The sequence below is a fragment of the Antechinus flavipes genome, chromosome 2 (assembly GCF_016432865.1).
Source record: "Antechinus flavipes isolate AdamAnt ecotype Samford, QLD, Australia chromosome 2, AdamAnt_v2, whole genome shotgun sequence".
Taxonomy (NCBI): domain Eukaryota; kingdom Metazoa; phylum Chordata; class Mammalia; order Dasyuromorphia; family Dasyuridae; genus Antechinus; species Antechinus flavipes.
This window is the reverse complement of record NC_067399.1, coordinates 607,836,470-607,962,580: the sequence shown is the minus strand read 5'-3', so window position 1 is coordinate 607,962,580 and position 126,111 is coordinate 607,836,470. Positions and strand designations below refer to the sequence as shown.

The following is a 126,111-nucleotide window of genomic DNA, read 5'->3' as shown; positions in this document are numbered from 1 at the left end:
ACAGCCAGGTCTTACTCCTTTTCCAATCTTAAATCAATCAGTTTTGTGTTCAGTTCTGTTACTCCTTGGTCTACATACAAGTTCCTTAGGAGACAAGGAAGATGATGTGCTATTCCCATCTCTGAGGACTTGTTACCTTTTGTTATGATCCACACAGTCAAAAGCTTTAATGTACTTCCTTCTTTCCTCAGCAATTTATAAAACCTCACCATATAGATATTTTTCTTTCTTGTTCTTTTTCTTTAGGATGCTTTTTTTAGCTGCTTCCTGTATAATATTGTAAACTTCTGTTCTAGTTCTTCAGGCACTCTAACAAAGTAATCCTTTAAATTTATTTATCACCTCCACTTCATATTCATAAGGGATGTTATTTATGGTTATTTATGTATATATATGGTCTGATAGTTTTCCATACTTTCTTCAATTTAAGTGTGAATTTTGCAAGTTCATGATCTGAGCCACAGCCAGCCCCAGATCTTGTTTTAACTGATTGTATAGTCTTTTTCACCTTTGCCTGAAAAACAGACAATAAATCTGATATCTCTATCGTTTGCTATGAGCATTGAGTTAGTTTGAAAAAACTAATAGTCTTTGCCCTCCTTCATTTAGTGTTCCAAAGCCAATTTTGTCTGTTATTCCAATTATCTTTTGATCCCCTACTTTCAATCCCCTAAAATGAACATGACGCCTGTGTGTATATGCCTTCATGCATGTGTATATTATTTCTATAAGATGTTGTAGGTTTTTATAGAACTTTGGCCTCTTTGGCATCAATGTTTAGAACAGATTTGTAATACTCTGATGTTGGATAGTTTGCCTTGTGTTGGAATCCTTACTAACTGCTAACTAATTAGAGTTGATCTAATCTTACAAGAAGATGTTTTGGCCAGAACCTGAAACAAGGTACTAAGTAGAACTAATTAAGACAAGGCTTGTGGTCACACCTTTACTCATTGGAGTCCACAAGTATGCTAGCTTCACAAAGTAGACTTTCTAACTTCAAGGGAGTCCACACCTCCCTTAAAGCTCATTGGGCCAGAGAGCACTATGGGAGAAAACCCATAATCCCATTCTCTCAGAAGAGTCAGATAAAAGGCCAGCGATGAGGGATCTATGGCAGAATACACTTTTTCCTCTTGGCTGGCTGGTCGCGCTGGACTCGAGAGGAGCGACTCTTGGTGCAGAGAACACTTTGACAGATTTCAGTGGAGCTACGCCAGAAGCCCTCTCGCCGCGGCAAGTTGGTGGCTGGGCTCCCCAGAAGGAGTCAAGAGAGACATTCCATCTCTGTGTTGGTTGGAGGCAGAAGAAAGCAGAGGCAGAGGCTGAAGGACAGAACCTTTGGATTTGGAGACATCCGAAGGGCTCTAAGCCTCTAAATCGGCTGTGCTTTGAGAAGAACAAGAACTCCAGCATTTGAACTCTAACAGCCTTGGATTTAAATAGATGTCATCCTGTCATTTTTGAGATTATATCCCAGTATTCCTTTTCTACCCTTTTCTTGATTGTGAGGGTTACTCTATTTCTTATAAAGGATTCTTGCCCATGGTAGTATATGTAATTATCACCTGAATTAAATTCATCCATATCCATCTAATACACAATGAAGGAAAACCACCAATAACTTTATTATTAATTAATTTATTATTAATGAAGCAGCTGGGACAAAGCTGAAGGAAAGTGTCTAATGATGAAAGGAAAATCTGATTCCCTAAAGATCAATATTGCATAAGAACTATGTAGTACATAGTAGGCACTTAATAAATGTTCATTAACATCTACTTAATAACCTTGTGACCCCAGGCCAATTATTCTCTGTGCCTTATGTAGAAATGACAAAATTGTCTCTGTTTTGCCTTTAGGATAAAGTAGAAACTCATATTTTTTGGCTTTAAAGTCTTTCATAACTTGGCCCTAACTTTTCCTTCAACAATTTTTTTTTTTTAAATTCTGAGTTCCAAATTCTCTCCTTTCCTTCTGCCTTCAATCTATATTCCAAGATTCATATATTACTATTAACCAAATTCATCTTTTCTATTTTCTTCACTGCCCTCCATCCCTTATGTAATACTTTCCTTCCTCATCTCAGAATCCTATATACATAAAAATCCTTTTCTTTCTTCTGGACATACCTCTAGCACTAACTTTCTGGATGCAAAGACTTGCTGGATCCCAACCCTAAAAGCTAAGAACAGTTTCCTCTCTGATGATCTAAGTCCTCAGGTGAAAGAGGCAATGGAGGATGGAGGACAAAGTCATGATGAAATGGAATGGAAGTGATTTGGGAAGACTTTAGAACATGTATAGATGTTCTTGGACTGTCATGTTGGCTGAACCTGTGGTGGACAGAGGCTTATTGACTGCTCCTTATTGCCACTATAGTCAAACAGAAATTCTTCTGTTGGACATTTAAAACTTTTTACAATCAGTGACTGTTGTTACAACAAACTGTTTCCCTTTCTACAATCTACTATCCCATCATACTAGCATCCTTGTTCTTTCTTACATACCACCTCCTTCACAGAGATCCCAGCCTTTGGGTTCGCTGTTGCCTCTCCCTGTACTCCCTCTTAGAATTCTCTGCCTCTTAGAACTCCTCATTTCTACCTCTTAGAATTCCTCATTTCTTTCAAAACTAAGCTTAAGTTCCACTGTAAAGCTGTCCCTGATTCCCTAGCTGCTAGTTCCCCTGCAAAAATAATCTGATATTAATTTTACAGATATTTATTTAAGTACATCTCATTTTCCTAATATACTTGGTCAGGGCAAAGTCTTTTGCTTTTGTCTTAGTGTCCATCTCCAGTACTCAGCACAATTTCTTGCAGTACTATTTATATATAACACTTACTAAATGCTTATTTATTGATCCTTACTTTATAATAGAATTATTCCAGAATACTACAGAAAATAGAAAAAATACAGTGAAAATATGTAATCTTATTAGATTTTCAAATAGATTGAATGGTGAATTATTTTCCATCCTTTAAAATCTAACTAAAGTGTCAACTCTTCTATAAAGGTGTACCTGTATTCCTTTCCTGCATTTAGTAATGTTTTCTTCATCCTTGAAATTCACATAGTGCTTTGCAATTTTTTGAATGATCTTATTTGGTATTGTTCTACTATACTGAAAACCTCACAAGGAGACAAACTTATCTTATCTAAACATTATTTTATCTCCTCCTTTCTAAGCACAGTACTTATCAAACAATAGATGATTAATAAAAATAAATATCTGTTTAATTGCATCAAATGGTCTATCTTCTGTATTACTTTCTAATGTCATTATTATGACATACTGAAAAACTTAATCTAACTCTATCTAAATGAATCACATTTTTTCACTTAGAAATTCTCCCCGCCACACATTTTTTCCCCATTAGAATAGCCCTTATAGTTTTTGAAACTTGGTGAAGTTTCCTGTTATTTCTTTCAAAGTATGAGCAGAAACTTGTCATAAGATTCCACTGAAATTTTGTGAAACTTATCAGATTCACCAGTAGGTTGTGCACATGTACTACTTTAGGTTTGAGAAAATATTTGTTCAGGGAAATCTAAGAAATTTAGGATTCAAGTGACTTTTCCCTAAATTAATTTTTAGATTTTGATAAGATTTCAAATGGTTTTTAAAGTGAATTAACTTTGAAAAATATATAATGTTACAAAGAAAAAACTGAAAACCCATAAATGTTAATAGCTTTTACAGAACAAACCAAAGATGGGTTGAAAGGAAGGCAAGCAAGAAAGTAGGAAGGAAGGAAAGAAGGAAGGAAGGAAGGAAACAAGCATTTATTAAGTACTTATTATGTGCCAGGCACTGTACTAAATCCTTTATGAATATCATTTCATTTGATTTTTGCAATAAACCCAGGAGATAGATGCATTTATTATTCCCATTCTATAGTTTAGGCAATAGAGGTAAGCACAAGTTAAATGACAGGTCACATAGCTGTAACATATCCTAAAGCCAGATGTGAATTCAGGTCTTCCTGACTTCAGGCCTGGTATTCTATCCACTAGATAATCTATCCATTAGTTTAGATAATCTATCCACTAGATGTCTAGATAAACTTTGCTGAAGAAATTGCTGGTAGAAGTTTAGAGTAATAAAAAGGGACTGCTGTTAATGGGAGCTCTCTTGAGAGCTTTCAAGTACCTTTTTCACTGTGGCAAGGAAAGGTAATTGGAGAAAACTCCAGGATATATCCCTGTGCTTATGTACTCAATGATTGCATTAAGAGGCACAAACTTGGGAAGAAAGCAAAAGCACAGGGAAGAAGTAAGAAAAGTCATGATCTTTTGATGGCGAGCAGAGATAGAATGACAATGTTCCAGCTATGGTCAGATAGTTGAAATGGAAGGAAAATTGTGTGAAGTGTTATTGATATGACATCCTGAGACTCGGAAGAACTGGGAGATCTAAGTATCTGCAGAATAAGCCAAATCCTTCAGCATATTTTTGCCATCCCCAAGAGGTTAACAGATTTCCATGCTGCTACTGAGAAGATTCTGAGAGGAGATAAGGGAATGATTGATGGTTTCTCCTCTCCCTCCTGTTTTTCTGGTGGTATTGTCAATTCTATCTCTCATCTGGAGAGTGTATTTATTTGTGTATGTGTTTACTTGGATTTCTCTTGTTATTTTCATTGCTCTTATATCTTAATTAAATGCCTTTATTATTGGATTTGTGGTTTGGAGGATCTGTAACTAAGAAGTAATTCTGTTGGTGGGAGCTGGGAACTCAATTTTCACCATGTATTATTGAAGATATCCTTAGTAAACTAATATGAATCACAGTGTCCAAATAATCAGACTTTTCAGGAGCATATTGATTATACCTACACATATCATATATATATATATAAAATCAATCATACCCAGGCATAGAGGAGAGAGCAGGCATTCTGGTATACCCAGACACACCTGAATCTTGGGACTTATCAATAACTCAATAGACAAATTTTAGAAAGTTATCCCCAAGAAGGCGTGTCAAAGTACATGTCAAAAGTGAGATTCAGATGCAGGTCTCTGATTCAAAAGTCAGTTTGGTAGAGAAGGAAAAATTATGAGTTTGGAGCCAGAGGCCTTGGGTTCAAATCTGGACTAGGATATTAACTAGTTTGTGACCTTAAATATGTCAAAATTTCCCTGGGCCTCAGTTTCTTTATCTGTAAAATGATGAAATTGGACTAGATAGGTTCTGAGATTTCTTCTTGCTCCTATTATTCTTACTTTACAGTATAGTAATTAGATATTTAGTACTACACTGGGTCATAGCAGGTTACGTAGAAATAAGTATTAAGGTCTTTAAAAAAATTTTTTTACATCATACAGAGATAAAATTAGGCAATACAGCCTATTTGAGTGAAATAATGGGATATCAAAAAGAGGAAGGGATGTTTTAGGAGCATGGCTAAAGATATTAGAAGTGGCAAAATATCCCTACAGAAATTCAGTAGGGCTCTGGACTTTTATCAAGCTCTAATTTCATATGAGGATAAATGATTCAGTGACTAATAGCTACATTAGCTATGGAATCAGTTTAGGGTTTGATTCAATACAACCCAGCAAGAATTCATTAAGTGCTAGCTAGATACAAATCAAGACACATAGGTGCTGGGGAAACAAAGAGAAAAAAAACCCCAACCCTACAGCACTTGACCTTGAGTACCTTTGTATTCTACTGGGAAGATAAGATAGATCACAGTAAAGTAAATTCAACTTAATTAAAGGTGGAACAGTTATTGATTAGGATGATTGGCAAATGTTTTGCATAGTAATTTAGTCTTGGGAAGATTCTTTAAGGTGGTGATGAGAAAAGATTTCTAAATCCACATTAAGAACTGCTTCTAGGGCTCCAGGGACTGGGGAATTGTGCCTCTATCTGGTCTTCCACTGAAGAGTCTTTCTTCATTGGACCCAAGAGTGAGTTAGACTTTTGGACAGTCCTGGGGGATTCTGGCTTTTACTGAAAAGAGTTGAATTCTTTTCATATACTCCTCAGTTCTGTATAAATGATCAGGCTTGTATCAATCTTCTTGTCAGTGGCCATCTTCTCCATGAGAGTTAGAGTAGTTGCTGAGAACTTTTCTTCTGCATTTAGTTCTGATTTTATGGGACCTAACACTTCTAAACAATTAATATCTCAATACTTTATCTCAATGTAATGAGTGCAAGGGTTAAAATATTCTAGTACCTCAAAGCTCTCACTTGGGCTTGTGGATACCTAAGCATTCCAGTATCTTTGCCAAGGAAAGTCCAAATGGGATCACAAAGAGTCAAACATGACTGAAAATGACTGAATAACAATAAACCTACTTCTGGGTTGCAAATTAAAGTGTTCCCATATTGACAAATTTGTTGTTGTTTGTCTTTTGTTCTCAAAAAGGATCAATGACATCAGGGAGATGATGCCATGACATGTAAGTGAATGGATTTATGTGAGGGAGAGCTGTCTATACAGTCACCAGCCTCATTTTCCCCTTTGGATCTGGATCCAATGGCAAGATATAAATCAGAATGACTAACAGGTCTAAGTTCCCAGAAAAATACTACCACCATGTGATTATACTCCAATTGTCTCAGGACATTCATTTTAATTTTTTTTTGAGGGAAAATATGCTTTTCCTCTAATTACTCTATCCCAATTCTACTGATTCCCTTGTTTTTACACAAATTCAGCCATTCACAATAATGACAATTTTAGAACTTAAACACAATAATCATTTTCTGAATAATAAGGCAAAAGAATTGGTAACCATATCATAAGTATTCCTATAATAAAATGAATAAAAGAATAATAAATATATCACAATTTATACTTGAGTCACACTATTCCATCTGAGTCATACTATATTTTACCAATGTAATTAGTATCTGTGAGACAGACTGAACACATACAGAAATCTGCCCAGAAAGCATGAGTGAGGAAAAGCCATGTGCTTAGGATAATTCACAATTCTTGAAGTGTAAACTTCAGTCCTCTTTCTGTCCTAGAAATTGTCAATAAAAGTTCCTTGGTGAATGTAATTTCTGTGTTGAATAGATATTTCCATAGCAAAAGTAAATTGATCTGATTTATTCCTCACTGGGCACAACATCTCAGCTACACTAGTAGATTTGCCTAGTGATTTCTCTGATTCTCTGCTTTTAATCTATTTCTCTGTTCGATCAGGATAACCAGACTTAATTATTAGTCTTTAGCAACTGTGAATTTCATCACTTTCATCTTCATACTTAGATAATATAGCTATGAAATCTGTCCTTTAACTCTGCAACCCCCTCCCATCCTGTTTTTCTCTATCTCTGCATCTGTAAAGAACAGTGTAAAGAACTTTTCAGCTTCTATCTATAATTGAATAAATTACATCTGTCTTGAAACAATATGAGAACTCTGTTGTTCATTTCCCTTTAGTAACAGTTATCACATTGAAAAGGAATACAACTGACTCAGAATATAAGGGCTTCAGTAATTGTTTCTCTTAAAATTCTGATCAGATTTAACAACCACAAAGCTTAAAGGGACAGTATTTACATCACAATTCTCATTTACTTAAGTCCAGGAAACAGTAAACATAAGAGCAGAAAACGTAGCTAGGAATCTAGACACAAGAATGTCTTTTCAATAGCTGTCATTTGGACAAGATTGCCATGTTGCTGAGGTCACCTTTCACTAGATAGCCTTGATGCTACATGATGCATCTTGGACAGTTAAAGGAAGAAAATGAGCTGGAAATGACTTCTTCTTTTGCCTGACATATTATTCATTTGCCTCTGTCATAAGGTCAAAAGACCACTCAGGACTTTCCAGACCAAGATAAATATTTCTTTTTTGTCATCCTTCGTTCTCCAAGTGGACTATGATGCTGACATCGCATTTGATTCTCACTATAACATTAAAAGGTAGATGCTATTTTGAGCCCCATTTTAGAGTTGAAGTTGAGGTAGACAAAGATTAAGTGACTTGTCCTAGCATCACATAACTAGTGAGTATATAAGGTTACATTTGAACTCTGATCTCTCTAACTCCAGGTCATGTGCCACCTAGCTAATGGTACCTCATATAGTTGGAATTAATATAATTTACATATAGTGCTAATTAATTAATGGGCTTATGAAAAGGGAAGGAAACATGCCTGGTTCTTTGAATACTCATGGGAAAGATCAAGATGGCAATGAGAAGGGAGGCTGCAATCATACTTTAGTAAGGCATAGAATAGGGGTGATATCCAAAAAGGGGAAGTATAATTATACAGAGGCAGAGAGTATGGGACAAGGATGGGGTGGGAGGTAGGCAGGCGTGAGGAGAAGCAAATGAGAAGGAAGAGAGACAAAGAGGGAAGCATGGACTCAGATGGATATGGAGGATTATTGAAAGGTGGAGGGAGAAGGGGGGGAAAGGAAGAGTTTGAGTTCTCATTTTTATTGGTTTTTTTTTGGGGGGGAGGACAGGTTCTTTTTTGTGCCACCTTGGAGTTAGTCTTTTCTTCCACATCTTCTCAAAGTTGTCAGTAAAATTTTAAAGTTAATATATCCATGCCATTTCAAAGTTAGCAGTAACATTTGGTGTTCTATGATGGGCTCTGAATGCAGATTGAAGACATAGTTATCCCTTCCACATTTCAAGGGTTTGGGATGTGGTATCCCCCGTGAACTGGAAAATCCACATATATTTTTGATTCTCCCTTGTACCCAAGAAGAAGTTTAAATTATTATGGTATTAAAAATAAAATATGTTGATATTATACACTATTATAAATATATGCATTTTAAAATTTCTAAACTTTTCTGTCATGCAAGGCTTCTGCAAAACTTTCCCCAAAGTCCCATTTAAGTTTTTATGCTGACTTGTGATATATTGAAATTAGAAAAGAAAAAATTGTAATATAGAAAGGATAACTGTACTTTAAAAAAAACTCTTACTTCCCTCTCTCCCTCTTTCCTTCCTTCCCTTCCTCCCTATTCCCTCTTTTCCCCCTTCCTTCTTTCCCTCCCTCTTTCCTTACTTCCCTCCCTCCCCATTCCTTCCCTTCCTTCCTTCCTTCCTTCCTTCCTTCCTTCCTTCTTTTCCTTCCTTCCTTCCTTCCTTCCTTCCTTCCTTCCTTCCTTCCTTCCTTCCTTCCTTCCTTCCTTCCTTCCTTCCTTCCTTCCTTCCTTTTCTCCTTCCTTCCTTTCTTCCTTCTTTCCTTCTTTTCTTCCTCCCTTTCTCCTTTCCTTCACTCCTCCCCCTTCCTTCTTTCCTCCCTTCTTCTCTTTCTTCCTACCTTGCTCCCTCCTCCCTTTCTCTCTGTATTTTCTGTTACAACATGGTGAATATGTTTTACATGTTTGCATTTGCATAATCTATATCAAATTTCTTGCCTTCTCAAGGAGAAAGGAGGGGAAGGAGAGGGAGATTCTGAAACTCAAAATGTTAAAACATGAGTATTAAAATTTATTTTTTACATTTAATTGGAAAAAATAAATTAAACATTTTAAAAACTGGTGTTTGCTGTTCTTACTGTAGATGTTTGAAACTTACCTGAGGCTTATGTATTATAGGACCAAAAACCCCTGACAGTAAAGTCTAGATGGTTTTCCCTGATTTAGCCCAGATTTTCAGAATATGATTTTTGATTAATATATGATACAGTTTTACAAATTATGCTTTTTTGATATGGGCGTCTTCCTGTGACTTCTGGGTTCTTCTTTGCAATCTCATTTCCAGTTATTGTTACTTTAAACTGACTACTTATAAATGTAATTACTTTAAGTGGGGCTGGTGGTCAAAGGGATCAGAACAAAATACAATTTGAACATAAGGAGAGCAGGGCAAGTGGAGAATCAAGAATGACCCTGATTTTGTGAACCAAATATTGGAATCTTTATTTACTTCTTGGAATTATAGAAAATGGCCAGAGTACAGAGATGGACAAAGTGAAAACTTCTGGAATCATAGGACTGGGTTAAAATGATGACTTTCCTACCTATGTGACTTTGGTAAATCGTGTAATCTCTGCCTTAGCTTCCCCAGTTGTAAGATGAAGGGGGAGACAGGTGCTTCTGAGGTCTTTTCTAGCTCTAAATCTAGGATCTTAATAGTTTTGAATAAGCAACACAGGCTCTTTTGTTCTAAATGTATAGAAGAATGCATAAAAAAGCTTGCCCTATGAGAAAGCATGGATAGATGTGATTTTCACCTGCGGAAACAGTGCCCACATTGTTGAGATAATTCTTACATGGAGTACTACCCTGCTTTTGCTTACCATTCCCTTCCCAAAGAGCCATAGCCTAAGGTATGGAGAGAGGACCACTTTTGATACCAGAAGACCTTGGGTCAAGTCTTAGTGCACTTAGATTCACTGTTTGATTTGGACAAATCAGGCAGCCTCAGTGAGCCCTAGTTTGTTCATCCTAGGAAATAATATCTTGACCACCTATCTTGGAGGGGTATTGGGAGGAATAAATCATGAAAAACAACATGGTATAGTGGAAAGAATGGTGTATTTGAGATTGGAGGATCCAGATGCAAATCCCAGCTCTGCCATTTATTACCAAAGTGACTGAATAAATCACTTAATCACTGTGGTCCTCAGTTTCTTTATCTGTAAAATGAGGTTGAACTAGACTACTTGTGTGTCCCCCAACTCTATCCCCTCTGTTGTAAAAACATTTTATAACATTTAAATGTGAATGAATATTATTAACAGTTCTAATGGGAAAGTTATATAGGGAATATATCACAGTTACTTACATAGTCCAACACCGCTCTTTCCATATTCTCAAGGGGCCTTATTAAGCATTAGCAGAACCATGGCTAGACAATCAGAATGTTGTCTTTTGATTAGATAGAAAGTTTGTTTTTGTTTTGTTTTTTAAAATATGTAAACACAATAGAAAGTATGTAAATAGAGTACAATCTTAAGAGAATGAGTGAACAAAGCATTACTTAAATGTTTACTATATGCAAAACACTGCTAAATGCACAGAATTAGAAAATTAAGACAGTCCCTGCCCTTCCAGAGCTCTCATTCTCACTGGGAAAAACTACACGTACTGTATGTTGTAGCCACAAGTTAGATGGAATAGTTCCATAGTCCTTATGGTGTAGCAGCAAAGCAGATGGTAATACTTCTTTAATATCATCATTATTTAATGTCTTATTCTCAGAGTTCATGATTTCCCCAACAGGGTCTAAAGGAAGAGGGTGGTCAAGGTGGTGGTGATTGTTTGATTTGCTTGGCACATGCTATCTCCTATCTTTCTCTCATGGTTCCTTATGCTTCAGCTAAATTGGCTTTCTTGAGAATGCTATCTTATTTAGTCAGATTCTAAGTTAGGTTTTAGTGCCTTTTGAATTATTTTAAAATTTCACAAAACAATGAAAATAAAGACAAGGGCACACCACTGTTAAATACATTCTTCATCCTCAAACCCTCCCACCCCCCAAACTCCTAGGTTCTATCATAAATCAAGAAAGAGAGGATAAACAAAACTATCATTTAAATACATGGATATATTTTCATCACCATATATTTGCTTAATCATCTTTTGACATACAGCTCAAATCCTACTTCTTCCATGAAGTCTTCTATCATCATATTCTGTCTGGAAATGATTTCCCAATGGTTTAGTCTCATAACAATTTGTAATCCATTTCTCATTTTCTAGTTTGTATCATATTTCCTTTTTTTTTTTTTTTGAGGGGGAGGAGTCTTATCATTATGTGTCTCTCATTATGAGAGGTGGGGTGGCAGAGTGCATAGAGAAGTGACCTTGAAGTTAGGAAAAAATGGATTCAAATTTTACTTTTGAAATATAAAGACTGTGTGGTTCTGGGAAAATCATTTATGTTTTCAGTAGCCACAGAAAACATGCAAGATTGTAAATTGCAGCAAAGGTGAGTTCTCCATCATAATCTTGCAATAATGTGACCAAGTGGTCATAGTAGAGCATTTGTTACATATCTTCCTAAGAGGACCATGCACTAAGTGGGGAAACTGAGACCCACTAGCTTTCTCAACTGGGTGTCTTGTGAAGGAGCATGAGTTTAATAAAATAATGTATGTGTATTTTTGTTTAGTACTTATTAAAAATATAAATTTTGTTACTCAGAACTATATGGGAAATTAATTAATTCATAGAATTTTAAGCTGTAAGTTATCTTAAATATCATTTAATCTCACCTATAATGAGCAATTTTTGTCCCCAGGGTAAATATAATGAAATTTGTGGAGATAAAGACTGGAGTGGTAGAGGGAGCAGAAACAGCCTTGAATTAGTGTGAGGAAAAATGATGTCAAAGGATGGATTAGGAAGAGAAGGATTTCATTAGAAAAGGAAAGAGGGAGGGGCTATAATTTTAACTGATCCTTGCTACCTAAGTGCTAAACTCAGTTGTTTCTATACTACTAAAGCATTGTAAATGCCATCAGTGCTTTCTAAATGTCAGTACCATAAAACAAAACTACACCTTGGCTATTACTCTGCCAGCTCTTTTCTTTTATAAATTACCTGCCCAAGGTTATATAATTAGCCAGCGATAAATCTGATTCATATTTGAATATTCTGATTTCTATTTTTTTGTCCTATACCAGCTACTCTTTTCATATTTGCTTCTTCCAGGTTGTTTGGTTTATTAGTACGTAGGAATAGTATATGACACTCAAACAAAGGCAAGATAATGTCCCAGGAATCAAGAGGTTCAACATTTATATTTACACTCACTTTGACAACTTGTGAAATGAATTCCATGCAGGCTTTGTAAAAGTATACCAAGCAGCACTGTGGATATTGCAACAGAGATGGCTAGCTGCTTTGTGAGCTCTGAGTTTAGAAATGATGCTATATTAAAAATGAAAGAGGAAGGAGTTTTAAAAATATTATTATAAGGTCCTCACATTAAAAAACAGCAGCCATAGTTCCAGAACATAATTAGAGAAGAAGTTAGGATGGTTGTGGGTGGAGAGAGGGTAAAGGTAGTAATTTCAGCCCAATTCTATTAAAGATAAATTAAAATAAATATTCTATCAATTTATTCTCATTTCACCAAGTAGTTCATTCATACAAAAAAATTGAAAGTTGGCATGAAATGATAGTAAGTTATATTGGGCATATTTAAAATCTAATCTAGAAGTGAAAGAAAAATGAGACTTAAAAGGAAAAAAATATTACAAAATGTAAATAAAAAAAATTTATTCTTTCATTTCCTACATTTCCATCCAAATGTTGTTTTCCAGTTATGTGTATATCATGAATGTCAGCATGTCTTAAAAATTGAATTGTAATGGCATATGTCAGTGTCCAAGGTCAGGTTTGAGACAACATATGTAAGCATATTAAGAAAATTTCCTTTCCTGTCCTTTATCCATCACCTTAAGTACTTTATAGAATAATATTATTTTGTAGTCTCTGATGCCCTGATAAGGACACTGAACAGTACCAATTATTATTTATATTTGAAAGATTATATTCACTTAATTCTTTTTTTTTTCTTTTTGGTGGGAAGAGAACTATGCATTTGCATATATATGTATGTAAATATATATATATATATATATATATACACATTAATCTACTAAGATTCAATTAGATAAAAAACTCACTATAAATTTAATTTTTGTAAAAAAGTATCTTAAACCAATGAAATAAATGTAGATTCCAAATAAAATTAATCATAATTTTGTAAAGTACAAAATTAAGGCAACATGGAAGATGTACCAAAGGCAGTAAACAATAGATTGTTCAAAACAAAAGAAAACAATATGAACTTCAACCAAACTAGTATTCCAAAATACATTTTTATACCAACATATTTCCTTCACATATGTGTGTATATACGTGTGTGTGTGTGTGTGTGTGTGTGTGTGTGTGTATATATATATATATATATATATATATATATATATATATATAGTTCAGAATTCCACAGGAAGGTATGTCTTTTTTCCTTTTTTGGGGAAATTTTAAAAATTTATTTAGAACAAATACAAAATAAGAAAAGAAAAACAAAACATTGACATGTACAGAGCAGAACACGAGAGAAATGAATATAGAACAATAATTTTCCATTTCAAGAAAACCTATCTAATGAATGCTACACATTGTTTTCAAAGCTGCCCAGTTTTTCTTTGCTTCCTTGTAGGGTTTCTTTGATTCTCTAATGTTCACTTTTTACTTTATTTCCCTTGCTTCTTCCCCCACCTGTCTACCAACTACACCATAAAGAAAGGCATAATTAAGTGTATACATATAAACAAAAATATCTATAAATATACACATATGTACACTTTTACACTCATACACCTATATGTAAAACCATACTGTGATTATTTCTTCTTATAGGATAACATCTTCTTTTATAAATCTAGATCTTCCCATGTTTTTCTAAATCAACCAGCTCATCATTTCCTAGACCATAGCAATATTCTGAGCCAATCACATCCTATCCATGTATTGTCTATGAAAGTTTACCCCCAATTTTCTGCATTCCTTCTATTCTTAACTACATAAGTTTTATTCATACAAGAAATTTTTAATAAAAATAATCAAAATTATCCATTTTATACTTCAACAATGTTCTTACCTTATAATATAGTTTAAAATCTGAATTTACTGAATCTACTTCTTTTACATCTTTTCTTCCCTAGTTTCTTTGAAGTTCCTGACCTTTTTCTTTTCAAAATGAATTTTTTTTATTAATTTAATTGGAATGGAATTGAATCAATAAATTTGCTAAGTAAAATTATCATTACATTTTTATTGGCTTTACTTAGATATGAAAAATAAATATTACTTCACTTTTTTAGATCTGACTTCATTTGTATAAAAAGTGTTTCATGTTTATATAATTCCTGTGTCTGTTTTGGCAGGTATACTCAGGGTTTTATATTGTCTAATTATTTTAAATGGTTTATAACAATATTAAATAATTTTACTGACACATAGTATAGTTTCCCTATTTATTTTTATTAGATCTATTTAACTTAAGCTTTGTCTGAAATCTTGATTATTACTCCTGCTTTTTTAAAATAATTAATTCTACTTCTGACTTTTATTTTATCTTTGTACACATCTTTCACTTTTATAGCATTTCCTGAAAGCAATATATTTTACATTCAAATTATTAATCTGCTATTCAGTTTTTATTTTGTATGTAACTTCATCCCATTCACATTTCTTGTAATATTGTATCAGGGTTTTTTTTAATTGAAATTTTCAGGTCTTTGACTATTCTTTTATTATTTCTCCTTGATTGCTTCTTCAGGATCAGTTGTTTTCTTGATGAGATGTTTCACATTTTTATATTTTTTCATTCTTTTGATTTTGTTTTATTATTTATTGGTATCTTAGAACATCATTAGCTTTCCCTCAACCAGTTCTAGTTTTCAAGTACTTTTTTTTCTTCTTAAGGTTTTGATTTTCTATTTCAATTTGGTTGCTTTTACATAATTTTCTTAATTTCATTGGATTGCTCTTATTCCCTCTCCCCTCCCAAATTTTCCTTTGAGCTCTCATTTTATTTTTAAAGTCCTTTTAAAACTCTTCTAAGAACTCCTTTTGTGCTTGGAAACATTTGACATTTCTTTTTTGTTGTTGAAAAAGGAGTGGCTTCGTTAAGTTCCATTATCTTCCTCTGAATAAAAATTCAGATTTTTTCTAGTCCCAAGTAGTTATCAATGATTGGACTTTTTCTCCTTAGTTCATCATTTTTATTTATTTATTTATCCTTTTATTTTGCTCTTAGCAGCTATTGGTGTAATTTACTTATAGTTCTGATGTATGGGGAATAATGCTTCAGGTTTTTTTTACTATTATTTTCTAAGGTCTGTTTCAGGACCCAATCTTGGGCTGTTCTCTTCACTCCTAAGCCAAAGCCTCAGCCTTTCTGTCCTGCAAATTTTGTTCCCTGGAGTTCCTCGGGTGACTGCAAACTAGAATTGTTATACTCAAAAAGTTATCAAACTGTGCATACCCTTTGACCCAGCAATGTTTCCACTGGGCTTATATCCCAAAGAAATCTTAAAGGAGGGAAAGGGACCCACATGTGCAAAAATGTTTCTATCAGCCCTTTTTGTAGTAGCTAGAAACTGGAAAATGAATGGATGCCCATCAATTGGAAAATGGCTTAATAAATTATGGTATATGAGTGTTATGGAATATTATTGTTCTGTAGGGAACAAGCAGCAGGATGATTTCAGAAAGTCCTGGAGAAACTTACATGAATTGATGCTGAGTGAAATGAGCAGAACCAGGACATCATTATACATGACAACAACAAGACTATACCATGATCAATTCCGATGGACGTTGATCTCTTCAACAATGAGATGATTCAAAGCAGTTGCAATTATTCAGTGATGAAGAGAGCCATCTATACCCAAAAAGAAGACTATGGGAATTGAGTGTGGACCACAACATAGAATTTTCACACTTTCTGTTGTTGTTTGCTTGCATTTTGTTTTCTTTCTCAATTTTTTCCTTCTTGATCTGATTTTTCTTGTGTAGCAAGATAACTGTATAACTATGTATACATATATTGGAATTAACATATATTTTAACATATTTAACATTTATTGGACTACTGCCATCTAGGGCAAAGGGTGGGGGGAAAGAGGGAAAAATTTGGAATGGAAGATTTTGCAAGGGTCAATGATGAAAAATTACCTATGCATATGCTTTGTAAATAAAAAGTTCTAATTAAAAAAAAAAACTAACCCCCCCCCAAAACAAACAAACAAACAAACAAACAACTAACCAACCAACCAAACAAACAAACCAGAGTTGCCCCCTTTACCCTGGAATTGAAACCAGGAGCTCTGTTTTCCTGCAAGTGCCCATAATCAGCAGGGTCCCTACATTGTCCATGAAATGAAAGTTTCTAAGGCTAACTCTGCCTCCCAATACCAGCCCCCAGGGTTCATTGTTTGTTGATTCTACAGAGTCAACCTGGAGATATTTGTACTTCACTAAGGCTGAACCTTTGCAGTAGACATCTGGTCTTTATTGGGGTCTTCTCAAGTTATCATAGGAGAACAATTGTGTTACCCTAACTATTGTTTATTTCTGCTGCTCTACATTCCCTCAGAGGAGATATTCTGTTTTTTTTTTTTTTTTTTTTTTTTTTTTGGTCCAGGAAATTTAGAGAGTTGAAAGTTTTCTGATTTATTCTGTCATTTTCTCAGAAATCTCTCTCACCCTTTTTAATACTAAAATTTGAAATTTGAAAATAAAAAAGTTCTTGGTACAGAAAATCTTGCTTATAAATTGCTGGAGAGCTAAGCCGAATTAATAAGAAAAGATAAACATCATGTGGTTTTCGGTGTAGCTTACTTTTTTGGGGGGAGTCAGACACATACCTTTAATCTCAGGTATCTCTTAAAGCTATGTCCTGGGCTTTATCTCTTTTTCACTCCATATGAACTAACTTGAGGATCTCACAAATTCCCAAGGATTCAGTTTTCTCTGTACAGATGATTCCAAGATTCGTATTTCCAGCCCTTGTCTCTGTATTGTGCTACAGTCATTTGGACATCTCAAAGTGGATGTTATGGAGATATCTTAGACTCAATATTGCCAGAAAAAAACTGATGATTTCTATCCATCCTCCATGCCCCCCAACTTTTCCTATTTCCAAACTTCTCTCTCAATGTAGAGGATACCCATCCTCCCACTCACCCAGAAGGATAGATAGACTCGGTGTTATTTTCCTGCTGCTCAGTTTCACTCAATCAATAAACATTTATTCAGCACCTATTAAGTGTCAGGCACCATGTTAAGTTCTTCACTCACTCCCATATATCCAAATCATTAACAAAATTTGTTTCTACTTTCATAACATCTCTCTTATATATCTCCATCTCTTCACTCATGCAGTTAAAACCTTAGTTCAGGTCCTCTTCAGCTCTCTCTGGATTATTGCAATAGCTTTCTAACTAGTTTTCCTACCTCAAAGTCTTTCTCCACTTACATTACTCATCTACCATCTAACTATTTCACAATTCTCAAAGAGCTCTTGTCTCTTTGTCATCTCCAGGATGAAATAGAAATCCTTTTTTTTTTTTTTTGGTATGCTTTTTATATTATAACAGGGCCCCTTCCTATCTTTTTATTCCCTCCATACTCCCCTCCTCTTCCAGGATCTGGCAACCACAGCCCACCTTCAGTTCCTCAATCAAGGATACTCCATCTCACAACTTCATACATTTGTATGGGCTTGCCTGGAATCCCTTCACCAGTTTCTCCCACCCCCAACTTTTTTTTATTTGTCTCTGAATCTCTCTTTCCCTGTGCCTCAGTCTCTGTCTCCTCTCTCTTTTCATCCTGCCAGCTACAAATACCTTCATCTTTAAGAAGACCTTCATCTACTCTGTATGGAACATAAGCTCTTGTAGACAGGAAATGTTTAGTGGCTTTTGTTTTCTATTTTAGACCTTTCTTTGTATCCTCAGGAACAGTCCTTGGCACAAAGTGCTTCAGGAACCCTGATTGACTGGGTGACTGACTGAAACAATGTCTGAATCTACTGAAATGTTCTGCCCTTCTCAATTCCATTCAATTTGATGTATAGAATCTTAAGATTTCAAGTAGAAGACAATGTAGATAACCAAGTTCCATTCTCACACTTTGTAAAGGAGGAAAGTGAAGTTCAGTGGGGAGAGATAATTTGCTGAAGGTGATAATAGTAAGTTATACATGGTCAAAAATTTGAAAGAAAAATAAAGGGACGAAGACTTGCCCCTCAAAGGGCTTACTTTTTACAGAATTAAGTAAGGGATTACTGTGCACAAAGCATCGTAGCAAAATAAGGTGAAATAAATAGATTAAAAAAAAACCCAGGCCCCTTTTTCTTGCTGTTTTTCTCCTTTTTTATTCCTCTCCTCTCCTGTCTGCATATGGCTCTTCTTCCCCCCTACCCCCTTTTCAGCCTCTCTGAAAAGGCACACCAAAATTCAACATATATAATTTCGTTGTCTTTATGTAATTGTGCTTTCTTCTCAATTTTTCAATGCGGGGAGTTGAACATATGAAAGATTTGCTTCCTCGCCTTCTCCCACTTCTATACAGGCCCCCACCCCAGGAAACTAAATAAAATGGGTTTTCCCCTTATGTGTGATAGGATTGGGGCCCGCCTCTCCAAGTGTGTTAGTTGTCAATAGAAAAACAGCATCTCCAGCCTTGACCCAAAGGCTGCCTGCCCCCAGGCTCTAGCCCTGAGATCCCAGGGAAGATCAGGATTGCACACAGATCCCATTCTCCTTTGTACAGAAAATCGGGCAGCGATGGAGGGGTTAGGATAGAAAGCCTATTTTGACTAGACGCTCCTTCCAGCCGCCCGCGGGGGCCACGGACAGCTGGGGGCGGGAAGGAGTGCGGCCGGTGCGGAACGAGGCTACTGCGAGCTGGGGGCTGGAGGAGAGAGGGGCGGGGCGGGACAGGACGCGGCAACTTCGCTCGGCGGCCACTTGGGCACCAGAAGCAGCAGCAGCTGCAGCGGCAGCAGCAGTTGTGGGAGCTGCAGACAGTCGGTAGATCCTAGCAGAACCCGGGTTTTTAGGGGTGGAGTACAGCCATTAGTGCGGCGCTGCACGCAAAGACCCCCGAGGTTCTGGGGGATTTACCCAGGAGAGGCCAGGATGAAACGCCCCCTATCTTAGTGCCCCTCATCATTCTCTCCAAATGGCTGAGCTTCTGGGCTCTGGTCCTGGCTGCTGGCAGGAGGCGAAGTGAAGACCCCCGCCCAGCAGTAGCCGGAGCGCAGGGTTAAGGGAGCGCAGGGGAGGACTCCATGGGTTGCGCAGTCCGTCATGGTGATGGACATCAACAGCAGCGGCGGCGGGGTCTCGGACCCAAGCTACTACAGTAGCCTTCGCTCTTTCCTACTCCAGGAGGTGGGACAGGGTCTCCGGGACCTGAGCCCCGACGGCGGCGGCGGTGGCGGTGGCGGCGACGGGATGATCTCGGGCTCCTGGGAGCCGCGTCTGCTGCCGGTGATCCAGGAGGTCACAGCCAGCCCAGGGCCAGGATTCTCCGCGGGAAACAACACCGGCTGTGGGGAGCAGATCAATTATGGCAACACTGAGAAAGTTGTGATCGGAGCCATCCTGTCCCTCATCACTCTGCTCACCATCGCGGGCAACTGCCTGGTAGTGATCTCCGTCTGCTTCGTCAAGAAGCTCCGTCAGCCCTCCAACTACCTGATAGTGTCGTTGGCCCTGGCCGACCTCTCGGTGGCCGTGGCGGTGATGCCCTTCGTCAGTGTCACGGACCTCATCGGAGGCAAGTGGATCTTCGGACACTTTTTCTGCAACGTCTTCATCGCCATGGACGTTATGTGCTGCACGGCTTCGATCATGACCCTCTGTGTGATCAGCATTGATAGGTAAGCAGAAAGCCAGCAGGAGCCTGTCCGCCCCGTCGGTCAGGAGCTTCTAGCTTGTGAAAGTAAGTCCTCGCTGGCCTTTTGGGGTTGCTGTCAGTGAGAGACTACAATGGAGTAACTGGATTTGGCGAGACTGTGGGGTAGGATTGAGATGTGGAACTTCAAAATACGGAACTACGTGTCTAATTGTTTTATCCTATTTACTTACACACACACACACACACACACACACACACACACACACACACACACACACACACATTCTCTCCCTCCCTCTGTCTCTGTATCTCTCTCTCTCTCTCTCTCTCTCTCTCTCTCTCTCTCTCTCTCTCTCTCTCTCTCTCTCTCTGTCTCTTTCCCCCTTCCCTCCTTCTCCTCACCTCTACCCAAAAACCTTTCACTTTTCCATCAGGGGTCTATTTTTTAAGTGCTTTGACCAATAGCAGTCAGTAAATAACGGTTTATTTAAAAAAAAAATAGGTCAAGAAAAGACTGCAATTCTAAATATTTGTATAATCAATCCATCTCCAGGAACCAGTCTGTACTCACTGAGGTATCTTCTGGGAAACGGCAAAAGCAAAACTTTCTGAATGTTTGGCATTAATATCTGTCAATTTAGCACAATACTCTTCTCATCACGCTTTTATAGTGATTGGTAGTATTGTGCTCATGTATTACAAGTTTTCCCACTAGAAATAAAAGACTATATACTCATGACTACATCATTGGCTAAACAGAACTTCTTGGCTCCAGCCTTGTAGTGTCATTTCCCTTGTGATCATTTGTAGTGAGCTTCCCATCACTGGAAGTGTTCAAGCAAAGATTGAATGATGATGTGTTAGGGATTCTGCATTCCAGTATGGGTTAAATAGTCACCCCCAGTTATCTTTAAGGAGTGTTACAAAACTAAGATTCTATGATTCTAGAATTCTTTGGACCTAGAATTATCTTTAAAATTAGGAACATGAAGACTGGAATCATTCATTGATTCAAGCATTTATTTAGGACCTGCTACATGCAAGGCCCAGTGTTGGGCACTGGGGGAAGTAGAGGGATAAATACAACAATATTGTCTCTGCAGTCATGTGCATTACATGAAGCTCTCACAGAGGGGATAATATATAAATGAGAGATATACACTGTATATTACTCCATGATAAATATGAAAATAGAAGTGCTATGACAGTTATAAGGAGGGAAAGAGGATATTTTTGATTCCCAAATAATTTAGCATTGATATGTAATTATTTAGAACTTAAAACTGGTTTTGCTTTTTTATTTTTTTTAGTACGGTGCTTGGTACATAGTAGGTGCTTAATAAATACTTGTTAATTAAAAAACTGCTGTCAATTAATTTTGTGTTTTTAAAGTGTTCTTGCCCCCTTAGGAAGAATACTAAATGCTATTAAATTTTAAAAATGAGATCTGCTTTTTACTTATCTGGTGAATCCATAAAAATTTCAAAACTATGAGAATTTGAAAAAATGATTCTTTTAGAGATCCTCAGCTCCTGTGCTATATGAACATTTCTCTCATTTTTCTGTTTAGAAAATCAAAGCTACTTATGTATTGTTGATGTTGGATGCATTTTGGTTATTTTTAAGCTTGTTCAAGGTTTCTAATGACCAAATATGGAAAAAAGATAGAAAAGGGTTTCTTATAGAAAAAAATAAGTTCTGCATTTAGGAGACTAAATTTCTTTTTAAAAAATCCTTTCTGTCATTTTATAATTACAGTAGAAGCTTCTGATGGGAGAGGGGGAAGCTATTATTTTATGAGCACTGCATATACCTGAAATTTAACTTCCAGCTTGGAATGTAAAGTTTTAAATTATTATAGTTAAGTTTTAAATTAATGTAGTTAAGAATGTGAGTATATTTATCAACTGTGGTAAGAGTGTTGCCTGATGCACCAAAAGATATACATGATTTCTAAGGACAGTAGCTCGATAACTGTGTTGGCTGAAAGATTCCCTGTAAGACTGAGTCCCCTTAAAGGCAACTGAAGTACAATTGGATATAAAAAAAATTCATCCTGTAAATGCTGTGCTTGTAATCTTTTTTCATTATTTAATTGGTAAAAAGATGTGTACTCATCCTATTTTGTATATGCAGTAGTATCTAACAATATTTCTTCTTCTGGCACCATCAGTTTAGGTTTGGAGCACCATCTGAGTGATAGTCTTACCAAAGAGATTCTTCACTTAATATGGGGGTTTAACTTTTAGCCTTAACAAGAATGTAGGCAGCAAGGGAGGAGGATGCCTCTCCTTAGCAAATACTCTGGTGGTTTCTTGTGTCACTGGGCATCTGAAGTCTTGGTCTTGTTCATGACATGAGCTATGCTACTGCCACAAACAGATGCTCCAAAGATAAATGAGCTGTCACCCCACAGATGAAAGGTAGTCTTTTTAATAGGGAATTTTGACTCAGAATGGTTGGCTACCCTTTTAAATCTGAGGTTTTTGACTTTAGTTGAGCCTGAGGGATTGATGAAATCAGAAAATTCAAACCACTTAATTTCTGGATTGCACTGGGTGAAAAATGTGAAATGTTCTTTTCTCTTTTTCCATTGAGATGAAATATTTCTAAAGGGAATATTTTTCAAAAGTTGCTATCACCTACCTTTTAGGAAAATGGCACTTGATAGGAAATGGTCTATAAAAGAGAAATCTGAGGAAAATACATCATTTAAACAGTATGCTGTAATGCAGAGCTAATGAAGCTGCCACTTTCCTTACAAATTCATGGATGAATTGTCTTATAATCCCTTTTTCCTCCCCTTTTTGTGCCTTTTATACCTAAGTAATGGTCTCTAAAGGCTTCTGGCCTAAACAACAGGACTGAATGAGAATGGACAGAACATAATTCCTATTATGTGTGTAGATTTTAAACAAAATGTAGTTATATATAGAATATATTTAGTAGCAGTGTTTGGGCTCAGATGAGTTCTGGGTTTGAATCTTGCTGTTGATTCTTTCTCGTTGTATAATCATGGACAAGTCACAATCTCTCCTAATTTCACTTTTCTCAGCTGTGAAATGGAGATAATAATGCTTGTAGTACTTTTTTCAGTGTTTTTGTGAAGATAAATAAAATAATGTGTAGAAAGCTTACTTTGCAAGCTTGAAAACATGTAAATGTCAGATCTTAAATTATTCTCTATGCTACTAGCAGACATTCTAAGAAATACAAAGATACTTTTAAAAGAACACAATCTTTCTGGGAATGTTCTTCATCTATTAAAGAGGAAACATACCCCACTGATTCTGTTTTCTACTTGTTTCTTTGTATCTCTAGTCCTCCCTTACAAATTGGAAAGACTGATTCTAGACTTCTGATGACTTGACAAGCCACTGATTATTTGAAGACCTTAGAGAAAACGTTTCTTTACCTGGAATCTGAAACCTTGCTTTTCTTTCTTCTGTATTTTGATAATTGCATTTTCATATAATTGATTCTCTTTGCAAGTCTACATATTTTATTTTATGCACTTAAAACATTATTCTGAAAAGGGATTCATAGGATCTATTAGACTGTTAAAGGGGTCCATAACACACACATAGACAGACAGACAGACAGACAGACACACACACACACACACACACACACACACACACACACAAAACTCCTGCCCTAGAGGCAGAATGCCATCTCTCCTGAATGGAGTTTCTTTTCCCAAACTGGGAAGATTGAAATATTTCCTTAATTTTTTCTAGATGCATTTTGATTCTAGACATAGGATGAGCAGAGGAACCTGATTAGTTTAGTTTTATTCAGAGCAAATCATTTCTAGTTTTATAAGCAGTCCTTGTATCTCTTAAAAACTGCAGTTGAGACCTGAAGAGCTAGGTTCAGACCTCCTTCTGACATGTGCTAGTTATATGACCATCAGTAAGTGGTTTAACTTCTCCAGGTCTGGGAAATCTTCTAAGATTATTAACTACAGATGAATTGCTATTCTGCATAGGTGGTTTCCGCAGAGATGCAATATTACCTTTATACCCCTCACTCCAACTCTCAGCCTTTCTTGTATTTTCATTGTTACAAATCTATTCTGACTAATTTGGAAAAGCTGTTTTGACCTTTGTAATGTACAATTTTATGTGGTAATAGACTTGAGCTAATGCCTAACTCTGGGCTTCCTTGGAAACCAGGTACTGTGAGTCATTCACTTGGATTATTGTTTTGAGTTTTGGTGTTTCTGGCCATTATCCCATTGTGCTTTGCTGTGCAGTGAGCAGTCTTTTTCTCTAGCTCCCTAAGACAGCCTTTCTTTTCCAATTTAACTATTCCACATATACTTTCAAAATGAATTTTCAGCTTGCACATACATTTTTAAAGACACACATTTTATTTTATTTTTAAAATATATACACAGTTAGTTTTCAACATTCACCACTGCAAAACTTGATGTTCCACATTTTTTTCTCTCTCTTTTCTTCACTCCCTGCCTTAGACAACAAATAATACAATATATGTTAAACACATGCAATTCTTCTATACATATTTCTACAAATATCGTGCTGCACAAAAAATCAGATCAAAAAGGAAAAAATAAGAAAGAAAACAAAAAACAAGCAAACAACAACAAAAGTGAAAATATTATGTTGTGAGCCCTACTCAGTTTTTATAGTCCTTCTTCTGGGTGCAGATAGTTCTCTCCATCACAAGTCCATTATAACTGGCCTGAATCACCTCACTGTTGAAAAGAGCCATGTCTGTCAGAATTGATCATCAAATAATCTTGCACATATATTTTTTAAAAAATGGAGAGATTTGTTAAAACAGCAGTATAGGATAGATTATTGAGAAGAGGGAGAAAAAGAAAAATAGTTATAGAATCAACAGGCAACTGTGATATTGAGGAAGAGTTATTGAATTTAGAGTTTGAAAGCCTGGGTTTGAGTCTTAGGTCTTCTACTTACAGTATGATCTTGCACAATTCACAATATCATCTTTCTGAGGTCTATCATTTTTATTAAATCATTGAAATGCCTTTCTGGGCCTCAAACACCCCATCTAAAAAATGGGAACCTTTTGTGATGAAAAGGATTTAGGAATTCTAAAGCACTGTACCAGATATAAGATGCTGCTACTACCATACCAAGGCTGTATGAAACTAGAAACAATATTTATATAACCCCTTGTGAGCTGTGAAATGCCATCTAAATGCATCTATTACTATTTGGTCATGCACATTACCAAAAATTTAATAGATTTAAATCTGGATGGGAATTTGGAAGTCATTTATTTAGTCCAACCCTCTCCTTTTTCAGAAAAGGAAATTGAGGCATTGTGAAGTAAAATGAATTACCTAATGGTATACTCAGATCATGAATTGAGATTATAGCTAATTCAAATGACTATAGATCAGAAGTGTCAAACTCAAGCCAGTAGATAGCATGTAGTTTGAACTAGGTTTTTAAATAAATGTAATTGGGAAATTTTAAACAAAATAAATAAAAATACAACATAGCATAATTAATGTTAATTTGTGTTTTTTTTTTAAAGTCAGTAGGTGTCCAGCAGGGAGCCTTTTCTATTTGAGTTTGACATTATTGGTATAGAACATTGGGAATGGACTGCTCTATTTTAATGACTGGGTCATAAGATCATAGTCTTGATTATCTAGTCTGATTCTGTTATTTGATGGGTGAGGAACTGAGGCCCAAAGTGGTAAGGGACTTTATAGCTAGTCCAGTACCCTTAGTTTATTGAGTGAAACTGAGGCCCATGGAAGATCAATTACTAACTCATTATCATTTGCCTATTTCATTTGAGATTCAGGACTAGATTCAAGGTCATGCAGCGTACTTTGCTTCCTGTCTCACTGAATTTAATGGTAAGAGGACAAGTTGACATATCAAAAAATAATAATTCATATAAAACATCCTTTTCTCCAAAATTATATAGGCAATGGTACAGTAGCTCAAGGTATATACATGGTAGATCCATGTTTAGTTTCTGCTAGACTACCTCTAAAAAGAGTATAGATTTATAGATTCCTTTTTTTAATTATTGACTAATTACTGATACAGACAAAAAAAACTTAATCTAAAATAAAACCCAACAAGCATGTAAAAGAAGTTTAGACAAATTCTAAGTTAGGCCAGAGGAAGGGAAAAATAGCACAAAGAAAAGCATGAGGTGATAAAATTTTTTATTTTTATTTTTATTTTTTATTTTATTCCTGGAAAATTGTTGTCTTTTTTCTTGGTCCATTGGGGTTTTCTTGGCAAAGATACTAAAATGGTTTGCTATTTCCTTATCCAGATCATTTTACAGATGAGGAAAATGAAACAAATAGGGTTAAAATAATAAATATATGAGGCCAGATTTGAACTCTTCTCTTCAAGCCTGGAGCTCTGAGCACTATGGCATCACCTAAATGCCCTTCTAGGTCTAAATTGCCATAATCTAGACAATTGCTATAATCTAATATTTGGTTTTCTGACTCTAGCCTCTGTTTCCTCCTCCCATTCATTCTACAGAGTACTGCCAGATTTCTCTTAAAACATCACTTTAAAAATCTTGAGAGGCTCCCATTGCCTATAAGATAAAGAACAGAATCATTGGGGTGGCATTTAAGGACAGTCTGGCTCAAATCTACCTTTGTGCCTTATTCACACTACTTTTTCAGAGCCCTCTGTTTTAGCCAAATTGGTTCCTCCCTCTTTCTGAACAAATACCCTTGTACTTTCTTACTTTAGTGCATTTACTCTCATCTTTCCTAGAATCATTGATTTAGAACTGGAAAGGAGATTAGAGATCATTTTGTCCAAGACTTTTCCTCCCAGCCCTGGAATGCCTTTTCCATTTGAATTTTAACCATCCTTCAAAACTCAACTCACATCCTAGCTGACCCATCATTTTGGAAAGAAATTCTCTTCCTCTCTCTTCCTCTCTCTCTCACTCTCACCCTCTATACCTTCTCTCTCTCCTCCTCTCTCTTTCCCCTTCCCCCCTCCCCTCTCCATTCCTTCTCTTCCTTCCCCCCTCCCTAACTCTTCCTTTCCTTCCCTTTTCCCTCCTTCCCCCTCTCCCTTCTTCTTACTCTCCTCTTCCCTTCCTCCCTCCCCCTCTCTTCTTCCTCCCCTTCCTCTCCTCTCGCCCTTCTCCCCTCCCCTCTCTCTCTGTAGCACTTTTTGTTTATATGGGATATCTAAATATTGCCATAGTGCAGAGTGCTGGGCTGCTGTCAGTAATATTCATTTTTCTGAATTCAAATGTAGTCTCAGATACTTACTAATTCTGTGATTCTGGGAAAATCACTTAATTCTGCTTGCCTTAGTTTCTACATCTGTAGAATGCGTTAGAGAAGGAAATGGCAAGTTATTCCAGCATCTTTGCCAGGAAAACCCAAATAAGATCGTGGAGATTTAACAATAACAAAGCTGTTTTATTTATTTATATCATCAATTTGACAATAAGCATATGTTTCCTATCGACAGCTCTTTTACCATATATTCCACAGCTTTTTGTCAATTTCAAAGTTTAACTGTTTATGGGTTTCTGACATCTCAAATTATGTTCCCTTCTCTCCCCTTGCCCCACAGCACTTAGCCCAACATTGTAATCATTTAATAAGGAGAATTTTATATAGTTGGCTAATTTATAAAAGTAGAGGAGCAAGATGGGTTTGAGAAGTAGGAGCAACTGTTGATTAAAAGTGAGAATTCTAATGGGATATAAAAATAAAGAAGTTAAACTACTAGAGTGGGAAATATGTTGATGAGGTACCTACTAGACTGAAGAGTTTAGTTTTTTCTCCCTGATGAATAGAAAGAAATCATAGGTTTCTGAACAGAGGAATGACATGATGAAAATAGTCTTTGTTGGAAAAAGTCCCTAAGCTGTGTGTAGGATGGATTAGAAATAGGAGAATTGAGGTAAGAACATTAGCTTAGCAATAACCTATGATTGATAAAGTTCTGTTTTAGAGTGGTGACTATAAAAGTGGAGCAGAAGGAATAAATATAAGAGATGCTAGAGATGTTAGGGCTTGGCAGAATTTGGTGATCCCTTGGGCAAAAGGAAAAAGAAAACCCCAAAGTTCTTTTTTTAGTTAAAATTCCTATTTTTACTTTCAAATTCTCTCCCTTCTTCTACCTCTTCTCCTATCCATTGAGATAGCAAGAAGTTTGATACCCATCATACTTACCAAGTCATACATAACCAAGAAATATGATACCATCATACTTAATATCATACTAAATATTTCTGCATTAGTGATGTTATGAGAGAAAAAAGAAAGAAAAATAAATAAAGAAAAATATTTCATTCTGTACTCTGAGTCCATCAGTTCTCTATCTGGAGAATTTATCACAAATATTTTATGGTGGTGGTAGATTACTATATTGATCAGAATTACCCATTCTTTCACAGTTGATTATCTTTATAATATTGTTGTTACTATGTAAATTGTTCTCGTGGTCCTGCTCACTTCACTTTGCATCAATTCATATAAGTCTTCCCAAGTTTTACTGAAAATATACCTTTCATTATTTGTAATAGCAAAGTAGTATTTTATATATAACATAACTCATTTGGCCATTATCCAATTAATAATCCAATTAATCAATTAATGAACATGTCCCTACTTTCCAATTCTTTAGAAAAAAAGTTGCTATAAATATTTTTATATGTAGGGGAACTTTTCTTTTTTCTTTGACCTCATTGGAGTATAAACTTTTTAGCCATATTGCTGAGTCAAATATTATATCCAGTTTAATAGCCCTTTGGGCATAGTTCTAAATTGTACTTCACAACGGCTGGACCAGTTCATACTTCCATCAATAGTGGATTAATGTACTTAATTTCTCACATTCCCCTCAATATTTTTCATTTTTCCTTTCTGTCATTCTAGGCAATTTGATGAGTATGAGATAGTAGTACCTCAAAGTTGTTTAAATTTTCATTTCTTACAAATCTAAAAACTGGAAAAAATGTTCACTTCTTCATTTATTAGTGATTTAGAGCATTTTTTTCAAATGACTGTTAATGAGCTTTGATTTCTTCCTTTGGAAACTGCCTGTTCATAACTTTGTTTATTTCTCAATAGGGGAATGGCTCCTATTTTTATACATTTTGGTTTAGTTCTCTATATAATTTTTCAAAATGTATAAAAATGGGAGCCATTCCTTAATTATGTCAGTTTTTATTTTGTTTTTCTTCTAATTTTGGTAGCATTAGTTTTCTGTGTAATTTTATGCAATCAAAATGATCAATTTTATCTCCTTTGAATCTTTCTATGTCTTGTTTGGTCATGAACTTTTCCCCTCTTCATATTTCTGACAAGTATTTTCTTCTATACTCTACTAATTTGTTAATAATAGTATTCTTTATGTCCAAATCATGTACCCATTTTGACTATATCCTGCTACACAGCATGAGATATTGGTAAATGCCCAGTTTCTGCCACACTATTTAAAATTTTCCCAGATGTTTTTGTTGAATAGTAAGTTCTTGCCTCCTAGGTTGGGCTCTTTGGGTTTATCAACTACAAGGCTGTTGTGCGCATTTACTTCTGTATATTGTGTACAAATCTATGCATCAACTGCTTCATTTCTTCCTCAGTACCAAATTGTTTTTGATGTTTATAGCTTTGTAACATAGTTTAAGATCAGGTACTGATAGGCCCCTTTCTTAATTTTTTTCTATTGAATTTCTTGGCAATCTTAACTTTTTGTTCTTCCAGATGAATTTTGCTATTTTTTTTCTAGCTCTGTAAAGCAATTTTTTGGTAGTTTGATTAGTATGACACTGAATAAGTAAATTAATTTAGGTTGCTTAGCCTATCCATGGCTAATGAATATGTCTCCAGTTATTTAGGTTTATCTTTATTTGTGGGAAGTGTATGGTATTCACATAGTTCCTGTATATCATGGTAAGTAGATTCTCAAGAATCTACAGTACTTTTAAATGAAATTTAGCTTTCTATCTTTTCCTGCTGTATTTTTTTGGGGGTAATATTTAGAAATTCTAATCTACAGTACTTTTAAATGGAATTTATCTTTCTCTCTTTTTCTGCTATATTTTGGGAAATATTTAGAAATTTTGATGATCCACAACTTTGTATCAATTTGTAATCGATTATTGATATGGTGATAAAATCTTTCTATTATCTTATTTATTTATTGTTGTGTATGTCAATATTCACTAGGAAAATTGGTCTATAGCTTTTTTTCTCCATTTTTGCTCTTCCTGGTTTAGGGTATCAAAATCATATTTTATCACACAAAGAATTTGGTACTCTAAAAAAACCTATTTTTTGAAACAATTTACATAATATTGGAATTAATTGATTTTTAAATATTTGGTAGAATACTTTTGTGAATCCATCTGGTCTTGAGTTCTCCCCATCCTTTTTCCTCTTTGCTCCTGGGAGCTCATTGATAGTTTATTCAATTTCTTTTTATGATATGAAGTTATTTAAGTATTCTATTTGCTCATCTATTAATCTGGTCAATTTGTATTCTTATAAATATTTATCCATTTCATTTAGATTGTCAGTTTTATTGGCATATAATTGGGCCGAATAATTCCTAATAATTGCATTAATTTCATTTTCATTGGTTCTGCATTCAACCTTTTTGTTTTTAATACTGTTAATTTGGATTTTTTCCTTTTTTTTTTTTTTTTAAAGAAATCATATTAGCCAATGGTTTATTTGTTTATTGTTCCCCCAACAAAACCAGCTCCCAAATTTGTTGATTAGTCCAATTAAAAAACCTTTCAATTATATTTAATCTCTCATTTGATTGAAGAATTTCTATTTTGGTGTTTAAATGAGAATTTGAAACTTGCTCTTTACCTAATTTTTTAGTTGCATACTCAATTTAGTGATTTACTTTCTCCTTTTTTACTGATGTAAGTTTCTAGAGGTGTGAAATTTTCCTTAAATACTGCTTTGGTTGCATCCCATAAGTTTTAGAACATTGTCTCAGTGTTGTCTCAGGCTTTGATAAAATTATTGATTATTTCTAAGATTTGTTCTTTGATCTCGCCATTCTTTAGGATTATTCAGTTTCTAATTAATTTTAATTTATTTATTGAGTCCCTCATTAAATATAATTTTTATTGCATTATGATCCCAATGAATGAGTTTAATATGTGTGGTTTTCTGCATTTGTTTGTGAGCTTCTTATGTCCTACTACATGGTCAATTTTTGTGAAAGTATCATATATGGCTGAGAAAAACATATATTATTCTCTATTCATATTCAGTATTTTCCAGCAATCTATCATATCATATCTAACTTTTCTAAGATTCTATCAGTCTTTTTTGACAAAGAGGTTCCTGTCTCTTGAATATACTAGCTACATGTCCATGGGCAATTCATTTAACCCTTTAGTGCCTAAGCAACTCTATCAAAGCTGTAAATATCATATGTGCTGATCTACATTGATCCAGGGAGTTTCTAGAGTATGAATGCTTCTCTTCCCATTTATGATATCATAAATCTAGAACAAAAATGTAGATGCTTGTAAGATTAATACAATACAGATTCATTTTAAAGTGTTACTGAATTCATAAGTAGATTTTTTGCATTAGTTTTTCTTCAATCAATGAATACTAAAGCTGCAACAAGTGTCACATAAGTATCTATGATGTTAAATATGGGTCTTCATACTGAAACAGGTTGGGAGCCTTTGTTGGAAAAAGTACTAGACTGGAAGACCTATGTTTTGGTTCTAGCTCTGTTACTTACTCTATGATCTTGAAAAAGTCTTTTAGTATCTCTTGGCTTAATTTGTTTATCAAGAAAAATGAGGGAGTTAAATTAGGTGATTTCTAAGTTTATTTACAGCTTTAAAATTCTGCAATTGAGAAAAACTATGCTTAATTTATGGCCATTCTCTTGCTTCGATTTTCTAATTCTCATATTCTTGGCCTGATGTAGATATTTTGCACTACTGAGACACTTTCTTGAATTCCTAAATCTCCAACTCTTGACTTGCTCTTGACTCTTGGCTTCATTCTGGGTTTGCTGACTCCAGATATATATATTGAACCTTCCTTCAATCCTGACCTCCTAGAATACTCTGATCCTGTTCCTACTTATATCCTTATGTAAGAGGAGAAAAGTTTACTTGGAAACAAAATGAGGTTCAGGATTGGAGATTGGAGAGACATAGATTCAGAGCCAAGGGAAATGGGTGGTATTTATGGAATAATTCCATCAATTTGTGGCCACCTAATGATTCACCCTCCTGTTCTTTAAAGTTATGCAGAGTAATGGTGTTAGCAATGTGTTTTGTGTGGCTAAATTATTAGTAGTTTAGCACTAGGAATTGACTTTCTGTCATCATCAGTGTTATGGTGCAGGATGAAAATGGAAGGGAAAGCAAATAAAAATCCCTAAACCACTAATTTATTGTAATTTTCAATGAATAAAAATATTTGGCAACAGAGACATTTGATTTAGGAAATGAAGGGACAAATGCACGCTGTTCATATTGTGGGTGTGTAAAAATTGGTGGATGCCAATAAAACAAAAGCTTTTGGTTGATGGCTCTTATGTTCTGTACAGGAGATGTTTTATGGGATAAAATTAAACAACTTCAATGATAAATTTTTATTATGTGCCTACTATGTGCCAGAATATTGTCAATGGTGCTGGGAGTAGAAAATACATGGTCCTTGCCCACATGGAGCTCATATTTGAATAAAGAGATTTATGAGAGATATATAAATAATACAAAATGATAATAAGAATGGCAAAGTGTCAGAGAAATGCTATGTGATAACAAGAGTGGCTGGGACAAAGTCATTATCAATTGGCATTCAGGGAAAGTAGGAGTTCAGTAGCTTGTACTCCTGTTCAAGGGGATGGCATTCTTGTTATAAGAAGATTATGAACAAAGGCATGGAAGGATGAGAGTACAGGACCAGTATGGAGAATGGGAAGCAGTTCTGTCTAGCTAAGTTGGAAAAGCAAGATTGTGGAGGTCCTTTTGGATTTTGTCAAGGAGTCTGAAGTTTACATTTTATATAATAGAGAAGGTTTTGAGCAGAGGAATGATATGGGCAGATCTATGTTTATAAAAGATAAATTTGGCAGTGCTGTGTAAGATGGATTGGAGAGAGATAAGAGTTCTGTTTGTAGGTACAAAGAGTAGGTGCAATATCAGAGAATATTATAGTAGACTAGGTGGGGTAAAAGAAAATGCTCAAAATTTTAGCTATTATCTTTTCTCTTCTGAAGATACAATAAGTATTTAGTTCACAGAACTCTAAATTTCATTGATGATAAAGACTGCCACATAATATTATCTCCTGAACATCAGGTAGAATTTTCTCACTTAATCCTAAACATCACTCATTGTCTCATTAATGATTATTCTTGGTTTCCTGCTAATGTTCACTTATAATAATAGTAAACCTCACTTTTATAGCATTTCATAATTTACAAACTACTTTACTAACAATAGGGCAAGTAATATAGATATTATTTCCATTTTGTAAGAGAGAATGTTGAGGATTAGAGAGAGGAAATTATTTGATTCAAATCACATAGCTAGCAAATGTCGAAAATGAAATTGAAACCTTGGTTTCCTGGTCCAAAAAAAGGACTCTTTCTGCTGCACCATACTCTTTCCTCTAATGTTTATGATAGTTTTAAAAAAATCTTTAACATACTATATTTAAATATAGATGCATATGTCTTATTTATAAATGAATGGAAAATTTTTTTTTGGTTGTTTCAGGAAGTAGTAAGATTCTTCATCACTGAAGATCTTCAAGAGGAGACTGGATGATCATTCATTTATTAAGCCTTTATTATGTCAAGCACTGTGAAAATACCAGGAATAAAAAAAATTTAGGAAAAAAGATTTAGATATAGGTTAAACTGGATGATTTCAGGGTTCTCTTCCAATTTTGAGATTCTCTGATTCTATGTATGTAAATGTGATTTATAAATTGTATGTACTTATGATTTTGTCCATATTTGTGATTTATAAACTGTATGTATTATGATTTTTCCCATATTAGAACACTCTCCTAACCCAGATTTCAACTCATTTTTAACAATTTAGCATGAATCTCAGAGAGGCTAAATGATTTTGCTGTAATCAGGTAAGTATTTGAGGCAAGCTTTGAATGCAGATCTTTCAGACTCCAAGCCTAGTAATATGTCCTCTCCATTGTGCTGCCTCTACTGTGGAACAATTTTATTGTTATGGTAGATTATCCACAAATAAACAAAATTGTGGATAGACTGAAAAGAATTCACAGTGGTCGCATACTTGTGGCTTTATGATGCAATATAGCTTGTTGCTTTTGCTTTGTGCATTCCTTCTTTGGCTTTTGATGGTTGCTGAAGCACATGGGTACATGGATTGTTTGTACTCATATTTATGCATATTTATGAGTCTTTTTTTTCTATTTGTAGTGAGAAGTAAAGGTAAGAAAGACCTCGCTCTATTCCCACTCCAACACTAACTCAGAGACCATTTCTTATTTCAGTAACAATTAACACCTTGATGGGGTGAGAAGATCAGCATCTGCATAGTTAGTGCATTATAAGAAAACCCCAGAGTTGGAAAAGATCTCAGAAGTCATCTGGTCCAATCTATACTATAGAGAATCCTTAATATAAAGATCTCCTCTATAATTTCCCTTATATGCTCATTCAGTTTCTGTCTTATTTTTGTGTGACAAAACTTCATCAATCAATTGAGCTCCATTTTGTTCTTGGAGATGAAGCTTAAGACTTCCTCGACAAAAATCCCTTGGAAGCCTCAAAGGGGAATAAAAATGTGAGGTAGTAATAGTAATGGTGATTGATGACTGTTAATTTTGGATCCACTTCATTCCCCTTTTGGACAACTTTATTGGTTAAGCCATTTTTTCCCTTTTACCAAAACAAAATTTGCCTTTTTTCTGTATTTATTCATTTCACCTCGTTCTCTCCTCTGGGACCAAGCAGACTAAGACCAATGCTTCTTTCACATGACAGCCTTGCAAACTCTTGAGCACAGATGTCATGCTCTACCTATGTCATTTCATCTCTAGGATAAACATTCCCAGTTTTTTCAACAGATTCTTGTCCTCTTTAGCATCCTTGTTTTGTCCCCTTAATGTGTTTCACTATCTTAATGTTCTTACTAAAAGGTGATAACTAGAACTTAACAACAAAAACACCAGATATAGTCGGATGAAGGCAAAATAGAGTATGAATACAAAATATTTTATTTTGAACCCCATTTTTCTCTTAATATAGCTGAAGGTCACCAAAATGATCCATTAGAATGTAGACTTTTTGAGGGCAAGAACTATAACTTTGTATAACCTAGTACCTAGCTCATAGGAAGCATTTAACAAATGCTTATTGACTGACCAAAATTGTTGGATTTTGGTTTCTTTCTTTTTTTCTTACCAAGTCATATTGTTGAATTATGTTGAGCTTCTGGTTTGCAAAAATCCCAAATCCTTTCATATGAACTATTTCCCATCCAGATCTATCTATCTGATTGTGTATAAGTGAGATCAATTTTGAAACACAAGTAAAGCATTTTACATTTTTTGATATTAAACTTCATTTTACTTTTAGCACTTATCACCTCTTCTTGAACTACTGCAGCAGCCTTCTAATTAGTCACTCTTCCTCAAGTCTCTGCCTGGCTCTGTCTTCCTTTTACTTAGTGGCTAAAGTAATTTTTCTAAAGTTTAGTTCTGATTGTGTTAATTCATGCTCAATGAGATCCAGTAATTCTTTTTTCCAGAATCAAATATAAACCCCTCCGTTTGGCATTTAAAGCCCTTTGTAATGTAAGCTTATTTTTTGTTTAATTATTTTTATTTATTTCATTAGGTTTTTCTCAATTACATGTAGATTTAAAAAAAATAATATTAAAAAATTTTTTTGAGATCCAAATTCTTCCTTTCCTTGCTGCCTTCCCTTCTTCCATGAAAAGTCAAGCAATTTGATTTTGATTATACATGTAAGACCATGTAAAACATATTTGCATATTACCCATGTTACAAAACGAAATAGAAAAAACAATAAATATTTAGATAGTAAAAAGTAATATGTTTCAATCTGCATTCAGAGTTAATCAGTTATTTCTTTGGAAAGAGACCCATTTTTTATCATGGTTCCTTGGGAATTAATTGTCTTGGGTCTTTGTCCACAATAAAATAACCAAATGTCTCACAACTGATGATCCTATGTGAAGTACGCTCCTGATTCTGTTCACTCCACTGTGTATTAGTTCATATAAGTCTTGCCAGGTTTTTCTGAAACTGTCTTGCTAGTCTTTTCTCATAGCACTATAGTATTATTTCACAATCACATACTAAAACTTGTTCAGCTGTTTACCAATTAATAGGCATCTCTTTAGTTTCCAATCCTTTGCCTTCATAAATATATATTGCTATAAATATTTTTGCACAACTAGGTACTTTTCTTTTGATCTCTTTGAAATATAGATCTAGTAGTGATATTCCTGGGTCAAAGGATGTGCACAGTTTTATAGCTCTTTGGGTTTCATTCCAAATTGTTCTTCAGAATGGTTGAACTAGTTCACTCTACCAAAAGTGCATTAATGTCCCAGTTTTTTCACTTCACCTTCAGCGTTTATCATTTTATCTGATAGGTATAAGAAACTCAGAATTGTTTTAATTTGCATTTTTCTAATCAGAGTATTTTTTTAAGTGACTATAGTTAGCTTTGATTTCTTCTTCTAAAAATTGCCTCTTCATATCCTTTGACCGTTTGTCAACTGGAGAATGATTATTATTTTTATAAATAGGGCTCAGTTCCCTAAATGTTTGAGAAATTAGGCCTTTTTCAGAGAAACTTGTGGCAAGTTCCTCCCTCCTCTCAGCTTCCTGTTTTCCTTCTAATCTTGGCTGCATTGGTTTTGTTAGTATGAACATTTTAAAATTTTATAGAATCAAATTTTTCTATTTTACTTCCCATTATACTCTCTACCTCTTGTTTGGTCACAAAGTCTTTCCCTTATCCATATATCTGACAAGTACATTTTCCTACACTCCCTTAATTTATTTATAATACAATCCATTATGTCTACATCACTTATCCATTTTAACTTTATCTATCTATCTATCTATCTATCTATCTATATCTATAGATATATCTATCTATATACGCTGTATATCTAGATATACAGTGAGATATTGTTCTATATGTAGTTTATGCTAGACTTGTTTTCCCAGCAATTTTTAAAGAAATGTTGAGTTTTTACCCCAAAGATGGTATTTACCAAACACCAGATTACTGTAGCCATTTACAACTCTGTATTGCGAGCTTAATCTTTTCACTGTTCACTCTATTTCTTAGTTATCATTAAAATTGTTTTTCATGATGTCTGCTTTGTAAAACAGTTTGAAATCTGAACTCAGAGACCATTTTCCTGCATTTTTTCATTGATTCTCTTGATATTCTTGACCTTTTATCCTTCCAGATGTTTTTTTCTCACTGTAAAATAATTCTTTGTTAGTTTTATTCATATAGTACTGAATAAATAAATTAATTGATGTAGAATTGTCATTTTTATTATATTGGCTTAGTCTGTGTATGAGCAATTAATATTTTTTCAATTGTTTAGATCCGTCTTTATTTCTGTGAAAAGTATTTGTATTTGTGTTCATATAATACCTAAATCTCCCTTGATAAATAGACTCCTAAATATTTTATATTGTCTGCAGTTACTTTGAATGGAATTTTTCATTTTATCTATTTGTGCTGAGTTTTCTTAGTAGTATAAAGAAATGCTAATAATTTATATAGCTTTATTTTATATCCTTTAACTTTGCTGAAGTTGTTGTTTTGGCTGGTTTTTTAAAATTATTATTTCATAGCTTTTTATTTACAAGTTATATGTATGGGTAATTTTACAGCATTGACAATTGCCAAACCTTTTGTTCCAATTTTTCCCCACCTTCCCCCCACCCCCTCCCCTAGATGGCAGGATGACCAGTAGATGTTAAATATATTAAAATATAAATTATATACACAATAAGTATACATGACCAAGCTGTTATTTTGCTGTACAAAAAGAATCGGACTCTGAAATATTGTACAGTTAGCCTGTGAAGGAAATCCAAAATGCAGGCAGGCAAAAATATAGGGATTGGGAATTCAATGTAATGATTCTTAGTCATCTCCCAGAGTTCTTTCGCTGGGCGTAGCTGGTTCAGTTCATTACTGCTCCATTGGAACTGATTTGGTTCATCTCATTGCTGAAGATGGCCAGGTTCATCAGAATTGATCATCATATAGTATTATTGTTGAAGTATATAAAGATCTCCTGGCCCTGCTTGTTTCACTCAGCATCATTTCGTGTAAGTCTCTCCAGGCCTCTCTGAAATCATCATGTTGGTCATTTCTTACCGAACAATAATATTCCATAATATTCATATACTGCAATTTATTCAGCCATTCTCCAATTGATGGGCATCTACTCAGTTTCCAGTTTCTGGCCACTACAAAGAGGGCTGCCACAAACATTCGTTTGGCTGGTTTTTTTAATTGATTCTCTAGAAGTCTCTAAGTATGCCACCATAATTTCATTTGTAGAGCAACAATTTTGTTTTCTCATTACTTATTTTTATTCTTTTAATTGCTTTTCCTTCTTATTTCTATATCTATCATTTCTGGCACAACACTGAACAGTAGAGGTAATAATGGACATCCTTGATTCACTCCAAGTTTGTGTCTTGCTCTTTTTTGTCATTATAGTAAATTTTTATGGTCAGGTTCTTTTGTTATTGTTTGCTCATTTTTCTTGGCTATTTCTTGATTTGGAATTTTATTTTAATGTTATGTGCTCTGTGACTGGAGGAGGAGGAATTTTGTCTCAAGATTCAGGTTTTTTTCCCACTGTTTTTCAGAGTTAATTCTGAAGGTTTGGAAGTTTTCAGTGCTTCTAATGTGATGTGATTTGGGGAGAGATGTGGTCACTGTTATTTTGGTCGCAGTCTTTATCCTTGTTCCTTCAGTATTATGATCTATATTGCCCCTCAGGTTTTCTCTTCCCCTGGGCTGAGAAGTGATTCTGTAACTCAAGGTCCCTGATGCCCTGGGACCGAAGTGATACTGCCCTTCACAGCTTTCACTCTTTCTTGACCAAAAGAACTTTTCTCCATCTTTGAACTATGATCTAGAAGAAGATAAAGGCAACAGCTGCCAAATAGTTGCCCTTTAGAGCTCTCACCTCTTCTTGACCAAAAATGTTTCTTCTTGTTCTTGAACTATGGTGGGTATAGGCAATGGGAGTTGTCAAACAGCATCTGATCTTGTGTCCTGTGCTAGAACCAGTAATCTCTTTCTGACCATGTGTCAGTCTTTTTGCCATTTTTAGCTTACAAACTCCAGAAGTTGCTGCTGTGACTTCTTTCTCTATCATACTGTCCCATCATTGTTGTTTCATCCATTTGGGCTTTAAATCAGATTTTGCTTCTGAGTCACAAATCTCTCTCCAACTTCCTATATTATCTTGAGCTGGAAAAATGTCTCACCTTGACCTTTTGTTGGCTTTGCCACCAAAACATTTGATTTGAGGCATTTGTCTTGAAGTTGTTTGGAATGGAATATTTGGAGAGCTCACTTTTCTTTTCCCTGCCATCATGTCTCCAACTCCCCAGGTCTAGCTAACAAAGCTTCTTCTTATCTCTCCGGTTGTCTTATACTTTATAGCTTCTCAGCTTTGCCCCCTACCTATGCACTTTATGAGTCAGCATCTTTGTCCTCAAACACAGCACTTCATTATCCATCTCAGCCTTTTCAATGGCTGTCTCCCATGCCTGGAATGCTCTATCTTCTCATCTCCATCTTTTAGCTCAGTCAACACTCAGTTCAAATTTAACCTTTTCCAGGAGGCTTCTGCCCCATCCCACCCCCATACCCTTAACTAGGTTAATACTTTCCCTTCTCAGATTGTCTTCCAACTATTACATATGTAATTAGTTATTTATGCATTGCCTTTCCATTAGCAGGTAGGCTCTTTGAATGCAGGGCCTGTTTTTGCTCCTTTTTTTGAATTCCCATTGTCCTGCATTGTGCTAGGCAAATGGTAAGCACTTGATAACTGCTTTTTGATTGATTAATGGACTTATTTAATCTGGTCTATACTTCCAGTTTGCTGAGCTCTTTTTGTGTGCTGTCTATCATTCAACATGTTAGCCATCACTTTCAGTTTTATGTTTTGTGGAAAAGTGATATACCATGTGTAATTTCATGCATATCATTGATAAAAATGATTGGGATAAGGATAGATTTCTGTGGCACTCCATTAAACATATCTTTTCAGGTTGGTATTAATCCAATGATGACTACTTAGGAGTTTGGATATTCAGTTCATCTAGAATGCACTTCACTGAACTAAGCTGTAGCCAACATTTTTCTACCTCATCCATAAATAAGATTATCATGAGAAACTTTGTCAAATGCTTTACTGAAATCTAGGTACTATGTTTATAGTGTTTGCCTGATAAAACAATAAAATAGCCTCATTAAAGAAGGAAATGAGTCTAGTCTAATATGATCCTTTCTTGATGAAATCATGGTGGGTCTTAATGATTTCCAAGAGCTTACAAATCATCTTTTTAATAATCTATTCTCTCTTATTGCCAGGAATCAAAATCAAGCTTATTAGTTAACAATTTGTAAACTATACTTTCTTCTTTATGAGGAAAATTAGGGTAATATTTTCATACCTCCAATATTTAAGTATCTCTCTTGTCCTTTCAAAGATCATTGTGAGTAGCTTTGTTAGTATAGTTATCTGATTTTTTTTTTTCAATCAAAAGTTCTAGTTTGGGCCTAGTAATTCAAACCATGGAAAGCATGAAGGCTTTTCTTATTCTTGTCCTTCTTGTTGTTTTGTTGTTCTCTTTCTCCTTCCTTTTTCCTTTCCCAATTTCCTTCTCCCTTTTCCTCCTTCCCTTCCTCTTCCTTTCCTTCCTCTTTTCTCCTTCTTCCTCTTCTTCTTGTCCTTCCTCTTCTTCCTTTTCCTGCTTCTTTTCTTCCTCTTCCATTTGCTCCCATAGTGTAGACATGCAACTGACTTAATTGGTTCAGCCAACTACAATTCCTGATAACTCAGGCTATCTACCAGCCTCAGTCTCTCTCATGCCATTTGGCAGGCTCAACCTCCCTAGTAGCAGGGATTGTAGCTATGTACCACCATGGCATTATCTTCTCTCCTCTCTTGCATTTCCATGTCTTGTTAGCCATTTTTTCTATCTTTCTCAATATGAAGATAATTCTCATTTCCTTCCATTTCTTTCTCAAACCATTATTCATGATAGAGAGACTTGACTTATAGTCAGTGTGTTCAAGATTGATTCATTCATTTAAAATATTTATTGAATAACTACTATGTATTAAACAGCAGAAAATACTTTGGAAAATAAAAAGCTGAATAAGACATAGCCCTAGTCCTCAAGGAACTAGCAGGAGAGATTGAGGTTATTTTATTGAGACATCAGTAAATGTACTCATCTTGTTTTTCAATAAACTTCAATGTTATGTAACTTTCATCAAGTGAGTTGTCATCATCATCATTGTTGTCATAATCGTTACGACTTTTATAAAAGAAGTAGCCATTTTGGTTTCTGATTGCAAATATTTGAAGGGTAATTTGTTTGCTCTATTTATAAAACTGAGGTACTGTGATTTTTAATGAATCTCTTATGACTCAAAAAGATTTGTAAGGGACTAAAGAAAAATGCTGTTTGCAGGGTTAGGTAAAGTGTCCTATTATGTTTTTCATGCTATATTAAAAGATAGGTCTTTCCTGAGGGCATGAAAACAGCTGTTTCTTCTAGGAAATGTCTGTTCTTGTTGAACCAGTGAGCATATCTTTTTATTTTAGCAGGTATTGATTTGGTTAAAGACTTAAGTGTCATGATTATAAAATTTGTGCTCAATTCAGTTCAGGCAAGTTTTAGAAAGGAGTTTTATAATCTGGAAAGAACCCGAAGCTGGGTAACCACAATGGGAAAAGGCTCATCTTCATGTCATATGGGAATCAATTGAAGGAATTGGGAGTTTTTAGTCTGGAGAAGTGAAAAATTAGTGAGTTGGGGGCACATTCTATCTATAAGTATTGGAAGAATTGTCATGAAAGAGAAAGTAGTCTTGTTTTGTTTGATTCCAGAAGGAAGAATTAGGAGTAATCAATAGGAGATACAATGAGATCATTTAAGCTTTTTATAAGACAAATAGAGCTATTCCAAAATAGAATGGGCTTCATTAATTAACTAAAAACTGGGCATGGTATGAGGGGAATAATGTTTAGACTAGATGTTTAGTCTATATGATCTTTGAGATAGTTTTCCTGAATTTTTCAGAATTTTTTATTTTATTTTTATTTTTCAGAATTTTCTGAAATTGTTATTTATTTTGTTATAATCTCTGTTCTAATCTATTAAATTGAGCATTCTAAATTTCTAGGCAATTTGATCACATATCTACTATTTTTTTCAAGATGGTTCAAGTACCACTATTTACTTCATTGAACCAATGGATTCTTTTTGTTGGACTTGGGGATGGTGGATAGATGCACAAAGCATAATATTCCCAACTGTTTTTCCCCATGTAATTAGATATGGCAGATGTTCTTCAGGGAATCCTATGTCTGCTACTAGAGACCTAGTTCCCTCAGGACAGACCCTTTAGGTAAGTCACAATTCTAGTGGCAGTAATTACTGCATCCCTTTCATCTATAATGTCCTTGAGGAACTTGTGCTTTGGCCTTCCAGACCAAGAAGACCCTGAACCTCCAGGAAGGATCTAGTGAGGTGACATGTTTCTATAGATAGAATATTGGATTTGGAATAAGCAGACTTGAGTTCAAATCCTTTTTCAGACACTTATTACCTGAATGACTCTGGGGGAAATAATTAAACTTTTCTGGTAGCTTCTTCATTTAAAAATTAGGCAGTTAGATTAGATATCTTATAAGGTCCCTCCCACAGATCTTGGCCATGGGACTGACTATTCATCCCTTTCTTGTTGATTGACAGATTCCCCTCCATACTTGCTGCCATTTGGGCTTAGTGAAAAATTATTATTATAGAATTTTAGAACTGGAAGATTCTAAAGATTTGACCTCAGAGCTCATCTACTCCAGCCCATTTACTTTACAGATAATGAAACTGAGGCTTAGAGTAATAAATTTAATTTTATTAATGCCAAATTCCCAAAGTCATACAATCAGTATTAGAGCCAGTACTAGAACTGGCTCCCAGTCTATACTAGGATGCTTCACCATGTTGTGGTTCTCTTAGCTTGAGTAGTGCTTAAATGGTGATATTTTATTGTGCCAGTTCACTATTTATTTTTTATCTTTGGGAAAGAGTCTAATATTAAGACTTTATGATAATCGTTCTAGTGGTATCAGAACTGGGTATGAATATATAATATACTCAGTCATGTCTTACACTGAAGCTCCTACTTGGTTATATCCTGATGATTATGGTACTTTAACAATAGCTGCCCATGCTGACTTGTGTGTTATAAACAAACCGTGCTGTTACAGCTATTTTTCCAATGAGCATCCATTCATTGAGTTATTAATTTTGATACTAATCCTTTTATCTCATGCATTCTCGGATCAATCTGGCCTTGATACTGAAATGGTCTTTTTATGTAGCTCTAATGGGTTTAGGGTAACCTTCTTATTATCATTGGAACTTTCTGTCTTTGTGCCCCACTTCCCTTTGATGTGATGGCCAGGAAATGAATTTTGGTCATTGGTTGAAAATCCAGTTGTGTATGTTACCATATCTCACAAGGACTGTGAGATATTCTGACCCTTTCATCTAGAACACCAGGTAGTAAAGAAGGATATTCCCTAGTGACTTCATAAACAAGTTGCCCTTCCTTAGCTCCCTGAACATTTTACAATTTAAATGTTGAAAATGGATTCCTATTATTGTTTTATAAGAAATGATCAGAAGGATAATTTGAGAATGACCTGGAGAGAATTGCATGACCAGATGCTAAGTGAAGTGAGTAGAAGCAAGAGAACATTGTATACAGCTGCAACACAATTATACAATGATTATTTCTGATGAACAGAGCTCTTTTCAATAATAAGGTGATGCAGACCAGTTCCAATGAATGATCTTGTGATGAAGAAAGCCTTCTGCACCCAGAGATAGGACTGTGGGGACTAAGGGGATCACAACATAGCATTTTCAATCTTTTTGTTGTTATTTTCTTGTTTTTTGTTTTCTTTCTCATTTTTTTCCCTTTTTGATCTGATTTTTCTTGTGTAGCATAATTGTTGAAATATGTATAGAAGAATTACACATGTTTAACATATATTGGATTGCTTGCCATCTAGAGAAATTAAGAGTACAGGGTAGGGGAAAGGAGGAAAAAAATTTGGAACAACAGGTTTTCCAAGGGTGAATATTGAGAACTATCTATGCATATGTCTTGAAAATAAAAAGCTTAAAAAAAAAGAAAATGAGATTCCTAATTTAAAACTCTCCCTCTTGTCAATAAAAATGGAGTTTTATCCTATAATTCCAGTTAGGTAAGTATAATAAAAATAATCAATAACTGACAACTTATTCAGAGCTTTGAAGTTTGCAAAGCACTTTATATACATTATCACATTTGAGTCTCATAACACCTACTGGTAGGTAAACTACTGGGTATTTTATAGATGAGGAAACTGAATCAAAGAAGTAAAAATGACTTTATCATAGCCACTGACTTGATAAGTGTCAGAAACAGATTTTCAATTTGTGTTTCTCTAAATTTAAGTGCAGGAGGGCATCAATCTAGGAAGCAGGGGTCCGGAGTTCAGGTCCTGTCCCTAGAAGTAATGCCATACAGGGGAAAGAACAATGAAATCTTTGAGGTCAGAAGATAGTTTTTGAGGCCCAGCTTGGATACTCACTAGTTTTAGGATCCTGGATATGATATTCTACCTTTCTAAGACTCAATTTCCTACCTCCTTCACTGCATTGTAGAAACTAGAATTGTAAGGGATTTCAGAGGCCATCCAATCCAAATCATATTTGACCAAGAATCCATGACATCTGGAAGAAGTGGTCATTTAATCTCTTAAGGCCTCTAGTGGGGGAACCCACCAACTCCTGAGGCAGCCCATTCTTCTTCGCATGGCTCTGATTCTTAGAACTATCACAGGGTTGTTCTTTGGGCATTGTTTTTTAAATTGCAAAGCACTTCATAAACATGTATTATTTTCACTTACTAGTTTGCATGGGAAAGTTGCCTTGGAAAAAGACCTGAATTTAGTGTCAAAGGTTTTAATATGAATTGTTTTATTGCCTAGCGGTGTGACAGCTGTGTGATGGGAAAGTCACTTAATCTCTTTAGGCCTCAGTTTTCTCATCTGTAAAATGAGGAGGTTGACCTCTAAGCTTCCTTTTAACTTTAAATCTATAATCCTTTGAGGCTCTCAGCTTTAGTTTCTATCTGTAAAATGAGAAAAATAATTTTCTAATTTTATTGTGAAGAATAAGAAAGACAATATAATATATTTTGCAGCTATAAAGCATTATATAAATAAATGCCAGTTGTTATTATTATCCTTCTTAGGTAGTTATATTAGGATTGAGATGTTGTACTTTGAATGTATTCTGGGTACTGTTGTTCACCATTCTTCATAATTTATATCATAAAGGCTAAATAACTTGAGAAGGCGCTCCATGAAATTTCAGCTTTGGCTCATAATAGTGGAATTTTGTTATAGTTAATATTTTGCTAGAAATCTCATTTTAGAATAGAAATAGGTGATGCTTAGTATCTCTGTAACAAATGAAGTGAAAAGAAATACTTTGAAAAACCCACGTGCAGATGGAGCAGAATACCATCATGGACACAACTTTATGCCCTTTTACTTGCCTATCTGCATAATTCTGTCATAGAGATTTGTTTAAAAAATTAGAGTGTATTTTATTTAGGGAGTTATTTGATTATTATAATTACAATCATTTTCGAAGTAAGATTGATAAGGAGAACACGAAAGATACCTACAGATGATTTTAAAAGCAGTTTTTCCCTTTTCTTTTGTATTTCTGTTTCCGCTCAAGATATCTTAGGGTTTACTGATTTGATTTCTTTCTTAAGGACCAGGCCTTAAACAAAAAGCACTCTGATTCTCACTGACCACCAATAGGTCCAAGGCAAAGTCGCATTTTGTCTGTTTGGGTCCTGATTGATTCAGATTGAATGTAAATAGCAAGCATTTCTGTTTTGATCAAAAACTCTGAGAGTTTCCCCTCCCAGATTCATTAATTCTTTCATTTATTTATTTAGATTTTTTTGGACTAGGTAAAAGAGGAGACTCTTTGCCTCAGTTGCTATCCAGCCTTAATCACTGCACGGGTGCAGCCTTGGTCAAACTGAGGCTTTTTGAAGAACTTAGCTTAAAAAGGCCAAGTTCTTTCATTGCATCCAGGGCCCTCTCCAGTTGTCCTGATCTCCCTCTGCTACTGGACCCGGTGGCTCTGGAGGGGAAACTGAGGCAGGTGATCTTGCACAGCCCTCCCTAACCTAAATCCAATCCACTTGCATGTCATGGTGTCACCTTTCTGAAGTCATGGTCCTCTTCCAGAATGGAAGGCAAACAAGAAGGCTTAAATAAACAGTATCCGGGCACTTGCCTTGTTTATCACAAGACTTGGATCAATTGTTTAAATTGTTCCAAAATTTTTAGTTTTAGGAAAGATTCTGCTTATGGCCAAAATTTCCATGCTCATGGCATGCCGATTCTTAGTCTGCCCTACATTCTTGTGAAGCTATTTTGATGGTGAGTTCTTTTGTAATCATTACAATCTCTGAGCTCAGGTGCTGTGGCTTTATTAGGGACTCTCTTGTGAGGACTTATGCAATTTTTTTTCTGTTACACCTTCAGAATAAAATAGAAAAAATGTTTGAGTGAACATAGTCTAGTTCTTATTAGCAAAATCCTTAGAGAAAACTCCTAACAGCTATAAGGAGTAATGGATCTTTGGAGAAATGATCTTATTCTTCAAATCTTAGTCTTCAAGTCAAAGTCTTACTGGACTTGGACATATAACAATAATAAAGTCTTTCTGATAAGGTGGCTCTTTATTGAACCAATAATAACAACAAGTTTACTGTCTTCCAGGGACATGACAGAAGACTTCCAAAAACCTTGCAAACAAAATCATCCTTAAGAACTTTTGATGATTATACTGCCAGATTAGGAAATATTGGACCATAATCTAAAATCCTTAAATGCAAAAATAGTATTTTCATTACTTTTTCTAAATAAAGGTAAGGGCTTAAGAAGAGGGAAAAAATTGCTAAGTGAAAAAGTAGTCAGGAAGATGGCATCTGAGATTGGAATTTAAATTTCTTTAGATTTTCTAAGGATGGAACCTGCCCAGCCATGATTAGGAAGAATTCGTTTGCTCAAAGTTTTATAATTGAAAGGACCATAAGTAGAAAAGAAAGGTGAGGGAGAAAAATGGATCTAGTTATCCATTTGGATGACTACTAATGAGAGAAAGTAGTAGAATCTGTGAACAAGTATACAGAGATTAAAATTAAGGGAAGGTAATGAAGAATAAATGAAGAAAAGTAGTCCAATCCTACAAAATAGTATTCATAGTGCTAAAAGATTCAGAAAGTTAAGACCAATCCAGCAGAGGACTTTTAATACTAATATTGGAGAAGAGAGGAGGATTAAAGATTGCTGCATGGGGTGAATTGGTCAATGATACGTGACAGAAAGACTGCTCTTTTTAAAAAAAAATTCCTTGTCTTCTCTGCAGAGCAGAGTGATCTTTATCAGGAGAGAACAAAATAACTAATTAAGAGTTGATGTATATGATACAAAGATACTAAGAAATTAGCATCACTCTTAACTGCTTTAGGTGAAAATATATAAACATTTAATTGGGTCAATCCACTCTGAATATAGAAATGTCAATAGTTAATTCAGCTTCTTTTTCTTCTCTTCCTCCCTCCTCTCCCCTCTCTCCCTTTTTCCCTCCTTCCCTCCTTCCCTCCCTCCCTTCCTCCCTTCCTTTCTTCCTTTTTCCCTCCTTTTCTTCTTTCCTTCCTTCCTTCCTTTATATCCTTATTAAAAGATGCTCTTAAAAACATTATTTTCATTTCTTTTGTACCTTTGAATCCTCCCAAAATATCTTGGGTTTACTGGCTAGATTTCTTTCTTAAGAACTTGATAATAGGAAATAAAATGATAAAGAGTTTAGAGTCTCAGATTTACCACCTACCCTCTATGTCACCTTGGGCAAACCATTTAACCTTTAAAATCTTCTCTTTCTTCTGTACATCCCAGGAGTTTGGGGCTAGAGCATCTAGAAAATTCCTAAACTCCAAATCGATAATTCAGTTTGTCTTCCTGTTAAAAATGGATGTAGGACACAGTCAAGCTCTTTTGTTATACAGTTTGGATAGTTTGTGTATAGGGCCAGGGAAAGCACTTGTTACATAAATGTTTACTGTATAAAATTTGATATAATGAATTAAACATGTCAGGCTACACTTGAGGCAGACCAAGTAGACTTAAGGTTCAGAGTGGGTAGCAATTATCTGAAGTACAAACCAGTCTTTAACCAGAGAGACTGGGGACCTGATATTCAAAAGCTAAAAAAAGAGGGAGAAATGGTGCTGATCAGAGTTCAAAGTCAAGGTATTCACCAGAAAAGAAGCTAATGCTGTGTTGGGAAAACTCAAGCAGCTTTCTAGAAATCCAGTCTTTTTATTCAGAAGATGATTGAAGCAGCTCAGAGTGAGCATCCTCTTCCTGAGACACCCCAGAATAATGCTTACATAAATTCCCCAGAAAAGTTGTTTATCCCCTTTGTCTATTTTATGAATCACTCTTTAGCTACTTTATAGGGTGGATATTTAGAGTGGAAAACAACAAAGAAATGTTATAATACAGCTTAGTCCCCCTTTTTGCCATTAGTTTTTTCCCCCCATTCTCTGCCACTATAGTGGTTTTGACACTATTAAAATTATAATTCCATGGGCTATAGAAATAGAAGGAGTTCTGAAATCATGTGGTCTGACCCTCTTGTATATAGGTGAAGAACTGAGGTGCAGTGAAGGAAAATGACCTCTTCAAGATGACAAAATAGGGACTCTTTTGACTTCCAATCCAGGACTTATTTTTTTAGAAGCTCTTCTATTAATAAATTCTTTGCTTTTATGATAATCCTGTTCAATTAATTTCTCTGATTTTGATTACTATAGAGCTCTCAGAATTACTTAAATTGATGTTTCTTCATAGCTTGAGATATTTTTAAAAATTAAATTACATTTTTTTATTAACAAAATTTTTATCTCCCTCTTTCTTTCCCCTCCATTGAAATAAAAAAAAGATAAAACAAAACCCCTGTAAGAAATATGCATAGTGAAGCAAGAACAATTCTCACTTTAGATGTATCCAAAAATGTCTCTTGAAGCTATCACCTCTCTGTCTAGTGGTAAATATCATGTTTCTTGATTTGTCTTATGGGATGATGGTCAGTCATCAATTCTCTCAAAATTGTTTGTCCATATAATTTCATGGCTATTATATGTTATTCTTATTATATGTTACTTCACTCTGCATCATTTGATAAAATGCTTCTCAGATTTATCTGAAACAATTTCTTTTATCATTTCTTATAGCACAATTGTATTTCATCATATTCACATGCCATAATTTGCTCAGGCATTCAACAATTGATAGACACTCCTCTAATTTATAGTTCCTTTTATTTTAAAAAGTTCTATGAACATTTTTATACATATGGATTCTTTGTTTTTATTTCTTTGAGTAATAATATACAGTTTCATGACTTTTTACAGATAGTTTCAAGCTGATTTCTCAAAAAAGAAAGGTTTTTTCTTGGCTGCTTGCAAAATTTGTTATTTGATATTAAAATTCTGAAATTAACAATCTCTGTAATGCATATTTTATTTAATTTTTGTTAAACATGTACAATTTTTCTATACATATTTCTACATTTATCAAACTTCACAAGAAAAATCAGATCAAAAAGAAAAAAAATGAGAAAGAAAACAAAAATCAAGCAAATAATAACAAAAAAGGTGAAAATATTATGTTGTGATCTACATTCAATTCTGACAGTCCCCCCTCTGGATGCAGATGACTCTCTCCATCACAAGTCCATTGGAATTTGCCTGAATCCTCTCAATGTTGAAAAGAGACACGATCATCAGAATTGATCATCATATAATCTTGCTCTTGCTGTATACAATAATCTCTGGTTCTGCTCAATTCACTTAGCATCAGTTCATGGAAGTTTCTCCAAGCCTTTCTGAAATCATCGTACTGATTGTTTCTTATAAAACAATAATATTCCATTACATTCATATACCATAATTTATTCAGTCATTCCTGAACTGATATTATTATTATACTTAACTCATTTTTCCACTCTCTATGATCTATCCAATGTGGCCCTTACTTTGTTACTTTGTCTATCACTCTATTTCCCATTTGTATCTTTGTATTGGTCATCCCTCAAAATTAGGATTCACTCCTTCCTTGACAAAAATAGGGAAATTTGGGAAAAGAGTGAGTTTTAAAAACGCTGAAGAATAATGACATTTACTTTTGGACATGTTTATTTTGTGTATATCCAATTGCAAATCCAATTGGAAATGTCTACTACGCAGTTAGTGATATGGGACTGGAGCTCAAGAGACAAAGGACTGGTCTTGTATGTCTGAAGGTCATTTGCATAGAGATGACATTTGAATTCATTGGTACTGATATGAGAATGTAATGAGAAAGATGGAAACAGGAGAGAGCTTTGGGAGTAAGAGATGGATAATGATCCAGCAAACACTGAGAAGCAGTGTATGTAAATATAGACTGGTGAATGGAGAGGAGAAGAGAGATAAGGAGAGGGAAAATTACAGAGATAGGGAGAGAGAGAGAAAGAGAGAGAGAGAGAGAGAGACAGAGAGAGAGAGAGAGAAAATGAGAGACAGAAAGAGAAAGGAGTTACACACATATACATATAGCAATGTCATGAAAACTGAGAAGAGGGAATATCTAGGGGCTTCTAGAGCAGGAGTCTTTAGCCTTTTTTGTGTCATAGACCCCTTGAACTGTGATGAAGCTTATAAATCTATTCTCAGAATAATAGTTTGTAAGCAGAAGTGAAAGAATCAGTTGAAGGATATGTTAAATTTCAGTTAGAGATTAATAAAAAAACAAAAATGTATTTTTTTCCTCATCCAAATTCAAGAGTACCCTGAAATCCACCCAGGCCTCCCACTTAAGAATCCTATTCTAGAGGTGGGTGGTCAGCAGTGCTAAGGGCTTTGAAGAGTAAAGAAAGATATGTATTGAGAAGAGAACATTAGATTTGCCAATAAAAAGATCACTGGCAACATTGGAGAGTTAAGTTTCAGTCAACTGATGAAGTTGGACACCAAGTTGTAGCTTGTTGTGATCTTTTTCTTCTCAAAACGCAGCCAGGTGATAAAAGTTTAGATCTTTTATTGTTTCCAATATAGCCCGGTTAGCTTAGAGGCCTATCTCTCTGCTTGGTTCCAAGAGCTCTTGCCGCTTTGTCCTTTGCTTCTGCCTCTGCTTTCTTCAGCCTCCAGAGCCAGTACCAAGTTGAATCTGTCTTGCCTTGAAGAGAGGGCTTCTGGCGTAATTCTGCTGAAATCCCAACTTGTAGCTTCTTCACTCTCCAGACCTCTCCGACTGGCCCATTGGCCTATTTATGCTTCTTCCAGAGAGAGGGATTATGGGTAGTTCTACTTAGTACCTTGTTTCAGGTTCTGCCCAAAACATCTTCTTGTAAGATTAGATCAACTCTAATTACTTAGCAGTTAGTAAGGATTCCAACATCTCCCCCTTTCTTTTGTTTTAAAACATAGGGGGTTTCTGAGGGGGTACACATAAATCCATCAATATGGGCCAGAACTTTGTAACAGATATACATGGTATACATAAATCCATCAATATGGGAGGCATTATACATAATTTACATAAGTACATAGCAATATAACACAGGTTAGTAGTAATGTAACAACATGAATCAACCTGAAAATTTACACATGTCCATAAGTCCTAGAAATAGTCCATAAGCAATCCATTGTCCATGAGTTCATGTGCCAGGAATCTAATCTCAGGGAACCCAATGATTTCTGAAGATTTTAAGAATCCTTTTGACAGTCTCATTGTCAGCTATCTGATTCTTTCTCCATCTGTGGAAATATAAGCAGATCCTCTTCCCCAAGCAGTTAATCTAATTCCCTTCTATTTACCAAGTTTGGGATTTCTCCTCATCATCTGGTAATTACATTGGAGTTGTTTGCATTGGATATTATCTTGTTGTCTTAAAAGGCCTGTATTCTTCCCAACTGTAATCCTGATTGCTTTTCTGTTGGTTGATGACATCAGAGTTCTGAATTTCTAAAGTCTCTCTGGGTGTAACCTCAGCTGCTATCATGCCCCACCTGTCCTTTGATTGATACTTTAGAGCTGGGCCCTGCCTCTCATTCCTCTGGGTCAATATACATTTAGAGGCCCAGTGAAAGCCTCGGTTACATTTTGGACATGGGGTTTTGGGTTTTCTCTCACCCTGTCTTCTCACTCTATCTCCATTTCTACAATGAGCTCTCAAATGTCCAACTTTTCTGCAATGAAAACATCGACGAGTTTCTCTAGAAGTCCTCTGCCAAGAAGGACCTTGTCTTTCCATGTTCATCATAGTCTGGGCATAATAAGCATTTGTGCCCACTGTGGCACAGCATCTTATGATTTCCTCTAAAGGAGCATCTTTGTCTAGCCCCCATATAATCCTTTTGCAAACCTCATTGGCATTTTCCTTAGCCAAATGTTTAGTCATTATTTCTGTTGCTGCATTGTCTCCAATGGTTCTTATTACAACTGTTTGTAAACGTCTCACAAAATCTGCAAAAGGTTCATTGGGACCTTGCTCTATTTTTATGAAAACATTATTTCCATCTTTCTGTCCAGGAAGAGAATTCCAAGCTTTTATTGCAGCCTTAGAAATTTGCTCATACACTGTTATGGGATAATAAATCTGTTCTGAGCTCTCTGCATACTGACCTTCACCAGCTAGTTGGTCAAAAGCAACTTGTACAATAGCTCCTGTTTGCCTATTGCGTTGGGCTTGAATCCTACATAATTCACGAAACTCCGAAAGCCACAATAAATTTTGTCCCGGTTCTAGACAAGTTTTCGTTATGGATTTCCAGTCATTCGGGGTTAGGATTTCATTAGACAAATTATCCAGTAACATCTTCACATAAGATGATGTAGCCCCATAAAGAGTGCAACCCTTTTTCAAATCTTTAATTTTTCCCAAATTAAAAGGAGTGTATTTTCTCTCTTTTTGACCTGAGGAGTTGAGCTCTTCAATCACATCTATAACCCAAAGAGGCCATTCTCTAGGAAGCTGAGTAGGAGATGGAAGTCCAGGCTGAAGAGTTCCCATAGTTTCCATCTGTTCGTTCACTTTTCTTAAATCAGTGAGCATCCTCCATTTTCCCGATTTCTTTTTTACAACGAACACTGGTGAATTCCAAGGACTTAGAAAAGGTTGTAAATGCCCTTGTTCAAGCTGCTCCTGTACTATATCTAATAAGGCCTGAATTTTATCGCTACTTAAGGGCCACTGTTCTATCCACACTGGTGTATCAGTTTTCCATTGGATAGGAATAGGTGAAAGTGTTGGCAGGCCTTCAACAGCAGCCCTGATTAAAAAACCGAAGTACTCATTTTTAACCCCAATTGTTGTAAACGTCTCTTCCCCACAGATTGATGGGGATTTTTTCAACTATAAAAGGAGTAAAAACTCCTGTTTTGCCTTCAAAAGTCCATCTCATAGGGGCAGCACTAACTTCAGCTGCTATTGATCCTCCTACTCCAGACATATAGGTATCTGTTTTAATCTTTGGCCAGTGACTGGGCCAACTGGCACCTCTAATAACTGTACGATCCGCACCTGTGTCTACCAATCCTTCCAATGGTAGGCCATTTATATAGATAGTGAGCATAGGTCGGTCAGCCGTTACTGCTGCTGTCCAATATATTTCTGGTTTTTGTGGTCTGGAGTCAGAACCTGGGTGACTATCACGAGGCTGCTTATTAGGATTCCAAAATGTTGTGATCTTTTTCTTCTCAAAACGCAGCCAGGTGATAAAAGTTTAGATCTTTTATTGTTTCCAATATAGCCCGGTTAGCTTAGAGGCCTATCTCTCTGCTTGGTTCCAAGAGCTCTTGCCGCTTTGTCCTTTGCTTCTGCCTCTGCTTTCTTCAGCCTCCAGAGCCAGTACCAAGTTGAATCTGTCTTGCCTTGAAGAGAGGGCTTCTGGCGTAATTCTGCTGAAATCTCGACTTGTAGCGTCTTCACTCTCCAGACCTCTCCGACTGGCCCATTGGCCTATTTATGCTTCTTCCAGAGAGAGGGATTATGGGTAGTTCTACTTAGTACCTTGTTTCAGGTTCTGCCCAAAACATCTTCTTGTAAGATTAGATCAACTCTAATTACTTAGCAGTTAGTAAGGATTCCAACAGTAGCTAGTTTAAAAGAGAAGAAGAGGAGTTTTTTCAAGTAATTTAGTTGAGAAGAGGAAGAGAACTAAAGGATGATGATTGATATGGGATTTTTTAGGAGGAGGAGAGGCTTATGTGCGCTTGTAGCAGAAGGGAAGGAACTAGTAGACCAGTAAACAAGGAATAATTAAAGATTATAGAGAGAATGTAGTAGGACAATTTGTTAGGGAAGCACTAGATATACATACACACATATGTGTGTATACAACATGTATATGATATATGTATGTGGATCTGTCTCTAGCCATCTATCTGTCTATCTATTGTGAGTCATAGGAGGTGCTCCCCACAGATGAAAATATTATGGAAAGAAAACTCTTAAAATGAGGGGAAATTTCTTAATTAGGAATGGGAATTCTGGAAGGCACAATGGAAAGAGCTTGCAGATCTGTTTGGGATATGGCAAGAATAAGGTTGAGATACACTGGGATAAAAGTACAGGACAGTTTTTTGCCTGTTGTTACCTTGTCATATTAATTATATATATGTATATACACATTATATATCCATTAATTATACACACACACACATATATATCTTATCCTTTTGACTATATCATAAGACCTGTAAAAGCATAAGATCTCTGTCCACATCTCATTCTTTACATTTTCCATAGTGCCTAACATAGCATCCTATATAAAGTAGCTCAGTTCATGGGCCCATAGATTTAGAGCAGGAAAGCACCTTAATCCATTTTTATAGGTGAGAAAACAGAGATCCAGAAAGGTTGATTGTCTTGTCTAAGATCATTCTGGTAGACTGAAATTTGATGGAATTTTAACTGAGCTTCTCTAATTCTTAGCCCTCTGTTCTTTCACTGTGCTAATACAACATCCTTTTGAACTACCCTGGAGAACAGTCCTTGGAGTTATGGGTAAAGACAGAAGGATTTGCAAAGCTGATTCCATAGCTTTTGTATCTGGGACAATGAAACTTCTCCCTCTTCCAGAAATGCTTCTTATTAAATTTGATAGGAAAGGCGCAGGAGAGGAGGGCTCTGCATAATCACATTTCCTGTAAGTTCTCAGGGAATGAGGACTCAACTCAAAGAAGAACTGGGAGGGGACCCAAATGCACTTAGCATCCCTGCCCAGAAACATAAACATTTCTTATGTCTGGGCTCATCCAAGGGTCAGAGCAAACTAGGAGGCAGTTCTGACACTCAGAAGTACATCCTTCCTCCAAGTGCACTTAGCCAGGAGATTCCATTCAAAGGTTTTTCTGGGATGAATAGAGAAGCTGGAAATCAGAAACATTCCACAGATCCTTTCTTACAAAAATCATATTGTAGGTTATTTTCTACAGCTGGGAAAAATAACTTTTCCTTTCTATTTTTCATTTTTACTAAATGGTATCAGTTCCTATTAGCTGTTTAACTAATTAACTATCATTTAAAGAAAGGGCTTTTCTGTCTGGCCTTTGGCTTTAGAAAGTAGTTTTGATGCTGTCAGAGGGTGATGTTGAAGCATTTATGCTGGATAATCAATCCTTCTGGTCTAGTTTTATAATGGGCAGAATGAAGTAAAATAGCATGCAAGCAAAGCTCTTGGTTCTATTTTTCTCTATGTCTTTCAAGTGATCTTTCATTTATCCCTACAGTCTGTTGCTGAAGTTACTAGTCTGGAAGAATATATAAAAAAGAAAAGAAGAAATGCTTAGAAAGAAAAAAAGAAATGAACACCAGGAAAATTGCTGTCAAACCTGTTGGTTATTTATGCTGTTCAGAAATATTCTTTGAACTCTCTGCTGTGGAGCAAAGTTCAAAAAGAAAGAAATGATATTTTAATTCAAAGTGATGATTTTCACTTCTGTCTTAGTAGCCTGATAGGCAGCAGACATGCTAAAAATCTTATAATGTTTTTGTGGTCAATGTCCACTTCAGGGCACTGAGGAACTAGGTATTTTTCAGTCAGTATCCTTTCTTATCAGATGTTTCCCACAACCTTTTCATGTCCTAGTAGAAGATCACCATGTATTGCTATGGCTGAAAACATTCATCAAACTCTAGTCATCCTTCTCATGAGTTCAATCAAAACAGTAGACATATGGCCCATAGTGAGACTTGAAGACTTGGGTAAGTAATTGCCTTGTTCTAGCCTTCCATTTCATCCAATTTAAAAAATAAAGATATTGGATATGGCAACCTTTAAAGGCCCTCTTAGTTCTAACATTTTGAGGCTATAATTTAATTCAATCCAGATTAACAAGCAATTTTATCTACTTCTGTGAGAAGCACATAGGTGAGAATGATGTATAGAGTGGATGCAGAATGAGTCCTGGAGTCAGGAAGAACTGTCCCTGGTTCATAGTGATTGTGTAACCCGATGAGTGCTAGGCAATTCTTTAAGACTGAAGTGCTGACCTGTTTTATAAAGAGAGAATTTCCCATTTGAGAACTCCCTATTTTGGTGAAATCCTAAGTAGAGCCTCTATCCCCTGACTCTTATCTGCAAAGTCATGGCTTGGATTCTGGTGGTACAAAGAAAATAATGAATTAATCCTTGCTCTCAAGAACCTTCTATTTTGCTAGGAGAGAAACATAACTTATAGGAATGAGTAAATACTAAATAAATGTTACCCCCAAGTCTTAGTGTTGTTTTAAGGTGGTTGGATTGGAGGCTTCTCTGTGGAGTTAGAGTTCATGACCAACTCTTTTGAAAATGCTCCAATCCAACCTCACTACCCCTATACTACAAATGGACCTATAAGAACTCATATTTATATTGCATTTAAGGTTAACAAAGCACTTTGCACACATGATCCCATTTGAACAAAACATTTCCTCGATATTCCATTACTGTTTGTACATCAATAAAGCTCTTGTTTCCAGTCCCTAACAGTTTTAAGCAGTCGTGCTATTTGGGGGGACTCCATTCAGAAACACTCAGTGTGGAAATTCTTCCACTTAAGCAGATGGCTGTTCTTTTGGAAGGTAGAGATTATCTATGTCTTTAACTTTTTTCAAGGCTAGTGTAGTAGTATGACACTATATTTTTGTTGACTTCTAGAAGGGAAGAAGAAATATAAGAATAGAGTCAAGAGTAACCTGTGTCTGTTCGGTATTGTAGTTCTCTACTGTCCAATCTTGGTTCAATCAGATTAATCTGCCTTGTCAAGACTGGTGCAAAGACCTATAAATGTGTTAGAGTCTTCCTTCAAGTATACCTTCCCTACAATAATTTGAGCTCTACCTAAAAGGTGGTGGAAGGAATTCTGAATTAGCCTAGATTCTTGGCTACTCTGCTATCTATTACCTGCAAGATCTGGGGAGGGCCACTTAATTTATATTCATTGCCCTCCATTTCCACTGTTTTTCATGGTCTTCAGTTTCCTAATCACTTGATATCAGTGATTTCTATAGTTTTTTTTCCCTAGCTCCAACGTTGATCTTTTCAAAATAAAAATAGAGTAATGGACGTGTGTCTGAATAGTTCTGACAAAAACACATTTAAAAAGTTCTCTAACACAGTGCATCTCAAGGAAGTCTTTTGGCCTGAATTATCCTGGTAGCTGTTACAAACAGCTGGAGATGCTTCGAGATACCTGGATACCTTACAGATGAATAATAGCAAGTCAACACGGAAACCATCCCCATTTCTGACCACTAGATGGTGCTAATACTTGACTGTTGTTTCACGCCTGGATAATTTCATAACAGAATCATAAATCAAGTTGATACTTCAAAGAGTACCTAGTTAGCCCAGTTTCTCTTAGTCAGGACTACATCATTCTTAAGAAGGTGTCTTTTCATTATATAATATAATGAAGCTTAAAACCTACAAGACATTATTTATAATTTTTAATGAGACTTCCCCCTTTATTGATTGGCTGAGGAATATTATAGACCACCAACTGTATACTTCAGTTATTTGCTTCTTTCAGTCTATTATCTCATCTGAAAGGCAAATGTCCTTTCAGGCTCCAGTTTAATCCAGAGCCACTATTGCAGATTCTGGGGAAGATACAGAATTTAGATAACAATCGGGCTCCTTTCTAGTGGCAATATAAAGCAGACATTAACACACATTGTTGAGGTTTGCAAAGTGTATCTAGTGCATGACTTTTAACCCTTCAAAGATCTGCTATTTAGTGTGGGTATTCACCCCAGATAGAACTTTTCTTATTTGTTGAGTAATTAAGAAATTCATTGCACCTTCAAAACGACATTTGGCTTCTTGTCTTGGGGTGACAAATGGAATCCATCAGCAGCTTTGTAGTTGAAGCCTTGATAATTTGGTGCTCCCTGCCAGAATTGATGTTCCATTGGCAGAGCCTTTGAATATTTAGAGCCACAGCAATGAGGTGTTGTAGCAGAAATTGAATGGAGGAAACATAGCTTTAATACAAAATGGCACTTGCAAGAATATTAGAGAAGTATACAATGGAAGACTTTGTGAGATTCGAGGGAGAATCATGGATTTGGAGGTTAGACCCATCTAGCCCAATCTTGTTTTACAGATGGGAAAGCTGATGCCCATGGACATTAAACACTGTCCAGAGTCACATCGCTATTGGACATCAGTGCCTCATTGCTGTGACCCTCAATGTTCAAAGGCTTTGCCAATGGAATATAAATTCTGTGAGGGAGTGCTAAATCATTAAAGCTTCCGCTTTAATGGACTCTATTTGTCGTCCCAAGATGAGAAACTAAATGTAAACTTGGAGATTTTTTAAATGCATCAACTCACAATTAAGTCTCCGAAGTGGGATTTGAACTCTAAATCCAGCATTGTATCCACTCTGCCATGGGAAGGTTTTATTAAAGAGGTGGAAATTGAGGTGGCAGTTAGAGAATGTGTAGGAATTCAGTAGCTAAATAGAGGGAGGGCTGACATCCCAGATGTAGGAGTAGGAGGAGCAAAGACACAGAGGCAGCCTGGGGCATGTTGAAGGACACAGGGTAATCCTGTTTGGTTGAAACAAAGCATATAGACTGAGGTAATATGAGAAAAGGTTGGCGGGGGGACCAGATTGTAGAAGGGTTTAATTGCTAGACAAAGGAGCATGGCCTTGATTTCTGAAGCCAAGGAAGCTCCAGGACTGAGTCTGGGAAACTCTCAGTGTGGCTGTGCTGAAGGGGGGATGTATGTGGCTCCAACCCCTGCATCTCCTTTTTTCTTGTCCCTTTATGTTGGCCAGGGCTCTTGAAGGCAAATGTCAAGATGAGGAATTAAGAAGAGCTGATTTTGTCACATTAAAAGCAACGAGCTGTGCGGCTGCAATTTGCATCTTAATGCCCTGCTTATTTCAGAGAAGTGGCATTTTATGCTTTTCCTGTATTATTCATGAATCTTAGGGTTTCAGAGAAATCAGGCAATAACTGAGAATGAGAAAAGTTAAATTCTATTGGGCTTTCTAAATGTTTGTTTATCACTTTCTGATTCCATAGTCTGCTTTTCTTCTGTCTAAGCATTTCTTAGACCTTTCTGAGACGACACAATACCAATGATAAAACACGTAAAAATGTTAACTTAAACCCCGCTTCTAGCTTCCTCATTAACTTCAAAGATCCCAAGTGCATTTGTTGGATAGGAAAATCACTGACCTGCATAATGAAACATGAAGATATTTAGCAGCAGGTAGACCAGGAGTACAAGTAAACACTTCTACTTAGGTGATGGATAGAGCCCCTTCATGAGGTGGATGAACAATCCCTCTAGTCATTTAGCAATTACACTGAGTGTTTGGATGGTAGCAATGCATATTGATACTTGAGGAATTTACGATACTGAATGATAATTTGATTGGCCTCTGCCTGCATTCCTTAATTGTTTGTCTTCTAAGAAAAGAGAGGCAAATATCTTCAGGAATGGGTATGAAATTGATACTTCTTTTTGAAAATGAGTTGGCCAGTAAGTATTTGAGTGACTACTTTAAAAAGAGCTGTATACTTCAATCATTTGCTTCTCTCAGGCTATTATCTCATCTGAAAAGCTAACGTCCCTTTCAGCTCCAGTTTAATCCACAACCAGGTTCTGGGGAAGATACAGAATTGTTCTAAGTGCTGGGTATACAAAAAAAGGCAAAAGACATTCCTGTTCTCAAAGAGCTCACAGTTTGATGGAGAATGTGTCATATAAACAACTTTATACAAACCATTCTATATAAATAAATAAATAATTGTTAACAGAGGGAAGACCTTAGAATTAAAATTAAAAGGGATTGGAATCCTATGAATTGTCCCAGTCATCTTCTGAACAAACATAACAACGTTAATAATAATTATTATTATGATAGCTAGCATTTATATGGCACTTTAAGATTTGCAAAGTACTTTACATATGTTAATTTAGTTAGGATTTACTATGAAAGGTTTCCTGGATTGGGGGAATCCCAAAAGAGAAGAAATACAAGTCCCTATCCTCTGGTAAGCTTGTGTTCTAATAAAAGGCTTAGAATGGCCAATGTTTGAAATGGCACTGAGATAAATATATACATGTCCACAGATACAAAGAAGTAGTATGCATTTTCAATAGTATTTATTTGATTAATTTGTGATTTCACTGATGTAAATATTTGCTTCACTGATGAAAAAATTCACTGATGATTCACTAGTATATATGACCCTCCCACTCATTTTTATCCTATGCTTCTTGTCCTTTTCCTTCCATAAATCTCTTTGGGTCCACCCAGTGTATCAGAAGGTAGATCTTTTTTTTTTTTTTTTTAAATTTAAATGAAAAAATTTTTACTGATATCTTTTTAAAAAAATATTACCTTTATTTCCCAAATTATCACTTTCTTCTTCTTTCCAAAGTACCATAATATAATATATAGAAGAGGAAAAAATCATCAAAACTACCCAACACATTTATTGTTTGACATTATATTAAACATTCATACCCCTTACCTCTTAAAAGAAAGTAGGGAGATGCATCCTCATATATATTCTTTTTTAAAAAACATCTTAATACAATTTTAATGATACCAAGAGATACCATATACTGCAAATAGCATTTAGGTACTAAGAAAACAGGAGGAAAGGCTGACTTGTATTTGTTAAATTGCAAAGGGCCATCATTGATCCCAAATTTTGATTGTTTTGTTGTTCTTTCCATTTACGATATTATGGTCATTGTTTGTATTATTTTTTGGTTCTGCTTACTTCACTTTGTATCAGTTTGCATATGTTTCTGTTAACACTAACTAACAGTTGTGGGGATTAGATAGCATAATATTTGTTATGAAAAACTAAAAACTAAAACCACTTAGCCTGTCACACAGTAGGTGCTATGTATCTACTTATTCCCTTCCCCTTTTTTATGTGGATGCATAACAGTGGGATCTCTGAATCAAGAGGTATAGATATTTTAATCACTTTGTTAGCATTGTTTTACCAAATGGCTGGTTTTATTTTAATTTTAATCATTACATGGGAACAACTGAAGCCTATCCTTCACTTTCAGTACTTCCATGGTCCACCTTCTTTTCTGGTCATACATGTTTGGGAAATTATCTTGTATGTTAATTTTTGTGTGAAATTAATTGTTGGTTATATTTGGTTGTTTTTTAATGCCCACCATGTCTCTCCATCACTCTTTGGTTGATCTTTCATTTTGATTCTTCAGAGAGTGTGTTGTTGCATTCTTCACATACATGTAGCATGTAAATGGAATTTAAAGGAGAAATTTTGTTTCAGGGGGAAGCTTCACAGTTCTTTGAGTTTTCCCAAAACCAAGCCAATTTTTTTGCTTCTATTGTTTTTAGCATCAATAAACACTGGTATCTGTCATTTCTTTATGTCATGATTATGATCTCTCATTTTCATCTTAAACAGCTAATAGTATATACGTGATATCATATAACAGAAAAAGAAATTTTCTTAAAAATAGGAATGTAAAATAAACTATAAAAATTATAATAAATAATGATTATGCTTATCACTCATTTCCCCAAATAGTTTGAATTTGCCTTTGTATCTCCAGCACCTTACAAATAGTAAATGATTAATAAATGTGTATCAAATAGAATTTTCTTCCTCCTGAGATTATACTGTGGCAATATCTGAAACTGCTTACTCTCCTATTCATATTAACAATGTTGGAATGGTCTGAAGAGACCAAGACCACGATGGAAAAAATATTTAGTCCTTCATCATTTTGGTCAAATGATCCAAAAGTGTTTATTTAATTGATTAAAAATTATTTAATTTAATATTTTGAAAGATCTGTGATTTCATCTGTGTTGGTACTCTCCTTTAGTCATAATGTAATCTCCCAAGAGGATTTGTGATCTGGAAAAAGGGAGAAAATGCCCCAAATCAGGACATTATGGATTTTAAGTCAAGGCTTAATTCACTAAATGTTTTCTGCTTTCTGAATCTATTTTGCATATACTCAGCTATGGGCATGTTATATCAGTCCAATAGACTATAAGCTCCTTGAGGACAGGACCCATTTCTTTTTGCATTTATATCTATAATGTCAATCTGTAGGAGGGCCATCTCCAGTCATCCTGATCAATATCTTACCAGGACCCAGATGGCTTTGGAGAAGGAAGTAAGGCAGGTGACCTTACCTGGCCTCCCTCACTTAAATCGAAATCACTTGCAGGTCATGGCATCTCCTCCCTGATGTCATAGGCCTCTTTGAGGACAAAGGACAAACAGTAACAACAATGGTGAAGCAGACATGTAAGAAATATTTGTGATAAGATTTGACTCATGACACTTGCTCTGGAAGTCCTAGAACAAGTGACCTGCTCTAGATCATATAGCCATTCTGCTGCTTCTTGTATTTTCTTGGCTCCAAATTCAGCTCTCTAATTATTTACCATTGTGCCTCTCTGCTTCCAGATATTTAATATCTGAGATCAGTAAAAACTTTTCCTCCATGTCTTTTTTCCCCATTACTTTATCTCCACTATAGCCTATCCTTACATGCCATAGTTTTGAGTTACCTTCTTCCCTTGGTCACTTTCCTGAAAAGTTTTATTGATTTAACATAGGTCTAAGTCCTATAGGGCTGTAAGGAAAGCGCAGTGCCAGGAGAAGGATGAGTTCAGAATTGTACCATTCCCAAATCCTCTATCACTGACTGGTTAAGCCAATAAACATGAGATAATTAGCAGAGGGTAATGGCCAATTACTATTGTTGCTTATTGCCTGATGCTGATTGATATCTCAGTCACTCAATGATATTGGTGGATAAAAAAGAAAAGAAATAATCTTCTCTCATTATGTTTTTATGTTCTCCATAAATATTTCTGGGTTTCTATCCTTTTAAAATTACTTTACAAAGCCCTTTTAGAATTTCTTGCTCCCTACCTTCCTGTGTCCCCCAGGAAAGAGACAGTTTAATTGCTCCAAGTTGCTCTGCCCCAGAGAATTTAAGTAATCAAAATATTCAAATAACTGAAATGCTTATCTTTTGTGCTTACTTTATTGTATGATGACAACTAACAATGATGAATCCCAGGATCTACAAGATCTGGAATCATTGAGGAAACATTCTATTACATTTTTTTAATATTTTCTAAAGTAAGATAACAGACTCATCCATTTCAGTAAGATTTTCCAGGAAAGATTGAAAGAATGAACCCAGGGGTTGTGTTTTTCATTTTTCCATTTCCTTTTTCATTTTTGTTTACATTTCTCATGAAAAAAGAACCAGTCTGCAAACCAATATGTATATATCAAAAATAACACATTACAATAGATTGTCTGAAATTCTAAACAGACAATGGGAGAGTGAGAGGAAAGAAGGGAATGGAAGGGGGGAAGGCACTGATGCAAAAAGGAGAGAGAAAGAGAAAGGGTGGGAGGGAGGCAAACAGAGACAGAGAGAAGGAGGGGAGAGAGAGAGAATGAGAGCAAGAGTCATCGAGAGGGAAGGGGGGAGGGAGGGAAGGAGAGGGAGGGAGAAAGAGACAGAGACTGAGACTGAGAGACAGAGAGAGACAGAAGGCAGAGACAAAGAGGCAGAAAAAGAAGAGACAGACACACAGAGAGAAATAGAAGAAATAGAAAGACACAGAGACAGACAGAGACAGAGACAGACAGAACCAGAGAACCAGAGAGAAATACACATAGAGAGACAGAGGACAGAGATGAGAGAAAGAAGAACAAGAGCAAGAGAGAATAAGAGTGAGAAAGCGAGAGTGAGAGACAGACAGACAGACAGAGACCGAGAGAGACAGAGATGAAGACAGGCATCTCTTTGTAAAAAAAAAAAAATAGAAAGAAAGAAAGAAGAGAGAAACAGAGAGATAGAGGATAGAGGGAATAGAAGAGGAAAAAGGAAAGAGACAGAGAAGGAGAAAGAGAGAGAGAGATACAGAGAGAGAGAGTGAAAGAGAGAGGGAAAGAAAATATTGTTGATATAAGGATATAGGCCAATCCCCTTTTAAAGTTAAATGGCTTAACAAGTTAAGTGCTCACATTCCATAAGAAGTGCATTAAATAAATAGCAGACAGGAATTTTAAATAACTAATAGAAGAAAGTGCATACAGACTAGGAAACAGGAAAAATGCAGGCAGTAAGCAAAAAGCATGACTTCTATAAATGAGGCAATAACAGGGCTTAAAAACATAGAAATCCATGAAAACTGCTGAAAGTAAAATAGCTTCTGATTAATGGAAATACCAGCAGACTTAGGGAGCCTATGGCCAAGGTCCAGATGGCAACTAGGGGACCAAGTCAGGAAAGCTCCATTACATCATCATTCTAATAAGAGCCTTAGGGACTGATTTCAGGGTTTCTGCCAATTCAGCAGTGTTCTTGCTCTATGGCTAGTAAATCCCTTTAGATTTTCTATTATCTTACTCCCCTTTCCACACCCTCCAAAATGGAGGCTTTCCTGTTACAGTTCCCTGAACTCTCATCTGGAACCATCTTAATTCTCTTCTGTCTAATTCCTAGTTACCACTTCCCTCTGCTTCCCCCTTTAGAACTTTCTGATTTCAACAGATACTCATTCTCCTCCTCTTCTCCAATTTTGCCTATCCATTGCACTAAAGCAGTCTTTCTTCTGAGGATATTATATCTCTCTTCATCCTTTGGTTCGCCATCCCATTTATTCCTATAGTGATGGGCCTAGAGGAGGAAATGGCATTTTTCTTGTTCTGCACTATCATTTTTTAGCCTTAACTTAATCGGCATCATTCAATTTCTTCCTTTCTTCCTTTCTTCCTTCCTTCCTTCCTTCCTTCCTTCCTTCCTTCCTTCCTTCCTTCCTTCCTTCCTTCCTTCCTTCCTTCTTTTCTTCCTTCCTTCCTTCCTTCTTTCCTTTCTTCCTTACTTCATTCCTTCTTTCCTTCCTTCGTTCCTTCCTTCTTTTCTTCCTTCCTTCCTTCCTTCCTTCCTTCCTTCCTTCCTTCCTTCCTTCCTTCCTTCCTTCCTTCCTTTCTTCTTCCTTCCTTCCTTCCTTCCTTCCTTCCTTCCTTCCTTCCTTCCTTCCTTCCTTCCTTCCTTCCTTCCTTCTTTTCTTCCTTCCTTCCTTCCTTCTTTCCTTTCTTCCTTACTTCATTCCTTCTTTCCTTCCTTCGTTCCTTCCTTCTTTCCTTCCTTCCTTCCTTCCTTCCTTCCTTCCTTCCTTCCTTCCTTCCTTCCTTCCTTCCTTCCTTCCTTCCTTCCTTCCTTTCTTCCTTCCTTCCTTCCTTCCTGTTGTTGAAGTTCATAGTATTCAATTATACAAAATTTGTCTCCTCTTGAATCTCTCATCCTTTTAGCTTTTTCCCTTTCCTCCTGATAATTCCCAAGCCTTAATAAGCCCTAACATCTACCTTTTCAGCTCCTCCTCCTGAACCATGTAGTGTTGACAGAAGATATCACAAAATTGTACTGAGTCTCAAACAACTTTACTGTTTAACCTTGGCTAGACCCTCATTGCTTCCTGGAACTTCTTTTATTCATCTCTATTGACTTCCTGTCACATTCCTCACTGCTGCTGTCCTCAAACTTCCCTCTTTTTACATCTTCAATTCCATCCACATCCCTGTCTTTTTTAATTAATGATTTTGTTTCCTACTTTACCGAGAAGACTGAGGCCATTAGATGTGAGTTACTGTATCTCTCCTCCATATCTCACCGTGCCCCCCTCCTGTATGTTCCTTTATCTTCTTATCTTTCTATCTGGTAACATTCAGTTATCACCTTCTCCATGAAATCTTTCCTGTTTCTACCCTTTACCCCATTGTCTAGAAGTGATTATACCCTCGATTTTTTCATGCCACTTTGTGTGTTACTTTCTTGTTTATTTTTTATTGCTATTTAATCACATTCTAACACATTGTCATTATTGGTGACCCCTTTTCCCCTTTTCCTTCTCCCTTGCCTCAACCAAGATGATAAGCTTTTTGGAGAGTAGAATTTTTGTTTTTATATCTTTGGTACCCAGCTAATAAACTTATAAATAATAGGTTTTACTAAATGTTTGTGGACTACAATTGGCTTGAAAATTAAAATGGAAATAAAGAAGAGATAAGAAATGTCATCAGAATAATTCTCCCCAACAAGCAGATTAGCAATTAAAAGGCCTTCCAGAACAAGAAAAAAAATTCTTTCAAAATGCATCTGGACAAATGACTAGTTTATATAAAGACATTAACCACATGCAAAAGAAGAAAAAATGTCTTGTCTCACTGTACTTTGTGTGGGTTACATCATATTTGGATGGACAACTGTGTTCAGTTTTGGAGATCATATTTTTAAGTTGAAGTTGATACACTAGAGAACATCCAGAGAAGGGATCTGGAAACTATTAAAAGAGAGGAGCAGATGAAGATACAATGTTTTTTAACCTGAAGAAAAGAGAACTAATGGGAAATATGGTAGTAGTTGTACAATATTTGAAAGATGGTTACATGACAAAAAATGCTTGCTTTCTTGATAAAATGACCTAATAATAGGTGATCAATTCTCACCTTTAACCTCTTCTCAGACTTCTAGTTCATATTTCCTTTTATTTATTTATTTATTTTTGCTGAGGCAATTGGGATTAAGTGATTTGCCTAAGGTCACACAGCTAGGAAGTGTTAAGTGTCTGACATTAAATTTGAACTCAGGTACTCTTGACTTCAGGGCTGGTACTCTATCCACTGTGTCACCTAGCTGCTCCTAGTCCATATTTCCAGTTGTATCAAGGATTCCTCAAGTGTGGGTATTCTACATATTGGCAACTTGCCTGTAAACCATTCCCTTGCTTTTATGTTTGTATTTCTACCAGTAACACCTCCATCTTCTCACCTTTCCAGGTTCATGACTTTGGAGCTATCTTTGACTTTTCCCTCTTTAATATTCTGTGTATCTAATAATAAGGGACATGATGTAGTAGACATCCAGTAATAAGGGCCATGGTGTAGTGGATAGGGCACTGGACTTGAAGTAAAAAAGATCTGGGGTCAAATTCTATCTTAAAAACTTCTTAGTTATGTGATCCCCGTCAAGTTACTGTCACCTAACTGATCTGTACCTCAATTTCTTCCTGTAAAATGCAGGGGTTAGATTTAATGTTTTCTAAAGTCCCCTTTTGGTTTAAATTTGATTCCATGATTCTGTGAATTACCTATGTATTTTCAAGCTCCAAAATAGCTCTCCTTTTAGTTCTTCTTTTACTCTTTCCCACTGTCAGTACAGCCTTATTCAGGCCTTCATCACTTCTTGCCCAGATTGTGATAACATCCTCTTAATTGGCCTTCCTTCTGTCAATATAGCCTCTCTCAAATCTATCCTTCATATCACCAATACTGTTAAAAACATGTTTTACTAGTTTTTCTTATTCATCACTATTACTTCACAACAATTCGTCCCTTATCCCATTCCCTGTTCCCTTAGGACCCTCTTTTGTAACATAAAAATGAAGTTAAATAAAATGAATTGGCCAAATCTGACAACAAATGTCTCAGTCCATAGCTATAATATATAACATTTCTACTGAGAAAAGGCTAGTATACTTGATCATGAATTCTCTGAAGTCAGGATTAGTCATTGCATTGGTCTGAGGCATTAGAATGCTGTTTTCCTTTGTATTATTATGGTCATTTTGTAAATTGTTGTCGTGATTTTATGCTTGCTTCATTCTGTGTCAGTTCATATAAATCTTTTTTAAGTTTCCTTGAATTATTTATAGATTTTTAACCCCACTTTATGCAAATATTACATTTAGTTATTACACAATCAATGGACATACATTTTGTTTCCAGTTTTTTGTTACTGTTAAATTGTTGCTATAAATTTATTTTTATATGAAAAGATCTTTCTTTCCCTCTATTTTTGACTAATAAAATGGAATATGTCAACTAGTGCTATTGTTGAGTAAAGAGCTATGTGTAGTTGAATGACTTTTCTGATGCAATTCTAAATATTTTCTGAATTGGAAGACCCAATTCACAGTTTTTTTCCATAATGAATCTGAATGTCTATATTCTTAAGTCCCTTTAAAGTGTACTATTCAGGGAATTGTAATTTTTTTTCAGTCTATAAGTGTCAAATGAAACCTCAGAAGTGTTTTAGTTTATAGTTTTCTTAATATTAGTAATTTGGAACATGAATATTTCTTGATTATTTACTTGTTGGGGAATAATTCTTGTTCTTACGTACTTATATAAATTACCCATATGTCTTAGATATGAAAATATTATCAGAATATTTGCCACGAGAATGGTTCCCCCATTCAACAACTTATATTCTTATTCTAGCCATATTAATTTTGTTTGTGCAGAATCTTTTAAATTTTATGTAATAGATTATCTTTTTAATGTTTCATGCTTGTCTCTACTTCTTAAAAAATGTCTTCTTGTCATAATTATACAAGAAATCTTCCATTCTTCTTTTTATAAAAAAGAATGTGATCTTTTATATTTAGCTCATGTATTCAATTAGAAATTTTTTGAAATATGATATAAGATGCTTGTCTAACCTAATTTTTGCCAAATTTATCTCCAGTTTCCTCAGAAGGTCTTTGGAAATGAGTTGTTAGTTCGGGAATTTGTGATATTGAACTTAACATATATTAGCCAATTATGCTTGTTTGCATTTGGATTTTGCTTATCCATTTTATTTCATTGTTGAACTTTTCTATTCCTTAATCATATCTAATGATTTTTATTGTATAGACATAGTGATTGGACCTCTGATTTCATTAATAAAGGGAACTTCAAATGAATAAGCTTCTCCTATCAATGCAGATTATTTCGTTTTATGTAACTTATTGTTTTAGAGACTTGTCTAGTCTGAGAAATGAAGTGACTTGCCTAGAGTCACCTAACCAGTATTTGTGAGAGGCAGGACTTGAATCCAGGTCTTTCTAGTTCTGAGATCAGTTCTTGAGTAGCTTGCCATATTGCCGTTCCCTAGTTTTCATGCTTTATAATGTATTTTGAAATCTGATATAGTTACATTTCTTTAATTTCTACTTTAAAAAATTATTTCTTGGAATTCCTGACCTTTTGTTCCTTCAGATGAATCTTGTTATTATTATGTCCTGTTGTATATGTAATAAGTCTTAGTTTGGTGATTTGACTAAACATGTAAGTTAATTTAGGTATTTTTTTTTTTAGTACAGTGGGTACAGCCCAAATAATTTTTCAGTTTTTTTTATAAAATGTCTTTTGTAATTGTATTTATGTAATCATATGTATGTCTGTGGAGTTAATGTAGGTATTTTATGCATTTTGGAGTTATTTTAAATGGAATTCCTTTTTCTATCATCTCTTCCTTAAATATACAGAAAAACTATTGATTTTTGTGTGTTTGTTTCATAAAGTGCTACTTTATTTTTATTTAATTTCTTGGGTTAATTCACTGGGATTCTCCAGGTAAACAGCCATATTGTCTGCAGAAACAAAAAATTTTGCCTCTTTTTTTTTTAATTCCCTCACTCTTTTTCATGATTGCTATAATTAACATTCCTATAACTATTACATAATAGTAATAAAATGGATATTCTTGCTTTTCTATTTTCTTATTTATAAGGTGCTTAATGTTTCTGCATTACGAGTAATGATTATTCTTAGTTTTAGATAGATTTTGTTGCTTTTCTAATAGAAAGACCATTCTAAGAAATCTTATCAAGGTGCTGTGATTTTATTTCTCTTGTATTCAGAAACCTTCATTGGCTTCCAATCACCTACACAACAAATTTAAACATTCCTGATTCTGGATGCAAGAGTCCAGTGTCCGTCCCCTACCTACCTATGAAGTTTATTTATCTCATATTACTGACCTTCATGTATTCTCTATTCCAGACAGATTGGTGTGCTTCTTTCTTATTTTGCCCTCATCCATTTATATAATTTTGTTCCCATCTTCCTTTATACCTAGAAGGAGTTCTCCATAAATCTGCTTTCTGAAATGGTTTTATTCCTTCAAGATTCAACTCAACTGCCACTTCTTCCATGAAATTGCTTCTTGCTTTCTCAAGTGATAATGATTTTTCATTTCTCAAATATTTTGATAACACTCTACCTGGATCTCTCCTTTGTATTTCTTTCATTCTTCCTTTTTTAAAAAAAGAAATCATAGTTATTGATGTCCTGTCCTTTTACTTATTAGATCAGTCTTCTTGAGAGTATCTATTATATTCATATTTGTATTCATAGTAGTATGAAAGTAGTCAGTACTTCAGTGAGCATTTAATAAATGTCTGCTGTGTGTAAGGTAGTGTGCTAAGCATTGGGAGGTATGTGCAAAGATGAAAAAAAGGGAGTTTATCTTTTAAAAAAACTTTATGTTCTGCATGGGGAGATATGAAATGAACATAGGTAAGTATTATAATGGTAACACTATAATATAATATTATAGGTAGAGTGTGATGGGGCAAGATTTAAACATAGCATTTGGCTATAGGAATATTTGAAAGGGAAAAATACCTTCACCTGGGGAGATTATGGGAAAATTTATGGATGTAATGGTAGCTGATATGAATCTTGAAGGAAGAGAAGACTTTTGAAAGGTACAAATGAGGTGGAAACAGCTAGCAGTCTATTTTGGTTGAAATTTAGAATAAATGAAATTGATAGTGACTGAAGTCTTTGGACCTGGGGAATTATAGGGTCAGATCTATGCCTATGGAAAATTATTTTGATAACTATAGGAGAAGGGAGAGATTGGAAACAGAAAGGTTAATTAAGGAGCTATGATACTACTGCAGAAGAGATGAACTGGGAATCTTAAATAGAGTGTTAAAAGTCTGAATGGATAGATGAAAATGGATGTGAGAAATGTTGTGGTATAACTGTTAATATGCGGAATTTGCTTTGATGGAGGAATGATGAAAGAATCAAAGAAGAATCAAAGATTTTGAGCCTTGGTCCCTGGGAGGACACCATGTCTTAACAGTTATACCATAGGGAGCATCAACAGAGAAAGGCTGAGAATAAAGGAGTGGTGGATTTAGAGTGAGAGTTCAATTCGAGACATGTTGATTTGAGATGTAACAGCAAGCAATTGGAGTAGCAAGACAAAAACTCAGGAGAAAGATAAGAATGGGAAATAAAGATCTAGGGATCAATTGCTTAGAGATGAGTAATGGAACCCATAGAACTGGATGAAATCTCCAAAGGAAGTCGTCAAACACATTCAGGAAGAATAAGGCAATAGATAAGATGTAAAGGCATAGTGTTGGGATTACAAAGGTGAACAGATTTCAAAACTGTAGGAATGGTATATTATCTCTGATGAAATGGTCCAAGGTACCTGAGGATGGTGGATATGGACATAAATCATGGAATAGAAGCAGTTGATGCATTGGAATTCAGGATTAGTTATTAAAATTATTTAAGTTTATTAAATACTAACACCAAGGATTAAACTAGGAGTTCATATGGAGAGGAAAATAAGTTGAATTTAATTAGAAAAATTCAAATTTCAATTGAAATATGACTTTAAAAAACTGGAGATGTACAACAATAGGAGAGGTTGTCTCATAAGATGGTAAATTTCCTCTTACTGGGGGGGTTTGGCAGAAATTAGATGATCATCCATCAAGGAAACCTTAGAAAGTATTTCTTGTAGTGTGTAGTCAGTTGGACTAGAATCTTGTCCTCTCTCCTACTATGTATAAGGTAGTATGCTAAGTATTTGTAGGTAGGAAATTGAATCATCTAGTCAGTTTCCCACCAAACTCTAAAAAATATTTGATTTTATCCCATCTAGCCTGAATTAATGAAGATATTTCCATATTTAGCAATATCTACACTGAAAAAAAAATCTTAGAAAAAATATTTCATTGAGGAAGCTCATATATTGCTTTCTGGCCAAACCTGTTTCCTATAGCACATTATCTTGTTTTTAAAAAACACTTTAAAAAATTTTCCTCACAGTTTTAAGTATATAAATTTATCAATCATACTGTGACTCTTCTGAAGAATTTTGCACCAAAATAAAGTTTTGTTCACATTAGAAAAAGTCTTAGAAGAGGGGGGAAGAAAAATTTAATAGTATGTGACTTTTTAAAGAGAAAACTTTTATTTTGAAGAAAGAAATTTTAAAAAACAGAGTGAGCTCTGGAAAGTGCATTAATTACTTCTCAGAAACAAAGGAGAATATTCAAAACTCTATTTATTTCCTAATTTTAGCATTTTTATTCTGCTGAAATAATGAATAACAGATTGGGCCCAATCACAAAGATAAACATTGTTTTCAACACTAGTCAAGGTAGAACTATATTTGTCTTTAAAATAAAAAGAGCTGTTTTGAGCATGAGCTTAAAGAATATGGGTCAATAGAAGATAATACTGAATTAAATACCTTATATACTTTCATTTGGAAAATATCCTGTTGACAAGACTAAGAAGTGGCAGAGTAGGGAATGAGAGATTTGGAGACTAGATCAGAACTCTTTAACTTGGGGGCTGGAAATTTTATATATATATACACACACACATATACTTCAGATAATTGACTTTTTTTGTAATTCTCTATATTTATTCCCTTTACTTAAAAACATTGTGCTGAGAAAGAATTGTGTCCAAAGGGTCCATTATACAAAAGAGATTTAAAAACCTTAGATTATATGAACACTCAAGGTTCCTCCTAATCCTGCATTTATGATCCTGTGTGATTTTTACCACCACTTGCATCTGAGATTTTGTTTTTAGATTTTTCTAAATTATTTTAGTTTCTTCAAAATCTAAAGAAATAATAGTTTCTTTTATGGCTTCTTGAGGGGCATGGACTATTCCATTTTTTTGGTCTTTATGGCCAACACTCAGTACAGATGTTACCTGTAACATACTAAACACCTAGTAAAAGATTGATTAAAAGGACTACTTCCTTGAGTTTTGCCAATTTAGGACATAAGATCATGGGCTTAAGGTTGCAAGGAAATGTAAAGGTCATCTACTCTAGCTCATTACAGATGAGGCAACTGAGGCTTAGAGAAGTTAATATGAGCTAGGAAGCATCAGAGGCAAGATCAAAGCCAGTATTCCAGGCTGAATACTCTATGGGTCATGCTATGCTTCTTTATTTTAATGATGGCTTTTATTTCCTTCTCTAATTTTTTTTTATTATTATAGCTTTTTATTTACAGGATATATGCATGGATAATTTTACAGCATTGACAATTGCAAAACCTTTTGTTCCAACTTTTTCCCTCCTTCCCCCCACCCCTTCCCCCAGATGGAAGATTGACCAATACATGTTAAATATGTTGAAGTATAAGTTAAATATAATATATGTATACATGTCCAAACACTTAATTTGCTGTACAAGAAGAATCGGACTTTGACATAGTGTACAATTAGCCTGTGAAGGAAATAAAAAATGAGATGGACAAAAATATAGGGATTGGGAATTCTATGTAATGATTCTTAGTCATCTCCCAGAGTTCTTTCACTGGGTGTAGCCGGTTCAATTCATTACTGCTCTATTGGAACAGATTTGAATCATCTCATTGTTGAATAGGGCCACGTCTATCAGGATTGATCATCATATAGTATTGTTGTTAAAGTATATAATGATCTCCTGGTCCTGCTCATTTCACTTAGCATCAGTTCATGTAAGTCTCTCCAGGCCTCTCTCATTTCTTATAGAACAATAATATTCCACAACATTCATATATTTATTCAGCCATTCTCCAACTGATGGGCATCCACTCAGTGTCCAGTTTCTGGCCACTACAAAGAGACCTGCCACAAACATTCTTGTACATACAGGTCCCTTTCCCTCCTTTAAGATCTCTTTGGGGTATAAGCCCAGTAGTAACACTGCTGGATCAAAGGATATGCACAGTTGGATAACTTTTTGAGCATAGTTCCAAATTGCTCTCCAGAATGGCTGGATGTGTTCACAATTCCACCAACAATGTATCAGTGTCCCAGTTTTCCCATATCCCCTACAACATTCCACATTATCTTTCCCTGTCACTCTAGCCAATCTGACAGGTGTGTAGTGGTCTCAGAGTTGTCTTAATTTGCATTTCTCTGATTAATAATAATTTGGAGCATCTTTTCATATGACTAGAAATCTACTCCAAATATTTTAATAAAAGTTCTTTGCAAGCGATTTAAAACAACAGCTTGTGGAGATAAATTCCACTGGAGAGCGAGAATATAGAATGCAAGTAGCCATGGAGCTCAGGAATTTTCTCAGTTTGGGACAGAATCTGAAAGTCCACTATTTTCTGATAAGTCCAGTGTTGCTCTGCAATCTTGTATTTCTCTTTTCTGTCAAAAATATTTCCTTCTTGGTGTCTAGGTTTATATAGCTTCTTTTTGAAGATGATTTGGAATTTTTACATCTATAAGATTGACCTTGGGAAAGATGGCAAGAACAATTTTTCTGATGATAGTCAGAGAGCTAATTATCAGCAGGAAGCCACCTGCCAGTTGTTTGAGAATAACCATTCACTGTCATGATCAGAATAGTATCTGGGGTGATGCTAGCTCCAAATCTCCTTACATGCTGGCTGAAGAGCTTTTCTTATTATGACTTAATAGCTTTCTAGGAACATCTTTAGTAGGTTAATATCTAAGCATTTTGTAAATTTTTACCAGTTGGGAGCCTCCATTCTTATCATCACCAATCAGCTTTGATATAGTAGTAGGAATGCTCTCTTTCTTTTTCCTCTCAATCCTGATTTTTGGAGTAGTAATTTCTGCTTGTTCATGGCTCTTGGGGGATGTCTCATATTTACTGATTCCTTAGGCTAGGACTGGGTTCCAGATACTATGCTTTTAAGACTTCTTCACATTTTCAACCTCATATTCCTTTTTTATTCTTTTCCTGTTTTTCCTTTTGGTCCTTTTGTGAGTTTGGTCTACCACTTTGAGAGAAGGAAACCTATAATGATATCTTGATGTATTAAAATAAAGACATTTTTTATACTTGTCTCCTGATTTTTTTTAAAAAACTATTTTTTCCTTAAAACATCCTTTCTCCTTTTTTCTTTTAGCAGATTTTTTTGTGTGTATTCATTTTTGTTGCTTTTCTTGAAATATCAACTCTTCCTTTCAATTCTTTTGACTACTGATTTTTACTTTGCTATTTTGTTTCTTCTCTGATTTCCAGGATTGTAATTGTAGGCTTAGTTCAATTTGACTAATACTTATTAAGAACTTCTTTAGTTAAGATATTGTTCTTTCAAAAGTTAGATCATTTACTGATTTTCTGGTTTTTCTTAAAATTTAAATTCCTTGATTAGATGTTCATTCCATTTTTTAAAAAAAGAGTATAGTTAATGAAGGGGTTGCTCAGACTAGATGATCTTAAAGGTGACTTTTAGCTCTGACATTTTGTTATTCTAATGTGATAAAATTTCCCCTTAATATCCTCATCCTGCACATCAGTTATTTTTTTTGTTTAAACTTAATTGTAGGTTTGTAAATTTGTGATCCTTAAATATGTTCTGTTCTCATATTAAAAATAATATAACCTTAATTCACTCCAGTCTGATTTTTAGATACTATCTTGCCTCTCTTGTTCCTTTCTCTGCCAGACTTTTGAACACATAGTTTATAGCAGCTGCCTCCATTTCAAATTCACCCACTCCCTCCTTCCTCAGCATCCTGCATTCTGCCTTATTCCCCCCATTACTGTAGAGAAATGGCACTTTGCCAAGCCTAAGAGCCCTTTCCCCCTTCATTCTTCATTATCCATGATTTTTCTGCAATATCTGACATTGTGAATCACCTCCTCCTTGTTGAAACTCTCTCTTTGGTTTCTATGACAATGAGTTTTCCTGAGTCTCCTTCAGCCTCCCAATATGAGTTAACAATGAGGGGCAGCTGCTGAAAGATATAACTCAAATCTTAAACTTCATGTTCTTCAAGAGATATTATTGATTTTATCTAGGTTGGTATTCTCTCCACCAGTTACTTAAGAACTCTCTAGGGAAATCACTTACCAAATATATAAAATTCTGTCTTAAAAATAACATTAAAAGAAAAAATCATAAAATAAAATTTAATTTCAGATCAGCTAACATATGTTAAGCACCTACTATGTGTCAGCACTATACAAGATACTAGATATACAAAAAAAAAAAAGTATTCCAGGCTTAGTGAGCAGCACAGAGAACAGTTAGTCTAGCGCTATCCATGGTCTGGAAACCTAATACAATTGTTGATAGAATTTCCCTATTTCAGTCCTGTTCCAAATTGCAATCTCTTTTTGAATTAGTAGATGATTTAATGAGTTGCTATCCTTCTTGCCTCCCTTTGCAATTTATATTATCTAGTGATCAGACTTCATAAGGTGAGTAACTCCTTAGTTAAACTGGTCTTCAGATGAGCTGTCACTATTTCCATCATTTTAGAAATTGCTGGGACTTGGAATAAGTAGGCATAATATTCAAGAATGTAGGGCCATCTCTGTCCATAATCAGGCAGTGAAGTAAATGGACAAAATCAGTATTAATGAAATATGGTATCTGCACCATAGGGAGCCTCTGTTGCTCAGAAAGTGTCTGGAGCATATGTTAATTTTTTTTTCTATTCCAGTAGCTAATATGTGCCTTCTACATCACACTATAAAAAGGCATAAGTTTAAGTCCCACCTCAGACAATTTAGTGTTTTTTAAAAAGTCTGGACGAATTACTTAATACCTCTCAAATTCAGTTTCCACATTTGTAAAAGAGGGGGAAATAAGAGCATCTAACTCTTGGGGTTGTGAAAATCAAATGAGATAATATATGGAAAGTTTTTTTTTAAAGCTTAATGTGTTAGTAATCAAGAATTAGCAACAAAACAATTAAAATTAAATTGAAGTTTCCTTTATAGAGTTGTTATCGTTCAGTCATTTTAGTCATGTCCAACTCTTTGGGACCCTATTTGGTGTTTTCTTGGCAAAGATACTAGAATGCTTGCCATTTTCTTCTTCAGCTCATTTTACAGATGAGGAAACTGAGGCAAACATGATTAAGTAACTTTCTCAGAAACACCCACCAAGTGTCTGAGGCCAAATTTGATTTTAGGAGGATGAGTCTTCTTGACTTGACACTCTATTCATTGTTCTGTCTTTATGGAATACCCAGAGGCAAAAACAGTCTTGGGCAAAAATTAGAAAGCTGGTGGAATTTGTCTTCCTATCATTTGTCTGTTTCCTCTTTCCAGAAAAAGATCAGTAAGAATAAAGAGTGGTAACAGCTTTTATAGGGTTACTGCCCTCAGGTGTATTTATGTTTCAGACCTTCAAGCTAAAGGCTAAAGGAAAGAAAGATGCTTTAATAATGATATTTCAGTCCCCAGCTTTCAGCAAAGGGAAGTTTTATGAGGCAATTGACCTTTCCACTGTGTCCTAATATCTCAATTGTAGTCACTTCATAGAGAGGTCAATCTGACCATTCAGCTATATTTTGATTGTCAGTGGGAAATACACAGCAATATCCTAGGGATTTTTTGACATTTCTCCCCTGAAATTATTTCAGTAAAGAAGCTGTAGAAAAATGTGTCTTTTATATACTCCACTAAAACTCTCTGGGTTGCTTCATTTTGTTGTAGTGTCAATTCTCTTAAAGTCTATGTTTGAAAAAAAAAAGCTCTATTAGGTCCATCAATTAACAAGAATTCGTTAAGTACCCACCGTGCTAAGAACAGGAGATACACAAGGAGCAAAATGAAATAGTCCTGCCCTCAAGGGGATTACATTCCAAATTCTACCAAAATGAAAATCCTTTGTATCCAGGACCAGTGACAACTGTTTCCATCATTGAAACTTCCTGCTAAGTTCAGAGAAACTTATCTGTATAGAATTAAGCTGCCAGGCGATTTTTTCCATCTCATTCAACATCAATCATGAACAATCATGAATATCATATATGAACCACTGGATAGAGAAGATATCTTCAGGGTCTGTAATACTTGGGTGATACAAATCCTCTCTTTAACATATACTAGCTACATGATCCTTAGATAACTGTTTATACTCTCAGCATTCCTCTGTACTCCCATGTCTACCCCAATGATTTTATTCAGTGATTTGTAGGATTGTACATCTACCTTGGTAGAGGGAGTGGGTCCTCCTAGAGAGTTATCTTCAACAATGAAATCACAAGTCCAGTAGATCTTCCCCCCTCTCCCTTATCTTCTGAGATGGTCTTTATCAATAAAGGAAGCATTCACATGGATAAAATCCTTGTAATATACATGTATTTCTTATATGTACAAATGTAAGCAGATGAGCTAACCACTAGCAAGAACTTTCCTTATGTATGAATCTTTTCTGAGCCAATTAATATGAAAAAGATCAGGCCTGGAGAGTATCATAGATAAATAAATGTCTTCGACAGTTACACATTGAATTTGTGTATATTTTTTTAAAAAAGAAATTTGCATATAACAGATAGTCACAGTTTCACATATATTCCTCTTTTTCTGTCCTACTGTTTTTATGGAAATATATGTTTCATTTGGTGTTAAGTTCAGAATTAAAAAAATTAAATGAATTAGGTCAGGCTTAAAAATTATTTTGGTTGCCTTGATTCTAGTGTCTTAGGTCACCCAAAGTAAACATCTTCATTCTCCTGAATGCAATTATTCTGAAACTAGAGGAACTTAAAAACCCATAATTCAGACTGTTAGTACTAGAAAAAAATGAATGTCACAATTTTTAATCACAACTCATTCCATTTTGGCATATGCTAAGGAACAGGGGTAAAGAGGTCTAGCAGCTTAACAGTAGTTCTACCCCTATACATGAGCTCTATGTTGTTATTGTTCAGTCACATCTGACTCTTTAGGACCCCATGGACCATACTGTCCATTAGGATTTTCTTGGCAAAGATACTGAAGTATTTGACATTTTTTTTCACTAGTAGATTAAGTTAAACAGATGTTAAATGACTTGCCTAGTGTCACACAATTACAGTGTATGAGGATGGATTTTAACTTAGGTCTTCCTGACTCCTACCCAGCACTCTATCCACTGGGCCATCCAGCTACCCCAACATGAACGCTATATTCTTTCTCTATACTCTTTGTATCTGGGGTCTCATAATCTTTACAGGTTCTTTCACTTTCTAATCCCATACAAACTCACTCTCAGAACATGCAATTTTCCCCCATTATTTCTTGCTTAATTCTCACTGAAATCTTCCCATACTGCTGGGCTACATTTTTCAGGTTTTTCTGAAGATTTTCTAACCTGAGGCTACTTGCTTCTAAATAGCAACTTCATTTCATTTGCACCTGAAATTATTTCTCTCTTACATTTCCTGGTTTCTGGCTTTGCTCTTATGACCAATACCTTTGTGAAGGCAATAGAAGGAATCCCCTCCTGTGATCTCAGTTTCCTCATATGTATCAAGGGAGGAAATTTCGTTGGTTCTTGATCACTTGATTCTCCATGCCCATCTCTTCTTTTATGAGACTTCATCCATCAGAGCAGGGAAAATCCATTAATTAAGTGTCTTTGAGTTCCTCAGTTGTTACATTATAGGAGATATCCTCCCCACATGTAAATTTTAAAAGTTAGACAAGATGGATTGCAAAGTTCTTTTAATCTTTAATTCTCTGCTTCTATAATTTTTAATTATAGCTTTTTATTTACAAAATATATGTATGGGTAATTTTTTAACATTGACCCTTGCAAAACCTTTTGTTCCAACTTTTCCCCTCCTTCCCTCCACCCCCCCACCAGATGGCTGGTAGTCCAATACATGTTAAAGTATATGTTAAATTGCTTCTATAATTTTGTCCTCCTTTATATCCCCTGTCCAAATGGCAGAAGATTCCTTTCTTCTTATTCTACTTCAAGTGGGTCTTGTGTCTCCCTTTTCCTTTCAGCCTTACTATATCCTCACCTTCTGACAAGATCCTCTTTACTTTTCCCTGAATTATTAATCCAAACTAATAAAAGCCCAGTCAAATTCATTTATGTAAAGAACCATTCCCAACAATTTACATCAAATGAGACTGGGTGCATTGGCAGCAGGTCTAATTTTCTATGTAGGCACAGATTATAACTTCCTAATCCTATTTTGCTCTCACCCCCCTGGTTTAATGGCACCCCTAGTGCTAGAAGCCTACAGTTCTTTAGCATATAGCATTTGGGCATTCCTGTTGCCCAGACACTGTATTTAAAAGTTTATATTTTTATTTTTAGGGAAAAATACTAACAAAGTACTTCAGAAAGCTGCTAAAAATATCTACCATATCTAATTAATAGGAAGTATTTATGTGATAAGCATTAAATACTAGAATTATAAAACCTAAAGAATCATTGTAGATTTTTCTTTGAATTATAATGTTAAGAATTATACCATGCAGAGTAGAAAGAAATCTACATTTTGAGGGACAATAGGCTTTCATTAGAGACCCTATGTTACTTTAAATACTAGCTGTAGTCTTAAATGTCATCAAGCTTTATTTATCTGGATTTCTGAATATTATAAAGAAAATATCTGAAGTTCAGCAAATAAAACAATTTTAGCTTTAGAATCCCAGAATCTCAGATGTGAAAGGACATTGGCCATTATCCTAGCCTAATCCCTTACCTAATGCAGGAATATTTTTTATATTTTTTTATTAAATACAGCCTATGTTTGAATATTCCTGGGAATGAGAGTTAAGGCAGCTACATTCCAGTGTTCAGTAACAAATTGTTATAAAATTTCTTTTGCTGAGTTTATCAAGTCATTTATGTTATGTTTCCCTATGATCCACTAGTCCTAGTTTTTTCTCCTCTGGAATGCAAATAATAGACATAATTCTTCCTCTACCTGACAGCACTTCCAATGTTTAGAGATAGGAATTAGCGGTTTCTCCAGACCAAACATGCTTTTCTCCTTCATTTGATTCCTATATGATATTTAATGATGGACACTTCTTTAAAAGGCTTTAAGGATCAGATTATCCTGTGTTTGAGGAAGTACATTAACCCTTTCTGATCTAACTAAATGATACCTCCCTCTCCCTATTTTTGCTTTTCAGTGCTATAATAAGCAAGTTGCGAGCACAGAATCTCATGAATAAAAAGACTTTACCTGAATTCAGAATTAGCCCAAGTACATATATTTAAAGTGGTTAAATAACTGTGCTTGTGAAATCATTATTTAAAGATTGCACAATTTATCAAGGTGAATGAAGAAGGGTTTATAAGAAGGAGAAATATATTCTCTGTTAAGATGTGATTTTGGCTGCCTGAGATAGTGAAGAGTGATAGAAGGGGGAAGCCTGGAATATTTTCTGATTGTTTTAGGACAAGGTAAAGCAAAATATCAAGGAATGAAAAAGAAAAAAAATTCAATTTTCTGTGTTCAGGTTATCAAATGCTCCTAAACATCCAAATAATTTTTTTCTTAGGAGATAGATAAGATTCAAGTTTGATAATGTAGATCAGAAGACATGGCTAGACTGGATCCGATCTCAAATGTTATCATTGTGTTCTTTTGTTGTTCAGTCATTTCAGTAAGTCCAACTTTTCATGACCCTATTTGGTTTTTTTTGGGGGGGATAAAGAGACTGGAGTATTTTTCCATTTGCTTCTCCACCTCAAATTACAAATGAGGAATTTATGGCATCTTTAAATAGTCAAATGGAAGCTTCCATTTGCTGTATCAATTATCCTTAATCATAAGAATCAATGCCTTGATTAAGGTAGAAATATGAAAAATCCTAAAACTGTCTAGCTCTCCCGACACATGGCCCAGCAAACACTTAAATGGGAACTAGATGAAATAATTATCAAGAAAACGAAAGAGAAATACTAGTAAGTTCTTCCAATTAGTCTAGAACTAAATGACCACAAGAAAATGGCCAGAAAATTGTAGAGACAGGATCGATCAGGAAAGCAGAAGTCAATAGGAATTCTAATAGACAGGTCCTAAAATTAACAGGATCTCAAACTTGGATTGTCAAAGCAATAGCAGGATTGTGCAGGAGCACAAGTGCACTCATCTAAGTGCAGAAGCAATGACACACAAACTATGGAGGGGAAAGGACCACAATGAGCTGCTTATCCCATCCAAGCATGTGGGAGGGGAGAAACTTGGCAGTAACAGTTTTATTAATAAAATTATTCAAATCCTAAGCATCTTTGTTAAGAGAAAAAGAAATTCAAAAAGTACAGAAATTTTCCAAAACTTTAAAAATCTCTTTCTGATATATGGTACTTTTACTCACAATTTATAGACTTACAAACAAAAGGAAAAAATTCCAAAATAAGATAAAGCACAGTAATGAATTCCAAGTAATAATCTGATTCATTAGAACATAGTTAATTAACTTGTGAGATAAAGCCTTGGAGGATGTTTTCCTAAAACTCTTAAGTCCTCTTTAACCTCTCTTGCTAAATATTCTCCATTTATTGGGAGTGGGACCTAGTCAAAAGTGAATTTAAGATATATATATATATTCATTAATTCAAATTAAACAAAGATTTCTTCCTTTTCTTAATCTGATCATCAATTTAATCCAGTAAAGGAATGGACTGCTTTCAAGGCATAAATCAAGACCCCTTTGTCTTTGTCTAGTCATTGACCTATTTCCATTTTGAGTGAAACAGATTTTTTTTCCCTTGAACTCTGATTTATTATTAGAAATGGACTAGGCTTTGAAAAGGATGTAAAAAGTATTTCAGGATAGGATGCTGATTGAAAATTGATAAGTTTTCTATTTAAGTGGGACCAAGGACTTCAGACAAAGTATTGTCCTAATGTTATTTTTGTAAAATCTATTCTAATGGAGTGGGTGTCATTACTCTTCCGCAATATGATATTCTAAAATGCAAAAGAAAAAGGTTATATCCAATAATAAATTCCCTGCAAAATTTAATATAATTATACATTGGAAAAATAGATCTTTATTATAATAAAGGACCTTCAAGCATTTCTGATAAAATAATAAGAGATGAGTAATTTCTTTGCATAAGTACAGGAGAAAGAGGAACCTAGAAAGGTAAATACATTTTAGATAGCTATAATTAAATGATGACAAAATGTTTATATTCTAGTAGGAAGAGATAAAATAAGTGTCAATCAGAATTCTGCCATCTTCAAGGGTCTTAGAAAGAATGAAGACAGACACTAGTCCTGGGAGTGGGGAAGTGTTTATTTTGTTTTGTTGTTTACAAGAGACAAAATATAAGGGAGAGGAAAGTATATTAGGTAAGAAATGAGAAAGAAGAGGGAAGGACTTATTACTTCTCTTTATTGGGGCGTACCAGAAGAATATATAAAAAACAAACATGGATGAAGGTATGAACATCTCATAAATCTCATATTATCTAAGACAGGTAAATGAGAGTTGAACACACCCACATAGTTTGGTGTAGAAATATGTAAGAAAGAAAAAGAAAGATAGGAAGACGAGAAAGTGGGGTTTAAGAAGAAAAGTAGAAATGAGCAGAAACTAATCATAAAGAAGGAAACTTTAATTTTAAATGGTAGCTCACAAAGGGAGATTTAAAAGGAGAAAAAGAAAAAAGTAAAAATTGGTGATTATTTCTGGGAAGGAAGAAGGGGGTCAGGCAAAGAAATATGAGCAGATCATTTCATCTACAGATAATTAGCTCTGTTAACATTATTTTTCTTTCCATACATAGCTCTGAGAAATATGGGAGGTAAAAAGAGCTAAAATTATAAAAGGGTACGATGGAGGAGAAAACAAAATCAACAACTGTAACCAAAAGTGAATGGAATGAATTTACTTATAAAATGGTGGATGGGAGTTGATTTGATTTGAAAGTAGAATCCAGCAATATTAAATTATCTTTTCCACATCACAACTTTGATATTTCACGAGTCAGCATAAAAACTCAAATGGGGAATTTTAGGAGAGTTTTGAAGAAGTCTCAGACAACCTGCAAAGGTCTGCAGATAACAGAAAAAATTTAGAAACTTAGAAATACTTAAAATACATGTATAGTATTGTATAATATCAACATGTTTTCTTTTAATAACATAGTAACTTTTTTCTGGAATAAAATAAAAAATAAAAAGATGGTCCAAATGATTTTGCACTAGATTTTTCAGATTGCCATATCCCTAATCTCTGTGATGTGGAAGGTATGACTGTATTACTAAAGAAATGAACTTGAAAAATAATGATTGACACAGAGTTGAAATGAGAGGTTGGAGCAGAATTTATCATGTCTCAGGAGAATTAAAAAAAATCAGGAATGATAATTATAACCTCAGATAAAACTGTAATTAAAAAAAATACATGGTTAAAAGAAAGGAGCAGGCATTAGATTGTATTTAAAGGCACCACCAATAATAAAATAAAATCATCCTTAATGTATAGACACAAATGGCATACTTAGCTTCTAAGTCCTGAAAGGAAAAATGAATTAAATTATAGTGAGAAATTGACAGGAAAACTCAAATAGTTGGAAACTGCTTTGTGCACCTTTCAGACCTATATAAATTTAACTAAAAAGATAAAGTAAGAGAGAAGTTAAGAAATTGAATAGAACTTTAGAAAAAGTTGGATGTGTAAGTTCTCTAGTGAATACTGAATTAGAATAAAAAAATCATTCATATTTCTCATCTGTGCACATTACTGTTAAAAACTGAATATGTTTTAGGGCATGAAGGCCTCATCCAAATGTGATAGACTAGAATTGTTAAATATTCTTTATTGATTAAAGTGCAATGAAATTATAATTTTAATCAATAAAGGTAATTTTAACAAAGAATTTAAATTTAATAGGAGGCTAAGTAGTATAATCTTAAAAGATACTGTACATCAAAGAACAAGTTATAAAAATAACATATAATTTTATCAAAGAAACTAATAATGATGAGACAACACACTAAAATTTTTGGCATATAGTCAAAGTAGTTATTAGAGGGAAAAAGTCTGTTTCTAAGCCCTCTAATTACATGTTTTCTAGAGATAAAAAACAGAACATTGAAATGGTCAGAAAAGAATAAAAAAACCCAATAAGTAAAACATTTCTCAACTACACACAAAAATAGAAATTCTGAAAATTAAATTAGAGAGAAACAAAAATGAAACAAAAAATTGAATTGATGCATAAATCAAGAACTTAAAAAATTAATAAAATAGACAAACCATTAAATAATATGACAAAAAGAAAAAAAATCAAAATACCATACAAAATAACAAATGAAAATTTATGACATGCAAAGAAGAAATAATGTCAAACTTGTCAACAAATTGATAACATGTTATGAATGATAATTTACAAAAAATATTAAACACTAAAAATTGTAAGACAAAAATGGATAATTTAAATAACAGTCTTGGAAAAAATAAAGTGAACTCAAGTAAACTCAATAAGAAGAGGACCAGATGTGTTTACAAATGAATTTTGCCAAAATCTGAAAAACTATTAACTCTGAAATTGCATCATTGCTTATAAAAATAGAGGAAGAAGGTACCATACTAAATTGGCATAACAAAAATATGGTCTTGATATTTAAACCAGGGAAAGATAAAAAAAAGATAGAAACTATTGACCAATATTTTTACTCAATATCCATGCAACAATTGAATTAAAAATGAGCAAAGATGTAACAGCTACATATTTAAATCAGCTATATATTATGATTAGTATATAGTGTATATCAGATTCTATACCATACAATATTTATTAATTTGATTTTATACTGGAAACATAGGTTTGGTTCAATTTTTTAAAATGACAGATTATGTTAGTAAAATTTTTAAATCACAAAATTATATAAATACATATAGGTGAAAAAACTTGTCAAGATACATGCACTTATGTATTTTTTAAAAATAGAAATATTGAACCCTATTTTATACATGGTAAAAATATCTATCAAAAATCAAGATATACAAAAATCTTAATTCTTTTGTTCTTAAATTTTTAAAGTTTTACTTATTATACCTTAACAAATTCCATCAAAGGAATACAATAAATGTTATTCTAGTTTCATACTTTCCCCAATATTGTCTCTGAAAGTAGGATCTAAATCTGTTTTGTGAATAAGCATGGTTAGCTACCTTACATTATAATTATAGCACTATTACTATAGTAAGTAATAGTACTTTCTACTATTCTTTCTAGTATAGAAAGATCAGGAATAAAGAAAGATTATCCATTATTACCATCATTATTTGATACAGAAATGTAGTGAAGAGTATTTCTCTTCATCTACTTTGTTTATTGATATGACATTTTATATTTAAGCTGCAAGTCCCTTCTGAAAATTATTATGGTACCAGTGAGATGTTGATCTAAATTTAATTTCTACCAAACTAGTTTCCTAGGAATTTTATCAAGTAGTGATCCATTATATTGACTCCCCCACTCTCCTCAAATAGTTCTTGTCCCCAAATTTGTTGAACTTTCTTGTTCCACTGATTAGTGATGCAAGTGGGATACTTCTTGAGAAGAAGAAGAAGAATGATGGTCTCTTCTGAAAATTGTGACCATAAAGAGGGAAAGACGACTTGGGGCAGTATAGGGGTGTTCATGACCAGGAGGATGAATAATATCTGATGTCAGTTAAGATTGGAACTATATGAGACTTAAGAATCAGACAGATGGGCAGCAAATACTAATGAGAGGAGTTTTCAATCTGGAATACCAAGCTTATTTTCACTGAAGGTTTCAACATCCAGCTCCACTCCTTTCCATCTTTCTGATCTTTTTTCAAGGAACTTTGGAAGTGAAAGGACAAGAGTTTGTATGTTTTTGGAAATGTATGCTATATTTTCCCCTGTTTTATTTTATTGTTGTTTCATTGTAGTTAACTATGTTATCATTTGAGTATTATGCATATTATGAGCCTATAGTATAGGGAGCTACTTAACATCTAAATTTAATAATTTCAGATATTCCCAGATTATTTTTTTAAATCACGTTCAGGCAAGAGAACCAAAGAAATAAGAAACCATTTAAAGTCCTTGTATTTGAACTTAATTCTGGGAAGAATGGACTTCTTGCGGCTTTTTTCTACTTACTGCTTATATTGATCCACTAACCAAATTGTCCTAGGCAGCTGATAGCATTGTTTGGAGTTTGTGCCTGTGAGTGATTATTGTGCCATATTTCCAGTACCATTTTTACTTTCTCTCAGAAGGTTCTTACATTAGCCACACTCTCTTTCCCCCCCATCTTTTAGCTCTCATAACTAAAGTTAATTCCTCCTTCAATAATCTCTTTTCACACATACATACCCATCCAACTTCTACTTTCTTCTCTATTTCTTGGTCATTATTACTTCAGGAAAATCTTCCTTTTCATTTCTTTCTGTTGTTCCATTCAGAAGCTAAGAATGACACAAAGTATAGCTGACTAGTATGAAAAGAGATCTAGTGATGCATCTGTATCAAAGAAAAGGAAAGTTTTAAGGTTTCAATTGAAATTAAACATAACAGAGCCAGGGCTATCAACCTTGAAAGTTTCTGGAAGGCTTCTTATAGAATTGCCACTTTAGTAAGCTTCCATCTATCTCCTCATCCTCCTCTAATTAAATTTAATTAAATCTTATTTTCCTGGTGTAATAGATTTCAAGATAAAGGAAAACATTTATCCAGTTTTATTGGTTTTTCTATCTTGTTTACTAGTATTACAACACTATTTTCTCTGTGTGTGTGTGTGTGTGTGTGTGTGTGTGTGTGTATGTGTGTGGGTATGTGAAATGTTGATTATTTCAGTTATGTTAGGGTTTCTTAATCTGGGATCTATGAGGTTAATTTTTAAAAATTATTATAACTGGCTTCCAATAGAATTGGTTTCCTTGGGTATCTTTTGTATATTGTTTTATATATTCATAAACATTCTGAGAAAGGAAGGAGCCCATGACACAAAAATAAGTTAAGAACGCTACAACTTGGGAATCTAAATACTTTTTATACCATAGTTTTTATAGTATGATATGTTCCAGATTCCAAACAAAAGTCTTACGTGTGAACTTAGAGAATTTAAACTGTTTTTAAGAAGCTATCTGTGTTTTCCTCCTGCCTTATTAAAATGAAGCTTAATAATGAACCCACTCTCAAAGCAGTTATGGCATTACTAAAAATGACCATATCTAATGCTAATAAATCCTGGGGAAAATGAAAAGAAAAATGAAGACATCCACAAAAGAACTGAATTGGGCAAAGACATCTTATTGTATATATTTATTCTTTTTCATTTTCTAAGATTTTTGTATTTTATTTTTGCAATTTGTAAAGCCTCTAGGGATAGAGATGGCAGAGATTTTTAAAAGTTTTACATAGCATCCAGAGTTGATGATGATTTTTTTTTAAAAGTGATATTTTGGAGATGATAGCCTCAGAATTTAGGACAACCCGAGGTTCCATTTGGCATAATCTGTCATGTGTGACTTAAACATTGTGATCTGAATCTTCTGAAGTTCCAAATGATTTCCTTCTGTTTTGAAAGTTTGATGTGATTTAATATAGAAGTTGCTTTCATTTCACTCTCAACATGAAGACATTAAAATGAATTTACTTGCAGTTGACAAAATAGCTACTGAAGAAATAAGTAGAAGTTTAATACAATCATTTTGAAAACCTTGGTGTCCATAGATCAACTTTATAGACCTCTTTCTGTGAACCATAAAGCAAATATATTCAATAAGAACTAATGTTTTAAAGAGAATCATTATTGGACTCTTCTGCACTAGAGGGGGACGGCTAGGTGGCACCATAGTGCATAGAATACTGGACCTAGTATCAGAAAGACTTGAGTTCAAAACTGACCTTAGACAATAGCTATATGATCCTGGGCAAGTCACTTAACCCAGTTTATTTCAATTTCCTCATCTGTAAAATGAGCTGGAGAAAGAAATGGCAAACCATACCAGTATCATTGCCAAGAAAACTCCAAAGGGGGTCATGCAAAATTGGACAAACAGAAAATAACTGAATGACAAAAATATATAAAGAGAAACTGACCTATGAAGGGAAAACTCTTGATCCCAGCTGATTTTGTTTGATTAAGTATGAATCCTATAAATGATGTGAAATGGGAAATGTTTATTCCTCTATTTTGTAGTTATTCGTTTACATAGTAACTCTGCATTTTTTTTTTCAGGTACCTTGGGATAACAAGACCTCTGACGTACCCCGTGAGACAAAATGGCAAATGTATGGCCAAAATGATCCTTTCCGTGTGGCTCCTGTCTGCCTCGATCACTTTACCTCCTCTCTTTGGCTGGGCCCAGAATGTCAATGATGATAAAGTTTGCTTAATCAGCCAGGATTTTGGCTACACAATTTACTCCACTGCAGTTGCATTTTACATCCCCATGTCTGTGATGCTTTTCATGTACTACCAGATTTACAAGGCTGCTAAGCGAAGTGCTGCTAAACATAAATTTACTGGCTTCCCTCGGGTTGAAGAAAATAATGAAGGTGTCATTTCAGTCAATGGCATGGTGAAGCTCCACAAAGATCCTGAAGAATGTGCCAATTTTTCCAGACTCCTTAAACAGGAGAGGAAAAATATCTCCATCTTTAAGAGGGAGCAGAAAGCAGCCACCACTCTTGGGATTATTGTCGGGGCCTTTACTATATGTTGGCTCCCATTCTTCATCCTCTCGACAGCAAGGCCATTTATCTGTGGGACTTCCTGTAGCTGCATCCCATTGTGGATGGAGAGAACATTCCTGTGGCTAGGTTATGCAAACTCCCTCATTAACCCTTTTATATATGCCTTCTTCAATCGAGACCTGAGGACCACCTATCGCAACCTGCTCCAGTGTCGATACAGGAACATCAACCGGAAACTTTCAGCTGCGGGGATGCATGAAGCTCTGAAGCTGGCTGAGAGACCTGAATTTGTGCTGTAAGGTCATTTATCATTTTTTACATTGTTTGTGTCCTTTTATGTTTCCAAAACCACATGTTTATTATCTTCTAAGTGCTTCAGATCTCATCCACCCCTTCCCTTCCCATTTTGGTCAACATATCTTCAAAGACCAAATTAGTTTAAGGAGATTGGGTAAATTTGTGAAGCAGAGAAAAGAGTGCTAGACTTGGATTCAGATCCTGATTCTGCAACTTAACCTAACCCTAACTCTGGGAATAAATCATCTAAATTTTCTGAATCTTGGTTTCCTAATTTGAAAACTGAAAGATGAGTTAGACAATCTCTAATTCTCATTCTGGTCTGTAGCTTTAGGATATCATGTGTTACAGAAAGAAGCAGTTTAATTTTCTAATAGCTTGCAGCAGAGCTGATAAACCAAGAGTAAAGTTCCTATTTAGAGGAATAATACCAGGAATTTTGATGAATGTTTTCCTATATCACCATGTGACCCAGAGATGATGCTTCAAGCTTTAGTTGCCATTCAACTTTGGATTTTGTTAAATATAACCAAAACTTTATCTTTCACAGCCCAAATTTTCCATGAAGTAGGGAGGTACAGGGTTTCTTTAAGAGTTTTTGGATCAATCTGTACTGACCTTCAAGAACTGTAAGCCAGAAAGTGAATTATTTATGTTCCCTATTGGTAGGATCATCCCCCGTTACTCCTTTTATAAGTGGAAGTAGTTAATATGTATTCTGAAAATATATATACATATGTCTATGTGTGTATATATATATTATGTGTATACACACACACACACACACACACACACACACATATATACACTGGGGCAGCTAAGTAGTCTAGTGGATAAAGCTTTGGCCCTCAAATCAGGAAGACTTAAATTCAAATCTGGACTTAGATATTTACTGCCTATGTGACCCTGTTCAAGTCACTTAACCCCAATTGCCTTCAAAATTCATTTTCCTCCTACTCTTATTTTAAAAAAAAGAAAAATAAATGCATATAACATATGTATGGTCAAGCTAAAACAAATTGCTTCATTGACTATGTCCAGAAATGTAAGTTAATATATACTTTGAATGTTATATCAAAAAATGAAGAAAAAAGCTAACTATTGAGAATAAAGCTCTACTAATTCAAGTGAATTGAGGCAGTGAAAAGTCTGACTCATGAAATTTTTTTAAAGGAAATACAGTTTTTACTTTTTCAATGACACATAATAATTCTAGCCAACATGACAAGAAGAGCAGACATTTTTTTAACACCAGATTTAAAAATAAATTAGAATAATTTGTGAATGCTCATTAACTCTTGTGATCAGTCAGCAGGTATTGAATATATACTATGTAAAGATATACCAGAAATAAAATAATCCCTGGCAACAAGAAATTTATTCTCTCTAGTTGGGAGAATACCAGATAGATAATTAAGGAAGGAAACAGCATATAATAAATTTAGTTGTGTGCTAGAGATGAAATGGTTTGGGATTTAGAGGTAAAGTTCACAGTTGGAGAAGACTGGAGGGCTTCATGGAAGAAATGGTATTTTTATTGGATCTGAAAGGACAAGTTTTAATTTGTTTGCTATAAGAGTATTTTAGGAGGCATGAGTAGCATTAACAAAATCATGAAAATAGTGATTCAATAGGGCATTTGATTCAGTGGTAACTATCAAGTAGCTAGGACTAGGGAAAGGTTTGCCCCAAGGGAAAGCAAAATATTAAATTGGCTCATTAGGATGAGGCCAGATTGGATTTTAAGATTAGATTCAGGGATTTGGCCATTATAGGATTCTAATCAGAGAATACAATGAACATTTTTTCCCCCTGATGATTAACCTAGAAGTAGAAGATTATTTGAAAAGGGGGAAAGTCTGAAGACAGGGAAACCTGTCTTAATGTTAGGTGTGAAAGAGAGTCCTAGACTAGGGTGGTAACTTGAGAAATGAGTTGGGAAATGGTGAATAAGAGAGACTGTGAAAGAGGAATAATAGAAGTTAGTGGCTGATGGAGAAAAATAGAGAAAAAAAGGAATACAAGGTAACTCCAAGACTTTAACTCTAGAATAGCAAGCACTAATTGGTGTGAGGAAAATGGAAAGGAAAGCTGGTTTAGGAAAGAAGGTAATTACTTCATTTTAGACATGTTGATAATGAAGTCATCTGTGTGCAAATGTCCGTTAGACATTTAGAAATGTTATTCAATCATGTCTGACTCTTTGCGACCCCAGCTGATGTTTTTTGGCAAAGATACTGAAATGATTTGTTGTTTCCTTCTCTCTCTAGCAGGTCACTGTTTTTCAGATAAGGAACTGAGGCAAAATGGGGTTACATCACTTGCTGAGGGTCATTTGTTCTTTCCTCCAAGATTGGAAGGCCTGAGTATGATAGAAAGCAGAGGTTAGGAGGTCACTGATGTCAGAAAGACTGAATGTCTGACATAATGTCAGAAAGACTTGGGTCAAGAAGACAGGTAGAAAAAAATACTTTTAATTGTGAGGGTGACTTCTTCCTATGACAGTGGCAAGAAGGGGGAAGAGGGTAAATAATTACAATTTGTTAGAACTAGGAAAGATTTTAGAAATTATCCAGCCCAGCCCAAATCTGAGATCAAGAGAGGTAAACTTTGTACAGTTATTGGAATACCTAACTCTAGTGCCTCAATTCTTTCCATGACATCATGCTGCTTTTTCCATATATTAATAGAGATAGGAGAAAATGACTACAGGAATGGATGAACTAGTCAACGTTACTGCTTTGTGCATGACAGGAGCAGATAAGGCCACCCACTGAGCCTTGTGAGAGGAGAGAGCAGGATTAGAGTTTGAATACAGTGAAGAGGGTTGGAATAATTGTGGTGGGAAACAGGGTAGTCAGTGGCTCACAGTGCCAGAATGCTCTTTCTTATAAATTCACATCTTTGAGAAGCTAGCCAGGATAATCTTATTTTTTTCCAATTTACAGATAGGAAAATTGAATCTCAAAGAAGTGAATTGACCTGCTCAGGTCCTGTTACCAGTGTCAGATTTGGGATTCAAATCCAGGTCTTCAAGTCCAGAGGTCTTTTAGTGATATCACAAGTAATGAGTAGCTGAGAGGAAAAGCAAAATTGAAATGAAGTAAAAATATGCAGATTTGTGTTTAAAACATCCCCAAATCCTTAAGAAGGTTAGCATTTCCCTTGCAATTTTGATTACATGATTATTCTGCTTAGTAAATCTTTCACAGCACAAAAGGAATCTTCAGCCTAGCCCTACATCTGGAGCACTACTAATTCCCAATTAGTGGAAAGCAAATTAATGAGATTTTCTCAAACTGGTCAGAGAACATGCCCAGAATCAGACATTCAGAACAGACTGCATTATGGGAACTTGCATCTCTGCTTCTGAAAATTATCAGGTTAAACAGGCAAGTCCTTGCAGCTGACATCCTTCCTTTTCTTCCATAGTTCTCTTCTGCTCACCTTTTTTTCTGCCTTTTTTTCTACTAAGCAGTATTTCAGGATTATCCCTTGCCCTCTTTCTATCAGCTTCAAAGGAGACAGGAACAATTTTCCAAGGGTAAAAATAAGCAGTCTTGGAGCACAAATCTAGAACTCACTGCCTCAGTTTTTTATTATTACCCCTTCCTTTACTCCTTCCTTGCCCCCATGGCAGTCCAGCAGCTGTAACCTAAAGGAGCCCAAGAAGTTTCTGAGCCTGGGGAGGTGGAAGGTAAGGAGGGGAAAAACTATATCTTAGAACCCCTGCCTTGCTTGCCTAGGACTTAGGGTCCTATGGCTTTAGAGCAGCAGAACAAGAGGCTTCTCTGACCCTTATTGCTATAATTAACTGCAGAGTTGAAAAGGGAAGTGGACAATTCCCTAGTATTATACCTCCCAGTGAGAAATGGTAGACAGGGTTTAGTAAGCTTTTGGTCCATTTTTTTCTTCCTCCTCCCATCACCTCCATATTCTACTTTCTTATTCAAGAAAAAATGGCAGAAAGTTTGAGTGACAATGGGGGTGGAGGGGAGTTAGTGATTGATTGGGAAATACCAGTGCTATTTAAAATTGAAAAATCAAATTTAAATAGAAAAAAAGAAAGGTGGCAATGAAAATATAATATAAATGTGATAGGATTTTCAACTCCATAGGTAAAGAAAAATTTTTATAACTATTATAGCTGCTAAAAAAAAGGAATAGTTTGATTTGCTAGGTAAGAGCTGTAAGCTGTGTTTTAGCAGGTAATAACTGTCAAGAATGTAGTAGCTGATATTGTTGCACTGAGTAGGAGGCTATGAGATATTAATGGATAAATATATAAATATTTATGTTTATATTTTGTATTGATAGTTATGAATATTATGTAATTCTATTTATCAGTTAATATGTTGAATTATTAATTTATCAATTCATATTTTAGACCCTGTCCTCAAGTTCTAATAACAGTAAACTCTTCTTGTTGTAGGAAGGAATACATATTCCAATTCATATCTCTTGGTCTGGCTCAAGTGCTAATGAAGTTAGCAATTGTTAATGGTTCATGAGATCAAGGAGCCCATACCTAGGATCGAGAACAGTTTCAGTATCTTAGGCACTAATTTAAAGGGCATTTTCAGCATGTGAATACTGACATGCCAAAGGGAATCCAGGTTAATGCCAATATTGTATCATTTTGCTATATATTAACACTTCTAATTGGTCTGGCTTGAACTCAATGACATGGCTTTATGTTTCCCTTATCTAGAATCTTTTTGGGATTAAGGGAGACAATCTCCATAAACAGGACTTAGTTCTTACTAATGCTTGTTCAACAAATGCAGTACTACAAACTTATGTTGAGCACTTGCTTTGTAAAAGCATAATGCTGGTGGAGGGAACTTGGGGAGCTCTAGATGTAGTTCTTGATAATCTAGCTGGGAAGATAAGTCGTATACAAACAACTACATTGCAAATTACATTATCTTTCTAAAATAGAGGTCCAAAGTGTGGATTTGAATGTGAATTCAACGAAAAGAAGGCTTAATTAGGGTTAGGGTTGTTATATCTGTCACAAACTCAGGGACTGACTCTGGACCCTGACACTATCCTGGAAGGCAAAGGAGGAAAGGAAAAATGCATTTATATAGCACTTACGATCTGCTAGGCACTGTATTTTACAAAAATCATTTTGTTTGATCCTTACAGCAATGCTGCAAGATAGGTGCTATTATAAATCCCCATTCTTCAGATAAGGAAACTGAGGTAATAGGAATGAAGTGACTTGCCCAGAGTTAATCCAGCTAAAAAGTACTTCAAACCTGGTTTGATTTCAGCTATTTATGATTCCAGGAAGAAAGACTCCTAAGTGATTCATGGGTTAGTGTGACTAGTATAGATATCTCCACATAGAGAATCACCCTAGAAATGACTTTTTATATCAAACTCTGTGGTGGCTCCTTATAGTGTCCAACAGTGTTGTTCTACTTATTAATTACTTTTTCTTTGTTATTTGTTGTTAGGAAAATATACAAAATGAATTAGAAGTGGGATGAGGAGAAAACTTTGTGCCCAATAACATAATATTTTTGGATACATTTGTCTTTTGGAGATGTATTCACTTTAAAGAGCAATAGCATCTAATTGTAATGTGAGGAAGTCTCCCTGCATTGTATTTTGTGAAAGCAGGCATAATTTGAGGCAATTCAATTGCATTAATTTGCACTTTATATTTTCAAAGTATAGGATAACCACTTTTAAGTGTCATTGAAGATATTTAATAATTTCTGCTTGACAAAGTTTGAGACAGTATTCTTTACAAATTTTGATTTTTCTTAAACATAAAATTAACATAATTTTAAGTTTATAAAATTCATAGATAGGATAGCAAATTAAAGAAGTCTTGCAGAATTTGTCATTTTGACTTGTCAAGGAAGAGAATTTTTAGGGTTGTTAAAGAATCATGTAGGTTATTCCTTAACAAAGCAGGAATGCTTGCTTTTTCTTGGATACATATTCTCCTAATTCTCCCTTGTTTACATTTTATATTTCATGTTGTTGAAAGTTACTTCAGGATCATTAATCTAAAATATCTATCATCTTTAAAAAAAATGTGTTGCCATGGAAGATGAAAAAACAGCAGCATTAGATTATCTATCTATCTATCTATCTATCTATCTAGCTTCCTGTGTTAGTGTCTGTCTCTATCTCTGTATATCTATCTGTCTTTCTGATTTTGTGTCTGTCTGTCTATCTATCTATCTATCTATCTATCAATCTGTCTATCAGCAATTTTTAAGGTTAGCCTTGTTGAGGGAAAAAAAAAATTTGTTCAAGAAATTTATGTGCATAAGTAATACTTCCCTTCAAGAAGTTTGCAGTCTCTGTCTATATGAGGCACCGAGAAAAACACTTAAATTACACTTTAAATCAAGGTAAAAGACAAAAAAAAGCTAAATGATGTATAGATTTTTGTGAATAGATTTGTGAATGCAATAAGAATTCAGAAGACAAAAGGCTAAAGGCTTCATGGAAGATTGTGTGGCTTGAGCTGGGCTTTGAGAATTGGGTGGCATTTGGATAGACAGGAAAGGGGAAGACACTCTAGCTAGAAGAAAGGCATGATCTTTTCATGTAAAGAGATGGAAATGGCCAAGGCTTAATTTTTGAGAATAGCCTCAATGGAAGAACCTCAGAGAGTGGAGAACAATGAGCAATGTGAATACAAACATTGTTTGGAACCCAGATAATGAAAATCTTGAGTATCAAGGTAAGGAGTTTGGACTTTGTTCTGTAGGCAGTAGGAAATTATTGGAGAATTGTGAACAGAGGAATAATATAGTGAGGAGTATTTTAGGAAGATTAATCTGGTTGTTGTATACAAGGCCTGTTGGAAGGAGGAGAGATAGATAGTACTAAGGTCATCATAATTATCTAGACCCAAATTGACATTATGGTGTAGAGAAAAGAGTACTCACTATATTTGGAATCAGAGGAACTGCATTCAAATATGTGGTTCTGCTACATGCGTCATCCTGAGTAAATTACGTTGCCCCTTTGGGTCTGAATTTCCTCTTCAATAAAATGTACTTTGTGATTTCTCAGTTTTCTTCTATCTTGAAAACTTGTGTTTCTGAGGTTTTAAATGTGTCTGTGAGCTTGTGAATTCTGAGGTTATGCAAGATGAAATTTATATTGAGGGAAGTGAGAATGAAAAAAAGGAAGGAACAAATCTGAGGAAAAAAATGAACTCACACTACTTTTGGCTTCCATAGTGTATTTGAATGAATAAGAATAATGGAGCTCTTCTATTTTAAAGAAGCTTAGCAGGGCATCATCTTGGGCACAGAGAGCTCTGAATACTTCTTGTGTTTATATGGGGCATCTTTTCTATTCCAACAAATGTCCAAGGTTTCATAGCAGTCATATTTCTGATAATAAATCAGGGAGGAAAAACTATTCTCTATATACTTAATTTTGGTTGTTAAAAATGTGTTTTGGAGGTAGGTGAAAAAGGTCTGTTCATCCTACTAAGAACTATTGCAGTTGTCTATTTCCAGACCCCATTTCCAAGCTGTTACTCAGGGACTCCAAGATCCAGTAAGTATTTAAGCAGCGTAGCTTCTCTGAAATTACAGATCTAGGCCCTCTTCCTAGGTCCCGTGCCTTCTAATCCAGAACTTATAAATATTTATTTTAAGTTTTAAATTTCCTGAGTCTACCAAACGTCACTCTTGGTAGCTATTTTTAGCTATTTTTAGTGGTGGTTATTGGAATCGTTGGTAGAATGTGTGACTTAGTTCCAGAAAATTAGGCTTTCATGATACATTTTTTCCTCTAAAAACAATAATGACAGCAACAACAATAACAAAAAGATGAAGTAAGAATGGAGGCATTTGGGGAAACATTATTTCTTTCCACTTAGCATTAACTCAGCAAATATTTATTACATACTATTCTGTGTTGATGCTAGCTAGTTTTAGAGCTAGGGAGAGAGTTAAACTTGGATTTCACTGGTTTAGTGAACTCCCCAGATAGGGGAATTTCCTTTAGCAATCCAAATAATGTATTTTCTACACCTTTTGATTTTAGGGAGTTGTTTAGAACACTGAAAGACTAAGTGAATTGCCCAGAGTCATGAAGCTAGTATGATTCAAGAGCTGGACTTCTCCTGATCTTTCTGGCTTTGAAGCTGGCCTTCTACCCATTAGGTCACACTGCCTCTGAGTTTTGGAATTCAATGACAAATAATAGCTGGCTAAACTGGCTTCGTCATGAATTATGACCTGCTTGAGAACAGAGATTGTCTTGGCTTTTTTTTTCCCTCAGCACTTAGCATAGTGACTGGAATACAGTAGGTCTTAATAAATGCTTATTTACTGAGAAGGAAGATGGACATAACTTCTCTGAGATTCAGTTTTCTCATATATAAAACAAGGTTGGACTGAAATCCTTTCCAACTCTAAATCAACGATCCTATGAGTTGCAGAGAGGTTTTACTAAATTGAAAAGCTGGGTCCTAAAAGTCCAAATTCTGTATTCTTTCTGCTGCTACAAAATGTTTCCTTTTTGTGCCAAGCTTGTTATTATTCATCATTTTTCATTTCAAACAAGGTAAATACCATTCCATTTTGTAGTCAATTTTAAATGTTTTTCTTTTCCTTTTTTTGCTACAGATCACAAAAGTGAATTTCTAGATTGTTATTCAGGGCTGCTTCATAAATATGCTGAGTGCTTGGTTGCTTAAAAAAATCAGAAAAAAGACGAAATAGGGCACACGTTTTCCCTCTCAGAAGCACTTCTTATACCTTTAGAAGCCTCAATTGATTCAACTGCTTTGATTCTATAAGAATTAAATCCATCCATCAAGAAATGAAAAATCAGATTTATGGTTCTGCTAAATTATTTTCTTGTCTCTTTCCTTTTTTTTTTTAAATAGACAAAACTCTGACTACAGTCGGAAAAAAAGTCATGATTCATGATGGAGTCTGAAATCAACAAGGAGTGAAAGAGGTGACTCACTCTTAATGAAGAAGTTTCTGGCTTTCAAAATACAGCTTCTCCTGTGGGAGGAACCATTCAAATGTGACGTCAACGTGGATGATCCATTGTATGACATGTGCTGATTTGGAGAGGGATGATCACTCTCTCTTGCTTGCTTTCCATTTGTAAATCAATGCTATTGTGTACAACTAAAAATCAATGTCTGTGTATGACAGCAAGATCATGTTTTAGCAATAAGCACATTAACAAAACTGCATTCTGTAGAAGATGGAAACCCAGTTTCTAGTGCTTCACATCTGTCTAAGTCTGTATAAGTGAAAGGAAGTCCTAGTTCACAGTCCCCATGCTTCTGAGGCAAGATATTACTATGAATATTCAGGGATCATTGATGAAAAAAAGCTGTATTTTGTTGTAGGACAAATAGATATTTTTTAAGCAAACACTGGTAAGTCGTTGTGTTGAAAATGTTGCATGCCCGTGTTAGAAAACAAAACTACTGTAGTCCGCTAATATAAACCTAGTTCCAGGGCATTGTTTATTTAAAGCCCCTGTCAAGTAGTTTGGCTTTTTTTTACAGAGGCCCTTGTGTCTTTCCCATAAAAGTACTTTATGTGTTGATCTACTTATTGTTCCTATAGGACTCATGAATGGATTTAAGGCTGGAAAGGGCCAGAAAGCCTGGCCATAGATTTTGCTTTGCAAACAGTTCTTCCTCAGGGTGCTAAGGGAATGGGATAATTCATTTCCCAAGGTTCGTGGCAACCCAAGAGGGAAAAAAGGCTGCACTGGGAGCAATCTGTCATGCAACAAGCATTCATTAAGCACTTATTATGCTTGTAAGTGCTGGGATATTAAAAGAAGAAAGACAGAATAGGTTTCCAAACCTTGAATTGCTTCCTATTCTGATGTCACAGATCCAGTAACTGGCGGATGCCATTTTGTGACCAGTGTGACCAGATTGCACTTCAAGGCAGACGTGCTTGTCGCCTGCCTGCTGCTGAATATTCAGTGGGAAGAACTGCTTCCTTTGAGCATCATCATGCTCAACTTTGTGAATGAATTTGATGGAAAAAGGAGAGTGCCCTAGAGCCTTGGCTAGAAGCCTCTGAGAAGGCCATTAGGCTCATTCATTGTGATGTCTGTATCTTAAAGCAAAGGTGTGTATTGAGTGATGCAAGTCTGTCTTATGTAAAGTCAACAATTGAGGCAGGCTGCAGACAGAAATGATCCTGTCATGGATCTGACTTGTCAAACTGTGAGGTTCAATAAACACAGGATACAGGAACGATGGTAATTCTGAGACGGCAGAGCCAACGGGAGGAAGCCTTCAGCTCCAGGTGATGGATGGAGAGCCCTGTGAGCATGTGGACAGTTTTCCCCACAGTAAAGGAGACGATACGCTCCTCAGACTTTGTGGCTTTCTAACAGAGACCCCAGACTGGACATGCATGATTTTGCTTTGGCTCTGCCTCTTACCAGGATCAGAGAAGCACCTGCATCCCAGATGAAGAGAAGATGGGTACTTATCTTCTAGACAAAGCTGTGTCAATATCTTAACTGCAGACTTCATAGAGTGACTGTACATAATTATATTCATAATTTAAAAGATTAAGTATAGTAATATGAATGTTGTGTTCCATTTGAAAATGTTTTATTACATTAAATCAAATAAAGTCTATTTATAGCTGCAACAAAGTAAATGACTTTTTTTTTAATTTAAAAAGCCAAAAAGATAAAAATCATTCAATTAGTCAGCAAGTGTTTATTAAGCTCCTACTATGGGCTAGACACTCTGCTAAGTTCAAGGGAGAGATGAAAACAGACCCTACTCTCAAGGAGCTCACATTCTGTGGAGGAGAAAAACATGAAAAACATCATGGTACATATGAGATCTATCTAGAATAAATAGATGTTATCTTAGAGAGGAAAATGTTTTTGCAAGCAGAATTGGAGGGCTTCCAACAAAGAACTTGACATCTCCTAAATAGACAAGTACCAATGGCTGACTTGTAATTTGATTTTGTTACTTTAATCCAGCCAATAACATTTTTCTGAATGACATTTTTTCATGATAGCTAAAAGCTGCTGCAGTGGCCACACATACTTAGAAAATAGATATTGTTCAATTAGGTTTATAAGTAAGGACTGGTTACATTTATGATGTCCCACTACCTAGGGCCACCCGCTTATTTTGTGACTAAGACCAATGTTGGACCTATATATTGACTTTGCCAAACCTTACTTCAGTTTGAGAGTAGGGAATAGTTTCAATCAAGTAATAATTACTGCATTTATTATCTGATTAAGATATTCCCTAATTTGCCAAGTATTCAGGCAATTCTCTTTAGAAGATTCTAAAGAACTTCAGAAAGACAGCCTTAAGTTGTGAATGATACTTTTTCATCCTACATTGTTATTGGAGTGATCTGGAACTTTACAACTCCTTTAGACAATGATGAGGCTGATCTGCTTTGAGACGCTGTTTGAGAACACAAGAATTCTGGTTTTGATCTGGCTTTCTCTCCCTCTTTCTTCTTCTTGTTCTTCTCTTCTTGTTCATCTTCTTTCTTCTCGCCCTTCCCCACATGTACATAAACATATATGGAAATGCATACATTGATGTATGTGTGTAGATACACACATGTATTTGATAACTGTATATCAACATAATTGATTTCCTTTGGAACACTATGCATTTTATTTTGTTCATTTAAATTTTGTTCATCATTTCAAGAAGGGTCTATAACTTTTACTAGACTTCTACTAAGGCTTTAGGTTGCTAAAGCAAACAAAGAAACAAAACAAAGCATAAAAAACATTTTTCTTGCATTTTCTCAAACATTTTGTAACTATAAATAGCTCAGCAAAATAAATTTTAAAAATAATATTACACAGATAATATTAATTTTTGCTTTTTCTAAATTAGGAGGAAGAAAATCCATTTGTATTGTTTGCCACCTATGTTTAATCAATTTGGGAAATTTAAAAAAAGTACTTCTCTAGGGTTGCTCATTATTCTAATCCTGAAATTTGTAACTTGGTTATAGGGACTCCATTCTCTTGGATAGAAAAAAAAGTTTTTACATTTTCATTTTTACTAAGGGAAAGGTAAGGATTTTACTACTTACTTTACTAAGAAAATGCAAGGATCTTAATTAGACATGGAAATATTTCTTGATGTAAGCTTAGTTGCCCCATTAAGCTATTCTTTGGGGTCTTCACTTTCATTCTTATCCTTTACACACTCCTAACATAAAGGGGAGCAAGGATTTTTGTGAAGAACATTTTTTTAAGAGATTCAATTATAAACAGATAAAGTTTCCTTTAATTCAGCTCATCTGGAAAGAATTTTAGGCTGGAGAAGTATTTATTTCTTAATATTTTCAGTTGAACTAAAGGGAGTTTTCTAATGCTTTCACACCTATAATAGTCTCAGCAAGCCTCCCTCATCCTCATGATTGCCACTGGGCTTCACTCAGCTTCCTTGTATGTATGTTCACTCTTCCTTAGGTTTCCTAAACTCTCTAAGCTCCCTAGCTAAATATACCCAGCTGGAAGGAAGGCTGTCTGTCTGTAGAGAAAGATGATTTGGAAATAGAGACTGCAGAGTATCAGAGATGAATCAGCTAGGGATTACAACAGCCGTTATGAATATTTCATACATATTGTGATATAAGAGAAAAAAATCTAGACTGGAACTTAGATTTGAAAGACCTGGGTTGAAGCACTTTGGTCTGTTCTTTTACATCATGATCACCCATAGAGATAATAGTAATAATAATGACTCACATTTATACATCATTTTAATGTTTACAGGATGTTTTTTTCAAATAGCAATCCTGGTAGATAGGTAGGGTAAGCATTTTTAATCTCATGATAAAAGTCTGACTTGCTGATATTGAGAATTTTCTAGTCATCAGATAAAGTTCAAATTGAATTCACTACATATTAAAGTCACTTAATTTTATCATTGTGATAACTCCCTCCATCAACACAGATCTCAGCCAGGAAATTAGAATTGTGAAAACAGAAATAATTGGGAGAATAGAAAACATTTTTATTTTACAGTGGAAAATTTCACCAAAAAAAGAAAGTTCAACTGATTGAGAATGCAATGCACAAAATGAAGGACAAGCAAAAAATTTCTATACAAATAAATGTCATTGATCTACAAGACAGAAATGCATAGAGGGAAATAAAGGTTTGTAGATTTCCTAGAAGAACATGACAAGCAAAAAAACCCCCAAAAACCTTGAACACAATAATCTTTGAAATAATACAAGAAAATTGCCCAGTACTTCTGATCATAGAAAATAGTCAATCAAAAGACCCCAGAGATTCAAGAAATAAATAAACAAATCCGTGTTGGAAACTTAAAGACACAAGGTATCTAAATTTAACCATTCCATTAGCAAATGGAAGTGATTTCCAGCACTCAGCAAGTGATCAGGAAAAAGCTCTTCATATATTAAGGAGAAATTTCAATAACACAAGATTGTTCTGTACTCATAAAAATACAGAAGGAAATAAAGTGTATTACTAATAACATAGAAACCCAAGGTACGATCCAATATGATATATGCCTTGCAAACCCAAGCCTAATCATTAATAAATAAGGTGTTCAATAAGAGACAAGTGCCCCAATCAACCAAACCATGTAAGTAGATTATTTCTTTGCAAACATCCCAGACGACAAAACAAACAAACAAACAAAAAAGTAAACAAATTCAGCAATCAAGAAGTAATGAAATGAATTACCCTCTCCAAAAAAAGGAAGAAAATTATAGAAAAATACAAGTGGGATTCAACAATAGCAAGAACAACAAAATTACACAAAGAAACCAGAAAGAGATTTCTTTTTAAAAATAAGTACGGATATATGGTGAAAATGGAATTTATGTAGAAGTGATAGTGGAAGAACGATTTTCTAACTATAGGATAGTTCACTTACCCGTAGTTCAATGTTCTGTGAGATTAAATTGCAAAATACTAGGTCGCATTCAAAGGGAAAAAAGGGGGAAATGGAGGAAGGGAAAATAGAGAAGGGAATTTGTGATGTACCCTTATTAAATTAATAATAAACTGATTGGAAAATATCCTACAGTCTTTAAGGAAGAATAGAGGCTACAGAAGAAAAAAGAGAGATTGAAATAGGGAAAGAAAGAGGAAAATCTCAGTTTGGTGCCAGAAAAGAAAGAAACCTTTCATGGGGGAAAAGCAATAAATCTTTCATGGGGGAAAAGCAATAATCAATAATGGGAGATGGGGATCTGATGATAGGTTATAACTTGCAGAGATTTGATGTTTAGAGGGACCACTATTGCTGAGAGAATTTTGAGCCTTAATACTTTTTTTGTTTGTTTTTTACTTTTTAAAATATTCTCTTAGGTTTGAACTCTGAGAAATTGGAGAACTCTGACAGGTAAAGGTTATAGAAGCCCTTTGACAATGAAGGAAGTACATAAGCCATGGTCCCTTCTCTCATGGGACTTATAGTACAGTGGGAACATACAACATTTACTACAAATAACTATAATACCAAATAATTCACATCTTTATTCAAAAAAAAAGGCTCTGATGAGTGAAGGAAAGACCACTTATTATTCAGGATTGGCATCTAAGTTAGATTTCAAGGAATAAAATAGTAGCTCAACAAGTAGTGGATGTATATTCCAGGAGATCTTCTAGGAATAAAATAAAGTACAAAGGCATATATGTAGGAAAGCCCAGAGCATATATAGATCACAGTTTGGTTATAGCCCTAAGAAATACAGAAGAAAGTTGTACGAGATAAGCTTGGAAATATAGAGCAATACCAGAGTTTGAGTGACTTTAAAATCCAGTTTGAATTTTACTTATAGGCAACAGGGAACCATCTGAAATGTTACAACAAAAGGATGAGATAATCCGACCTACATGGTTAAATGAATCCACATGCATTTTTTCTTTTAAATATTTAGGCCCTGTGTTTATCTGTTACCTTTTTATTGGACTTTATCTCACAAAAATCTTCTACTGGAGATTCAGAAGTTTGTCACCTCAGATATCAAGTCTTTCCAGATTTTATCAGCCTGGTTCCAAATGTTGCTACCATAGGAACATGTAATTTGGCTTGTAAGTCCCTCTAACTCTAGAATCGTATGCATTATTCTGGAAGATGTGGTATAAGAGCTGTTCTCTGGAATTGCCCTGATTCACACTCAGAGTGATTCTTCCAGAACTGGGCTCAATATCCAACTCTGGGAATTCCCATACTACTGGGCTCTCTATTGGCCACTGGTATAGGGGGTCTATACTTGAGTACTTTCAAACATATGATATCCCTAACTCAGTAGGGTAATTGGAGGGTCAACCACTTTCTAATTTCACATAAATATGCACTCACAAACCACTTGTAACGAGATAATTTCAGATATACATACTAACTCATAGCTTGGACTGACATATCACTGATCATGTCAAAGACCTGTGTAATGTTAAACTTATACAAAAAAGGCCCCACTCCAGTTCATATAATCACAAAAGGTGAGGGATCTGATTTAGTCAATCAGTTGGACAAAAACATAAACTAAATACAATCAAGTTCTTAATCAGATTGAGAAATATTTTTAGATAAAAACATGAAATATATCCCACAGGAAATACCTTGTGATTGGCTGAATGATTCAGATGCCTTTATGGGCCAATGGATATAAAAAGAAATCACTTTGGTATTGAAAAGTTCAGCAGATGCCTAAAGGGTTATAAAATTGTGCATATCCTTTAACCCTGCAAAGTAACTACCTCATCTGTATGCTAAACCTCATAACAAAGGGAAAAGGATCCACACATGCAAAAATGTTTCTAGCAGCTCTTTTTATGGTGGCAAGGAATTGAAAATTGAGTGGATGCTCATCAATTAGGAAATGGCTAAATAAGTTATGATGTAGGGGCAGCTAGGTGGCACAGTGAAGTCAGGACTGAAGTCAGGAACTCCTGAGTTCAAATCTGGGCTCAGACACTTAATACTTCCTAGCTGTGTGACCCTGGGCAAGTCACTTGACCCCCATTGCCTCAAAGAATATAGAAAAAAAACAGGTTTTGATATATAAATGTAATGGAATGTTATTGTTTTATAAGAAATGATGAACAGGGTGATTTCAGAAAATCCTGGAAAGACTTACATGAACTGATGTGGAGTGAAATGAGCAGAACTAGGAGGACATTATACAATAGCAAGATTGTGTGATGATCAACTAAGATGGATTTAGCTCTTTTCAGCAACATAGTGATGCATGACAATTCCAATAAAAACTGCTATCTCCAGAGAAAACCATGGGAACTGAATGTGGATCAAAACATACTATTTTCAGCTTTATTTTTATTTGTTTGTTTTCTCTTTCTTGTGTTTTTTCCCTTTTGTTCTGATTTTTCTTTCACAACATGACTAATACGGAAATGTATTTAAAATGATTGTACACATATAATCTAGATCAGATTGCTTGCTATCTTGGAGAGGGCAGAGGTAAGAAAGAGAGAGAGAAAGATTTGGAACTCAAAATCTTATAAAAATGAATGTTGATATCCAACATATAAAGGACTGCTTGCCATCTAGGGGAGGGGGTGGAGGGAGGGAGGGAGGGAAAAAAAATCGGAACAGAAACGAGTGTCAATATAAAGTAATTATTAAATAAAAATTAAAAAATGAATGTTGAAAGCTATATTTACATGTTATTGAAAAAATAAAATATTACTGAGGGAAAAATGTTCAGCAAAAGACAAAGCAAGTGATGGGGAAGCTTTAACCATACCATTGAGAAGAGACCAATTCTCTCCACGACTCCCCTTCCCCTCCCCTCGTCCCACCTCAATTCCTTGAGTCTACAGTAAGAAGACAGGAGGCAGTAGCAATTGTCAAAGGAAAGGTAGTATCCAATGGCTGAGGAAATGCCCAAAGACGTATGTGGAAAGGCATTCATTTGAAGAAAGCATTATCTTCAGGGATTGGAACCTATTATTTTGCAGAAAAGTTGCTAGTATAGACCCTGCTCAGAGTTGTGAGTAGATGTGTTGTAAATTTACAGCTTTGCCCCATGTGTATACCTTATGCACGGGCCCCTTTGGGATTCTTCACTGGTATTTTTATTACCAAAGATACTTTAACTAGTCCTAACAACTTTTACTTGAGAGTAGGGTGGATCACTTTGATCGGTAGCAACCTTTATTTAACCTAGACTCTCACAATCAGTCCAGGAGTAAATTTTATGAAATAAATTTATGAAATCTAGGAGCCTGGTATTTATTATAAGAAGGCAATTAATCCATATCCAATCCAATCTTATATATCCTGAAAGATCTGATCACACTCTAATTGCCTTTTCAATAGCTCAAGCTGGATGTCCAGTAGATATCTCAAACTCAATAAATCCAAAGCAGAACTCAATATCTTTCCCTAAACTTGCTCTCCTAGCCACATTATTAGTGTAAAAGCCAACACCATTCTCCCAGTCCCTCAGGATCACAACCTAGGAGTTATCTTGGATTCCACACTACCTTTCACTCACCCCTCCAACAACCTCTCCCCTTCAAGTTACTGTCAAGGCCCGTTGATCTCATCTCTGCAACATCTCTTGAATATACCCCCTTCTTTCCTCTGACACCATCAGCCCTTAATATAGACAGTGGTCCTCAAAGTGTAGTCCAAAGAATTGTTGGGGTCTCTCTGAAACCCTTTCAGAGGGTCTACAAATTCAAAATCATTTTTATTTCTAATATAGTAAATAGCTATAAATATAAGCCATGTGAACAAAAACTCTTTGAACAGATCCTCAATAGTTTTTTAACAACATGAACATACTGAGAACAAAAGTTTGAGAACCACTGGCTATAGACTATTATCCCCCGATATCTTGATTATTGCAATAATTTGCTATTGGATTTACCTGCCTGCCACTCCATTATAGGTCCAATCATATTACCCCCTACTCAATAAACTCCAGGGGCTTCTTATTTCCTCTAGGAGCAAACAGAAAATGCTACTTGGCATTCATATCTTACTTCCCAACATGAATTCTTCAATCCAGTAATACTGGCTTCCTGACTGTACCAAAGACAAGAACTTCCATCTCTTCTTGACTCCAGGGAATTGTGTTGGGCTGCAGCCCCTGCCTAGAATACTCCCTTCTCTGCTCTGACTACTGAATTTCCTGGCATCCTTTAAATTCCAGCTAAAATTCTATCTTCTACAAGAAGCCTTTCCCAACCCCTCTTAATTCTAGTGTCTTCCCTCTGTTAATTATTTCTTATCAATTCTGAATAGCTGTTGCATTGTATTTGTATGTTGTTTGCCTGCCTCTGTAGATTGTAATTTTCTTGAGGGCAAGGACGGCCTTTTCCCTCTTTTTTTGTCTTCTTAGTACTTAGCACTTAGTCTGTTACACACATTGCAAGTATTTAATAAATGCTGATTGATCGATAGTAGCAGTCACCCCTCTCTGGAGACCCTCTCTGCCAATATGAATAAGTGACTCCAGAGGGCATATAAAACAGGGATGATGATTAGGGAAACTACTCACTCAAATTTGTTCATTGTAACTCCACTGAACTACTTGAATTCTGGCTTAATAATAAACATTTCTGCTTTGAACCCAGGCTCAGAAAAGATCTCAAAACTCTACTTCTAGTCCTAGAGGAGGGAATGGAGAGAGGAGGTGGGAGATATGGTCTGTTGTGATCCTTCCACTCTAACACATGCTTCAGAAAGGTAAAGCATGCAATGCTTTCCATTGTGATTGCCTAGGGACAACACTAGCTAAAGATGAGCTTGGTGTTTCCCATCCGAGAACATCTGATAATAGGAGCAGTAGCTTACAGGGAAGCTGTGAGAGCTATCATTAGAAGGTAAGACCTGGGCCATTTGAGTGATGTGAAAGGAAAGGATGCAAGAGATATAATGGAGGTAGAATCAATAAAATTGATTCTAGAAAAGTTGAAGGAAAGGGAATAATTATAAATGATTCCAACTTTGTACATTTGGGTAGTTGAAAAGAGGATAGTGCCCTCAATGGAAATGAAGCAAATTTAGAAAAGGAATCAATGGGCATTGGGGGCTATATAATAACTTAGAACTTATGGTGTACAGTAAAGTAGGATCCCTCTACCATTGTACTAAGTGATATTGGGGAAAAGGGGCAGGATGGAGGGATAATACAAGAGGGGTAGTATTGAATAATTCCTGTGCTCCCCATAAGAAAGGGGATCATGAGAAATCTTTGTATAGTAAACATATGGCACTCTCTGACTCTATGTCCAGGCAAATCAAATGAAACCATAAAAGCTCTATAGATTCATCTTTGAAAGCTTTGATTTGTGCTTGATAAAGTTTTACACATAGATTAAATTTGGAATGATACAAAGAAGATTAGAATGACCCCTGAGCAAGGATGACATGCAAATTCATGAAGTTATTTTTGGTGATGTAAAAAATCAGAAAATATCAATGAAAACTTATTTTAAAAAAAAAAAAGTGAAAGTCTTGATTCTTTGTTACTCTGTGATTATCATCATCTGGGCATATACGGGAGAGAGTCCATGTCTGAAAAAAATACTTTCAAGGGTTAACAGTGTTTGGAGAGGTGGGGAAATTGGAGATGAGAATACATGTTAATAGATTATTGAAAAGTTTCAGAAAAGTGGCAATGAATTCATTAAAATTAGTGCCTGCTCTCGTCAAACATAGAATGTTAGCAGTGTAGTAACTGATTTGCCTTAAAGTACAGGAATGTAAACTAAATTGATGTCTTGAATGTCAAAAGCTGGAACTAATAGAAGACAACTATCTGTTGCTATGTTGCTATCTCTGCTTTGACTCTGGGCCAGTGCTTTTTGTTGAACTGAGTACAAATTCACCAGAGGCCTTCACAGCAAAGAGCAGGTTTTGGAGTGGATTCCTAATCAAAGCCATTTTGAATAGCATGGGGTTTGTCTCTTTCTTCTGCCCATCTAGTAGCAAAATTCTATGAACATTCTCTAGCTCCTTCAGGCAAAACTGAATGGGGGCCATTAGTTAGGATCCACAGGGGTTTTGTCTGAATGTTGGAGGTAATGACTTAAGGTTTCTATTTTGCTTTGTCTGTATAGATCCATTGGGAAGTGAGAGGTGGTTTTCATAGTTCTCAGATCATAGAGTAAGTACAATGAATAATATTTAGAGTCACCACTGTAATCATAGTAGTCCTTTTATGAATGGCTTTTCATTGAAAAGGTGATATTACATTAAGAACTGAGCTATACTTAACACCCGATGCTTCTCTTTCAGAATAAAAGGTTACCTATTAAGTCATTTACTCACAAGGTTTTCATAAGCTACCTTGCAGTAAGGTTTATATTATCTGCTTTTAAGCCTATTTCCAAGGTTTTAAGATTTCTTTGGCTAAATCAATTGAGAGAAAATTTGGCCAATTTGTTGCTAATCCATTTCTTAGAGTACTAAAAAAAATTGAGAGCATAAGCTCTCAAAAATGAATCCTGAATCCTTGAAAAGCATTGCAAAGAAAACCTTGGGCTCTCCCAAGGTGGCTAAAGATGTTTCATTTATTCATCAATCCATCTAACATTTTTTTAAAGTACCTACAAGACAAGATCATCAGCAAAGCACTGGACAACATCTTGTGGGGTGGGGATAAAATATTTGACAGGGACAGTACAAATCAGATGCTTCCTCTTGAAACAAAACAATGAAGAAATAAAAGACATTTAAAAATGTTAATGTTGATGAGGAAGAAAATCTTCTGATGACTCATCATGGCATGGAAGATGACTCTGAGTTCCTAAAGACCACCCTCAGAATGAAAGCTTTGGGGAGAAGGATTTTACTAGGGTCAGAGTGATAGAAGTTCACTGTGTCTTTCATTTGAGGACCAGTCTTACCAAGTTCAAAGAGATTCTTCTTTGATTTGGTTGTGGAGTAATGATTTTTTCAGTTGTAGAATTACTCAAAGATATTCTAGCAAAAATATTATGTTGAGACTGCAAAAATCATATAACTTTGAGGAGATGAACTATAAGGAAGTCTACCTATCCACACACACCAAGACAAGCAAATAAACAAACAAAAAAATCCCAACCCAACCAACAACCAAAGAGATTATAGACTTGGAGTAAAGAGGTAGGATTGTCTGGGAGAGGGATTATGTTCTGGGAACCACATTTGAAGAAGTGACTAGAAGAAGAAACTAGTAAAGATTGACCAGGATGTCATATGACATGGAATATTCCTCTCCCAGTCAACCCAGTTATGACTACTCTCATATACAATTAATGGATCCATTGGCTTCTTTATGAAAGTTCTATTTTTTCAGTTCAGACTATGATAGTTAGAAACTTGTGTCTGTCCAGTCTTCTTATTACTCTCCCAATGCTGGCATTGCTCTATAAGAAGGATAGAGCCCAAAGCCCACCACAATAAGCTCAAGGTTCAAAGAATCAGCAGAGTGTGCTAAACCCTGTGAGTCCCATGTTCACCCTTTCCACATTCCCATAAATTTAGAAACAAGTTTCCTTCTCTAATGGTTTCCAAACTGTTTGATTTCACATTAGTTACAATCTTTTACTTGCTCTGGATTCACTCAAACTAATTCATATTCTGTTCTTTCTCCCCCTTGCTTTGTCTCCACGATTGCATTTTATTCACTAGAAATCACTCAATTTTCCAGTGCAAATACAGAGTTTATATATATCTGATTCTTTCTATAATTGCTTGAAGTTCAATAACCAGCATATTCAGGATCTGAATCAGGCTAAAAACAAACGAAGATTTTGATCACCAGGGTTGAAGGAAAATATTGATATTTCTTAAATAATTGGAATATTTGTAACAGCTGTGGACAATTGTGCTCCTCTAAGTAAGGATTCTTATCCTGGATTCCATGGAGTGCATGGTAAAATTTCAGAGAAACCACAAATTTGGAAAGGATAAGAAAAATACATCATTATTTTCACTAATGTCTAAATGAAACAGCATTTCCTCAAATTATTTAAAAACAGCATTCTGATAAGGATTCTCTATATTTTGGAAGTCTGCCAAAGGGACCCATGCTACAAAAAAATTAAGAAACCATGCTCTATGAATTTCCATGTATAGCTATTTTTCAACTCATATATTCCCAGTATTCTCCCTATAACTCCCCTTTTATTTCTGTCTCTACCTCTGATTTAATTGATTTCCTCTCTTTTACTGGAGACCCATCCTCAAATTTCTCATCCAGTTTTCTCTGGAATGCTCTACTTCCAAAAGGTTGATCATTACCCTAGGCTTGCCTTAGTAACTCCTCTCTGCCCGGTTCTGCTGGAGTCCTGAATCATATTCATTGAAACTACTACCTACACCAACATTTTAAAAGATTTGAACCTCCCAGTGAGAACTGGAGCTTAATTCCTGTTCAAAATGGATTTGTCTTGGGGATTAGAAGCTTAGATTCAATAATTCTTAGCCATTTCTATCACTGCCATTTCCTATCAAGAATAGTGGTCTAATATTAGCTAAATGTCCCCAAAGTCCTCCCAGGTAGCACCATTAGCCTATGATGATACTGTGCTACTTGCCTGCACAGACCTAAATAGTCTCACTCTGCCAAATGAAAACTCCAGGAAAGTCAGAATCCTCCCAGTGAATATTTTCCAAGGAAGGCTACTATTTAAAATCTTCCTTTTTTCAACAGTAGGATGCTTTTTTTTTTTTTTTTTTGGTAAAATAGTCTGCCAGTTCTCCAGAGGTCCTCCTAGCATGAGTCAGCAGCATCAGTTCTCAAACCATGATTTGTGCATGAGATCCAAGTTCCCAACTCCTTCCTTCCAATGTCTGGTTCTGTAAGCTTTTCTCCCTTTACTTGTTTTAGCACCATATTTCTTTGGTTATCATAGTGCATCTGACATTCTGTCTTCCTTTATTGCCCCTATGTATTGTATTTCCTCTAAGTTTATGCTATTTATTTTCTCTCTTCTGGGTCCCATCTTGAGACCTGGTAAATGTCCCTACTTCCTAAACTATGACTTAGAGAATGTAGAAAGCAAGAGTTGCAACCATGTACCCTGTTTCCCAAGGGTAAGACCTCCTTTATTCTCCCTGACATAATGGCTGTGCCTAGGGGTCTTCCCTGAACCACATACCCTGCAGGTCCTTCCACTGGCAACATAAGTGATACCTAAGGGAGAGTACACTCTGGGCTCTTTCACCTCTCTCATGAAAGGATATTAGAAGGCTGCCCACATGAATAATTCTTTAATGCATGAATTCTGGAAAGGTAGCTAGGGCAGATATCTTGCTACTAGTTTTTACTTTATAGGGAGTAAGGTATAAATGTCAGGGAAAAAATGAATTTGAGAAGAATAAAAAATACATTATTTTTTCAATAATCAATAAATAAAACAGCATTTCCTTCAATTATTTAAAAACTTTATTCTGATAAAGGTTCCCCAGGCTACAGAAGACAGACAAGGGGAACCATGACACTTATGTTCCAGGTAATGAAATGAGGTCATTTTTTTTTCAATCATTCAGTCATGTTCAACTCTTCATAACCCTCTGAACCATAGCATTCCAGACCATTCTGTCCTTTATTATCTCTCAAAGTCTGTCCAAGTTCATAGTTGTGGTTTACATGATTCTATCTATTCATCTCGTCCTATGTTATCTCCTTTTCATTTTGCCTTCAATGTTTTCCAATACTAAGACCTTTTCCAGTGAGACCTGTCTTCTTATTATGTAATCAAAGAATTTAAAGTTCAGCTTCAGTATTTGACCTTCCAGTGAATAGCCTGAATTAATTTAATTAAGCACTAATTGATCTGACTTTCTTGCCATCCAAAGACTCTCAAAAGTCGCCAGCACCATAATTCAAAAGCATCAGATCTGTGACATTCAGTTTTCCTTATAGTTCAACTCTCACAGTCACACATTGCTACTAGAAAAAACCCAACAATATAGTTTTGGCTATGTAGACCTTTGTCGACAAGGTGATATCTCTGCTTTTTTAATATAATGTCCAGTTTTGCCAGAGCTTTCCTTCTAAGAAACAAGCATCTTTTAATTTCATGATTGCAATTGCTATCTGCAATGATTTTTGAGATTAAGAATATACAATCTGACACTGCTTCCATTTTTTCTCCTTTTTACCAAGAAGTCAGTTGCCATGACTTTAAGTTTTTGTTTTAGTCTTATTTTTAAAATTGAGCTTCAAATCAGCTTTTACTTTTTCCTATTTCCTTCTCATCATGGGACTTCACTTTCTGCCATCATAGTGATATCATCTGCATATCTTGAAATCATTAATATTTTGCCTCTTTCCTTGTTCCAGTAGATTCCCTCTGGTCCATATAATACTTCCTGCTGTCAAAAGGAGAAGGAAGACCAGCTCCTTTATATCTCTGGTAAGAAAAGAAATTGTAAGAAAATCTATTAGGAGGTTCTACAGGAACTTTATATGTCAGTGCAGACTGGGGAGTAGACTCCTAGGTTAAAGGGGGGATAATTATACTATGAGTTTAAGTTTTACCTTAGTTTCCCTAGAGAAGGGGTTTTTGATTAGAGATGTGAGGGATTTTGCTTTTTCCTTTTGACAATTTCTGTCCTTACTATATTTCCCTGGTAAATATTTTTGCATAAAAGGCAATTGACATCAATTAGTTAATTTATTTTTGTGTGGGCATACTGTATGGGGGACATTAACAACCATCTTAGAAATGTCAATTTATCTCTGGAATATCTTCTATAGACTTAGCCAATGCTAGCCAGTAAGAAAAGGAGTTTGGAGTGTGAGCCTGGAAGGAGTATTATCCTTTCCACTCACAAAGAGGGTTCTTACTGTATATAATAGCCTGAGACCTTTCCGTCAATTTGGCTTCCTGTCTCAAATTTTGCCCCTAACTTTGTATTCTAAAATGTTTCATCTTCTAAATTTGTAATGGGCATCAGAATTCCTAGTTACAAGTCTAATCATCACATTTTCTTCTTACTATTTCTCCCACCTTACCCACTACTACTTCACTGGATTTCCTTCCTCTTTTTCCTAACATTCTAAAGTAAGGTTTTCAATATTTCACTATCAAAAAAATGTAAATTCTCCATCTGGACAATCTCAATTGGTTATGTTGTTTCAGCTACCACCTCTTTATGATTCAAAAAATCTATATTTCTAGTCCAAATCTCTCTTATGAAACCTAGACCCACATTTCCAGTTTCTCAAGGACATAACCATCCACACACCAATACCAAATACTCAACATTTTCTAAAACTGAGCTTATTATCTTTATTTCTAAACCTTTTTGCCTTGATTTGGATATTTCTATTGAATGGCTATTTTTGCCATTTTTTTCATTCATTTTCCCAGGTTTGAAACCTTGAAGTTATCTGGCCATTTATGGTTAGATCATTAAATCCATGCAGTTAATAACTACTATTTTTTACATATCCCAAACAACTCATATCTTTTCACTTTCTAACCTAAATGCCAAGTGTCCACTTTCATAGATTTTTGCATTAGTCTCCTAAATGGTCTTTCAGTCTTTAAGTTTCTTCCCTTTAATTCCTCCTTTATTCTACTAGAATAAGAATCCTCCTAAGGCACAGATTTAGTTACATCATTTCTTTTCTCAAAAACAAAAAACAAAAAACTTAAGTTGTCCCCTATTGCCTGCTGAGGAAAAATCAGATTTATTTTCCTGGTTTTCATGTGCTTTTATAATATAATTCCATTTTGCCTTATCAGCCAGATCTCTTATTTATCTTTCTTTAGACACATTGTATTCTAGCCAAGATAGAATACATATAATTTCCCAAATATAACCAATTATATAAGCGTATGGTAAAGCAAATGTTAGCATCCATTGATGTCACAACTATTTGTTGCCCTTGGTTAAAAATCCTGTGGTTTTGTTTAAAAGAACTTCCTTCATTGTAAAAATATTTGCTTAACTCCCATGTCCTTGAATATGGCATGGTTTCTTATAATAAATCTTACCAGGTACATTCTCTATACTTTCATTTTCTCTCTTGGATGATCTCCCTCTTTTTCTCCTTTTCTGTAAAATGCTTTATGTATCCATCATAAATTACAAAAAAATACTGATAATTATCTGTATATTCAAGTAGGTGTGAAAAAGAATATAAACCAAATCCATATCCTAGGAAGCTGGAATTGATATTCAGTGAAAAACATATTTTTTACCATACCAATAAATTTCTTTGTTTTAAGTTATGACCTCCTAATTTTTACCCAAAGTCAATGGACACTCAATGACAAATATACATTTCCCAAGGCTAAGAGACTACTCTACCAAATCCTTCCTTTAATTTAAAACCCATTTAAAATGCCATATTGTCAGTGCAATTTCCCCTATCATCATGCATTGATAATCCTCCTCTCCATGCAATTAAAACCTAAGTTCCATGATGAAAAGAACTATGTTTTATTTAAAATTTTAATATCTCCCAGCACCTAATAAGTATTCTGTTAACAAAAAGTTATAATAAGTGCTTTTAAAGGTATGTAGTTGTCTTCTCCAATTTATGGAAGATATTCCTAAATTCTTTTTCAAAACACTAACTATATTTGGCTAAGTTATATTTTCCTTTTGTCTATATAAAACTCTACAAAATATACAAACTTTCTGAAAATATTAAAATTTAATTTAGTTTAGTTAAAAAATGACTTTGGGATCATACAATACAAATATAATCAATGTGAATCCCATGGCATATGCCCCTCCTTGAGTTGCCAAATATGATAGCAAAACTGAGTGCATTATTTTAGGTGATTTTAATTTAGATTGTTAAAATGTTTCCATAGACGTAGAAGACTCTTGATTAAACTTTAGACTTATCTGATTAAGCAACTTATTATATTAGAATTGAATTTACATGAAAGTATTCAATTGGATGGATAATTTCCTATAAAGAGAGTAGGGGGAGGATTAGAAATTTTGGTTCAATTATTTAAATGATTTGAAAATGATAAATATTAAGAAATCACAAGTATGTTAAATTCACAGCATCAGAGATGGGAAGGACCATAGAGGTGAGATGAAGTTATAGGCAAGGAAACTAAGGGCCAGAAAGGGTAAGCAGCTTATTCAAAATATTATTTTTATTTTTCCTTCATTTTTGAAGACCAGTGATATTGCAGGTAATGTCTTGACTCATGAGCAAATTGGATTTAAGTGAGGCACACACAATTACACAAAATCATTAACCTCTCTCTTCCAGAGTCATTGAAATCTACAGGCAAGACAAAAGTCACGATGACTGGTAATTATCTTGGATGCAGTGGATGACTTGATGTCTTCAGTATCTCATCAAGCTCTAAGTGCTTCACATCACCTGCTTCAGCAGGAAAAATTATTCTTATTCACCCATTCTACCTGGGGCAAGTCTTCACATGCTTGAGAGAGATCATCCCTTAATTCATCAGCAGGTTTCTAGCTCATTGATTACCTTCAATCTTGTTCATTCTATCTGCCAAGATGGTTTATTAGGTGTGGCCCTGGGCTTGCTGCAGCTTCTTGGAGTCACAGGTGAGAGTTCGGTGTCAGGCAGATACCAAAGATGGATGAACAGTCCTGAAAAGGGCCTGCCAAGCTTTCTCACCAGAAGTGCTAGTCTGCCCTGAATATCAAATGTATGAAAGAGGAAGAGCCAAAATTTGAACCCAGGTCCTCTGACGTGACAGCCAATGTAATCTACAGTGTAACATGCTTGATTGTAAGAAATTTCAAAATGGCTAAGTTTTGTGGTATGGATTCCATCATGTGTTTATGCATTTCTTTCTACTTATGAAATTATTTTTTTTTTTTTTTTATGAAATTATTTAACTGTAATTTCAGTCCAAGTATATAAAGGCTAAAACACTAGACTAAAGCCTTGAAAAGTCCTGCCAATGTTTAAAATGGCTAGAACAAAGGGCTTTTGAGTCAATGTCTATCCAATGTGCTTAATTCTCACCAGTTTGATCAGAAGTTTCCTCTGCTTTTTGGGTGTCCATTAGCAACTAGAGCCTTTCTTGTTCCTTGTTTCTTACTTCTTGTCTCTCCCAGAAGCATGAGGAAACATATATCTCAGCTCTGTCATTTCATGTATTCTGTCTCATCTAGTAACCTATAGCATTCAAAAATTTTTCTTACAATAACTCTTTGAGGTAGGTATTTTTGATTCCATTCTTCTCCTTTTTATGGTACAGATGAAGAAACTGAAGCTTAAAGTAATTGTAACTTGCCCAAGTTGTGCCAATGCCATAATTTAAATCCAGAGTTGCTGATTTCATGCTCAGCTGCTTCCTTCATATCTAAGTCCGAATGATATTGAAGTGCTTACAAAACTATTACCAGAAAGATCATAAAATCTTATGCTTTCTTAGAAGTGTAAGGGACTATAAAGGTCATCTAATGCAGCCTCCCCCAGTTTACAGGTGAGGAAACTGAAGTACAAAAAATTAAGTTAACTGTAGTAAATATCAAAGCCAGAATTCAAATCTGGATTCTTTGCAGCATATCTTCCACTGCACTATAATATGTACAAAAGTAAAATCAAAGTGAGAAATGAGCTAATTTCTGGAGAATTTAATCAATGAGAGACAGTCAAACTATAGAAATCAGATTTATAATTATCAATGACACAATGTACTGTGAATTGCCTGAAGATCAGAGTTGACCTTACCCTCCAAATTATTTCCATTAAAATGTCTCTTAGAAAAGTGGGGACATTCAACTATTTGAGTAGATGTTTGATACCACAGACTGACACTGTCCATCAGTGTTTTGGTGTCCTGGAGGAACATAGCCAAAGCTAACTGTTTCTTTTTAGGTCACATTGATTGTGGATACTCTAAGCATTGATTTGGGCAAGCCCAGGCAGTCAGTACTGCTTACTTTTATGATTAAAAAAAAACTATTTTCAAGAGAATGGAACTATTATCTGCCTCCTAGAGTTGATGATAGAGTAGTGACCATTCACAGCAGCTGTGAGGGAGAATTAAATCAATCAGTCAATCAATCTCCATATGATTGCCAAGTGCTTAGTAATTTGTCAGGAAATTTTTTCCATTTTCCCTGCCAGCCAATTTTCCAAGTTTCATCCTTTTAGCCTGTGATAATGGCAGCCAACTTTGAAATCATTCTATATTGCCAGACACGACTGCGACCTTTACTATGTGCCAGACACTGGGGATACCAGAACAAAGAATGAGACTCCTTATTCACAAAGAACTTATGTTCTAATGAGGTGGACAAGAAGTCCATATAATAATATAAAGTGAATAAAACTACTATGTACAAAATAGTTAAGTATAGGGTGGTTTAGGAAGATGGGAACTGGCATTGGGGGAGATAAGGAAAGATTCCACTTATTAGATGATACTTGAACTGTGTCTTATAGGAAGAATAGCACTCTGTGGATATTGAAGTAGGGTATGAGGTAAGGAGAAAAGGTGTTCTAGAAATATGGAGTAGCTAGTATCAAGGTCTGGGGAAGAGAGGAATCCAGTTTGGATGGATCACAGTGTACCATAAAGTCCAGTGAGGTCAGAAAGGTAGATTGAGACCAGGTTATGCAGAGTTTTAAAAATTAAGCAGAAGAGTTTATATTTTAATACTTTGTGTAATAAAAAGATATTGGTTGGAGTTGCTTGAGTAGTGAGGATAGGAGCCAATGGTTATATTTGTATTAAAAGAAAATCATATTAGCATCAATGTTTAGATGGACTGGATGGGGAAGAGCTTGAGGAAGGGGAGATCATCAAGAGGTTGAAATAAACTAGGACATGAACTAAGAAGGTGTTGCATGAGAAGAGAGAAGGGGATGGATACGAAAGACTTTGTAGTGATGAGAATAAAAAGCGTTGGCAGCTTATTGGACATTTGGGTAGAGAGAGTACGGATTTGAGGATAATACTGAGGTTAGGAAGTTGGGACACTGAAGAAATGGACTTCCTTTGACAGAAATAGGAAAATTTTGAAGAAAGATCCACTTGTAACCATATGTTAGAATAAAAGACAAGAAGAAATATACTAACTCTTCTAACTTCCCCTTTTTGCATCCAAACTGGAAAAACCAACTAAAGCAAATGTCCTGCTGAAGATGGATTCAAAGTATAAGTTGAGATAGTAGGAAGAGCTTGGAATTTGGGATCAGAAGGCTTTGTTTGAATTTTATCTCTGAACCATTTTTACCTGAGTGATCTGGATAAATTAAAACTTCTTTAAACTTCAGTTTCCTCATCTTTAAAGTGATGGGATTTGATATGATACTTTCTAAATCTTTGAATGTGGAATCAGAGAAACCTAAGTTTCTAGATTGGCTCGGAAAATAAGTACCTCTGGGCAAATTACTTATCTTCTCTGAGACTTAATTTTCTCATATATAAAATTTGAGCATTAATGCTTGCAATGCTAATTCATTTTTGTGAGAAAAGTCCTCTTAGGTATAAATCACATGTGGAAACATAAAACACCCATAAAAGGCAGCACCAAGGGAAACAAGGAAGTGTTGGGACAAGAAAGAATCGCTGTAAATATCCCATTGTGCTGTTAATCAGTGACCTCAGATTTTATGTCACAAATTCCAATGTTATTTTCAAGATTTAGATCAAGTGGGATGAGAAATTTCAAAAGCCCTATCCAGTAAATTTTGTATGTCTCCTTATTTAGTCAGATTGCTTTTAAAAAACATCTGGCCATAATCTAGGAAGAATCCCACTCCTGCCCTGTGACTGACCAATAGTTATACAACTCTATTGTCTAGTTTATCTTACATCAATATATTTATAAATCATTTGATTGTCAGCATAAGATTCCCTGTGGATAAAGTAGGATTAGTCAACTGTAACAGATCCAGATGATATACTGTCTAAATATCCCAATGCACTGTTTGGATTCTTAGGTGTTATTAATCCTCAGAGTATAATGTTTTAATAATAGATCAATTTGAATGAAGGTACTGGTTGTCTTCTCCGAGGTAACTTCTTCCCAAATGGCATAGCTTCACTTAACACTCAACATACAGGTTCTGAGAATATAAAAAAAATGGAATAGTTTCTGCCCTCAAGAACATTACATTCTATTGGATATAAACAATATGTGCAGAGAGAAGCAGACATGAAGTAGAGACAAAGTATTTTCAGAGCAAAGGACAATCAGCTAGTAGAAGAATCAGGTTAAGCTTCCTGTGGAAGGTGACACTTCAGGTGGGATATACTCACACTTAGGTGCAGGCTACATATGATGATCTAGCAAGGACCTAGAAGGGGTGGTTGAACAGTTAGAAGGAGAAGCAAGAAAGAGCAGTTGCCTGAAAATTTGAGGAATCACAAGTATCCAGGACAAATAAGATGATAGCTCCAAAGGTGGCAAAGAATTCAAAAGATGAGGACTGAGAAAAACTCACTTTTAGCAGGTAAGAAATGAGAACTTTTTCTGGCATTGAACTTAAGGCTATCTGGTACTGAGGCAGGGTGATGCCATAATGCACAGAGTGCTGGCACAGGAGTCAGAAGGACCTCACTTCTACCCTCAGACAAATTACTCCCTGTATAGCTCATGAAAAGTCCCTTCACCATTATCTAACCTCAATTTCCTCAAATGAAAAAATGAGGATCATGATACCTCCAATGATTGTTGTGATGATCAAATGAGATAATATTTAATAAATGGCAATCCAGAAACTCAGATTTCTTTCGGTTCCAAGTTCAGAGATTTGGAAAGGATCTTAGAGTTATTTAATTAAATTCCAATCTCTCCTAGCTGGGGAAATTGAGGTTTGAAGAGGTTTTGATTTGCCTAAGGATATCGAATTAGTAAACTGTGGAGACAAACTCAAACTTAAGTATTTTAACTTCAATTTAGAGCTCTTCCTACTATGTCAAATTATATTTCTAATTCATCTTTGATGAGGTATTTGTTTTAGATGAGTTTCTCAGTTTTGATGTGTTTTCTTAGAATCATTCAAACTCTTCTACAATTTCCTTGTGATCTGAGAGACTTGAAACTGGGTATGGTCTAAGGCCATGGAATAAAGTCAGTGACTCATAGAGGCTACATTCTATAGTAATCATTTTTTTTTGATACTAGGGCTACCTATTTTGCTCAGGATGGCCTGTTCCCACTGCGGACCAGCATGGAAGTTTTGACCTCTTCTGCTCCTCATATTGCTACTGGACTTAATGTAGACACTTGATTGGCTTACTGCCTACTTCAGCTTGGATCTGGAGTTCCAGTGGGCCCAACCTTCCTTAGAAGTAATTCACATATGTTCCACCACTCCCAGCAATGATTTCATTAGTTTATATTCTCTATTAGTTTATATCCTCCCAGCTGAGCAGTCACATAGTATAATTACTTAGCTTTGTTAATTTTTAGTATGATTATAAATATAGAGGATAAGAAAAGAAATGGTAGTTAAATAGTATTTTAAGGTTTACAAAGTGATTTTCTTTACCAAATTCTGTAGATTATATAACAGAGCCTATGTGAGGTCAAAAAAGATGTCCTTAAGAAAATTTTTTCTTGTCTCTATTATATGGCTTCTATTATGATGCCCTTTTAAATATAATATTATTATTCCCACTTTGCAGATGAGCAGACTGAGCTTTAGGGATGTTAAATGATTTATTCTAGAGTCCAAGTTAGAAACACATAGAAATCTACTTCTCTCCTACCTCCAAGGCTAGAAAGCTGAAAGAAATTTTGGAGATTAAATCCCCTCATTTTTATAGATAGAGAAACTAATTCCTGGAGAGGTGGTGTGAGCTTACTTCTAACATTCTATTTTAAATGACTTCCAAACATTTTCTTTTTTGAAGGGTTCTTGTCTAATTGTGCATATCATCTGACTAAAGAAACCATCTTTCTTTTTTCAGAAATGGTTTTCTTTAGACAGTATTAGTCAAGCAATTAAATAAGGAAGTTTGGAGAACTTTTTTAAAAAAAGTGTGACTTTCTCTTTGTTTTCCTTCTTTTGAATGAGTGTGAACTAACCTATATTGTCCTTTTACCTTTCATATTCTTGTCCTTCAACCTTAACTTTCCCTTTTCTTCTGTTTACCTTCCTAAATTCAATTAAATTTAATAAAATGCTTGAAATGTTATGTATACAAACATTAAAACGTGTGGATTCAGAAATAGATATAACACATTTGCTGGAGTCAAGGAGTTTACAAGGCAATAGATGGGGGAAAAAATGTACCCAAATGTTATGATATAAGAGAAAACAAAGGAGTGATCCAAGTTTGAGATATGAAGGTTATAAGGATCATAGCTCTGGAGCAGGAGGAACCCTAACAGATCACTTAGCTCAACTCTTTGCTTTTTATAAAGAATAGCCTTTCTGAAACCCAAACCTTAGGAGTTGGAAGTGGACAATGGTGAGGTAATGTTTTGGGAGTTGGGGGATGCATCCAGTTTGGTTAGTGTACTCACTTCAAGTCTTGGATGGCATGAAATTTAAAAAAGCTTTTCCTTATTAGCCTAGAACAGGGCTTAGCAAACTATAGCCCATTGGCCTGTTTTTGTATAAAATAAGAATGGCTTTTACATTTTAAAGTTAGGCAGACAAGGACTTGCATTTGTAGATGTAGTTTGATGGGCCCTAATGTAGACCCATTGTGACTTCTCTCCCTTATCTTTGATATATAGTTGTACAAGGATCTATGGTTTAGAATAGAAAGGATCAAGTTCAATCCTCACATTTTACAGATGAGAAAAATGAGACCCAAAGAAGCCTGATTTACACAGCTAATGAGCATCTGAGGATTTAAACCGCGGATATCTCAACTTCAAACTCAACACTTCCATTTAACCACCCAGCTGCCTCAGGGGAGGTGATTGACATCTGCCTGAGGCAGCTAATTATAGTGGACTTATGCAAGAAGGCATGAACACTTAGTCTTGTGGATTTAGCAAAACTAGGTCTGAAAGTGTAGGAGGAGATCTAAGGAGAGCATGTTTCAGAGGGAAGAATGAATCTAGGAAGGAGGGAATTGTGGTGGTGTTTTCACTTGTATAGTTTCCAATTCTTTGTGACTCCATTTAGGGTTTTCTTGGCAAAGATACTACAGTGGTTTCCCATTCTTTCTTACAGATGAGGAAACTGAGGCAAACAGGGTTAGGTGATTTATCCAGAGTCACACAACTAGTAAGTGTGTCTGAGGCCAGATTTGAATTTAGGAAGATGAAACGAGCTACTAAATAGGTGAGAGAGTGAGGAGAAAATTAAGCCCTTTAGAGTTTGGAGCCCTGACAACTTGTCTAAGAGACCCAGTATGAGTATGTATAGCTCTTTATTCTGGTGTCCTAATATACCCAGTCTTCTATCTATGAAGTGATGTCCATATTGGGAAATCATGGTGAGAAAGCTCAGTTGGATTATATAGCTAAGTGATCTGTTTCTAAGTCCCTACCTCTCTTTGAGGGAAGAGTGTCCTGGGAAGTTATAGTATCATAGACTTTCAATTGAAAATAATTTCAGTGGTCATATATTTCAATTTTCCCATTTTACATAAGAGGAAACTGAGGCTAGGAGGGAAGTGATTTACTAAGATCTCACAGCCAGTACATTGTCAGAGAAAGGATTGGAATCTAGATTTTCTGACTTCAGAGCCAAGGTTCTTTGTCCCAGACAACACTGCCTTCTAGGCAGTTTTTTTGGGTATAAGACAATCTAGAGCTTGAGATATAAGACCAGTATAAACTAATAGTTCACTTCCTCTTTTTTATAATATATATATATATATATTACGATGACAAAGTACATTTCTCAAGTTCATGTTGATTAATAGTATGTCTCATTCTTCCCATTTTACAGAAAAAGAAAACAGAGATTAAGTGTCTTTTTCTGTCAGAGTCAGAACTCAAACCGTATTATCAGTCTCCATCTCCTATCTTCATTTCATGGAAAACCCAATTCCTTTCATTATCATCTTTTTGAACCCTCTCCTGAATTTTCCTGGTTATAGGCATAGGTTTATGACTAAGAATGGGATATCTGGTGACAATTTAGAAAATTCCCAGTACTTAACAAATGTTCATTAGAAATACTGGGGAGGGAAGGTTAATATAATAATCTGGGCCTTTTGATATAGTTGGACCAAAAATTTCTAAGTA

At 35.1% G+C, this 126,111-nt stretch overlaps 1 protein-coding gene, 1 non-coding gene and 1 pseudogene across 3 annotated transcripts; 2 read left to right on the top strand and 1 right to left on the bottom strand.

Annotated features, from left to right (window-relative positions):
• Positions 1-18,832: 18,832 nt before the first annotated feature.
• HTR7 (5-hydroxytryptamine receptor 7) lies at positions 18,833-101,689 on the top strand. Of its 2 annotated transcripts, none has more exons than XM_051981621.1 (3): positions 18,833-20,359; positions 90,289-91,041; positions 99,925-101,689. In XM_051981621.1, the coding sequence occupies exons 1-3, from the start codon at positions 19,785-19,787 to the stop codon at positions 99,965-99,967; spliced, it is 1,371 nt and encodes a 456-aa protein (XP_051837581.1). In that variant the 5' UTR covers positions 18,833-19,784; the 3' UTR covers positions 99,968-101,689. The 2 variants fall into 2 exon arrangements, with proteins under 2 accessions (XP_051837581.1, XP_051837582.1); XM_051981622.1 differs by having other exon boundaries at positions 90,289-91,046.
• On the bottom strand, positions 75,376-75,949 carry LOC127551683 (60S ribosomal protein L6-like; annotated as a pseudogene).
• Positions 101,690-110,336: 8,647 nt separating the features above from the next.
• On the top strand, positions 110,337-110,439 carry LOC127552569 (U6 spliceosomal RNA). The gene has a single exon (XR_007951442.1). It is a non-coding gene; the product is annotated as a U6 spliceosomal RNA (small nuclear RNA).
• Positions 110,440-126,111: the final 15,672 nt, after the last annotated feature.

Bases quoted from the DNA above. Each gene is read 5' to 3' on its own strand.
- HTR7 (XM_051981621.1), top strand. From the start codon at position 19,785: ATGGTGATGGACATCAACAGCAGCGGCGGCGGGGTCTCGGACCCAAGC. The intron at 20,360-90,288 runs GTAAGCAGAAAG...TTTTTTTTTCAG, and splicing joins TGTGTGATCAGCATTGATAG to GTACCTTGGGATAACAAGAC. The intron at 91,042-99,924 runs GTAAGGTCATTT...TTTTTTAAATAG, and splicing joins GAGAGACCTGAATTTGTGCT to ACAAAACTCTGACTACAGTC.